Genomic DNA, 132,593 nt, shown 5'->3' on the forward strand with positions numbered 1-132,593 from the left:
TACTGGGGAAAATATTAGTGCTTTTATTTTTGAAATAAATATACCTTTGTAATAATTAATTTTAGGTAGTTAAGTAGAACTAGGGCATAACAGAAGATACAACCAATGTTTTCTTGGATTCAGGTAGATATGGAAATGAATAGAGTGCTGGCCTCAGGCAAGAAAATTTGAGTTCAAATCCAGGCAAGTAAATCACTTAAACTCTATATGTCTCAGGTTCCTCTGTAGTAAAATGAGGTTATTAACAGTACCCTTCTCCTAAGATTGTTGTGAAGATAAAATGCAATAATATTTGTAACATCTTGCAAATCTTAGAACATTATGTAAATGCTAACTTTTACTAACTACTAGAGGATCAAACTGATAGCATCAGAGAAGAGAAACCTCCTGTCATCCCTAGAAGCTTGAGGAGGAGAATTAACTAGCCTCACTCCAGGATAACAAGGACAGAATATACTTACTATGAGCAAAACATATGTAACTATGACTACCCTAAGCCCCACTGCCTGAAGAACAGTTATGTTTCATACCTGTCTCCAAGTATCTTAGGCGCCATTAAGGGAAATTGGGGATGCTTAAGGCTATTTGCCAATGACTCTAGTCCCCATTAATGATGTTCCCTAGTTGTAAGAGATGGATGCCCTACATGCAGTTCCATTTAATGACAAGTCAGATTAGCTTTCATAAACAAATATTTACTTCAAAAGTATAATTTCAAATGTACTCTACAATGTATGGGAAGCATAACCTCACCTCCATACCACCTCAATCTCTATGAGAGTAAGAAGATTAGGTTTGTAGATAGATAAAATCAGTTCCTATAGAGTATAATCTCAGCTATCTATAACTTTCACTTGTAGAGTGTACTTCCTATTGTTTGTTGAATATAACAAATCTTAAGTACTTCAACTACATCCTCATTTTGGATTTGTTTTTGCACACTGCAATTAGATTGTTATAAAGCTTAGAAAGTACATCACTTCCCTATTCCGTACCTAGTGTTTTTCCAGGATTACTTGTTATTGAAATGTCAATTATGCTAATAATTTTCCTTTTATTAAACCAGTCCTGCATTTCTGGTTTAAATCCCAACTAGATAGAGTGTATGATCCTAGTGATATATTGCTGTAATACCCAGTATCAATATTCATTTGGAAAATTGGTCCATTTTTTTTTCTCTGTTTTTGTTCTTCCTGGTTTAGATATCAGCATCATGTTGTGTTGTAAATGGAATTTGGTAGACTCTTTCACTGCCAATTTTTCCAAATAGTTTATATAGTATTTAAATTGTTCTATAAATCTTTCATAGACTTTTGAATCCATCTGGCCCTGGAGATTTTTTTCTTAGGGAATTAATTGATAGCTTCTTCAATTTTTTTTCTAAGAGGGAGTTATTTAAGTATTTTACTTCATCTTCTATTAATTTGGAATTTTTATATTTTTAAGTATTTATCCATTTTGCTTGGATTGTCAGATTACCATAAAATTGTGTATTATTTCATTTTTTTTTCATCTCTGACTTCATTTCTTCTAGGTATTCATGATGTCATTCTTTTTCTTTTTTTTTTTTTTTTCTTTTCACTTTGAGTCTTTGTTATAAAGTAAATTCCTTTCTAGGTGGGATATTTTGTTATAAATTTGAGAAATACAATGATACTTTAATACTGGTTTATGTCTTCTATGGCTTACCCAGTTCTCTAGCTTTAGTACCTGAATTTAATTATTGAATTTGGGAAACTAGACTTTAACCTTTGCTGAACTTTCAGATGGAATGGTCAACCTTTCTAGGAGTTTTCATTTTGGCCTCTCTTTTGATTTCTATTTTATTCTTTGTTTCTAATTATCAGGGCAGTCTTGTTTGATAATTACTTGAAATATACTATCTAGGCTTTTTTTCTTTGATGACAGCTTTTAGGTAGTCCAATAATTCTTAAATTATTTCTCCTTGATTTATTTTCCATGTCAGTTGTTTTTATAAAATAGGAGGCAGCATGTGCCAAGCAAGTCAAACCACCACCACCATATTGAACACTATATCCCTTCAGACCATATTGGAGACAGCTCAGGAACTTAAACCCAAAGGATATGGGACCTTCACATTTGATTTGTTGCTGAAATCTTCTATATGGATTAGTTGGTGAGTTATTGGAGAGTAGGAATTGTCTTTTCTATTTGTATCTCCAGAACTTTACACAGTGCTTTGTAGACACTGATTAATTATTTTTTTTATTTATTCATTCATTCTAGAATCTCATAAGTGGAAATGGAATACCATCACATAATCTTACATCATGCTGTGTCATAAAAGGACAAGAAATGTGAACAAGAGATGGAGATAAAACACACTTCAATAAATTAGGAATGTAATTTATACTGTGTTGAAAATCTGTAAACTTTTGGAGAATGATTGAACAGGTTATGGTGTATGATTATGATGGATTGCGATTGTGCTATAATAATGAAGGAGATGGTTACAAAAAGACACCTGGGAAGACTTATGAGGTGATGCAAATGTACACAGTAACAATAATATTTTTAAGATAATTAGCTGAGAAAATCTTAGCAATTCTGATCAATTCAATGACCCATAACAATTACAAAGGATTCACAATGAAAAATGTTAGCAACTTCCAGATAGGGAACTATTGGATTCTGAGTATATATTGAAGCATACCTTTTTCTTCTTTATTTTTCTTGTCTTTTCCTCTCATGATATGGCTAATGTGGAAGTATTTTTCCATGATTTTATATGTCTCTTGCCAATGAATAGGAGAAGAGGAGGAGGAGGAGGGAAGGAACTTAGAACTGCAAACAAAATTAAATAAATAAAATCTATGGGCTATACTCAAAGCTAGACTTAGAAAGGTGAACTGTTTATCAATACTATAATTAATATCCAATGTAATACAAGTGTTGCTTCATTATTTGAAACTAAAGAATTTGTATCAAATCTTGTAAACACAATGCTAAACATTTCAGTAAAGCAATATTGAAAAAAAATTACAATGTAAAAAATTGTGAAATTTATTTACAAATTTACTATACTTTGTCACATTTTGGTTCTTCTTGAGAATGAAGGATGAACAGCAACCACAGCTTGGTTACATTTAATTAAAATACTAAGGTAAGAAAAGAATGTCTTTGATCCTCTGATGATTAATTTCAAGTGTGGCTTAAAATAAGGAGACATAGTTTAATAATATTTGCCATTATCATGGAAAATGTTCACCAGAGTCCAAATGAAAATGTTTCCATATAAATGATGTAAAGCTTCTAAATGTTCCTATTTGCAAATTACTTAATACTAATTATGTGAAATTATGAATCTTTGCAAACCCTTCTAAAAGGAGATCCATAATCATTCAGAAGAATATTTAACTACCTTACAGAAAAATTAAAGTAGATGAAGAATACCTTTTGTCCAATTAAAAATCAGTAAAAAAGTATTTATATATGTGTTTATTATGTGCCAGATATTGTGCTAGGAGCTGGAGTTTAAAAAAATTTCCTATCCAAAGGAAGTTACATTCCAATGGGTAAGATAACATGCAAAAAACTATGCATATATAAAATATAGAAAAGAGACTTGAGTATGTACAACATACTCTGCCTTTTGATAATCAAAATGGAAGCTTGGCAAATCTGTTTCCAGAAATGCAAAATGGCATATAGTGGAAGGACTCTACACCAGATTTAGAACATGCACAGGTATTGTCTATTTCCTATTGGCTTTATTGTACTTCCAAAAAAAAAATGAATAAGTGATGAAGAATATTTATAAGCCTATTGCATAGGAGAAGGGCAGCTGCTTTATCCATCTTAATTCTACTCAGGCAACCATGTAGCTATGAATGCATGGTACTTATAGTGTTTTTAATTTTATTTTTTTTTTTTTTGTTTTTTAGTAGTATTTTATTTTTTCAAATACATTCAAAGACAGTTTTCAACACATGCCTTTGTAAAACTATGTTCCAAATTTTCCTCATTCTCTTCCCCCCTCCTCTCTCTAGAACAGCAAGCAATCTAATGAAAGGTAATCTCAGAAGATTGTAGGAAGAAACAGAACAGCCAAAAATCTCTCATCCTTTAAATAGATGTAGAAACTGCATCAGTCTTAATATGTTTAATAGGTATCATAGTCCTTGTCTTCTAAATGAGGAGAGGGGGTAGGAGAAGAGAGAGAATTGGAACTAAAAGTAAACTGTATGCATCCACACACACTGAATATCAGTGATGTTGTTGGCATGGAGAGTTTCATAGTCTTTTGGGAATAGTTCCAAATTGCTCACCAGAATGATTGAATTACTTCAAAATTCCACCAACAATGCATGAGTCTACGCTTTTTCCCACATTCCTACCAACAGCCCTCATTTTTTCCTTTTTGTCCTATTTGCCAATCTGATAGATATGAGGTGGTAGCTCACATCTTTTTTTAAAATTTGCATTTTTATTGCATTTCTCTAAGCAATAGCTAATTTTTTCATATGACTATAGATGGCTTTAATTTCTTTGCCAAATTTCTGTTTTCACTGTGATAAACCTTTTTAATTTAATGTAACAAAAAATTATTCATTTTATGCTGTTTTATATCCCTTGTCTACCTTTATAAATCCTTCTTCATGGTTCTGATAGGGAGACTATCCGATGGTATCATCCTTTATGTGTAAATCATGTACCCATTTTCATCTTTTCTTGATGTAAGTGTGAGATGTTGGTCCATGCCTAGTTTCTCCCATGCTATTTTGTAGTTTTCCAGCAGTCACAAATACTGAGTTTTTAATCTCAGAAGCTGCAGTCTTGGGAGTCTTGGTGCAGTTTCAAGCAATATAGCCACACCTTCACACATTCATCTAGGGTCAATTCTTACTTCGGATTTTTTTGTGCTGAAATACATAATTTATTATGAATTACATAATTACCACAATTGTTTAACTTCACTTTTAATATGGGGCACGAGCCTTAGGGGTTAGATACGAAATAATGAAATGATCTCGGCTTAGTCACATGACTTGTAGCGCCCTACAAATCTTAGAGCTCCACACATAAAGGGAAGAGTCTCGAGGGGGCCTCCAAGAACCTACGATGGGATCGCTATTTACTACCTGGGTGACCTAGAACAAACTCCAATCTGTGTGTACCTCCATTTCGTCATTTGTAAATTGAAGGCGCTGGACGAGATTCCTGACAATTCCAAATCGAAGAAAAGTTTTCTTTTAAAGGAGCATAAAATACGCTCCATTAATTCTCATCCTCTAGAGGGCTCCCATTCAACGTGCAAAGACCTAGTCCCGCCCAGGCGGAGGGTTTGCACGAGGGCAATTCCCCTTACGCGCATGCGTCAACTGCTGAACACCGCCTCTTCCTCCCATCTCAACGCCCCCAACTAAGATTAATGTCTGTTTCCTATCAGCTGATTCGTTAACCAGCTCCCCTTTCTTTTTCTTTTCCTAATCGAATATCCTTCCCGGAGCCACAGCTGCCCCCGTAGCGGCGTGCATCTTTCCCTCGCCAGACTTTCCACTAATGACAACGGTTAGTAGCGACGTAGGAAGGCCGCGGTCGAAAGTGCCGACGCCATCCCTATCCTTAACCCCAACCCGGTGGGAAGGATCAAGATGGCGTGTCTGCTGGAGACCCCAATCCGCATGAGCGTCCTTTCGGTGAGTGACCCGCGGCGGCCGCCCCGGGTGGGGGCGGAGGGAGGCGGGCAGCTCCGCCGCCTTCCGCGAGAGCCACCTTCTTCAGTGACTCCTGTGGCGCCCGTCCGGTCTTCCGGAGGGCGGCCCTCCCTGAGCCGACGGGGCTCCAGGGAGGTGTCTGAGGAGCGCACGCTCTAAGGACCAGTGAATCGGGGATCAGCTCCGGGCTGCGGGGTCCTGTGGGAACCTGGAACCCCCGGCGCCGCTGGGCCAGTCTTTTCAGGGCTGCCCGGAGGTCGGTCCGCCCCGAGACCTGGGAGCGTCTGGGGCTGATGGCTTGTCCCCCCTGCCGGGAAGGCGGACGCTCTCCCCCCAACCCCCGACTCCCTCAGGGTCCCTAGGGAGCTCCAAGGGAGGGGCTGGGTCAGGGTAGCTTGCTGGTCTCAGGGCCCTAGCCTGGATACTCCCTCATTTTCGAGAGGGCCAAGCCGAGGAACGGGGTAGGGGGCGGGAGTCGCTTCTTAGTTTGGGGCGGGGGTATCTGGTGGCAACTCGTAAAAGTGCGTGGAGGGCTTGTTGTCCGAGCTCTTTTATCCGGAGCTGTCCGTGGGGTCTTTCTCGGGCTGGCTCCGCCCGGGGTTTGTGGGTAACTCGCAGCCAGCTCCTTGGAGGGAGATAGTTCAGACTTCAAAAGAGGCTGCCCGGACATCCGGAACACGGGCACACTGGTAAGTTGGCCTTCCTTCCACCGCTTGAAGACTCACACAGTTGACTTTGCTGGAGAGAGGTCGGAACTGAGACCAGAGGTTTAAAATTTTACAGCCCTTACAACGGGAGCTGTCCAAAAGTAGTTACAGGGCTGGAGAAGTAGCGAGCTTGTCACCTGGTTAGGAACTGCTCAGACAGAGATGGGGTGACTGCTTCTGAGAAGTGTTCTAGAAAGGATTTCTACATGGGCCGGGGAGAGATAACTCCTTTTTTTGTTCCCCAAAGACCCTCACATTTCGTTATTCTAGTGCTTTTCTTCCCCCCTCTCCAGACCCTTTCTAATGCTTTGAGTTTTGAGATTCTACGGGGCAGATAACTTACTCCTAAGGACCTTTTTGACTCTGTAGTTTCAAGTAGATTACATCCTATTCCTCAGCATACACTATTTTGGAAGGGTTTGGAACAGAACAAGTCAGGGCTAGGAAATGGGAACTTTTCTTATTTACTCTAGATGTAGCATGGTGCATTGACAATGCGAGTATTACAGTTTTAAGTAATGTCATGACACTAACTCCGTCTGAATAAATCCTATATATCTCAACACCTCAATACCTCAAACTCAACAAAAAGGTCTAAAAACATTTATTCTCACCCTACTCAAATCAGGCTGTTGTTCTGTCTCTGACAATGACACCAAGAATATTTTTGGGAGTATAATGGTAGTTTCCTTTTAGCCATGTCTTTAAAGATTCTACGATTCAGTAGAGATTTATTGAGCAAGTACTGTATACACAGTAGTAATAGAGTACAGATCTGACGTGGCCCTTGCCCCAGTGAAGTTTACAGTCCGGTAGGGTACTATGAACTTTTAATTTCTCTATTCTATCAACCATGCTAAGTTCCAAGTATTTCCCTACAGAGTAAAGTATTTCTAATTTTGTCCAGAAACCTTCAGGGGCAGCTTCCTGATTCATGTTGTGATAATCATTGTTGGATAGGGCAAACTGGATGATTAGCTCTTATCTTCTGAAGTGCAGCTTGTTAGTGGGGTTGCTACAATTTGAGATATGGTTTCATAATTCTGTAAGTCCAGAACTTCTTTTCACACCAGAGTTGATTGGTGTCTAAGATAATTGGCTTATACTGTCCAAAACAGATGATTTGATCCAGAATACCAATTTAATAAATTTGCCGATGCATTATTTAAGTGACTGAAAGTTTCATTTACATTACTCTGGGGATCTCTTTTCTAGTATTGAGGTAGTTGGGAAACTGAATTGGTAATCAGAAAGTAGATCTACAGGCATTATATCAGAGAGAAAGTTGGTTTTGGAGTAAAAACCCTGACTCTCCCATTGCTACCTGTTTAAGTTATTTAACACTGGACTGCAGTTTCTTTATCTGAAAAAATGAGGGAATATGATTAGATAAACTTTGAAGCTCTTTCTAATCCTAAAATTTATATGCCTATTACTGAGAGTTAAATTATCATGATCAAGATCCTCTTACTTAGTATTTATTTAGTGCCTTAGGGTATGCAAAATGCTTCAGAAGTATTATTTAATTTAATCTTCCCAACAACCCTGTGAGATGCTGTTCCTATTTCCATTTTAGAGATGTGGACACTGGGTCAAACGGGTTATATGACTTGCCTAGGATCACACTAGAAAATGTTTTAGGCCATATTTGAATTTTCTTCTTACTCCAAGTCCGATGTTCTATCCATTATGCCACTTAGCTTAAAGAATTTAAATATTTCATTTAGCCTAAAGACTCTCCTATACTTTCTCTTTCCGAGAATTTATTCCGCTGGCTTTAATTATCTTTTTCTCTATAGATAACAATTCTCTATCCCTGGCATTTGAGGGTTTTCCTGAGCTTCAGTCTCAGGTCTCCAGTTTCTTGCTGGATACAAATATTTGAGAATTCACTCATAGCCTTAAACATATCTGCAAAGAGGACTGGCACAAACATTCTTGCACATACAGTTCCCTTCCCTTCCCTTCTTTAAGATCTCTTTAGGATATAAGCCCAATAGTAACATTGCTGGGTCAAAGGGTATTACAGTCTGATAACTTTTTGAACATAGTTCCAAATCATTCTCCAGAATGGCTGGATCTATTCACAATTCCACCAGCAATGTATCAGCGTCCCTGTTTTCCCACAACCTCTCCAACATGCATTATCTTTCCCTGTCATTCTAGCCAATCTGACAGATGTGTAGTGGTATCTCAAGAGTTGTTTTAACTTGCATTTCTCTGATTAAAAATGACTTGGAACATCTTTTCATATGGCTAGAAATAGTTTCAATTTCTTCATCTGAGAATTGTCTGTTCATATACTTTGACCATTTATCAATTGGAGAATGGTTTGATTTCTTATAAATTAGAGTTAATTCTCTATATATTTTGGAAATTAGGCCTTTATCAGAACCTTTAACTATAAAAATGTTTTCCCAGTTTATTGCTTCCCTTCTAATCTTGTCTGCATTCGTTTTGTTTGTACAAAAACTTTTCAATATGATATAATCAAATTGTTCTATTTTGTGATCAATAATGATTTCTAGTTCTTCTTGGGTCATAAATTCCTTCCTATTCCACAGGTCTGAGAGGTAAACTATCCTTGTATCCTTGTTATAATCTCATTTTTTTTATGCCTAGGTCATGAACCCATTTTGACCTCATCTTGGTGTATGGTGTTAAGTGTGTGTCAATGTCTAGTTTCTGCCATACTAATTTCCAATTTTCCCAGCAATTTTTGTCAAACAGTGAGTTTTTATCCCAAAAGTTGGCGTTTTGGGGTTTGTCAAACACTAGATTATTAAGGTTATTGACTGTTTTGTCCTTTGAACCTAACCTATTCCACTGATCAACTTGTCTATTTCTTAGCCAATACCAAATGGTTTTGATAACTGCTGCTTATAAATAACTTTCAATTTGATACATATGGAATTTAGTTCCTAGCATATTTGTAAAAATATCATATATCAGTATTTTAAATATCTGTAATTTCATTTATGTGGATATTTCCTCCATTGGAAAAGCTTTTCCTCTCCAATTCCTCAATTTAGATTTTTGTAGGGAATTGCTATGACTGACAATTCATCATCCTGTTGCCAAACTGATGTTAAGCCTTATAAAACATAACAACAGGTGTACCGTCCATTGGTTGATACTGAAAAACTTTACAGGGTTCATAAATCCAGTCAGAACTTGTGTTCTGCTTACATAGTCTATAAAAATTCAAGGTTATTTTCACAATTAAGCAGTGAAGTAGGACCTATATTAGAGTAGGACCTCTAAGTGCAAAAGAGCCATAATGGTCTTAATATAGGCTGCTACTTATACCCTGAGTCTGGTTTCTATAAAACTTAAGGAGGGGTGGGGGCAGTGGGTAGAGATTATAATTATACTGGTAGTAAAGGGACAATGCAAGTGATGACAAAAGTGAACAAAATATCTTTCTTTACCTGAATGAAAGCAATGCGCAAAACCTTTCCCTCAGTAAATATGTTAGGTAGGTATATTACATGATTTTGTGTATCTGTGTGTATTTTACTATTTGTTTACATTCATAGAGATGTTAAATAAGAGTTGTAGTTTACATGTGGGAATGTTCTCTATTTGGACCAGTGTAGAAAAGCCTTAATTTATAAACCATAAACAATAATTTTTTTTAAGTTCATAGAATCATAGATTTAGAACTAGAAAGTTCCTTAGAGGTTATCAGTTCAACCCCTTCATTTTACAGATGAGGAAACTGAGACTTATAATGTAAAGTGATTTGCTCAATTATATATGAAATGGTATTTGAACCCAGGAGTTGAATCTAGCACTCTCTCCATTACACTATCCTCCCACCAATTAATACCTTTTCTTTTTATTCCACGATCATTTTTTGCTGTTTATTCCCATCTGCCACTGAATGCTGCTATATAGCTAAGAAAAAGTAATATTCTGAAGGAAAAAAGTTTTGAACACTTATTTTGAATTGGATTCTTAGTTCATGCTTCCAACAAAGATTATTCACCCAGGTGTGTTGCTGGGGCAGTTAAGATCAATTAGACAGGTCCTCACTCTTAAAGTACAATATAGGTAGAGGTCAGATGGAGAAAAGGATAAGAAATATAGAAAGATAAATATAATACATTAAAATATATTAAGTTTATAAAAGGAGCACATAATATTTTTGAGATCATGAAAAAATATTTTACAGGTTGGGAGAAGATTTTATGGAGGAGGTAATATTTGACTTAGGCCTTTAAAAAATGGGTGATGGAGGTAGTCATAAAACGAAGTTATTTCAGGCATTTGAAATCATTTGAACAAAAGTACAGAAGTAGGAAAGTAAGTGAGGTACATGGGGACAATGATGAATCTGGTCTAGTTAGAATATAGAGCCAAAAGGTGGTTTGGAAACATAGAGAACCTTCAATGCTAGACTAAGGAATTTGGTTTTTATTCTGTGCAATTTGGTCTAAAACTCTTTTAAACTTCATGGAACCCTAGTATTCCCAATTTGACATATCTATTTTATGCCATCTTCATATTCAAAAATTCTGAAATCTCCTTATCTGATAATAATCTATTGGTTTTTCATCTCTCTCTGTGCTTTCTTTTATAAAACCCTATTTTGTCTGCCTCATGACCTTTAAACCCCTTGGCCCCTTGATTCTCTCCTTGCTCATCTCCCTCTTTCCCTCATCTTGATCCTTTGTTGCCAGTTGAACTCTGTATTGTCCTTTCTTAGACAGTTCTATATTTGGACTGCTGAATGAAGGTGGAGAAAATCATACAACTATTCTGATTGACTATGCCACAAATTTATGTAATACAGCCTCAACTGGATCCTCACTGATGCTAGGTAATCCTACTATACCTCCTTTATTGATTCACTGTCCCATACTTCACAGCAAATCTTTTCATGTCTTCTCAAACTTCCTCTGGTTCCCTCTCCTTCCACTCTTTCAGTGGAAGTCCTTTCCTCATATTTTATTAAATATCTTATTATTTTCAAAATACATGAAAAGATAGTTTTCCATATTTATCCTTGCAAAACCTTGTGTTCCAAAGTTTCTCCCTTCCCCACACTTCCCCTAGACAACAAGTAATCCAATATAGGTTAAATATGTTCAATTCTTATAAAACATTTATCATGCTGCACGAGAAAAATCAGATCAAAAAGGAAAAAAAAAAGAGAGAGAAAGAAAAAATAAAAGGAAGCAAACAACAGAAAATGTGTGAAAAAAAATTGTGGTCCACATTCAGTCCCCATAGATTTTGCTGGATGTAGATGGCTCTCTCTATCACAGGTCTATTGAAATTGGCCTGAATCATCTCATTGTTGAAAAAGAGCCAACCTCTCACAGTTGATCATCACATAATTTTGTTGGTGCTATGTACAATGTTCTCTAGGCTCTACTCACTTCACTTAACATCAGTTTATGTAAGTCTTCCTAGGTTTTTTCTGAAATCATCCTGCTGATCATTTCTTGCAGAACAATAATATTCCATTATGTTCATATATCATAACTTATTCAGTCATTCCCCAACTGATGGGCATCCACTTAGTTTCCAGTTCCTTGCCAATGCAAAAAAACCTACTACAAATATTTTTTTCACACATGTGTCCTTTCCCCTTTTTTATGATCTCTTTGGGATACAGACCCAGTAGAGACACTACAGGGTCAAAGGGTATGCACAATTTGATAATCCTTTGGGCATAGTTTGAAAAAATTGCTTTCCAGAATAGTTGGATCAGTTCACAATTCTTCCAATAATATATTAATGTCCTGGTGTTCCCACATCCCTTCCAACATTTATCATTATATTTTCCTGTCATTTTAGCTAATCTGAGAGGTGTGTAGAAATATTTCAGTGCTTTATACTTTACAGGAAAAAAATTGGGACTATTTGCCATGAACTCTCTCATCACCCCACATCTTCTGTCAGTCAAATGCTTTCTTCCATTTTCTCTTTTCTTTACCTATCCATCTCACATGATGGAATAGTCTTAGTCTTTACCAAGTCTATTCTGCTTGTTCAAGCCATCCCATTCCATCCTATTTCTTCTAACAGATTGCCTCCTCAGTTAGTATGTTTTTTTTCTTTTTTATTAGATTTATATTTTATTTCATATGTATTATATATATATATACATATATATATATATATATATATATATATTTTTTTTTTTTTTTTTCCTCTTTTTCCTTCATTGAAATACAAGTTCATCAAAAGTAAGCATTGTTTCTTCTTTGTACTTTTATCTCCAGTAGCCTAGCATAGGGCTTGGCATATAATAGGGCTTAATATATACTTATTGATTGATTGCTTTTGACTTCTTTATCACCACCTACTTCTTTCCCCATCCTTTCTTCCTAATGATTAAAATCTTGTAATAAGTACAGTTAAGTAAATCAACTTTAATTTCCTGTACATTGACTGTCTGGAAAAAAAAAAAAGTATCTTTTTCTACACCTGTATTCTATAACTTCTTTAGAAAGAGGTAGGAAATATGATTCTTTAGGTAGTAAAGTGGATAGAACTTGTGAAGTCAGGAAAACCTGAGTTCAGATATGGCCTCAGATACTTATTGGCTATCTGGCCCTGGACAAGTCACTTAACTTCTGCCTAACTTTTCTCATCTGTAAAATTAGATTAGTTATAGCACCTGTCTCTAAGAGTTTTGAGGATCAAATAAGATAATAATTGTAAAATGCTTAGCATGTGCCTGGCACATAGTAAACACTATGTAAATGTTACTTTTATTATTACCAGGATTCTGGGTTTGTGAGTAGACATTGCATTGAGCAGAGTCCCCAAGTCTTTCCTAGGCTATTTTCCTCCAGTATTATAAAATATTTTTTCCTGTTTCTGCTTGCTTTATTATATAATAACCTTTCCAAGTTTCTCTTGTGTCCATCATAATCATAATTTTTTATGGCACAAGAATGTTCTGTTAAATTCATATACCATAATCCAGCCTTCCTCAACTGATATATCACTTATTTCCAATTTCTTTCCTGCAACAAAAAGTGCTGCTTCTTCCTTTTCTTTGCTCTCTTTGGGATCTATGACCACAGTGGTATCAATAGATTGAGAATGATTTTTGGTATAGTTTTAAATTACTTTGCACCAGATTTGGACCAACTCACATCTTCACCAAAAATGTATTAATGTAGTGAATATCCTTCCATAACCATCAATAGTACTTTTTCATGTTTTGTCATCTTTGCTATTATGATGGATGTAAAGCTTTATTGAGGTGCTTAACTTGGATTTCATATTAGTTGTAATATTTTTAATGTGGTGGTTAATAGTTTGTCTTTTTTTCTTTTTGATCACTTATCTATTGGAGATTGGCTTTTGTTCTTAAGTATTTGTATCAGTTCCATGTATGTCATGCATAGCTGACTCTTATCAGAGAAATTTCTTATAAATATTTTTTCTAGTTCACTGTGTCTCTTTTATTGTAACCATTGTCACAACCATAATTGTTTTTATTTGTAATAATCATTTTATTTATCATAATCATAAAAGAATTGTACTTTTTTTTTTCTCCTGTGATTTAACTTTAGCTCTTGTTGACAACTTGCCCCTTATCCATAGCAGAGAGTTATCTCTGTCTTTTGTCCTCTAATTTGTTTTATATAATCTTTTATATGTAGATTATTTTTTCAACTTGAGATTATTGTGGTATATTTATCACGAGTGGTTTTCTCTAAACCTATTTTCCATCAGATTGTTTTAGAGTTTTCTCCATAATTTTGCTCGTTGATGAGTCTTTACTCCATTCTTTAGCTTTATTAAATATTATGTTAGTGTATTCAATTGTATCCAAGCTTTGTGTACCTAATCTCATTCGTTTACCAACTTAATTTTTTTTTTAACCAACACCAAATAATTTTGATAATTATTGTTTAAAAAAAAATTCCCCTGATATTTTTGACAGGCAGGCTTTTTTTCAAAACATCTTTAGTTTTGAACTGTTTTGTCCTTTATTGTTGTTCCGTTCCCTCTTTGCATTTTTTTTCCTTTTCTATTTCTTTCCTGCTTTTTTTTTTCCTTATTTCTTCTTGCTAGCTGCTTCTTGTTCCTTCAACTATAATATGAAATTGCAGTTAAAAATAGTTTTGCATTTTCTTTGCTTAATTTTAAAATTGTCTGTTAAATTGTTAATATAACATTTTAATTCTTTAAAATAAATAACTGATTTTTACTTCTCTGTAACTCTAAAGTGTGAAATAAAGATGCAAAGTGAGACATATTTTCAGACAAAGTCAATTTGTGGATTCATTTTGATTCTTTCTTATAGTGGAGAACTACTTTGAGATGGTGATGAGAACAGTTGGGTAGTAATATTGATACAAAAAAAAAGACGAAAATAAAAAATGCAGATGGAACATTAAGAAATACACATAAGAGTAGAAGTCCACCTGAATCCAGGGCTGTTGCTCTATCCACTGTGCATTTAGTTGCCTCTATGCTTTTGAATGGTCATAAAATTAACCAGTAGAGTACAATTACTTCAATATTAGATTGAGAAATTTGTCTTTCAGCCATCAAGCTAGAAATGTAGAATTTTTTTTTTTCTCTTTAAAGCTATGGGGGAAGGGAGGAGTAGGAGATTTTCTAATAAGTACACTTGAGGCAAAACACTAGTAACAAAATAGAACAGTGTTCTGAAGTAAGTTGAAATTAGGAAATGAATTCCAAATATTCGTTGTAAGACTTGAAACAAAAAAAAAAAAAAAAAGAAGAAGAAGAAGATTTGTAGCATTTGGAGGGCTTAGGGATTCAGTATCTTGAAGTGAGAAAGTTGGGGATGTTAAAAGTTAAGAATGAAATTCATGGGATTTTTTTTTTTTTAAATTGAGGGATTTATTAGCACTTTCCCTCTTGAAGTATTTAGTATTACTTTGTATATAATTAGTATTTACTTTTATACATGGGGTATTCTCCTACAGCTAGTGCTCTCTCTCATGCCATAGTATTTGTAAAACACTTAACACATTATCATGACATATTGTAGGTGTTAAATAAATGCTTATTCTGCAAATTCCCCTCCCCAACTATCTAGTTTTTAACTGTTTTGTATATATTTGTATTTATTAACTGGATATTGATGCTTTGTACTTTTTATATGTAGCTGTTTTCTTTTATTGGAATTTGAGTTATGGAAGAAGGGATTTTTAAATTTTTATTCTTTGTGCCTGGCACATAATGGGCTCTTAATAAATACTTGCTGATTCAATAATACTTGAAATGTTGAACATATTAAATAATGTATGTAAAGCACTTTGTAAACTTTAAATTGCTATTTAAATATCAGTTGTTATCAATATAGGCAACATTCCTTATACTTAAATTCAACCCTTGATATCAAATGATTAAAAGAACTTCATTGCAGTAAACAGTCACCTCAGACGGTTCCCTTTGTTTTACCACACCTGGTTCTCGCCTGTAGCCATGGCTTTCCTATTACTCCAAAGCCTGGCAGCTGTAGGAATGATTTTGTCGAGTTCCCTTCTACTCTAAATGAGAGACCATAGATGGAAATCCATTCTCAGAATATATTACAGTACTTCTTGTTTTAAATGATGGCATTGCTGATGAGTAAAAACCACAGAAGCATTAAGTAGGCCTAATAGTGCTCTATTCTTTATTGAAGAGAGGTAGGACACCTTTACCATCCTAAAGCTCTAGTTTGAATTTTTAAAAATCTATGATCTAGAAGGAACAACAGGATCCTTTCATTCAAAATCAGATAAATTTAATTCAACAAATACTTAGTAAGCATTTGCAATGTACAGAATACCGTGCTAGACACAGAGATCCAAAGCTAAATAAGATATGGTTATAGAAATTTTGTCAAATATTCAGATCACTCTTGGGTGAATGTCTACAAATGTGTTTCTTTTGTTCTAACCAGGAACACCTGAACTCATATCCTATGTTTGTCATGATACCCTGCCCTTCAGAAATTTGGGACTATTTACAAGATACACCAGCATCTCATAGTGGAGAACGAATTGGACTTGGGAGTCAGAAAGTTGTAGTTTTGTGATTTAGATCTGTCAAATTATGACAATTAAAAAAAACTTCATCACAGTGAAACTGCAGTTTCTTTGTAAAATGGGGATAATGATAATTTTGAAAATCAAATGAAATATAACTGTGAGTTATTTTTTAAAAATGAAATAAAAGTCTTCATGTTCTCATTTGAGTTGAGGGCTTGAGGAATTGCCAGGTGTGTTTAGATATGATTTTTTATAACTCATGTAATGTTTGTCCATGCCAGTGGACACTAGAGATTACACAACCAGTTACCCAGCCATGAAATATTGTTTGTATAGATTTTATTATAAGTCTTTCTTTTTCTTAGATGCACAAACTTACTTATCAAACACTAAGCAATACCTCACATCAAGTAGATACCTAAAAAATGTTCACTGAATATAATTGTGGAGTACTATGCTAAAGAGCTGAGGAAAATACAAAATTTAGGTAACACAGCCCCTGCTTCTAGAATGTCAACACACAATTCTTATAATCCTCTCTAATGGGGAAGCTGAGGTTAGTAGATCTCTTCAACTCAAAAGTTCTGCAGTAGATTATGCCACTCAGGTGTTCAAACTTGGATGAAAGGTGGGAGAGAGTACCTATTGCCTAAAGAGAGGCAAACTGGCTGAGCAAGGAAATGAAACAGGTAAAAAAGTTTCTATGCCTGAATGTGCTTAATTTATTTCCTATTCTTATTTAGGTTTTGGGTTTAGACAGTTGTTATTGGTACTTGAAAATCTAATGAGGTGTTTGCAACTTGGTACTTTTTATTTTCAAACTTGAATTATTTTTGAAGCAGAGTTAGTTTTTCTTTGGAATTCTAAAGCTTTTGTATATGAGAGAATGACTTAAGATTTTGCAAAATCTGTTCTTAAATTTGTTCTTTGAAAGATTATGGCTGCCCTCTTTTTCTAGTGTCAAAGAACTGGAAACTAAGGAGGTGCCCAATCAATTGGAGAATGACTGAACAAGTAATGGTATGTGAAAGTAATAGAATATTGTTGCATCATAAGAAATGACAAAAGGGATGGTTTCAGGCAAATCTGGGAAGATAGTTTTTAAAATAACAATAACTTTGTTCAGAAAAGCAACTAGGAGAATTAATTACTTTGATTCCTGCAATGACCAACCATGATTCTTGAATACTATTAGTGAAACATGCTACCCATTTCCTTACAGAAAGATAAATTCTAGGTGCAGAATAAGATATGACTAGTATGTGGATTTTGTGTGTGTACATATATATATATGTGTGTGTGTATATATATATATACATATATATATATTTCATATACACACAAAGTGGCACCCAATAGAAGATGTCATATTCCATGAAAATACTTGTTAGCATGATTAAACTATAGTTATAGTTTTTATAGTGTAAAGTTGTAAATAGCAAGTTGAGTTTTAATAAATATAATTATTAAGTAGTGATGCTGGGATGCAATGTACTTGGTAGGTGGAAGGGAAGGCAAGAAATTTAAATATGGTATTTCTTAATGGGGGAAGAAAGAGGAAATCTACAAGCAAAGATGACCCTTTGGTTATCTTCAGATATTATAAATGCAATTGTCTGGAAGATTTATTTATTCTTTGTTTCTCTATATACCCAAGATCAGTGGGTAGAAATTTTGACTTTACAATTTGGGAGAGAGGGAGGAATAAACGTTATGGTATGTCAAGCGCTATGCTAAGTGCTTTATAATTATTACCTCATTTGATTCTCACAACAACCCTGTTATTATCTCTACTTTTTAGTTGAGGAAACCGAGGCAGACAGAGGCTAAATGTTTACTAGAGGTCACACAACTAATAAATGTTTGATGATGGATTTGAATTCAGCCTCAATTCTAGGCTCATCACTCCCCTATGCCACCTTGCTGCCTCTAAATAGCAAAACCTTTCCCACTTGTCAGAGCTGCCTCCAAATGAAATGGATTACTGAGAAAACTATACAGTTCTTCCTAGTCATTGAAAGAGTTCAGGTTGAAAGGAGAACTTGCCAGAATGCTCCATTGCAGTTTTCTTCAAAGTGGGATCATGAGATCTCCTAGGGGACCTGTGATCTGATTCTAAGGGTTAATCATTACCAATTCAAGGGAAGACAGTTCGTGTCTCCTTTAATAGTTGGTCAGAAGGCTTGTCTCCAACATAACCCTACCCTTATCTCCAATCTCTCACCATTCTATTTCTTCCCTCTACAGTACAAGCTTTCTTTCAACCCTCTCCTTTTAAAAGCAGGTGTCAAATCCTTAGGGCAATTATAACTTAAACTAACCACCACGTAGTGACCCACAGCACTTGTGCAAGTGCCATTGGGCAAATTCTACTTCTTCCCCAATTCCTCTCTGACTAGGATCTGGGCATCTGGGGATATCTAGAGACAATAGCTGGAACCTGTTGAAGGCTAATTCTTACATTGTGGGCAATGAAAATTCCAGCTTCTTTCAGTCATCTAGGTTTGAATAACCTCAATGTCAGCATCAATTTTTTCCCTCCAATCTCACAAATCCATTCAGTTGCCAAGGTCCTTGATTTTTACAACTGCATCTCTCATATTGCTTTTTATCCCTCTCACACAGCCACCATTCTAGTTCAGGTTCTCATCACAAGATGATTGGATATGGCTTCCTAACTGTTTTCCTGACCTAAATTAACTTCTTTCTCCAATTCATCTTTCCTATAGCTACCAGTGATTTTCCTGTGGTGTAGGGTTGATTATATTTACTCTTACTATATTAACTCCAGGAATTCCCTCTTGACTATAGGATTAAATGTTATTTCATCTTTATCTTGTCCTTTTAAAATTTGTATTTTATATAGTTATGTTTTAGTACAGTAGTACATGTATATAATTTATAAGTAAGTTTTGAGACCTTTGTTCTGGAGAATATGTGTTTGAGGTGAGAGGTTATACTTTATGACCTGCACGATATCTTGATTACAGCATTAAAGCTCTTGAATTCTTGTTACCTTTTATTCACATTAGAAACCAATCAGAACCTTTTCCTACCTCCTAAATGTTTTTTTCTTTTAAAGGCAAAACACAGAAATATTGATTTCAGAGTATAACATCCTGCTACTATGGATCAAGACAGCCCTAATCTTACTAAGAACAAATATAAAATAATCAGGACATATATTGGAATTTATGGGGTGAGAGTTTGCAAGTAGATAACATAGTTGATTATTATTTTAGAGAAGTGTCAAAGTGACAGTAAAAAAGGGAGTTTATTTGGGGAAGTATATACTGTTAATCTGAGGACTCTAGAGAATTGCAGTTAGGATATAAATAAAATCTAGAACTCTACATGCTTGATTGCAACATTATGTTTGTTTTAATTACAATAAGAAATGACATTACAATAATATGACTTCTGCCTATTGGGATAAAAATAAATCTATAACTATAATACAAAGGTCTGCACTTATTTTATATATCGGGCATATAAGAGATTTCTAAATTGGATGGGAAATTGGAGTAGATGACTTCTAAAGCTTTTTCCAATAATGGGCACATTAATGAGGTATAAGTGGAGCTATAATTTGGTCTAACCATTTTGAAAAATATTATATTTAAAAAGTCAATACATAACCTGACCTAATAATACCCCAAGAAGGTGAAAACGGTAAAGTTTCCATTTGGAAAATCAGTCATCAAGGACTTGTTAATACTTTTCCTGACACTATAGTTGGGAATACAAAAACTAAAAATGGAAATAACCCCTGCCTTCACACAACTTCAGTCTTTCAGAAGAAATAGTATTGACAACACTTATGACCTTAGCCCTTTCAGCCTTTCCAGTTTTCCTATACTTTATCGATATACACACACATTAGGATTGGGCAACCCTTTCCCTCACACTCTTGATACTCCATCTCCTGTATCTCTGTCTTTGCTTTTGCACTGACTGGTCCCCCCTCAAATACTCTCCCTTTTTATTTTCCACTTATTTAAATCTTGTGTATCAGTATGAATCATATAAATAAAATTAAATTTTTTAAGGGGTGGCATTATCAACTGTAATATTCAGGAAAGATTTCATGTATTTAAGCTATGGATACTAAGAAGAATAAGTAAATAGGGATTAAATGTTATGCATGGGGGGTGGGAGAGCAGCAGCCAGTGCCAAGGTGAGATGACAGGAATTTAAGTAATACATGTGAAGACGAGCAAGAAAGACAATTTGACTAGAGTGTGTGAAGATAAAGAGTGTATAATAAAGCTGTAAGTTGGATCAAGATTATGAAGGGTCTTAAGTGACTGAGGAATTTATATTTGACCTTAGAATAAGTAGGCATTGGAATTTTTTTGAATAGGATTGTGATATTTTGCTGCTGTTCAGTCTTACTGGATTCTTTGTAACCCATTTGGGTTTTGGCAAAAATGCTGTAGTAGTTTGCCATTGTCTTCTGCAGCTCATTTTAGAAATGAGGAATCTGAGGCAAACAGAATAAGTGACTTGCTTTGAGTCACACAGCTAGTTAAATGTATGAAGTCTGATTTAAACTCAGGAAGATGAGTTTTCCTGACTTCAAGTCCTTAACTTTAAACATTGTGCCACCCAGTTGCCCAGTGTTATGATAATGTCAGACTTAAAATCACTCTGGCAGTTGTGTGGAAGTTTAAAGAGAGAAGAGACTTGAGTCTGGAAGATATATTGGGAGACTGTAGCATAATCCAGATAAGAAGTGGCTCTGAATAGAAAGGAGATATGTTGAGGAAAGATGTAGAGATAGAAAGGATAAGTTTGAAAACCATTTGGGTATAGGAAGTGAATGATGGGGAGAGATCCTGGGGAACACCAAATTTGCAATGTAAGGCAATGAGAAGGATTGTAGTGTTAAAGACTGGAATAGGAAAATTAGGAGAGGATAGGTTTGGGGAAAGATTGTGAGGAAACTTGAGTCTTGGAGAGATAAAGCGACTCACTCAAAGTTATGTAGTTAGTAAGTGGTGGAGTTGGGATCTCTTTAACCTCTTTAAATCCTAATGGTTATTGGGCACAGAAATCTTTGCTTTGTCATTTGTAATTTTAATGCCATGACTTAAAGCATCAGAATAATGATATCAACAAAATTGGCATTTGTGACCCAATTATAAGTATGGGATCATTGAAAGCACTTTGTAATTTATCACATGCAGTCTAGCATAATATTTTCCTCCTCAAAATTTAGGCCAAGTATATTGACCTGTTTTCTTCTGGTTTTATAAGTGGAAAGAAAAAAGTTACTTTATCAGTTCATCTAGAGATTATTGTGTGGAGTATGGATCTTAGTTTATTTTTCTTCCTATTTGTTTTGCCCAGTAGCATTTGTTGAATTTCCTTTCTCTGTTTTGTAATTTTATTGGGTTTATAGCATAGATCCAGAAGCAGAAAAGATTAACTCTCCAATATGTTTCAGTGGTGTCTTTCTGATTTTTAAAAATTAATCAATTTTCTAAATTGTTTTAATATAATTAATTTTTCAAAATATGAAATAATATTAAAAATATTTCAGAAGATGGAAGTTTCTTCCCTATCAATTTATTCTCAAAAAAAAAAATCTATTTCCTAAAATTCTCTTTGGTATTTTTGCTCACTAATTTTTCCATATATATTTTGCTATGACTTTATTTATATGAAATGTGCTGGAATTTTAGCTTCTAGTGTTTAAAGTCTGTAAACTTCTAAAATATTGTCATTCTCATGAAATTTATTCTTCCTAGCAAAGAACAAGGTATTTCTTTCAACTTAATTTTTCTAATTCTTCACTTTATTTTGTAATATACCCTGTAACAATAATTAAAAACAAAACAAAAATCAATCTGATGCTTATGTAATACCTAAGACTTCAAAATGCACATTACTTAGAAGTCTTGAGTCTCATACTACCTTGTGGATATTGGTTTCATTTATTATCATCCCCATTTTATAGAAGAAACTGACTTAGAGAGGCTGTAATTTTTCCATGGTCATCTAGGAATTCATATATACTCAAATGAAATATTATAAAAAGTAATCTATTTTAAACAGGTTAAAGGTAACAAAGTTTATTATCAAGTCCATTCCTACTTCTTATGATTAGTGAGAGTTATTTGTATAAATATTGGCTGGTTATCATAGTTGGAGCACAGTAAAATATTTGCAAAATTTCCTTATCTTTATAATTAGAACTTCTCATTTTATATAATGTTATCATGTAATTCTTAATTTGGAATTTTTATTTCCCCAAATATCTTAGGAGTTCTGAGCTATCAGTGAATTAAAATTTTATCTTATTTTTTTAATAAATAGATTTTAAAGAAAATAATGAAATAAGTTTATAGTAGAATTATATTAATTATAATAGAAATGACAAAATAGTTATTTTTAGAAAATATTGTTAGAAGATCATCAGTTAAGTATCACATACTTAAAGACTTCAAATCATCAAATCATCATTTAATCATGAATATTCTTTCTATTCATGTGAGATAACAAACCCTGAACACTTTTCAGGAAGATGATGATGGTGGTGACTGAAAATTTGGTCATGAGACTTTGAAAATATTAAAAGCTTATCTAGTTTAGTATAGGGCTTATTGGAACTTATGTTTTGATTATAACTTAGCCTTTAAGAAATTTGGGATCAGTTTCACAGCAGGGAAATTTTATATTGGAATAGGATAGTAGTTGGACATTTTGCATACTTACAGGGAGTAGCAATATGATTTGAAAAATATAATTGCCACTCTCTTGTCAGATATTTAGTGTTATGGATAATTTTGTGAATTTGTTATTTTCTTGGCTTAAACTATCATTTTTTCCTCTACTTTTTAGGAAGTGACAGCTAGCAGTCGCCACTATGTTGACAGGTTATTTGACCCTGATCCCCAGAAAGTTCTACAAGGTGTTATGTAAGTAATATTTATTTTACATATTTTAAGAGCTTATTTTAAATTTTTCTTGTTTTCAGCATTTGAATCTGTTGTCTTATGTTACTAATTTTACTTGGATTATCTTTGGAAAATAGCACATCGCTTTGATTCTGTTGATTTTAGTTTTACAATTTAAAAAATTGAATTTTAGTAACTGACTGGGAAGTGTAGTGCTATTCACAATTACTAATATTTCCTGTGTGAAAGTATTTTTGCTACTATAGAAAACTGGTTGGTACACTAAAATGAAATTGTTCTTTTTATTAAATTACAAAAAAACTCTCACTTTATATTTTTCCCCTGATATTACTCTGAATTTTGTATGGATGGGTTCTTATCTTCTGCAGCTCCAATCTCTATTACTAAACAGTTTTATTTACAGAAGAACAGCTATTTACATAGCTATCATTGACATGGTTAGTTATATTTTAAAACTTTAAAATAATTTTTTTCTTTCAGCAGTTATTTGATGTTTAAAGGAAAAGACACTTTTAAAAGAATAAGGTTATATTTATGTGAAAGACAGAGAAAGAAAATAATGTAATTCCTTTTCCTGTCAATATTCTAACTTAGGGCTTAAGAATTATGGTTCTAGGGGATACCATCATTATTTGTTTCACTTCTTATTTATTGTTTGAAGCTTCTCATTGGATTTTGGCACATCATGGATCTCACAATCCTGTACTTCCAGATTAAGGATGATTGAAGAATGAAAGGAGTTGAGAAGTTTTTGGTTAGGGTATATAGCAGCATATGAACTGACTATTTTTCTTTTTCCACTTCCATAGTGAATTTTTAATTTTTTAAGTCAATGGCACCTTTTCATTTGACCCTTTACTTGCAAAGCAAGTTATGTTTGATTAATAGAGTATAAGCTTCTTGAGGGAAGGAACTAAGTCATTTTTATATTTGTATCCCCAAAAAAACACATTTTAAATGTTTGCTTGTTTGATTCACTGAAACTTTTGCCTGTGTGTCAACTCTTCAGTGATATCATTAATGAGATTATTCTCTCAAGTCTTTTACAGGTTGCAGCTCATTCTTCCTTATCCATCTTGTGTTGCTCTTGTATGTGTCTTATAAACATGCTAGCTATTATTATTATTAACAACAATAATAATGATAAATTTGCCAGATGAGTTCCATTCAACACATCGAGGGCCATTCTTTGACATTGTGTGTGTACTAATGGAGTATGCAGACTTACGATACTCTCCCTTGTTAGATGACTGGCCCATCTTTTTTTCCAGTCATGCATTTTTGTTATGACAGCCTAAATATGAAAACTGTTGTGTAATTTCTCATTTATATTGTGTTGCAACTATTCATATTCACTGTGAACTTCATTTTTGCCCTTTGCAGCACCTTCAACTTTAGTTCTTTAGAGATTGCCATATACTGTTCTATGACATTCATTCATAGAAGTTTTCAAGAAGAATATTGTTAAAGAAAAAGATGGATTTTTTTTTTTCCCCAGAGAAAAGCAGTTGAGACATTAAAAGAATTAAAAGACTTCTGTCTGCCTTTATTTCCTAATCTGCAAAGTAGGGATAATAACACTTAGCTTACAGGATTGTAAGGATCAAGTGAGATAATATACGTAAAGTACCTTACAAATCTTAAAATCTTATATAAATGCTAGCTATTATTATTTTTCTTTTTTTTTTCTGCTTAGTTTTTCTTTTGTGGATAATTTGATTAAAATCTCTTGAGTGACTGAATCTCTAATATAGGAGATTATAACATCCCCAAAAATAGATGTATTACTAGCAAAACTGGCTTAACAATCTTAAGCTAGATTTGGCTAGACCTTAGACAAATCAACAAATATGAAAGTAGGAAATTATGATTTCCTTGTAAAAGAAATTGTAGGAAAATAAATGAAGAAATATAACTTGACTTTTCAAGTTGATTCTTAAGGGAACTTTCAGGCGTAGGATGTTTACTGTATCTTTCTTACACCTATTCTTTTTTGTTGTTGTTGTCTTATTTGTAACCCAGGTAGCAATAGAGTATTCTTCTCACCATATTTTTGGTCTTTGTTTTGTTATTTAATGGGATACTGTTATTCAGTAAGATACTTAATAAAGTTTGAGTCAATTGGGGAATTGTGAGAAATGGTCATTATCATTTAATGTTGCTACAAACAGATTTGGAAGGAAAAAAGACTTAAAATAATAAGAATAACAAATATCATATAGATCCAACTTAAATTACAAAATGGCTAGTGAAATTCAAGTTATTTTGAGATTTCTTTGGTCTTTAAGTTGATTTAAGTAAATAAAAGGATTTTAGGGAGATCTTTTAGCAAAAGAGCTGAATCGCCTTTTATTGAGAAGAAAATAGCAAAATAAAATGACAAGAAAAATTATGTGAAATAGCATGTGTTCATTAAGCTTCAGTTTCTGAATTTTTATTAAATTCATCTCTCCTTCCTTCCTTCCTTTTTTTTCCTCCTTCCCTCCCCTCTGCTGTGTTCACTCATTTCTTACTATACAACTCTCCCTACATGTTCTATAAACTCAACTTGTTTAAATTGGAGCTCATCATTTCCAGGCCTTTTCTCGTTTGCCTTTATTCCATCTATACTCTTAGATCCTCAAGACTTTCTTTTTTCAATTGAGAGCATTTTTTTCCATAATCTTTGAGTCTTTTATAACTTTTTAAAAAATATATTTAATATTTTTCTCCAGTTATATTTAAAACTTTTTTTAACATTTGCTTTTAAAATTTTTGAGTTATAGATTATCTTTCATATCCCTATCCTAGTCTTCTTAAGAAACCATTTGTAAAGTTATGCAAATCATTTTCCTAAGAGCCATGTTGTAAACCTTCAGGAAAAATAGAAAGAAAAAAAGAAAGAGAGGGGAAGGGAGTGAAGAGAGAGAGAGACAGAGACAGAGAGAATCTGAGAGAAAGACAATGCTACAATTAGTATTCAGACAATCAGTTGCTTCTCTGGGTATGGATAGAATTTTTCATTATAAGTCCTTCAGAGTAGTCTTTGTACTGCTAATAATAACAAAGTCATTTACAGCTGGTCATCCCAGAACATTGTTATTACTTTGTATACCAGTACATTTCACTTGGCTTGAGTTCTTGGAAGACTTTCCAGGTTTTTTGTTTTGTTTTCTTTTTTGAGAGCATCCTTCTCATCATTTCCCATAGAACAGTAATATTGCATGAAAATCACATACCCCAATTCATTCATTCCCCAGTTGATGGACATTCCCTCAATTTTCAGGTTTTTGCCTGAGAAGAAAGCTGCTATAAATATTTTTGTACATATAGATCCTTCCCCTCCACTCTTTTTTTTTTTTTTTTTTTTTTTAATCTCTTTTGGCATTCATGCTTGCTGGTAATATTATTAGGTCAAAGGATATGTATGAATTTATAAACCTTTAGGAATAGATCATATATTTTGATAAGAGAATTTGCCATTAATTCTCTTATCTCATTGAATGCCCACCTTTTCCTCTGAAGGATTATACCCAGTTTTTCTGGGTAGTTGATTCATGCTAAAATTCAGACTCTATTGTTCCCCAGAATATCATATTCCAAGTCTTCTGATCCTTTAATGAAAAATTGCTAAATCTTGTGTTAGCTCCACTATACTTGAATTGTTTCTTCCTGGATGCTTGTAATATTTTCTCCTTGACCTGAGAATTCCAGAATTTGGCCTTAATATTCCTGAAAATTTTTATTTTGGGATCTCTTTTATAATCTGTAGATTCTTTCAATTTCTATTTTACCTTCTGGCTCTAGAATATCAGGACAGTTTTCCTTGATAATTTCTTAAAAGGTGATGTCCAAGCTCTTTTTTTTTGATCATGACTTTCAGATAGACTAATAATTTTTAAATTCTCTCCCCTGGATCTATTTTCAAGTCAGTTGAAATTTTCACATTTTTCCTATTTTTCTTTTCTTTTTCTTCTTTTGGTTTTCTTTATTGCATCTCAATTTCTAATAAAGTCATTAGCTTCCATTTATTAAATTCTAATTTTTAAGGAATTATTTTCCTTGAAGTGCTTTTGTATCTCTTTTCTCAATTGTCCAATTTTGCTTTTTAAGACATTCTTCTCATTAGCTTTTTGTATTTACTTTTAGTACTTTTCTCAATTCTTTCCTTAATTTTTCTTTTTAGCTCTCTTGATTTTCAAATTCCATTTTGAGCTCTTCCATGGCCTGAGCCTAATTCCTATTCTTTAAGACTTTGGATGTAGGAGCTTTGATTTTGTTCTTCCTTGCCATTGAAGTAACTTTCTGTGGTCAGATACTTCTTTTGTTGTCTGATCATATTCTTAGCCTATTACTTGGCTTTTAACTCTTTGTTAAAGTAGGGCTTTGTCTCCATGATGGAGGGTGAACTGTCTCTAGCTTCAGGGATTTTGTACAGCTGTTTTTAGAGATCCTTCTAGGGATCTGATCATAAGTACTTTTTTCTGCCCTGGAACTGTTAGGATGTCCCTACTGTAGCTATAGGATCTAGTGTGCTAAAGCAAGAGTTCTTCTTGTCACCAGAGCCTGGTCTGGGCTTGTGTGCTTGACTCCCACCTGTTGCCACAGACCTTTTCTGCTGACCTTCCAGGTCTTCATTGGTGTCTCTGGACTGATAGTTTTGGGAGCCGCCAGTATTGTAGCTGATTCAGAGGTCTGTAGACTTGTTCCTGCGTTATTAGCATGAGGCTAGGGCTGGGATCAGAGCTGGGTTGTCATGCTCTACACCAGGGCTACATGCTAGACTCCCACCCTGTGTCACAGATCTTTTCTGCTGACTTTCTAAGTTGTCTTCATTGAAAAATATTCTACCTCATCTTTTTGGATGTTCTGACACTTTAAAATTTGTTTAGAGTCATTATATAAAGGAATTTGGAGCTGTTTGGGGGAGAAGTTGGACAAGTTCCTGCCTTTACTCTGCCCTTCTTTTATTACTTAAAAAAAAAATTATGATCGAACTTTTATATTTTAAATATTTTCCAGTATTTTACCTTTTCATGTATCTATTCTCTATCCATATTCCTCCTCCCCCATTGTCAAAAAGAAAACAGCTTAAAAAAACCATCATAGGGACTATATTTAACAATACATATACCATTTAGTACCCATAGTTCCCCTTTCTCTCTGTCTTTAAATGTACATGTAATCCCCTTTCTCTATACAAAGAACAGGAAGGTCTGTATTACAATCCATACCCTAGAATCAATTTTGATCATTGTCTTCTGTTTTTTTAATGTGGTTTTCATTTAAATTATTATAGCCATTATAAATACACTAGTTTTGCTTTCTTTGATCAGTATCAATTTGTATACATCTTCTAGTGTTTTTCTCAATTTCTGATATTCGTCTTCTCTTGTGATACAGAAATATTACATTGCATTCATATACTACAATATGTTGAACAATTGTTCCAGGTGGTGAGCATCCATTTTTTCAAAAAATGTTTTCATAAAAAGTACTACTATGAATAATTTGGTATGTATATAACTTTTTCTTTTGTCTTTGACTTTGTAGTTTACATGCCAAGTGGTGATTACAAAGGGTATGAACAACAGAGATTTTTTTTTAATGATTCCAAGTAATTTTTTCAGAATTGTTGGGTCAATTCTCTGTCCCACCAATAATGCATGTTTTTGCCTTCGACTCTTGATTCTTCCATCTCCCACAGCCTCCAAAAATCAGTTTCCAAGATTTCCTTTTCCTTTAAATTTCCACAATATCTCATATTTATCTAAATATTTCTAGTCTAAATTCTTATTACCACATTTCTTAATAGCCTTCTATTTGATATTTCTGTTCCACTTTGTGTCTTTCCAATTCATCTTCCAAAAATAGTCAAAATGATCTTCCTAAGGCATAGGTCTTACTGTACTAAACTCCTAACCTTCTATTACTCCCTATTACCTGTAAAGATAAATGCAAACTATCTAACCTGGGATTTAAGGCCCTGCTTAATCTGTTTTTTTATCTTCATTTTCATCTTTGCTGTGTGATTCTATTGTACACAATTTGTTCCATCCAAAGATATTACTGTTCCCTAACCTACTATCTTCCATTATGTTGTTTTATCCCACCAAAGTGATTTCCCATGCCTAGAATGAGTTCCTTTCATTCTGCCTATTAGAGTTATTATTTTCTTTTAAGGCTTAGGTCAGCAATATATCTTCTCTGACCATGACAATTGCTATTTCTCTTAAAATTACCTTCTACTGTCATACTTATATGTTCACATGTATGAATGTCTTTAAATAAAATGCCTTTCAAGACTGTTTCATTGCTATTTTTGTTTCCAGTAATTTATAGCATATTGTACTAGTAGTAGATGGTATCGTTCCAATAAACATTTGCTAATAGAGTTTAGGAAAGGAAATGTGAAGAGAAAAGTCATTTTGTAGCTTGTGGGTGCTCTGCCAAAAAAAAGCCTAGGTCTCAAGTTTTGGACATCTTTGGGGACTTGGAGGTCAATGGTTACTTTCAAGGGATCAAAGAGAATACTAGGATAAGGAATAGAGGAAAGGATTTAAACATCTCTTTTGTAAACTTGCTAAGACTAGTCTTGTTTTATATTTAGGTGATGAACGCACAATTTATATCTTTTAATTCTCAGTTTATACAGTTGTCCCCACTCCAAGTGAAGCTTTTAACTTTCCTTTCATTATTATCTCTTTTACTCTTTTTAATTTTAGTACCTTTCTATTTTTCTCATATATATATATATATATCTCGTTCGAACATGTTTGTTTGCTTCTTCCTCCTATTAGATTGTCGGCTCCTATAGAACAAGGACTGTCTTCTTTCTTTGTACCTCCAGAGCTTAGCATAGTGACTGGCATTTACTAAATGCTTATTGACTGATTATGTGGAGGAAGTATGTATAATATTAAAAAGTACAGGACTTTGTCGGGACCCTGACGTTTAAATCTTAGATGACACTTATTAGCTGTGTTTGACAGTGTTGGACCACCTTAGAATCTTGGCTTACTTATCTGTAAAATCATTACTTCAAAGTAGTAAGCTAAATGCTTTGTAAACCTTAAAGTGTCATCATTATTGTGAAGCAGAAAAAACTGTTATTTCTCAGAATAATTTGACCTACAGGAAGGAAAGAGTAGAGCAAGACTAGTGAACTTCAGTTTCCCAATTCTTCCTCAGTTACCTGTTTACAATCTGCACTTTGAAATAAGTTATTAAACACTAATAGACACATTCAACTGTAAATTTTCAAACACAAAAATTAAATTTAAATGATTTGAGATTATAAACTTGTCTCAATGCAAACAAAATCAGTAACTTTTAAAAAATTAAAAGTAAGGAGTAAAACAAGGATGTCTATTTTCACCACTATTATTTGATGTTTGATGTGGGTGGTTTTTTTTTTTGTTTTTTTTCTGGAAATTCTAAGCTGTTGCTATTGCAGGAAGATATAGAAATTGAGGAAATGAACAAAGACATAGAAACAAAATGATTGCTTTTTATAGATTTCATTTTCTCAGAGAACACAAGAGATTCAACCAAAAAATTAGTTGAAACAGTAACTTCACTTAAATAGCAGGCTATAAAACAAACCCATAGAAATCATCAGCCTTTCTGTACATTACAAACAAAAACTCAGCAGGAAGAGATAAAAAAAGAATTTCCATTAAAAATAAGTACTGAATGTATAAAATATCTGACAGTTTACTTACCAAGATTCATAAAATAATTATAGAACTACAACTACAAAACATTTAAAAATATGTAAATTGTAATTGATATTGTTTTTACATCACTTATGTTCTCCACTATATGTACCATATGCTCTCAAGAGAATTGTCACTATAAGAATAAAAATAGAGTAATAATTTTTTAAAGCTCTATATAAGTAACCAACATATATTTAAAAAAAAAAAAGAAATCTGATGTTATTTGCAATATTTCAATCTCACGATTCTCTACCTTTAAAAAGATATGGGGAAAGGCGGAGGTGTTTTCTCACATCTTCTCTGGAGCTAACTTTGATCATTATGATTTTATAGCCTTCAGTTTCCATTGTTTTGTTTTTTAACCAGTTTACTTTATTTTAGACATTTTATACACTATTTTCCTGGTTGTATTTATTCCAACTTGTAGCAGGTAGGTTGAGGTAATCTATAAAAACATTTCCCTAAATTGTTGTAAACTTCATTTATTTGCAGTTGCTTTCCAATTATAAAATACTCTGAAGAAGTAAGACTTAAATAATACTAAAGATTACTTGCTCATAGTTGAGGTATGCTAATCATAAAACATGATGATCCTATCTAAGTTGATTTATAAATTTATTGTTATACTAATGAGACTACCAAAGGATTACATTACAGAACTAGATAAAAATAATCTTAAAAAATATATTCAAAAGAGGAATTAAAGGTCAGGAATCTCAAGGGAAAAAATAAAAAATAATTTAAAAATTGGAAGGAAAGAGGGCTAGCAACACCAGATCCCAGGCTGTGCTATAAAACAATAATCACTGAAGTTATTTGATACTTTAAAAAAATTAGCAAAGCCAATCATGATACAGATTAGTTCAGGAACACACAGAATAAAAGAACTTTGTAACCTAATATTCATCAGATATAGACATCCCACCTACTGGAGTAAGCACTTATTATTTGACCAAAAATTTGAAAACAGTCTGTCAGAAACTGGGTTTAAAACAACCTCTCATACTATCTATCAAGATAAGCTCTGTATGTCTTCATAAGCATGATACCTAGAATTTTTTATTGATGGTGCTTTCAAATGTCCATACTGCTTTATGTATATTATTCTCATTTGAACCTCACAACAACTCTGAGAAGTAGGTGCTGTTATTATTTTCATTTTACAGGTGAGGAAACTTAAGATGGACCTGGGTTAAGTGACTTGCCCAGGGTTGCACAGCTAGTGTCTAAAACTGGCTTTGAACTTACATCTTCCTGACTCAGGTCCTGAGTCTTATCCACTATACCACATGTGCTCACATCATAAACAAAATAGAGGAACAAGGAAGAAATATTCTTTTGGATTTGTATATAGGGGAAGAATTCTTGAACAAATAGAAAGTATCACAGAAGGTAAAACAATTTTTATTATGTAAAATTTTATAAAAGCTTTTGCATAAAATAAAAACCCAATGTAGCTATGATTAGAAGAAAAGTCATTTACTGGGAAAACAATTCTTGCAACTAGTTTCTCTGATAAGTGTTATTTCCTAGATATATAAGGAATTCATTTCTTATTTTACTCACTGTCTTATTTTTCTATTTATATTCCCAGCACTTAGTATAGTGCTTTGCTCATTAGCACTTAGTAAAATGCTTTATTTATTCATTTTAAGTTTATAAGAATAAGAGCCATTCCCCAAATTGATAAATGTCCAAAGGTTATGAACAGTGTTCTCAGGGAAAGAAATCCAAGTTATATCCACATGAAAAAGTTTTCCAAATCATTAATGGAGGAATGCAAATTAAAACCATTCATCAGAATGGTAAAATTGAAAGAAATGTCAGTTGGTCTGGTCATTCTGGAAAGCAGTTTGGAACTTTGCCTCAAAAGTTACTAAATTGGATATAACTTTTCTTCTAGCAATATAGGTATTATATACACACGCATATTTCAATGATATCACCAAACACAGGGACTGTACCCATATATTTTAAAAAATTACAACAATGCTTTTTTTTTTTTTTTTTGTTATAGCAGAGAAATGAAAGAAAAGTAGATGATTATTAATTGGAGAATGGCTGGGCAAATTATGTAATATGAATGTAATGGAATTTTTCTTATGCTTTTAACAGTGATGAAAGCATTCAGAAAAATCTGGCAATACTGGTATGAAATGATGTGAAGAGAGTAGAACTAGAATTATAATGAATACAAGAAAATAACTTTGAAAGAATTAATGAGTGATGCTAACTCCACAAAGACTAATGAAGCAGAGAAGTGACTGATTTCTAGGTGTAGGTAACAAATACAATTTAAGACAAGACTTATGTATGAATGTATTTTATTTGACTATACTTATTAAAAGGAAAGGTTTTTATTTATGGGTTAGGTTATAATTGTGAATAGAGGAAATGGATGAATAGTAAATGACAAGAAAAAAGCATCAATGAAACATTTAAAAATGCACAATAGAAAGCAGAAAGAAGTTTATAAGTAGATACAGATAGTCAGGGTAGTTTTATTAATATTGTGTTAAATTTAGTATGTACTTAATTTTTAAAATAATTTAAATTGTAATTATAATTTACAATTTAGATCAACTTTTCTGTTGAAATCTTTTGTTTAAGAGGACAGCATGACAGCATATATAAAGATATCTTTGAAATTTCATGTTAATTATATTTAACATGTATTGGTCATCTGGGGGGAGGGGGGAAAATTAGAAAAAAAGGTTTGGCAATTGTCAGTGTTGTAAAATTACCCATGCATATATCTGGTAAATAAAAACTAATTAAATAAAAAAATAATTTAAAAAAGAAATTTCACATTAATTAAAAACTGGTATGGGGCTGAGCTATCCAAATTTATTATTTAAAGTCAAGCACACTTTGTGAACATCTTTTGATTAGGTCATCATAACAGGTCTTAATATTATGTACCCAATCTAAGAGGTTCCTAAATGACGTAAAAACTATCCAGTAGATGGGATTGTTTTCTAAGTCTTAGAAGGATCCTGGTGTGATTGAGGGATACTTAGTTTCAATTTTCAAATTGTGAATTTATTTCTCTTACACTAACCTCTTTGTTAGAATCTTTGGAGATATCAGATCTGAAAGACTAGTTGCATTTGCACTTTTGGAGAGAAGTTTACCCTTTACTTCTTTTTGGAAGTGCAATGTTTGAAGCATGTAAGTAAGTGGTAGTTTGTTGTGGGCAGAATAAGTTTGTACAAGGAGGTCCCTTAATATAACGAATGATATAATAGTTGTAGCCTATGTAGCAAGCTGTACACAAGTAGCAGACCAGAGTAAGGTATAAAGAACATCGTAATCTATGTGGATTGAAATTTTCTTATTATTTTTAAAACCCTTTCTAATATCCCTTTAGTATACTTTTCACTAAGGGGGTATTTGGAAGAGGATAAAAATCATTTTTTTAAAATTACCTAATTTTAAAAGATTGGGAAAAATGTATATAATTCATATGTGTGTGTGTATGTATATACATACATACATATAAAAAAGAGAGCAGTTTTTTTTTTTTTTTAATGGATTCTTTTACACTATTTGATGCTTAGAATTTTTTTTTTCCCCTAGATTCTGAGTCTATAGTAAAGTTACTGAGCACTGTCCTACCTGGTAGATTCAAAGTAAACCATTTATCGTGTTTTATGAAAGTAATTCTCTTTGAAGAGATCAAAATGTCCTTATCCTGGTTCATTGTTAATTGAGAAGATAGAGAGCTTCTTATAGTACAGTACAATTAATTGATAACTGAGCTGGATGTGTATTTTCCTGCCAGATGATTCTGGTGTTTCAAAATAAGATAAAGAATTAAGCTGAATAAGATCAGTTAGTAAAGCATGGTATTAGTCACTTCGTAGATTCAATGTAGGGGTAAAGCAGTAATTTAAAAATGTAAAATCTTATTTCAAAGGAAGTTTTTATAATAAAGTTGCCCATCTCACAGGTATCATGCAGAGCTTTAAATCTCACTATAACATTAGTTATGTTATTTTTTATATTATTCCAAGAATGTCATTAGTGCCTGTCATCCAGGAGAAGTTGGAGGAAATCATGGCCTTGTATCTTGTAGGGAGACATTTGTGGTATGGCTTCCCTATGATATACTTGTACAGATTCCTGGAAATAATAATGAATACCTGTCTTACATATTCTATCAGAAAACTTAAGTCTCTAAGTGAAAATGAAGCTGAGACTGAAGCTGAGGTACATATTATGTTAGGAATAATAGATGAGTTTATATTGAATGTTACTGGCAAGTCAGTGTCACTGGTCATAACAATCAGGAAGATTTTTCTGGAGAATAACAATACCTACAAAATGCTGCTTTATTGACAGAAGTATTTTAGAAATAGAATTTCTGGGATACAGTAGTTGATTTGGTTATGAAAAGTAGGTTAGAAAGCATGTTTTAAACATACAAAACTGAATGGTAATACCAGGTGATGAGGTAAATTCTCTTTCTGCCCCCTATAATATTTATATTAGAATTTGTTAGAATTAAAAAGTTTTAATTTCACTTTACCTCCAGGATATTTAGAAATAAGAAAGTTCATTTTTCCTTATTTTCTAAAATTAATCTTTATTTATGAACATGTTACACAAGAGAAATATAATGACAAATGCAGTGACAATTATTCATTGAGTGAAAGAAGTCTTGGTCTTGTTTTCTAAGATAGAATTCAAGTTTAAATAATGCCTCAAAATGAATTCTGGAGCAATAGAACCTACTAAAGTATAGGGTAAAACAATTTTGCAGCTCAAGACAACTTCGAATGTCAGCTGGAAAAGTTTCTTGCACCAGCATGAGACTGGAGCATAGGCTGTGCAACAGTAAACCAGCATTAAGTCCTGGGCAACAGCATGTTCTCAGCCCATAGATGGTAAGACAACCAATCATAAGGATATTACATGTATCTTTTTGCTGACACTGACTCTGGTATATTACCCATATTCAGATCTAGGTCACAGTTCCAGGCTGAGAAGGAGCATTAGCATAATAGAGCTTGTGGCTGCAAGGGTACAGGAACTGGGGCAGATAGGTGGCGCAGTGGATAGAGCACCAGCCTTGAATTCAGGAGGACCCGAGTTCAAATTTGATCTCAGACACTTAATACTTCCTAGCTGTGTGACCCTGGGCAAGTCACTTAACCCCAGCCTCAAGGGGGGAAAAAAAAGGGTACAGGAACTGTGGTCACAGGTCCAAGCCAGAAATGAGTGCTGGTGCTCACTCCTAGACCTGAACAAAGGATAAGAGAGTGGTAAATGCATTTCTTCTTAGATCACACCACCTTGAAAGAACTGAAAACTTAAAAACTCTCAGAACTAGCTTGTCCCCAGCACCTGAGGAGTAGAACCCAACTTTGATGTAAAATTTGAAATCCAGAGAAATGCAACCATACAAAATTACTCTGGTGACATGGAAGACCAAGACATACTGAGAAGAAGACAACAAAGTTAAAACTGTTAAATCCAAAGCTCAGAGGAAAATGTGAATTAGTCTCAAGTCCAAAAAGAATTCCAGAAAGAACTCAAATGGGAGTTTAAAAATCAATAAAGAAAAGTACAGAAAGCATTGGGAAAAGAAATGAGAGTGTTGAAGGAAAATCATGAGTCAACAGCTTGATGAAGGAGACACAAAAAATATCTAAGAAAATAATATCTTAAAAAACAAAATAGACCAAAATCCAAATAGGCCAAAATAGGTGCAAAAGTCCACTGAAAAGAACTCCTTAAAAAGTAGAATTGGCTAAATGGAAAAGGAGGCACAAAAATTCAGTGGGGGAAGGAGGAGAAACTCTTTGAAAAGTATATTTGGCCTATATAACAGAAGGTCACTGAAGAAAGCAATTCCTTAAAAAATGGACTTTGGCAAGTGGAAACTATGACTCTTATGAGACCTAAAGAATGAAAAAAAGAAAATGTGAAATATCTTATTGGAAAAACAACTGACATGGAAAATTGTTTCAGGAGAGATGGTTTTAAAATTATTGGACTACCTGAAAACTATGATTTAAAAAAAAAAAAGAGCCTAGACATTATCTTTTAAGAAATTATCAAGAAAAACTTGCCCTTCTGTCTTAAAAAAGAGGATAAAATAGAATTTGAAAGACTACATAGATCACAATCTAAAAAGAGATCCTCAGATGAAAACTCCCAAGAATATTGTAACCAAATTCCAGAATGCCCAGGTTAGTGAGAAAATATTACAGAAAGAAACAATATGGAGCCACAGTCAAGATAACACAAAATTTAGCTGTTTCTATAGTAAACGAGCAGAGTGATTAGAATATGATATTCCAGAGGGCAAAGAAGCTAGGATTATAACCAAGAATAATCTACCCAGCAAAAATTGAATGTATTCCTTCAGGGGGAGAAAATGGACATACCACGAAATAGAAGACTTTCAAAGATTTGTGATGAAAAAACCAGAGCTGAATAGAAAGTTTGACTTTCAAATACAAAAAGCAAAAGAATCATAAAAAGGTAAATAGGAAAGTGAAATTATAGGGATTCAATAAATTGTTTAAATTTCTACCTGAATACTTGATACTTGAACTTTCTCATTTGGGCAATTAGTATACAGAGAGAATTGGTGTATGAGTTGAATATAATGAGGTGGTATCTAAAAAAGTAAAGTTAAGCTGTAAGAAAGAGGAATGTACTGGGAAAAGGGGGAAAGGGAAAAAAAAAAGAATGGGGCAAATTATCTCACAAAAAAGAAGCATAAAGGAGATTTTATAGTGGAGAGGAAAATGAGGGAGATGAGGCAGAATATTTGAACCTTACTGTCATTGGAATTGGCTCAGAGTAGATAACATAAGACACTCATTTGGGTATAAAAATCAATTTTATCCTTCAGGAAAATAGATAAGGAAGGGCATGGTGGGGAAGTGATACAAGGGAGGACAGATTGGGTCATAGTCATAAGTTAAACACTTGAATCATGTACAGGATAAAAGAGAATAGGAACAGGATAAATGGGAGAAATGGGATAGTGGGAAATACACAGTGAATGTAACTGAAAAAAAATTATAATGTTTTCTTTGATAAAGATCTTATTTCTCAGATCAGTAGAGAGCTGAATTAAATGTGTAAAGATAAATCCCATTCTCCAGTTGCTAAATGGTCAAAGGATATGAACAGTTTTCAGATGAAGTAATTAAAGCTATCTGCAATCATATGGGAAAAAAATGTTTTAAATCAGTATTGATTAGAAAAATGCAAATTAAAACAACTGTGTTACCACCTCACCTCTATCAGTTTGGCTAATGTGACAGAAAAAGGAAAATAATAAGTGTTGAAGGGAATATGGGAAAATTGAGATACTAATGCACTGTTGGTGGAGTTGTAAACTGATTCTGGAGAGCAGTTTGGAATTATGTCATAGCAGCTTGAACAGACTTCTTCAACCTAGCATCTAGATCTATACAGAATTGGAAAGAGGATGAGATGTTGGTTTGAGTTCTTTAGTCAGCTAATGCATCCTCTCTGTCAGTAATAGGGTATATAAAAAAGAATGCTATGTGAGCTTAGGGTAACTTGTGACCCTTGCCCAAGGTCACATAGCTAGGAAGTGTTAAGTGTCTGAGGGCATATTTGAACTCCGGTTCTCCTAATTTCAGGACTGGTACTCTATCCACTGTGCCACCTAGCTGTCCTTGTGTGTATAATCTTTTTTAAAACCTTCTTTTAGATTCTGGGGTATCTTAGCCATGGAGATAGCTGAAGTTGCTTTATTTTTGGTGCATAATTTCTGTTTTAGAGAGGTTTGAGAGATCACGGGGCTTAAAGAAAAGGTCTAGTCCTTTAACTTGTTTTGTTTTGTTGTTTAATTTTTAATATACATTGCTTTATGAATCATGCTGGAAGAGAAAAATCAGAACAAAAGGGGAAAAAACATTAAAAAAAAAAAAAGAAGTGTATGTCTTGTATAAGTATGTCTTGATTTATATATATTCAGTCTTCTTAGTTCTTTTTCTAGATATACATGACATTTTCTGTCCAAAATTTAATGGGATTGCTTTGGCTCACTGAACCACTTAGAAGAATTATTTTTTTTTATAGTTGATCTTTATACATTCTTGCTGTTATTGTGTGCAAGGTATATTCCTGGTTCTGAATGTTTTACTCAGCATCAGCTCTTTCTTTCCAGCTCTTTCTAAATTTAGCTTGTTTATCAATTTTTATAGAACAATAATAAATTTAAATTTATTATTATTATATTAAATAAATTTAGCTTGTTCATCAATTTTTATAGAACAATAATATTCTATTATCTTCATATGACCACACCTTGTTCAGCCGTTCCCCAATTGATTAACATCTACTTATTTTCTTTGCTACCACAAAAAGAGCTACTACGAACATTTTTGCACATATTTTCCTTTCTTTATGATTTCTTTGGGATATAGATCCAGTATTAGCACTGCTGGGTCAAAGGATACACACAGTTTGATAGCCCTTTAGGCATAGTTCCAGATTGCTCTCCAGAATTGTTGGATCATTTCACAACTCCACCAACAATACATTGGTGTTCCACTTTTCCCATATCCCTTCCAACATTTATCATTATCATTTCCTACCATTTTAGCCAATCTGAGAGGTGTGAAGTGGTACCTCTGAGTTGTTTTAATTTGCATTTTTGTAATCAATAGTGATTAGAGCATGTCCTTCATCTTGTTGATCCATGTTTTCATGTAAATGCTCCGATGAGATCTATTTAATATGGGGAGGCAGACCAAGATGGCAGAATAAAGGCAGGAACTTGCCATACCTTTTCCCCAAACTCTAAATTCCTTAAATTATGACTCTAAACAAATTTTAGAGCATCAGAACACCCAGAAAGACAGAAAACAGTTTCCAGCCAATAACAGCTTAGAAGATCAGCAGAAAAGGTCTGTGACCCAGGATGGGAGTCCAACATGCAGTCCTTATGCAGATTGTGCCAGTGCACTACCTCATGCCAGTAAAATAGAAATGGGTCTAGGGACCTCTGAATCAGTGTCAGCACTGGCAGTTTTTAAACCTCTCAATCCAGAGATACCCAACAGGATTTGGAAAGTCAGGAGAATCTACCTAACATGGTGGGAACTTTCTCATAGCTCTCCTGATGTAATAGAAATTGTGGGATGTTCATCTCTGCAACTCAGTATATGATCAACCCACCTCCTTTTTTTTTTTTTTTTTTTTTTTTTTTCTGGAAATACAGCTCTTATAATATTGTTTGCACTGTTTCTTAGCCATTTTTTGTTTGTTAAATTTCTACCTATTAAAGCCCTTTGAGTGACGTGCAAGAAGATTGACATATAACATCAGTGGAAGAATAATGATGTTACTAAGATAATCCTTTTGTTAAAGGAGAATCTTAGAACCATTTAAAACACTGCACAATTTCTCAAAAGTAGAAGCTTGTCTTCTTAAATACTGGGCCTATTTGATTATCTTCCTGCAGTATCTATACAAGATACATATTCTGAGTTGTCTTTGTACCTGTGTAAAACAGTGTTTTTCTTTTTTTCTCCTCTGTATTGATGGCTGTGTTGAACTCTTTTGGATGTTTATAGTGGAAGTTTTGTGGTATTCTGGAGTTTGTTGCTATCAAAACAAATATCATTCACAAATAGTATCTGGAAGATTCTATCATATGTGAGGAACCCTTTTTTATTTGAAATCTACATTGGATGTCTTTCTTACTGGGGGAAGAAAATGTTTATGGCCTTTAAACTATATTTACTGTTCTATCTTTTTCAAATGCCTTATGTTTTATATGTGTAGATTAAGGTAGGTAGGTAAGTATGTAGGTAGGAAGGAGGGAGAGAAAAAAGAAAGAGAAATATTATGACTATCTTTTATATACTAAAGATTTTACTACTAGGCAATTATATCATCTTTAGTTTATTTATGCTGAGCTACCTCTACACCCCCTCTTTATCTCTTCTATTAAGTCAGCTAGCCAAAGAGAATACTTTTTTGGATATGGGGGAGAGAAGGAAAGGGAGAGGGGGTGTGTGTGTGTGTGTGTGTGTGTGTGTGTGTGTGTGTGTGTGTGTGTGTGTGTGTGTGTGTGAATACTTTGTCAATCACATGATGCTGCTATAAGAATTGTCAATTAATAGAACCATTTGATAAATTTCTCTCATATTTCAATATAGTTTACTCTCTAATTTTAGAGACATGAAAAATGCTGTGATTGGAAACAACAAACAGAAAGCCAACCTTATTGTTCTAGGAGCAGTTCCAAGGTATGTTTTTGTGAATGCATTTTAATTGTTTATACAGACAATAGATGGGCATCCTTGTAATGTCCAATTCTTTGTCACTACAAAGAGAATTGCTATTAATATTTTAGAACATGAAGGTTCTTTTTCTTTCTCCCTAATCATCTTGGGAAGCAGATCTAATAATGGTTTGTTTGCTAGGTCAAAAGGTATAGGCATTTTTATAACTCTTTGGGCATAATTCCAAATTTTTTTTGGGGGGGGGGAGGCTGGGGTTAAGTGACTTGCCCAGGGTCACACAGCTAGGAAGTGCCAAGTGTCTGAGATAGATTTGAACTCGGGTCCTCCTGAATTCAAGGCTGGTGCTCTATCCACTGCGCCACCTAGCTGCCCCCTCCAAATTTCTCCATATGCCTTCTAACATTTGTCATTTCCCCTTCTATTACTTTAGTCATCTGATAAGTGTAAAATGATATCCCAAGGTTGTTTAATTTACATTTCTCTAATTAGTAATGATTTAGAGCATTTCTTCATATGAATGTAAATTGCTTTGATTTCTTCATTGGAAAATTGCCTATTCATATTATTTGACCATTTATTAATTGGAGAATGACATTTGCTTTTAGATTTGGCAAAGTTCTTTATGTATTTGAGATATGAAACCTTTATCTGAGAAATTGTCTGTAAAAATCTCCCCCCCCCCCCTTTTCTGCTTTCCTTCTGATCTTGGTTTCATTGGTTTTATTTGTATAAATATTTCAATTTAATGTAATCGAAATTATCCCTTTTACACTTCCCAATACCCTTTTGTTTATTCATAAATTGTTTACCTCTCTATAAGTCTGATAGATGTTTCATGTTTTTCAAGTTTTCTTTTAGATTTAAAAATTTTTTTTTTTTAGGCTCTTATATCTGCTTCAGCAAGAAACTTCAAGCACAGAGCTAAAAACTGAATGTGCAGTTGTGTTGGGAAGTCTTGCTATGGGTACTGAAAACAATGTCAAGTCTCTTCTGGACTGTCATATTATTCCTGCCTTGCTGCAAGGTATATTAATCTTGAACTTTTAATTTTAAGGTAGTGCATCTTAGTATATTTTTTCTGTTTTTAATGCAATAATTAATCTTAAAACTGAACAGTGATCCCACTTTTTATTTATAGGATTACTATCACAAGATTTGAAATTCATTGAAGCTTGCCTTAGATGCCTTCGTACCATTTTTACCAGTCCAGTCACCCCAGAGGAGCTACTTTACACAGTAAGTTTTATGAAGATGAAAACCTAAGTTCTAATAGCATAAATTTAACTATGCCTTAGAGATTTTAAAATTCTTTTTTTAAATTTTATGTAACTAACATAATATCTAAGAAAAAGAAGTATTTCCTCATAGTTCTTCAGAATTTTTTGTTCCCAAATTTGTTGAGCATCTGCTTTGCACTTAATGCTGCTGGACACTATGGGGATTTATTCAGGGTATAATATTTGTCCTTAAGGACCTTATATTAAAATCAGGGGAGCTAAAATGAATAGGCATAAAAAGCTAATACAGATTGCTTTATGATTGTGTTATTTATGATTAGGTTTGAAGGAATTATGGAAGTACTAAAAGAATTCATATTGCTATCATCTGAGAAAGACTTTACAGAGAAATAAACTGGATTTTGAATGGTATTAAGTCTTAGGTAGAAAAATATGAAGGATATTTTACATAATTAGACCACTATGAATAGTGACTCAGAAAGAAATATGCAATGTCTTTTCTCAGGACAATGTAAATTAAATTTGGTCGGATTGAAGGGTTTATGTAGGAAACTAATGGATGATAAGACTGGAAAGGAAAAGTTGTCTAGGTTATAGAGGATCTAGAACACTAAGTTAAGGAATTCGGATATTAGATCACTAGAAAACAGGTAAAGTCTACCTTAAAGCTTTAGTTGGAGCCCCCAGAGTCTGAATGCAGCAAATATGATAAGGAGACAGTATCACAGGTATTATCATAAAGGTTAAATAAAAGAGCTACCAGAAAGTAAACAGAAGTTCTATTCAAATAGTTATTATAGGCAAAGAGAATTTGGCATTGACTTGCAGAATATGCTGTGTTTTTCTTTCTTCCAGTATCAAGTAACATTTGTTTATTCACAAAATGCCCTATATTTTTAAAAAGTGAAAGGACTAAATAAATACAGCTCCTAGGCTATCAGGAATAATGAAATGATGCAAAGATGAATGGAAAAAATTCAAGGAGGATATAAGAAAGGTATATGAAGAAGAAAAAGCTTTTTGACAGCATCAGAAAGTTAGGGAATAGGAGAATTTGACAGAGAAAAGGAAAAGAAGAATGACTAGCCAGTATTTGGAACTAAGTAATAATTTGAGGCTCTTTCTGTAGAGGGGGATATCAAAGTGTATACCACGAAAGACACTTCTCCTTGAGCTTCAATGAGAGACCATCTATGAAGAGTCAAGAGTTAAGTAGTGATGGTAGATGACTCCCTGATGAGGGATTTTTGTCAAACTGAGTTAGACAGTAGAATGGTTTTACTGTCTCATGCTATTACCTATTTCCAGTGATTCCTAAAGGGAAAAGGATACCATCAAAAAGAATCTGGGAAGTTTTGATAAGAATTACGAAGTTCTAAAAAAAAAACTGAATACTTACGAGCATAAATGTTAATTTTCATTATTAATACTGATGTATAATAGAGGAGTCAAAAGAAAAAAACTCATTTAAGAAATTAACAACAGATTGTGTCTAACAATGGAAATTGTATTTCTGTACCATAGTTTAACAACATAGAGATGGTAGTCAGGGATAGAATATATTTAACAGTTTGGTAAAAACATATTTCCCTAAAGGCTTAAAAATCTGATCAAAAGGGATCACATATGTCAAGTCTGTTACCATAATGCATATCACATCAAAGATGGGAAGAATGGCAGAAGAGAAAATCAGTAGTTTATAGAAGAAAATATCCCAGATTAGAGTTATCAGCAAAATCCATGTATCTTTTTACATACTCACAAAGAACAGAGATCTTAATGTGAAAAAGAACTTTACCTCACAAATATTTTTGAGACTTTATGATAGAGTAAGATTTATAATTGGTCAGTGACTTTGGAAAGGTATGCCTTAATGGAAAATGAACGAAGTAACATAAAAAAGGAAAGGAGTGTGAAGTAATGTTTCTCTTAGTACTGTGTTTTGTTTTTAATTTAAACAAGTCATACCCATGTGGAAATCCAATAACCCCCAAATAGGAAGACATGGAGAAAAGTTAAGTGAGAATCAAAGGAGGCAGAAACAAGTAATATTATCTTTGTGTGCTACACACTCCTTTATCAGAAAAAAGAGTCTGGAAAATACAAAATAAATCACATTTTAGTGATAAGGGATTTCAGCTATCTGGATATGTGCCAGAACTTAATCTCTTTGTCAGAAGCAAAACAACTGACAAATTACATGTCTGCTGATAATTTCTTCCTTCAAAAGGTAGAATTAGGTACTAGGTATTTTAGACATAAGTCTGACTATCAAGGAGGAACTAGTGGCTATGAAAACAAGAAAGGAAAAGTTACTATAGTCTGACATAAAACTTAGATTTTAGAAAAGCAGATTTTAAAAGCTTCAGAGAAGTAATAATCAGGATTCTAAGATTTTATAGAGTAAGCTAGTCCAAAAAATAGAAAGCTTTCAAGAATGAAATTGTTAATACAGAAGCAGAAATAATTCTAAAAAGGATAAGAAGGACGAATAACTTATCATACCAGTATGGTTATACAGAGAATTTCAGTCATATTAGATTTTAAATAATAAAGAATGAACTGTTAACTATATTAACAGATGTTCAAATGCTCTAATAATTAAACATAATCAAGAAAAGCTACCACCTTACATTCATTATAATATCAAACATAGCCCCCTAAAAAAGAATAAAAGTAATTGTTAGGTTTGTAGAAGCATATTAAGTGGAATTGTAGCTTCTCATATGTAAGACTTTTAAGGGATCTATAGACAATAGTACAAAATAGTACAAATATTTTGAAAAGTTATGTGACCATGTATACTACAAGAAATCACAAAACTAATTAATAATCTTTTACCTAATTCTGTTGCTTTACATAGGAAAAGGAAGAGACCTATTTGTATATTATATTCATAACTTATACATATTATAGCAAAACACTAGATGTGACCTGTATATCTTCTTAGAGAATAAACAAATAAGTTTTATTATACATTGATACAATGGACTATTATGGGACTACAGAAATTATAAATATATGAAGCATACAAAGACAGAACAGCCTAATGAGATGATGCAAAGTAAAAATCAACAAAACCAGAACTGTCTACATATTAACCAGAACTAACTTTAAAAAATAAAAAATGTACTGAGCAAATTGGGGAAAAGGTAGGGTATAAAACAAAAAATTTTTTTAGTTATTTGTGTATTCATTGGTTCTACTCTAAAATGTTACCCCTTCTGTTTTTGAGGAAGGAGATGAGTTAAGTTTCTCTAATGCCCTGACATGAGCCCCAACCAGTTGGGTTCCCCACTGTTAGGTTAGTGAATAGTACCCTAGTTACACTTAACCATTTAACATCAATTAGCTTTTGAAAGGGATATTTACTTTAGAAAACAAGAACAAAAATATAAACATTTCCTCCTAATTTCTTGGGTACACACTCTTCTCTATCCCACCTCAGTTTTTGATAAGAATAGGTTCAAAAATATTTAGTCCTTTAAAAGAGTTGTTCTGATCATGCTAATGTCCAAATGTTACATTGCTACCAGAGGGGTCCTACTCTCAACTGCTGTTGGGCTAGGTCACAGAAGTCATTCTTTACTTTTTAGGGCATTGATTCAGAATTGGCTGCAAAACTCAGAATCTGGAATGCTGGAATGTCAAGATCTTTACTCTCCTGACCTTTCAAAATTATAAAATCAAAGTCTCCTGTCACTTTAACCAAAATGGAAAAGATTAAATAGTGAGACAACAGAACCAGAGCCCATTAAAATAGGAACACATGCCAGCCTAAATAGAGAATGCTCAGATTCCCTTTACAGTCTCTTACTGGATATCAACCATGAAGGAGTCAAACAAAGAGTGATCACCCATTACATTCCAGGCCATCACCAGTTGTCTTGACTTCTGTCTTGTCACCAGACTTTGATGAATTTGGACTCTGCCTCACTAAATATAATTCACGAGCAAGGCAGCATGTCACCCATGATATCCTTAGTTCTTTTTGACACTAATGACAACTGTTTCAGAGGAAGGTTAAGACTTTCTTAAAGCAGTTTTCGGCATTGAATTTGGTAATTAAGATATTATTGATATCCCTTGAGAGAGCAGTTTCAGTGGAAACAAACACTGTTTCAGGGGTAAGAAGAAAGTGGAGGGTAATAAGCAAGTTGGAAATATGTATAAACAACTTTCTCAAGAGGTTTGTTTATTCCTTTCTAAGCTCATTGAGCTCATTCTATGGAAATGTTTGTTTTGTTGCATGAATTAATAAATAAAATAAATTTGTTACATGAAGAAGAAGGAGGAGAAGTAGTAATTTCTATGAAGGGAGAGATTATTACTTTTCATTTATAAGCCCCTTGACTAATTTTTTTCCCTCCATCTATTCATTACTGGCCCTTGATCAAAAAGTTTTCTCATTCCTGTGTTAAACCATGAGTGGCAATGAATCTCAGTTGTTTATAGCTTTTCTTGACATAGTAAGTACAGACTTTTTTCAACCAGTATATAAGGGACCAGAAAGATGTTTGGATCAGGGAGGATCTTAGTGTTGCAAAGAAATAGATCACCAAGTTATAATGTGGTAGAAATAATCTAATAATATTAGAGTATGAGAGAAAATAGTTGGTTTTATACTTCAACTAAGATCTCTCCTTATCTGTCCTATGATTAGTTCATATTCTAACAAGTTGAAGCAGGTAGAATTCAAACACTGGAATTTTTCAAACTTAGCTACTTTTATAACCTGTTCTTTCTTTATAAAATTGACAGTATTTACCAAATAATAAAATAAGAATTTCAGGTAAACATTTGTACACCACAATTTCTTTGAATGTTATTTAGTATAAGAAGTCTTTGTTATGTTAAAATATTATATTTTCTTAGTGTGCGTTTTTTTTTTTTACTAGTAATCCTTTTTAAATTGTTCTGTTTATTTATCAAGCCTGAGTAGTTTACAAGACATGAAATTTAAACTTCTTTTAATTATTGTTTCCAAGGACAAATATTGAAGGTTCTATTCTTGCTTCTTACCTGAGTTTTTCTATGTTAGTAAACATTTATCAAGCACCTATTATGTGCCAGGCACTATACTAAGCCCTGGAGATAGGGGGGAAAAAAGGCAAATGATAATACCTGCCCTCAAGGAGCTAATTGGAGAGACAACAATCTAACAAATATGTATAAACACTTTATATACTGGAATAAATTGGAAATAATGAAAAAAAGTAAGGTATTAGAATTAAGAGGATTTTTCCTGTAGAAGATGGGATTTTAGTTGGAACACCCACAAGCCAGGAAAGTCATTAAGTATAATTGAGGAGGGAATGCATTCCAGGTAGAGGGACAATTGAGAAAAAGCCAAAAGATAGTGGAACATGGAGGCCAATGTAATTGGATTGAAGAATGAGTGACAGGGAGTAAGGTGTAAGGAGCCTGGAAAGTACAGGGGGACAGGTTATGAAGGGCTTGGGATATCAAATAGAGGTATTTGTTCCTGGAAGTGACAGGTAAACCTTTGGAGTTTGTTTTCTCATTTCACTTTTGAATTTTTGGCTTATTCCTTGGAGGTGTATATTCACTGAGGTACATTAACCATATAAACTAAAATGTTGGATATTAAGTAGTTTATGGCCTATAGTTTAAAGTATGTTTTCACTGATTGATACAGCTTAAACTTTCTATTATTAATATTTTCCTTTTCAACTTTCCAGGATGCTACAGTTATTCCCCACCTCATGGCACTGCTTGGTAGATCTCGTTATACACAAGAGTACATTTGTCAGATCTTCTCTCATTGCTGCAAAGTAAGGATATAGAATAAATTTTTTTTTCTAATGCAAAATTTTGTATTCCTAAAGGAAATTATTTTTTAAGTAGACCTAATAGATATAAAAAGTTTGATATGATTTCATAATTATAGGGAGCCCTCAAAATGGACCTGCACCTGATCTGAATCTTAGAAAGACCTTGAGAAATGAAGTATGCTGACCAGGATCACACAACCAGGAGTAGTAGGGCCTCCCCCAGGTCTTTTTGATTCCTCAGCTATCTATTCAATATGTGATAGTGACTCTGAGATAAATTATTATAATAGAGATAGGAACTGGACTTATAAATTTATTGGTAGAGGTAATCTCTAGAGAGGCAACTTTTACAAATGTTGAACAATTTTTCTGTGATTTATTGTCTTCTGAGAGTTGTTTCAAGAGGCCAAGGGACTTGTTCAGCGCCTTCCAGCCAGTATTTCTCAGAGACAAGCCTTGAATCAAAGTCCTGTTGGCTTTGGGGCCAGATATGCTGCCTCTTTATTTAGTAGAAACAATTTCATTTATCAAGAATTTTGAAAGTTATAGGTCTTAGTTGTTATAGGAAGAAGTTTTTCTTCTTCTATTAAAACCAGTAAGACTTCTAGGCTCTTCTTTGCTGAGTATAATGTTTTTGTAAATAGATATAATTATCAGATTTATACTTGGGGACTCCTCTATTTTATTAATAGGCAAGGTTTATAGATGTAAGGAAACAGTCTAATTAAGTGGATGTCAGTAATGTAGAGATAATTATGGTAGGAATTTTAGGAGATTTTTCAGATGTAGTTTACCTTTTATCAAAGTGCACGTGAGTGATTTGGAATTTGGAAATATAACATGTTGAAGTTATCCAAATCTAATTTATCAAGTCACATTTATACAGGAAATATTGCTTTCTAAAAATCCTTTACATTAATCTATAAGCATTTACTAAGCAGGCATTATGGTAAGTGCTAGTGATAAAATGGAAAAAAAAGTTAATTCTTACTATCTTATACATACATACACATACACACAGACATCATACCTCTATATATAGACACACTCACACACAAACAAGTGAGTTTCACAAGCTATTAAGTATTCTTTTCTTCCTGTCCTCCTGCACATCTTTTTTCTATTCTGAAACCATACACACACTCACAGATACACAATCAAATACACAAATACATACACATGTATGTAAATTTTATGGATAGATAGATAGATATGATGACAAACTTTCACTTTTGTTGAATACTTGTCTGTTAATTCATTGAATAGTCAATGAATTCCAAAATGGTTACATCTCTCCTTCTAGTTCCCATGACTCTTGCCCCATTCTCTCAACAGAGATCCTTTCCTCATATTTTACTGACAATTTGTGGCCATTTGCTTAGAACTCTTCTCCTCTCTTGTTCCTTATTTCATCAGTCACAAGTCTTTTGTTAACTCTCTTCTCCTTCACTCCTGTCTTATGTAATGAAGTAGCCATCTCATTGCCTAGGCAAAACCCCTTACATCTAACTATCTTCTCCAACAAAGCACGTTGAAGTAGACTTGGACCCAGGTCTTTTTGGCAACCCTTCTTCATTGTGCTAAGCCTCTCATATCAAGCTTATACAAATTTAATTTTGCCCAGAATGCATTTAAAAGCACACAGAAGATCATGCCATGAACAACTTCTGCTCTGGAGTGTCATGCTTCTCTGCATTATCCCTTCCCCCAACTATCTTTTACTTCACTCTCTATCCAGGTACTTCTTCCACAAGTTCCTTTTTATTTAACCCTTCCTTCCTGTCCTACCTACCATGTTTTTTTGTGCTGGAACCATTCACTTTCATCAATCTTCCTACCATTCTTCCTGAAATGGAAGGCCTTCACAACTACCCCCCAAAGTACCCTATTTGGTTACCATTCCTATATATGCAATTTCCCCTTTAGAATATAAACTTCTTGGATGCAAGGCTTGACTTCTGTATTTGTGTCCCTGATTTTTACTGTAGTACTTTACTCATAGAATAATGCTTAATTTTAATAATTTCATTGTGTAGTCATCAACAAGCATTATACACCCCACTTTGTGGGATGAAGTCCTGGTCATAAAGAGAAAAAAAATAAAATAGTCCCTTCTCTCATGAAACTAATATTCAATTTGTAGAAAACAAAGTATATACAAATAAGTTTATAAAACACTTAAAAGTAAATTTCCATGGAGAGGCATTATTGACTGAGGAGTTAAGAGAAGACCTCTTCTAAGAAGTGGCACTTGAGCAGAATTTTAATGGAAAATAGAGGTTCTAAGAGAGTAATGAGGAGGGAGAGACTGCTAGGTATCTGAGTCCAACTATGCTAAGATATAGAGAAAAGGATTTGATATTTTGAGTGTGAGGAAACAGTCCATCTGGTTGTAAAGAGTTTTAAACAGCAAACAGGAGTGTGTAATTGATTCTAAAGGGAATAAAGAGCAACTGCGGTTTATGAGAGAGGAGTGATGGAGTCAGGCCTGTGGTTTAGAAATAACACTTTGGCAACTATGTGAAATATGTAATATCCTTGAATCAGGGAGACCAATTAGGAGTCTATCTACAGTAGTCTGGTTCAGAAGAGGTGAGGGTCTAAGTCACAGTGATAATTTGTGAAAAGAATTTCTTAAAAATATATTATACAAAGTTGTAGAAGATCTTATGTTATTTTGCCTATAGTTTAAAATGAATACAACTGAAATAACTTTTGCTGGCTTTAAAGAATTAACTATGAGTTTAATTATTATTGTCAGTATTCACAATGATAACATTTGTAAGAGTTAATAATATGATTGCAACTAAAATGATGCTACCCATTATATTACTATGGAAGCTTTTTTTTTTTTTCCAGGAACATTGCTTTAAATAAAATCAATATTATTTAAGTCTTAGGTGTAACTTAGAACCCTTAGATATGGGTAGTTATAATGACAGTTATAATTGGTTATAATTGTAGTTAATTATAATTATGAAGATGTAATTTTCAGATGAAAAATGAGCCAACATGATTTCACTTTTATTATGTTTTTATAATAAAACTTTCAATGTGTATTTTTCAGCCTTGTCATTGGCAAAGTTATGACTTTATCATTACCCTATACATGTTCCTCTCCTGCAAAAAAAAAATTTGTTTTAATTATATTGCTGTATTAGAAAATATATCTGTGATAGCAGCTAAATCAGTTTAGAGGTTTTAGATGATAAATCCTAAGTGCTTTTTGTATGATTTTGCCTAAATGGAAATATTTTAAAGGCATTATTCAAATATTCCATAATTTAGAAATGGACAGAACTATCTCTTCAATTGTTTAAACCACTAATATAAAATATTACACAATGCCTGCCAATTTTTGGTGCTTCTTTGGATTATCTTTTGTCACACAGAACTTGCAAATCAGAGTGATAGTCGCAGAAACTGAATTAAGTCGATATCTTTTTATCTTAAAATCTCTGGAGTATATCCTTAGAGGGTCTTTTAGGAGTAATAGGAGTATGGCAGTCTATTAGTACATCTTATGATGCTAACATAGTTCTAGTATTAGGAAATCCTAGTTTTGTTCATTTGAATACGTTTTTATAAATTATGTAATAATACTTCTCAAAAATTCTTTTCACTCCTTGAAAAATATACTTGAAACCTGTACCTAAGCAAGTTAAGAATTGTTTTACATACTCTGTTGGTTGAATCAGAAAGAATCAAGCAATTATTCTGTTTTGTGTGACAGAACTCTGTGAGGTGCTAGAGACACAAGTACAAAGAATGTAATTGTTCATAATGAGCTTACATTCCAATGGAGGAGACAAAAACACATAGAGAAATATATACAGCATAACTATAAAGTTAATAAAGACATATGTATAAATAAGGTGTTGAAACCACTACATTTTGCATTGTTGCATTCTATTAGATAACAACCTTTTGTTATTGTTTGTTTCACCAGAACTAAATGATTCTCGGGTTCTCTCTGTGGTCTTGTTCTCTCTTTCTGTTTCTCTGTTTCTCTTCTCCCTCCCTCTCTCTCTCCCTCTCTGTCTCTGTCTCTCTCTCTCTCTCCCCCTTCTCTTTTTCTCTCCCCACTTTCTCTCTTCCTTTCTCTCTGTCACACACACACACACACATATATGCATACATGTATATATCTACATAAATAGAATAGAATACAGGGTAGTTTGGGAAGAAAAACAGCTTTGGAAAGGCATCTTGCAGGACATAGTGTTTGGGTTTCATATTAAAGGAAGAAAAGGGGACTCTGTGAGGTGCAGGTAAAGAGGGAGTCTATTCCAGGCATGGAGCTCGTTGTTACAAAGAGATAGAAGATGGAAGGATCATGCATGAGTGAGGAAGGGGAAGTAATAGCCAAAGAAGGCGGGTTGAAAAAACAGCCTTTGAATAAGATCTTCTCAAAGAGCTGTGCTCTGATCACAGTGAAATTATGAAAATCTTAAATTCCAAATGACATACAAAGAACTTATCACTCTCATAGAATTGAATTGTATAATTCAGAGAAAAGAAATTAAGATATTAAGATATTGCCCTCTTAATAGGGTTAGTAAAGTAGGACAATAAAGAGAATTTGGAACTGAAAGTAATATAAAATTGAATTAGGGGGAAAAAAGAAAACAAAAGTATCTTTTTTAAAATTATATGTTTTGAAATTTTTATGTTGTTACATACAAAACCACTTTTTACATTTGTTTTTAAAACTTTGAGTTTCAGATCCTCTTCTTTCTCTACCTCTTTAAGGAGGCACATGTGAAGTTAAGCAAAATAAATTGTATGTGTTTTTAAGAAATTTCAGTTACTTTTTTTTTTTTGGCTTATGTGTTTTAGAGTAGCATAATTTTTGTTATTTTGCCTTTATATTAAGTAAGTTACTCTGGTCTTCCTATTTTGAAGTACAATAAACTACCTACTTTCTCTTATTCTCCCTTTTCTGTCCCTAGTTTTACTAAATTTCCTGATTTGCCATTTATGTTTTTAAGATAGAAGAGATCAGACTTAATGGTACACACACCTGTGATCCCTACTATCAGAGCAGAGCAAAACTGAGTTCAAAAGTGTTGAGTTCAACAGAGCTAAAGACTGCATTGTGTGGCACCAGTAGGGCAAATTTCTAGGGATGAAGGACCCTCAGACTGCCTAAGAATAGAGGACTTACCCTAGATTAGAAATTGATGGGATCGTAGCTTCTATGTGGAACAATTACAGGCTCAGACCCATGAATGATTGCTGTATTTCTAGACTAGGGAAGATATGGATACCCAGTCTTCTCCTTTTCCAACCCATCCCCACCCCACCCCACCCCCAAAAAAAAGAAAGAAAAGAAGTTTCAGGGAGAGTAATTCTTTTCTCAAATATCTTGTAGGTATAGATGTTCTTTGAAGCTGAAAACTATGACATAAAAGAACATGAGTTGAATTTTAGAGAAACTATTTAAAATCATATGAAATATTTTTTGCCAGTAGTTAGGTTAAAATTTGGTTGTTACAATAGTCACCCTCAAAAATACTCATCTTAATGTTATAGATTATAGAATGTTAAGACTAGAAGGGAGAGACCTTATCAATAATCTAATCCAATCACTTATTTTATTAATGGAAATGCTGAGTCTCAAAATTGTAGTATCCAGGCTAGCTCTCTGGAGGATCTCGGGACCAGCCTTGCTCTTAGTGGAGGAGTAAAGGAGGCAAGAGAGCCACCAGGTCAAAGATGGAGTGTCTCATTTCTAGTCCTCTCAGCCCTTAAATACCTCAGTATTATTACATCATTACAGCACACTTGGCATGTGCTAACTAGAGAACCATTTATATCATTGATCACACTGAACAAGTGCTAACTATAAGCATCCTGCTATGTAAATACCTCTTGCTGTAAGTATCCCTTGCTTTGAAGCAAGAACACAGTTGATCAAGCCCTCCTTGACTTCTCAGGAAGGGTGAGAACATCAAAAAGAGGTGTGGAGCCAAACCAGACATTGTCAGCAGGTTCCTTCTGGGCTGAAGGGTCTTATACTTTACCCAAAGTTCTCTCACTATCTGCGGCAAAATTATCTTACAGGTATCTATAGAAACAGAATTTGAATGTAGTTCCCTGATTTCAAGAATAATGTTTTTACCATTATCAGTTCTTAAAACGTTGTATAAATGTTAGTTCTTATTATTAATTCTAAACCATATTTTATTCTTTCAAGTCCTTTGCTAAATGGTAGGAGGAATTTTGAATATCAATGATTTACTCAGGATTTCCAGAAAGTGGCATAATCTTGTATGTTGTGTTCCACTCAGGAAAAATAGAAGACTCTTGCTGTGATTCCAGTGGAGGAAGAATACAACTATGGCATTATTTAGCTGTTGTGAATTTCTGTCTTTCCTTAGCCAGATCTTTGATGAATCTTAAAAATAAACTGAATTGAAAGAAAACAATTTCATTCTTCTACTCTTTGCCCATTCATGTTACTGTTCTGAGAGCAGTAATAAGGGAGGAAAACACCTCAAAGTCAGACATAAACAAACACATATATGAACTTACACATTTTGGTTTTTTACCTCTGAATAATTAAGAATGAATAGTATGGTTACAGACTATAATATTTCCTACCAGCAATTTACACAAATAACATTAATAAGTTAAAATTAACTGGGGTCTGCGTTTATTTTAGAACTCCCAGAATCTTTTTCTTCATTTTGAGATAGATGATACTTCATTAAGGGGAAGGGAAGAGAATAAGCTTTTAAATAGCATCTACTATGTTCCTAGCACTCTGTGCTAAGTGCTTTTAAAATATTATCTTATTTGAGACCCACAACAACCCTGTGAGGTCCCATTTTACAGTTATGGAAACTGAGGCTAAGTGACTTGCCCAGGGTCACAACAAGTTATTGTTTGAGTTCAAATTTGAACTCAGTTCCTTCAGACTCCAGACCCCACTTTCTCCACACTTTATCACATGTTTAGTTGAGGTTTATTTAAAGACTCTAAGCTGCCTCTTTTCTTGCTCCTATCCTTTGTGGGCCCATAATGAAGGACATAAACAGGAAATGCATCAGTGCTAATCATTTAACTAATAGAAGTTCCTTTCCTTACATTTTTCACAAGGAGGCCCCACTATTGTGTCAACCAAACCAAATCAGCCTCTAACCAAATCAGCCAAATAAAACAAGCAGGAAATAGGAGATTCAGGAATTTAATGGTTTCAAAGTGAGGGAAATGGCTTGCAAGCCAGGAAGCAAATTATTCACGTATTCCTGGGCTGTGCCCCTAGTTGGGGGGTGGGGAAGAACCTGCTTTAGAGTAGGCAGATCTCAATACTTAAACTAGTAGCTACAAAGTGAATTGTAGTTCTTACAATGAAACATAATAGCACCAATGTGACAAGTTTGATTCCTAGCAGGGCTTCATGACCAAAACTTAGTCAAGCTTGTCCAAGCTCAGAGAACACCTGGTCCTGGTCAACAATATAATAATTATGGGTTTTTGTCAGAGAGTGAACGTAAAGGATTGTTGTTATGCCAAACTCAGGGCACAGGCTACTTGGTGGGCCTTAGTACTGGAAAAGAGTGTCTCCCAATATCTTGACAACTGCAAGTTAGGTGTGACTTTTACAAAGGGTGCTGGGTTTGCATGCAGGCCACCTGCCTTATTTCAAGATTGTAATGAAAGTATTAATATAGTGATGAGATGCCTTATTGAACAAAATTTCATTTTAGCAGATTGTTTCATCAGGCCTACACAAATACACTTTTTTTTCTTACAGGCACCAGATCATCAAACAATTTTATTTAATCATGGAGCCGTACAGAATATCGCTCATCTGCTAACTTCAGTGTCATACAAAGTAAGATGTTAAACTTAGAGCAGCTTTTTTTTTTTTTATTTGATTTTTATTTCTTAAGCTGCTTTTATTGCATTTGTAATGTTTACAATCAGGAAAAAGTAACCTTGTGAAGAAAATATTCATGAATGTTTTGTTATCTATCAAAAGCTTTCCTTCTGACATTTTTAACAACTGCATAGTGTTTTTACTTTTTGATAGGCAGGAAGTTGGTTTTGGTTTTTATCTGTTTTCATCAACAGTATTTCAAGTCTTTCCTGGCCTGAAGCCAATGAAAAATGCTAACTATCCTTTCCAGAAATGTCTTGAAGTATATGCTGCTTCTGAAAAAATGATGTATCATTTCTGGAAGTATTTTGGATTGGAAATTTCTGAAAACTTTTCATTTATCCACATAATTCTTCAAACTAACATGAAGCATCTTGATATGAACATTTGAGATTGATTACTATTTCTGAGAAATTATACTGTAAATCAAATCAGCATTTAGACTGTTTAGTCAGTCTTTTTTTTTCTATTGAAGCAATTGGAGTTGAGTAACTTGCCCAAAGTTACACAGCTAATAAATGTTAAGTATCTGAGGTCGAATTTGAACTCAGGGCTTCCTGACTTCAGGGCCACTACCCTATCTACTATGCCATCTAATTGCCCCCATTTAGTGAGTCTTAAAAAAAAAAAAAAAAAAAAAGGTAAATGAGCACTAAATTAGCCCTTTGAAATACATTTTAAAATAAAATCTTGATAATATTGGCTTGTTTTCCAATGATGTTATATTAGTAAACCAAGAATATGTACTTATGTCATAGTAGATCCTGTTTGTTTGGTTTTTTTTTTTAATACTTTAGAGGAAATTGTCATATAGACCACCTATATCATTCTTATGCAGAATCTGCTTGTTCTTATATTTTATATCACCTGTTTTCAGGTTTCCTTACTTCTAGTTCTGTTAATTGTCAGAAATGATAAGCCCAGGGTGATTGTGCCATCATGACATTAGGTTAGGACTGCTAAATAGGCAGGCTATCTCTTTGCTCCCTTTCTTCAACTGTGAATTGGTGAGGTAGGTCTTTCTGTAGCATCCAACTGGTTCTACTGATCTAGGCTTTGTTTTTCTTTGAGAAATGGGTTTGTGAATTACTAAAGAAGGAAGACAGAAGACTATGACTCAAGGACAAATAACCACACTAACTGCAACTAAGAAGGATCATATGATTATAGATTAGATAATTAAGACCTTAGAGATCACCTAATCCAAATCCTTCAAACCTTTCATTTTACAGATTAAAAAAAAAAAAAACAAACCCTAAAATTTAGAGAGATTAAATGCTTTGTCCAAGTTGATATAGACAATAAATGGCAGAACCAGGATTTGAACTCAGGCTTCTACATCTAAAGCCACTGTTATTTACATTGTGCCATTCTATTTTTCTTTCTTTTTTTTCTTTCCCCACCATCCTGCTTTTCAGGAAACCAAGAAAACCATGCAGAACACTTTAAACTTTCCAAGGCAGCTTTGTTGTTGCAAAGGACATGCGGAGGGAACAAAGCAAAGAGTTATTTTGCCAGCCCTAAGCTTGGCAATTGTGATAACTACATTGCCACCATGAGCAGTTGTCAAGAAAGCGTTTTTGATAAAAGAAATTCCTAGCCATAAATAGTAGCTTGTGGTGCCTGTAGATTTCAAAGTAGGAAGAGATAAAGCCAGCATCAGAATAGATAAGTCACTAAGCCAGTGGTCCTCAAACTTTTTAAATAGGGGGCCAGTTCACTGTCCCTTAGACTGTTGGAGGGCCGGACTATAGTAAAAATAAAAACTCACACTCTATCTCTGCCCCCAGCCCATTTGCCATAACCCAGTGGGCTGCATCTGGCCTGCAGGCCATAGTTTGTCTAATACTAGGCTATCCAGCCATTGTATTAGACACTGAAACTGTAACTAGAAGGTTGGGGATGAGAATATAATGACACTAGAGAGAGGAGGCACCAACAGAGTCTGAGGCTAAGGTGCTCCAGATTCCTTAATTTAAAAAGTAATGACAAAGCTCTAATCCATTTTCACTATTGCAACCAGCAGGGCCCAAGGGTCATTGATTTTCATACCTCTTGTTTTCTTGTTCTCTTTATATACTCAAACCTTAAATTCCTCTCCCCCAATTAAAATAATCAGTGAACCAATTTTTTAAAATTATATATATAATTTTGTACTATCAGTCATTTAATCATTTGTTTCTAAATATAGGACAAAAAGCTTCTTCCTCATTAAAGAAATTTCAGTCATTAATGTTTTTAATTTGTTTGTTTTTCTCCATCAAATAGTCCCTTGAGACAAAAATAGGCTATACTTGAAAGTAAGTCAGATTTAGTGCTTTTGAGATTACTGAACAGAATGAAGGTGGACTGGAAGGAGTTCATGGTCCTTACCTGGACTTTTCTAAGAAGGCTAACTGAGGTCATTGGAGATCTAGTTTAAATTATTGCTATATTGAAGAGTCCTTTGTGTCCTTGGTATCTTTGAGGGTCTAGACCTCCTACTTTCCCACAAAAGTGTCTATTTTTACACAGAGATACAAATTTAATTTAACCCAATATAAATTCTGAGACTAGATCCTAATATTTTAACTTAAAGTTTCTAAACAAGAAAGCTAGACTGCATAAATCAACCCTTTAAAAATATTTTTAATTCTTCAATTTTTATAGCTCTTCTCTCATCATCTTCTGTCTTAATTGCCACTCAGATTTATCTTCAACCTGTCCCCTCTCCTCTCTATCCTGCCAAACAGTCACGAGTATTTATTAAGTGCTTCCTATGTGCCAGTTAGCATGCTTACACCATAGCAAATTATGAGATTGTCAGCTGTAATATAGAATGAAAATCATCTGGAAACTACATTAGTGATCGAGTGTAAAAGTTTTTTGTTGTTGTTGACATCCTTTATAAATATTACAGTAAGGTATGTAACTATCCAAACTATTACCTATTTTACTTGGATATTTCATATGGATGTTTGCTATTTTCACATAGTATAATATACTATTGACTAGTGAAAAATAGTGTTTTGAGAAAAATAAAAACAATTAAAATTGTCCTCTTTGCATAAGACAGAGTAATCCTTCGTTTATAAAAATACAAAAGTCTTCATAATCCGAATGATAACATAGGTGCTAAGTGTAAAAAAAATAATTCATTAAATATTAAGAACTTAATTATGGAGGAGAACAGTTCCTAGGTAGCATATAAAACTTAATGAATTAGTGTTTTCAAAGTCTATACAAAACAACTTGAATTATTTTTAGAAATTGCTTGTCTTCTCCTTTACTTTATTGTTCCTTTCTTGTTCTCACTTATCTCACTTGAAATGTACTTGTTGATTATCATTATATGTGTTTAAAAACAAACAAACCCTATTGCTTTAGTTGGTTGTTTTAAATACTTACCTTCTTGTACTACTTCATATTTTCTACTACTTTAATATAAATTGTCCTATTTTAAAAGATGCTTATGTCTTTATTGTACTTTGTAGTACTTTTTTTCATTCTTAATGTAGGTTTCTCCTTTTTACAAAATATTTATTTAATATTTCTTCATAAACCTATATTCTAATTGGTTACAGATCAATTTTTGCAAACTGTGAAATAATGTACATTTTCTGGTTTAAGGTTGGTTGGTTTGTTTGTTTTTCCCTTTCTCTCTTTTTTAAACAGGTTCGAATGCAAGCACTGAAATGCTTCTCAGTTCTAGCCTTTGAAAACCCCCAGGTATCCATGACACTTGTAAATGGTAAGCTAAAAACTTTTATTAACTTTTTTCTGTATTTTTAAATAAATAGCTTATATTTTAAAAGAATTTCCCAAATTCTGGTTTGTTTCTTTTATTTCCAGTTTTGGTTGATGGAGAATTATTACCCCAGATTTTTGTGAAGATGTTACAGAGGGATAAGCCTATTGAAATGCAGCTCACATCAGCAAAATGGTAAAGCTTGAGATAACATGAAGCAAAAGGAAGTGCATTTATAAGTATATTCCACAGTGATAGCTGGATACCTCACAACTGCTGCTTCTTTCATTTGAGGAGTTGGAGAAGTTTTTGGCTCTCCTTTGAGTAGTTTAGTCTTAAATAGTCTGGAAATTGGCAGAGATCTCATCTAGAATCGCATATACTAAACTCCAGAATGTGTTACAGTAACTGATGTATCATCTTCAATGGAAAAAACTAAAACAGTGTTAATGTCTCAGTGTTTTAAATTCAGTTGCCAATAGTATAGAATCATAATTCTGAAAGACTTATTTAATATGTACACATACTATAATATGAATACCTTTGGATTAGAAATATGGCATATTTTGACAACTAAATTGCATTTAAATTCAAGCTCTCTGTTAGGGTTGTTTTCAGTGGTATATTTGTTTCTAAATGTAATCTTTACATTTTATTTTATTCATTCTTTTTGCTAGCACCTCAGCACTCTCTATGCTAATAGCTGGGCTTGTTTAACCATTTGATAACTGAATATAGGGGGAAAAAAAAGTATATTCTTAGTAAATAATAATTCACCTAATTTTTATATGAAACTTTAAAAACAATTTTTAAAAAAAAGATTTATAAACCAGATAGCAAGTTTATATTTTTCTATTTATTTTTAGCTTAACATACATGTGCAGAGCTGGAGCAATTCGGACAGATGACAATTGTATTGTATTAAAGGTAATTTCCTTTCAGATTGTTCTTAGATGGGATGTTACTTGTTCAGAAAATATTTTACATATTTGTTGTTATTTTCTGATTTTTTTCCCCCTCTATATTCATTGATCGTTGGATGATTTAGATATATGTGCATATAAAAATATAGAAGTATTTATCTGCATGTATTAGTTTATTTCATGGAAATGGGTTAATCATTTAAATTTTTTTAAATTGGTACTAGGTATGTTTTGAAAAATCTAAGACCAGGAATAAAATATTTATAATCACTTTTGGCATCTTCTGATAATGGTAAAGACATAGAATGTATGAATGTATATGAACATTATAAAGCCAAAAAATATTTTGCTATTTATTTTATTTATTTTATTTTATTTTTTTGTTTTATATACTTGGAACTTACTTTACCTATAATGTAGTCATTTAATGTTATCTCAGTTTGGCTAGTATAATCACAATTTCATATCAAGGTATTATTAAATATCCTAAAAGTCCTACTCTGCCTCATCATAACATTAAGATGATTCTCCATATTGGCTTATACTTATTTGTGTTTGCATTCCCAGTCAGTTATCTTTAATTTCTGTAGTGATATTTGCCACCACTGATTCCAGTTTTTCTACTCTGCTAGTTATATTTCCTATGTGTGCCAGATATTCTGCTTTTGCAATTCTTATTTCTCTCTTAAAGGGTAACATCCTGTCATACTTTCTGAGGACTACATACTACATTAACAACTTACCTTACTTCTTTCACCATTAATTTGTAAGGAAATAGCTAAATTATCAGTCCTTAGTCCCTTATACTCCACCTTGACTTTTATTTCCTGAAATTCCAAAAAGTTCTTTGTCCTGGGTACTGATTAATTTTTCTTTGCTTTAAAGTATTGTTCATAAGTACTGAACTCTTTTATCTAATTTAGAGGCCTTCTGCTAATAATATTTTCCCTGTTGGTTTATCTGCTTATGCTCAGGGTCTTTATTTGAGTTTTCTTCTTCTTCTGGTCTTTGGTCATTTGAGTTTTTGTTTTGTTTTGTTTTTTTAACATTTGAGTTAACCATATGTAAAGCACTCTCAAAAATTAAATCTGTATAAATGTTCATTTTCTGACTCTCTCCTCTTTGATGGAAATTTTCCTGAGAGCTAGATCTCAGAAGTGACTTGGCTTCTTTCCATAATGAGCATTTCATATTTCAGTCCCAGTCTCTGAATGTTGGGCTCAGTGCCTTATAGCCATACACTTATGTCCTGTCCCCTTTTCCTTGGTTTCTCCATTCTCTAGTAAAGTTTTGTTGCAGCACCAAGTGATACTATGCTGTTTTTCACAGCCTGCACAGATTTCTGCCATTTAGATCTCCCTGAGGTAGTGGGAGGAAGAAGAGTATTGGAGTAAAGAATTGAAATTTTTTGGTATGCATGTAAATTGTGGGTACCTTAGCTGCCAAGAATGCAGTGGATGATAGAGAAGGGGTGCTTAAGGAGTTAGAGAATATTTTTCTTATTTTATAGTTCATTAGGTTTACATTATTTAGGTTCTTGATGTCCTAGACCACAGAGACAACTAAAATTGCTCTATATCTTGTGCATAATTCCTATTTTAGAGAGGTTTGAGAACTCGTGAGGATCAGAGAAAATGTCTAGTTTGCTATCTTGTTGGTCACATGACTTGGAAGTTGACCCTAATGGAGTTCAAGTTCTGGCAGCTATCACTAGCTCCAAAAGGCCTCAGAGACAGACCAGGTGACAAGACTGGATGTCTTTTATTCAGAGACTAACCTTGCTAAGTTAAGAAAGTCTCATTGTTATAGACTAATACATTTTCTAGGGTTTAGCAAATCACAAAGATCACCTGCTAAGGTTATAAGAATGACCTCAGACATAAACAGAATTACAGATTCTTGAAACATGTGTTTAAATCTTAATTTTAAAATTAAACATATAATAATTAATGAGTTAATCTGATAACTAAAGGCAAATACAGATTAATATTACAAAATCTGTCAACTTTGAATTACATCTGACTTTGTGAAAAATGTGAATTAAGCAGAATTTTTAAATTGTTCCATCACTTTCAGATACAATAGGCCACTTAAGTTAAAGAAAAATGTAATTTAATGATGTATACATATTTCATAATAATTTTCCATTAACAGAAAAATAAACAGAAGTTTTATGATGTATATAATTACTTTTTAACTTGCAAAACTGTTATCGGCCCCATAAATTGTAAATAGTAATAATATGTTGTGAAAATCAAATGAATTAACATATGTAAACCATTTTGTAACCTTTAAAATGCTTATATAAATTCTAGTTTAATTATTGAATAGTTTTTGGTTTATAGTTATTGTTTTTGTTTTTATAATGTTATAGTCACTTTTTCTTTGTTTTCCTGGTTCTGATTACTTCAGTTTCTTTAACTCATGGAAGTCTACCCATGCTTCTCTGCATTCTTCATAGCCATTATTTTTTAAGAGTAATAACATTATATTACATTTGTGTACCATAGTTTATTTTACTTTTTCTTCTTTGGTGGTTATGTACTTTGTTTCCAATTTTTTGACGCCATAAAAAATGTCACTGTTAATACTTTGATTTATGTGGCACCTTTCTGTCATTGATTTCCTCAGATATGTGCTTAGTGGTAGGATCTTTGAGTTAAAAATATATGGTAATTTTAGATCCATTTTAGTGTATTAATTTTTTTAGAATGGTTACGTCTAAGTCAGTACTGTGTTTATGAGTCTGTTTTTCTAAACATTGCCCCTCCAACATTGATTATCTCCATGTTTTGTCATTTGCCATTTTGCTGTGAGTGAAGTGAAATCTCAGAATTATTTTGGTTTGTATTTTTCTTCTTAGTAATGATCTGGAGCAGGCTTTCATATTGTTCATTGTAGTTTACAGTTCTTCTATTGAGAATTGTTTGTTTTTATCTTTTGACTCTTTATTCATTGGGAAATTCTTCTTGATTAGGAAATTAGTACAAATAGATATATCTTGGCTATCAGATCTTTATTACAGTCATTATGACTGAAATATTTTCCCCCTAATTAATGGTTTCCTATTATTTTAGGCACATTGATTTTGTTTTTACAAAAACTTTATTTTCATGATTTCCCCTCTTCCTTGGTTGGTTATGGATTCTGTCTTCAACTATAGTTTTAAGAGGTACTTGATTTCATTCTATTCTTTTTGGTATTTCATTCTCTTCTCTTCTCTCTCTCTCTTATTCTTTTACATTCAAGTTGTATATCTGTTTTGAGTTTATTAGGGCATATGGCATAAAATGTTGGTCTAAATCTAATTTCTGCTAATGTGTTTTCCAGTTCTTTCAGCAGACATGCTAGACTTTAAAAAATAAATAAATAAACATCAATGCTAAGGAATAGGTAACTCTGCCTAGCTGCTTACCAAAATGGATACAGAAAAATGTTGACAGTTTTTGTTTAAAATGAAAAATTAGGGAAATAAGTACAAACAGAAATCTTTGTGAAAAGTAAGAGGCAACTTATTAAAACGGGTTTGTCACAAGAGCACAGGTGTTGTGAAAACCATTGCTAAATCTCCACAAAAATGGGCAAGGAAAAGACTCACATTAACATTGTCGTCATTGGACACATAGACTTTGGCAAGTCCACCACTAATGGTCACCTCATCTACAAATGTGGTGGAATTGATAAGAGAACCATTGAGAAGTTCAAGAAGGAGGCTGCTGAGATGGGAAAGGGCTCCTTCAAATATGCCTGGGTCTTGGATATACTGGAAGCTGAACGTGAGTGTGGTATCACTATTGATATCTCCCTGTGGAAATTTGAGACCAGCAAATACTGTGTGACTATTATTGATGCTCCGGGACACAGAGACTTTATCAAGAACATGATTACAGGCAAATCTCAGGCTGACTGCGCTGTCCTTGTTGCTGCTGGTGTTGGTGAATTTATAGCTGGTATCTCAAAACATGGGCAGACCTGTAAGCATGCCTTTCTGGCCACATTAGGTGGGAAACAACTGATTGTTGGTGTAAACAAAATGGATTCCACCGAGCCCCCCTACAGCCAGAAGAGATATGAAGAAATTGTTAAGGAAGTCAGTACTTAGAAAATTGGCTACAACCCTGATACAGTAGCTTTTGTGCCAATTTCAGGATGGAATGGTGACAACATGCTGGAGCCAAACTCTAATATGCTTTGGTTAAAGGGATGGAAAGTCACCCGTAAGGATGGGAATGCAAATGGAACTACACTGCTTGAAGCTTTGGATTGCATCCTGCCCACAACTCGTCCAACTGATAAGCCCCTTTGTCTACCCCTCCAAGATGTCTACAAGATTGGTGGCATTGGTATTATACCTGTTGGCCGTGTGGAAACTGATGTTCTGAAACCAAGCATGATGGTCATCTTTATCCCAGTCAGTGTTACAACTGAAGTAAAATCTGTTGAACTGTACCATGAAGCTTTGAGTGAGGCTCTGCCTAGGGATAATGTTGGTTTTAATGTCAAGAACGTGTCTGTCAAAGACGTCCACCGTGGTAGTGTGGCTGGTGATTGCAAGAATGACCCACCTATGGAAGCTGCTGGTTTCACTGCATAGGTCATTATCCGAACCATCCAGGCCAAATCAGTGCTGGCTATGCCCCTGTTCTGTATTGTCACACTGCTCACAAGTTTACTGAACTGAAGGAGAAGATTGATCGTTGTTCTGGTAAGAAGCTAGAAGATGGCCCTAAAATCCTGAAATCTGGTGATGCTGCCGTCGTTGACATAGTTCCAGGCAAGCCTATGTGTATGGAGAGCTTCTCTGATTATCCTCCTCTGGGTTGTTTTGCTATTTGTGATGTGAGGCAGACTGTTGAAGTTGGTGTCATCAAGCCAGTTGACAAGAAGGCTGCTGGAGCTGGCAAGGTCACAAAATCTGCCCAGAAGGCTAAATGATTATTCTGTACAATACCTGCCACCCCAGTTTTAATCACTGGTGGAAGAACGGTCTCAGAACTGTTTGTCTTAATTGGCCATTTAAGTTTAATAGTAAAAGACTGGTTAATGGTTACAATGCGTCGTAAAAGCTTCAGGAGGAAAGGAATGTTTTTGTGGACCATTTGTTTCATGGCAGTTTTAAGTTATTAGTTTTTAAAATCAGTAATTTTTAAATGGAAACAACTTGACCAAATCTGTCACAGAATTTTGAGACCATTAAAACAGTTTAATGTGAAAAAAAAAGAAAGAAAGAAAAGTAAGAGGCAAATTGGATATTATACAAGAGACAATTAAAAATGTGAGAAATACTTTCCCTAGATTTCAAAGCCTATGATAAAAGACCTTTATAGCAAAAATGTTACATAATATTGCTCTAAAAATTTCTCAGAAATTATATGTATAATCTCATATAGGAATGTAAACAGCTTAACATTTTTATCGAATTCCTCATGATTATTCTTTCATGTTTACCTTTTTTATGCTTCTCTTGAGTCTTCTGTCTAATGTCCAAGTTTCTACTCTATGCTGGTCTTTTCAACAGGAATATTTGGAGATCCTCTATTTCCCTAAATACCTACTTTTTCCTCTGAAGGATTATAGTTAAGTCTTGTTTGGTTTGTTATTTTGGGTTGTAACCTTAGTTCCTTTGCCTTCTATATTATCGTATTCCAAGTGTTCTGCTTTTTTGACATGAAAACTATTAAATATTTTGTGTTACTGACTTTGACTCCATGATATTTGAATTGTTTTTTCTTACTACTTGGAATATCTTCTTCTTGACCTGGATACTGTGGTATTTGGCTATAATATTCTTAGGAGTTTTCATTTTGGGCTCTCTTTCAGAAGGTGATCTATGAATTCTTTAAAATTCTATTTTACCCTCTCATTCTAAAATTAGGTCAGTTTTCCTTGATAATTTCTTGAAAAAAGGTTGTAGTTTATGTTTTTTGTTTTTGTTTTTTATCATGGCTTTCAGATAATCCAATAATTTTTAAATTATCTCTCCTGGATCTATTTTCCAGGTCAGTTGTTTTTCTAATGAGATATTTCACATTTTCTTCTAATGATTTTTTTGTGTGTGTCATTTAACTTTGTTTTGTTCTTAATTTCATAGAGTCATTACCTCTGCTTGCCCAATTCTAATTTTTAAGAAATTATTTTCTTCATTGAGCCTTTGTACCTCTTTTTCCATTTGGCCAATTCTGTTTCTTTCTTTTTTTCTTTATAGGTATTTTATTTCCAAATACATATAAAGAGTTTTCAACATTCATTGTTGTAAGATTTAGTATTCTTGTTTTTCTCCCTCCCTCTGTTACCTGCCCCCTTCCCCAAGACAAGTAATCTGATATAGGTTAAATATGTGTGATTCTTTTAAACATTTTCATATTTGTCATTAAATTGTCATAAATTGCAAGAAAACTCAAATCAAAAAGAAAAAAACTATGAGAAAAAAACAAAGGTGAAAATACTAATTTCGATCCACATTCAGTTTCCTAATTCTTTCTCTCTAGATACAGATGGTATTTTCTCTTCCCAGTCTCCAATTCTATTTCTTAAGAAGTACTTTTCTTCAGTATTTTTTGTGCCTCTTTTACCAAGCTGTTAATTCTCTTTCATAATTTACTTGTATCACTTTCATTTCTTTTCCCAATTTTACCTCTATCACTCTTACCCCCCCCCTTTTTTTTTTAAACTCTTTTAGGAATTCTTGAATCCAGTTACCATTTTACTTTAAGGTTTTGTTTTTTGCTATTTTCACATTGTTGTTTTTCTCTGTCATGTGTTGGTTCTCCCTGCCACCATAACAGCTTTTTATGCTCAAATTCTTTATTGTTTTCTCACTTTTTAGCTTTATGTTAAAGTTGAGTTTCACTTATCTGAGAGTGAGGAGGCTTCATTCTAAGTTTCAGGCTTCTTCATCCTGCTGTTTTCAGAGCTAATTCTGGGGAGATAACAGTTTTGGGTACTTTCAAGGTGATGTGATTTGGAGAGAGGTATTGCCATTGTTCTCTTCGTCTCTGCTCTGGTCTTTACCCAGGAAAGGCTGCCACTCTTCTGCAGCCATAAGTACTAGCACTTCTCTTGGCCCTGGAATGAGAGTAGGGTCCTTACTTCCTTGTGGCTGACCACAAGTCTTCCTGTTTTCTCTGGAACTGTGACTCAGAGAAGTGTATGGACATTAGGGTTGCCAGTCACTGTTAGGTATACCCTGTGCCAGCAGAGGGTCCCCTCTAATCACTTTCTGACCATTTATCATCTCTGATCTTAGATCTCCTGAATCTGCTGCTGTAACTATCACTTTTACTTCAAGGCCCATTTTTGGTGTTCCTATCATGCTCTGAGCCTATGTCCAGCCAGGTGTTAAAGACCTTTCATGTGGACCTCCTAAGATTAAGATTAATGTTTCTCTCTGATCTTTTTTTGGCTCTGCAACTCCAAAATCTGATTTGAGGAGTTTTTTAATGTCCTTTTGGAGAATTGTGGGGAGTTTAATACTCTGTCATCTTGCCTTTTCCTCTGTATATATGTCAGTTTTTTCAGACTTTCAAAAATATTTGACATAGTTTCATATCCATGACTAAATATTCCAGCATTTTTCTTCCAATAGCTTATGTGGCTATATTTTATAGATTATATAGAAGTTACCTTCAGGCCATCAACAAAATAATAAATTTTTTCCTAATCAAAGTTTCTGAATTAATGAAGTTCTATTTTACTTAAATCAAAGTTAGCATTGAAAACACTAATCCATAGATAATACAGATGATTTAATTTCCATTGTGGGGTTATAGATATAAAGCTTTATTAGGAGCTATCTAGGTTGACCCCTTCATTTTACAGATGAAAAAACTGAGTCTCAGAGTCAGTTAAATGAAATAGTGGATAAAGTGCTGAATTTTATCAGGAATACTTAAATTCAAATCCTATTCAGACACTATATGTGTGCACCTTGACAAGCATTTAATCTTTTAGGTTTAATTTTTTCATCAGCAAAATGTCAATAATAGCTCTTTCATTGTGCAAAATATATGTAATATATTTTACAAACCATAAAACTATATAAATGTGAGCTATTATTGCCCAGAGCTATAGCTAGTAATAAATGTCAAAGGTAGGAGTTGAACTCAGATTTTTCTGACTTAAATCTCATCATTCTCTTAATTCTACCACACTGCTATGATTTTATTTGCTCTCACTCTGAAGAAAAATTCTAAATTATTTTCTGACAACCATTGCATGGAAATTTTAACCATTCTGACTGTAAGATATGAATGATATTTATAAAACCAGCCATCTGCTATCTTTAAAAAAAAATCCAAGTAATTCTTATATTTTTCAGACTTTGCCTTGTTTGGTTCGAATGTGCAGTAAGGAGAGATTGCTAGAGGAGCGAGTTGAAGGAGCTGAAACACTTGCCTATCTGATTGAACCAGATGTTGAACTACAAAGAATTGCTAGCATAACAGATCACCTAATTGCCATGCTTGCCGATTACTTCAAGTATCCCAGTTCAGTCAGTGCAATCACTGATATTAAAAGGGTATGTTTTATTTTTCTCTTCATGTTTAACAGAAAGACAATTTTTAGAAATCATAAAAATTTCAAACTTTTAAAATTTATAATTATAGTTTAAAACACTTGTAGATATGTAATTTTTAAAAATTTGATAATACTGGTTTTACCATTTTTTAGCTTTATAACTTGATGACATCTCAGAATTTTTTTCCATTTACATATATAAATAAATTAGTAATAAAGATTCACTGAATTCTCCCATGTATTTCCCTCCATCCTCACCTCTCAAAGAAAAGATAGAAAATTTAAAAAGCAAGGTAGACTTTCAAGGATTGACATATGACAATGGTGATAAGAATAAAAACTTTTCTAATTTTCTTCAGCATCACAAAACACTGCCACTACAAGTTCTTCCTCTGGATTTAGGATCTTATGTCAGAGGTGGCACCACAAAACACCTGAAACAATATCTAATAGTATTCTTGTGTTCCCTTTAATATTCACCTTTCTTTTTTCCCTTTCTGTCCTTTTTTCTCCTTTATTTCTCTTCCTACTCTTTTCCCTTTATTCTTCTTCTAACATGGTGAAATATTCCATTATGGATATGGAAAAATAGCAGCAGATTCTTTGAAGAGAAATCACGTTGTCAAAGTAGATATCTATACTTATAATTTAGGCCAGTAGCTAGAATGACTATGATAATTGAAATTGTTTCTTTATTAATATTTCTTACAAATGGTCATATATATCTAAAAGTATCTCGGATTTTGGAATAGTACTAGCATTTTGATTTTGCCTGTTTCAGATTAATAAAATCCTCTAAAATGTTAATAAATTGGGATTTATGTTCTTTTTATGTCAAATCTATAAGCTTTTCTTAAATTTCAGGTCATTAAATATCTAAGACAAATCATATTGTTTTTGTTTTCTTTAGCTTGACCATGATTTAAAGCATGCTCATGAACTTCGCCAGGCTGCTTTCAAGCTTTATGCCTCCCTTGGAGCTAATGATGAAGACATCCGGAAGAAGGTGAGTCTGGGAGAGGGGCGTCCCCCAGTCCTGACAGCCAGCAGGCAGGGAGTGACATCATCCTGAAAGGCGTGGTGAAGAGCACTAACAGTGACTGTTTGACTATAATAAAACAGAGGGACTAAAAGCATAATTGAAGAATGAATGGGACCCGGATGTGGGTTTTTTGTTTGTTTTGTTTTTAGAAACGTAGTGTGGCATGAACGTGCTGGAATGACAAATAACTGGTGTGCTTTTATGTGACATTAATATGGATTCTCATGTTGCACATTTTTTGCATGTGTTCTGGTGAAAATTATTCTAGCACTGTGAAGCTTCAGACACCTTGAAAAACATAACACTAGAATTGTAAATGTTATTTATGGAAATACCTTTTTTCTGATACCATTGAGAAATTCAAATTTCCTATTGTACATTGTTCTTTGATATGTGGCCTAGTTATGTTTTAATTTTTTTGCTACTGTGCAAGTTTTGTGTGAATAAAAGCTTTGTGGAATTATGATTTCATGGTTTAGTGAGTGGTCATCTGAAATTTTAAGCTCCTGACCAATGTTCAATGGTATGTTTAGCACCTTCATGTTGTTGTTGCAATTTAGCCCTACATGAATATCACTCTATTGGTCCTGGGCAAGAAGAATATAATGTAAAGCTCTGGCTTGGCTCCACAAGCAAAGACACTAGAGCTGACCACTCACAAAGAGATCTGATATACCCTCTGTGCAGGGCCTCGTTTAATCGTCAGGGAGAAAAATCAAACCACCTCTAGTTATCATGCATATAAAGGACTTAGAATTGGTCTAATTTTATTGAATTTGGTAGTTTCTTGGCTATATTCATCCAGAGTACTTTGATTCATTACTATTAGATATATTTAAAACATACTAAAGACTCACATGATTCAGAGATATATTATAACCCTTATATTTATAGTGAGGAATACAGTTACCAGAATATAGTTAAAGAAAAAGAATGTAATGAGGCCATAGAGGGGTCATCTGGGGGGAAAAAATAAAATATTAACAGCATTAGACACAACTAGCATGCTTTGTTTTCTGTGCCCCTTCATTTGGCACCATTAGTAAAATGTTTCTTAACTAGAAGAGTACTTTAAAGACAATCTGAAAAATTAGTTTTGCATCTCCAAACACCCAACAGGCAAAACTGTCACTTCAGGCTTAACTAAGTGATAATATCTGATGCTGTCCATATCAAAATTTGATATGCTTTATGAATTTTGACACTTTGTCTTACATGCAATTAGGAAATTTTGTATTCTAAAGCAAGGGTTTTATGTGGGACACCAATGTGGATTAAAAATTTATCAATACTTTGAATATCTGCAATTTCTTCATTATTGTTTAAAAAAATTTTTTTAAACCCTCAAACTTCTAAATTTTAATGTGGGAAATATTAGGAAATTTATAATTGTATTAAACCTATGAGATCTGATAAACTGATATGCTTCCTGGAAACCAGAGAATTATTTTGCCCACTGATAAAGTTTCAAAAGAATTTTTCAGGGAAATGCTATGGGCTAAAAGGGAGATAGACAGATGGGCCAGTAGAAAAATAGGGTATCCTTTTTTGTACTTGTGTATAATTTTTCATTTTCTTAATAAAACACTATTTTGAAGTTATTGACTTAATTTGTGACATAATGTGTTTAGTGTTATTTGCAACATAGTCTAAATAGTAGTTTATTTAAAAAATTCTGTGTGTATAATGTGTATATCTCCCCCCACCTACTTTTCAAGGATAATTTTTGAATGTTTCTGTAGAAACATGAAAAAAAAAATAAAGAATAACTTTAACTATAAATTGTAGTTTGCGGTGCTGAAAAGCAAATGCTATACTATTTTTACATGATATACATTATGTGATTTCTGGGAATTTCAGTCTCTAAATAATTGATAGTTCATAGTAACTACCCACGAGAGAAATTGTAACATGGAAAATATAGTATGATTGTGATGATGAGACCTTCTTGGAGATGAACTTCAGAAAGTGGTAAAACCTTATTTTGAATATATAAATGATACAGATTAATTCTTTTAAATACATTTTATTTCTGTTTTATTTTTGTTCAAGTTTATATTTGGACAGATTTTTATTTATATTATCTGTAAGGTGCTTATTTATTTGATATCAACTGTATTCTTTTTCATGTATAGTCTGGAAATCATTGTTTAATATGATTTTTTAAATATTGCATATTATTTTCTTGAAAGCTGGGTAATTTTTAGAGCTCATTTTTAGCTCTAGTCAAGGATAATAGACCTTTTTTAAAACTTAGTTCATCACAGAGGGAACAGCATTTGAAAGCAAGATAATTGAGGGTTTGTTTTTTTTTTTTTTCCTTTTCAAGAAAGACAAATATAAAATGATGAACTGATCTGCTTACAAATTAAGAATTGGCAGGGAGGGGGATGTGGATAGAGCACTATTTTAAGTAAGTATGATAAATAATGAAATATATATTCCAGGGCTACATAATTACAATGATCAGTTAAATAGGGGCAGGACACAGAATAACAATATCATCTCACAGTTTATTTAGGACTTTAAATTTTATAAAACACTTTTCTTATGACATCTCTCTGTGGTAGGTAGTATTAGCAATGCAAGTATTATTACGACTCCCTTTCAAATTAGAATACTAAAGCATAACAGAGGTTAAGTGATTTATCTAGTAAATTTCACAGCCCAGCCTTACATCTGTATTTCCAAATTCCACCAATGCTTTTTCAATACATTTAAAACAATGAGAAAAAAATAAGGAAAGGGGCAGAGTTGAAAAATTGTAGAGAAATACACACATACACACAGTGGGAAAAATACTACATCAGAAGAAATATAGGCCCTTTATTTTAGAGGAGTGCCATCCCATTTTATGACTTTTTAAGAGTTGTTCCTAAAAAAATTTTAAAGTCATGTTACATTTTTCCCTTTACAGATATAAATGATACTTTGTGTTTCCTGAAGACTAATAAAACTAAACAGACTGAGGGTTGGATTTGTGGTTGTCAGTGATAAGAGTCTAGATGTTTTAAAGGTATGCCCCACTTAATTGAAACAGTCTACAGACATGGAAAATTAAAGAAAAAATATCTTAGAAACCAATTTCTTTAATTTATATGATGTCTCACTATACAGAAGGATGCTGTTGTTTTATCTTGATATTTTGTAACTTCTTTTTAGCCTTTTAAAAATTTCTAAATTTGTCATGGCACTTTATGGTGGAAATGAGGGGATATTTTGCTATCAGAAAGAGCTGGGAATATTAGTCTTTTTAAAAAATATTATGCTGGATTTATGATAAAAAGGAGAAATAAAAGCACCATATCTGAGCCAGTACCAGTGTGGCTTGGCTAACTTAGGGAATATAGTTTAAATTGTGAGGCATTAGTACCTATCATTCATTTTAAATGAAGACTTAATAATATAGGATTCAAAGAAACGGGTTAAGGGAAGTTTAGGACATCATACTGGGGGAAGACAGATAAATGAGCAAGAGTAATACTTGAGACAATCCATACAGGAAAGTTGTTTAAACTAGAGCTCAGAAGAAATCTGGTTTTAGGGACACACATCTTTACAGTATTAATACTTATCATATTGATAGAAATGTACAATTAATGCTTATTAGAGAACCAAAAGGGAAAGGAATGTCTTTTTTCCCCTCATTAGTATGAAGAACTTTAAAAGGTGTCAAAAAAAAAACAACACAACAAATTCTTTAATATTATAACATCTTTAAACAGAACAAAAATATTTAGTTTTATAATTAAGAACAGTAAGAACTCATCAAATGCAAGGAACAGTGCATCAGACAAAAAAAATTCCTATTAAGGATCACATCATAACTTTAGGGTTTTAAAAATAATTTAAAAATTTGTGTGTGTGTGTGTGTGTGTGTGTGTGTGTTTGTATGTGTATGGAATCTATCAAGACGGAGCAAATTGTGGGAAATTATTTGTCTTTAATAACAATAAAAGGCATTGCAAATATTGGATAAAGTGGTAATTTCTGGCTTTTCTTGTCCTGGAGAACAAAGAAAATTCTCAAGAAAATTCCTTCTTAGTGAAATAAGGACATCAACGAACTCAAAAGCCACTCGGAAAGAAATTAAGCACTTTTTTTAGTTTAGGGTAGAAAGTAAATCTTAGCTGTTCACCAGCACTTGCAGAATCTCTAAAGCAGGAACTATGTGCCATTGACAACTTTTGTAAAGAACTTTTAGGTCTTGTTTTCTGGACAGCAAAATGGGAAATTTCATGAGTACAGAATATAAAGTTTAAATTGTGGAAAAGTATAAACTCTGATGATGTCAATAAGAGTTTGCATTGTACCTGAAGTAGAATGAGAGAGCTAAAAGATTTAAAGGAAATATCTGTGTATCAAACGAGGGCCAGCCCACAAGGGTGCATCTGCTTCTCACTTGGATCTAGGCTGAAGGGAACACAATTTTCTGGTACAGTATTTGTATTTTTTTTACTTGCTTTAAATATTAATCTCATTTAATCAAAATATTATTGTTTTTGTTTTTAAATGTGTACTTTAAAAGATTTGCTGTTCTTAATGTGAATCATTTTTTTATTATATCAGGAGCAAATTTCCTTAAGAACTTATTTTCATTTTTATATTATAAATTAATGAGAAAACATAATTGATACCTTAAAAAATGGCTTCCTATATATCAGTTCTGTTTTATAAAATAAGCTGTACTTGTTTAATGTTAAACTTCAGTTTGATGAAATACCTTTGATTTATGTGTATGGATATGTATATATAGATATGTGTGTATATATCTATATATATGAATGAAAATATTCATATTATATTGGGGCTCAAAAATAACAATTTAGTGAATAAAGAGCCAACCTGAGTTCTGTAGATCTGGATCCAAGTCCAGACTCTTAACACACTCACTAAATGACCTTGATCAGTTCACTTAATCTTTCAATGCCCCAAACAACTTTTGAATGCTAATTAGAAACATTTAAATTTATATATTAAATAAAGAACTTGTATTTTCTTACATATATAGTTAACCCCTCACTCATCTTCATCTTCCTTGTCTCTAAATATCAGCTCTCCTTTCAAAGGCAAATCACCCTTCTCCTGTTTCTTTTGTTAGGTATACCTTGTTTGCATTTCAAATTAGCCTTAATTAATGGAGTTTTATCTAAGAAATTTGATTAAAAAAAAAAAAACTTTTATTTTTACCCTTCAATGAAAGGCAAAGATTTTTCAGCAGTGGAATATATACAGAACTGTCCTAAAAGTTAGTGAGAAAGAAAGAAGTAGCAATATTGTTACATGGCATTGCCCCCAAATTTAATTGAGGATTCAGAATTATTTAAACTTAAGTCAATTACTAGTGATCTATCTAAAGTCAGAAAAATGAAGAGAAAAATCCTTCATTTTTGAACCCAAATGAATAAAAACTCAGCATTTAAACCACTGCAAGTTTTGACAATATTCATGTGTAAAGACAAGCTACAGAAAGTTAATTTCTATTTTTAAGTCACTGGGTTTTTCATGGAAAAGGGACAAAGGGCTACTAGCCACTCCCTTTTTCATAACAGTGAAATGGGGGGGTAATAAACTATTTTGCATGGATATGATTTTTTTCAAAAAAATTTTTTAACTTGATAATTTTTATTACTATCAAAGAAAAAAGACAAGGAATATAGACATTTAAGTTAGGACAAATTGTGAAAGGAGATTTTTAAACCAAAAAAACTCAAAAATTTTAAAATCAAAATGTTTTTCAGATCAAACCACATTCAGATAAAATAATATACAGAATAATTTTCATTTGCATTTTAATGAACTTAGTGGTTCTTCACTTTTACGTTATCCCTTTAAGTACTGAATTGTCTTTGCATATTTAGAATATGCATATTTTATTTTGTGACATTTATTTCCTAAAATATCTAATTTTTTTGTTATCTTTGGGATTAAATAACATTTATTATGTAGTTAAATTTTTTTTATAACAAAGTGACAGCTGTTTAAATAAAGGAATTAACAAAGGATAGTCAAAATGCTCTCTAATTTTTTATTTTATGCATATAAACATAACCCTGTTATATACTTTTCCAAAATAATATGTTGTCATTTATCTGAAATCTTAATTTTTCATTTAAAAAAAAAAGTATATCCTTATATCTGATAATGTCAGAGAGATTTGTATTTCACATTAAAACAACTGTATGAATTTTGGATAACTAGAATTTTAGATCAAATTCTTTTAATTTTAAGTGATTATTTTTCTAATCTGTAAAAGATATTCATCCAGATGCCCTCCATGATACCTTCTAACTTGTTAAAGAGCATTTTATGGTTGTATGATTCTAATGTATTAAATTCTTGGCCAGCCCTTTATTGTATTGAGGACTTTTTATCTTTTATCATGTCGTCTTAAGTGGTTAATGCTAGTATACATATATATATATATATATTATATATTATATCTACATGAAACCTTGATTTTTTTTTAAGCTTCAATTTCTTTCTTCCATAATGATATTATTTAGATGGATAGACTAAATTTATAACTTAATCTATATGTTTAAAACCAATAACTTGGATCTTTTAAAGGTTTTTACCCAATAATTTAATGAGGGAAATCCATTCTGTTTTTAGCTACCATCTAGCTGTGTGACCATGAACAAATAATATTCTTTGCACCTGTTTCCTCAGTTGTAAATTATAGTATGTAAACTCTAAGGTTCTTTCAAATTCTAAAAATTATATGATTCACTATGATCTATCTGTATTCATTATACTTTGATTGTGTTGTAATTGCCTAAATGGTTATATCAGTTAAAAGAATAATCAACTAGGAGCCAGGAGACTTGACTAGGATTATGTCTACCATTCCCTTCTAGCTAAACTATGTGATCTTAGCTAAGTCATTTAACCTTTTTGGGCCTCAGTTTCCTCATCTTTAAGGTGGTAGATGAACTCTAAGGCCATTTCCAGCTTAGAATTGAAATCAGTGAAATGAACCTTGAGGTTCCCATAAAAGGTAAGTGTTTTAAATGAGTTCTTAAAACAGGATGAAGTTTTGAAACCTTTTGTAATTTGGGGGCCTTTTTCTTACAATGTAAAAGAAGTGAAAATAATAAGCTTTTCATGATATAATGCTTTTGAAAGAAAATAAGAAATTAAGTATTTCAGAATTTGTTTAAATGAAAACTTGAAAAACTAACAGGGATTTTGGTTTTTAAGCACAAAGCATATTGTTTAGGTTGATAATTTTTATTAGTCTTGTGGTAACAAAACAGCTAAGAAACATATAGATTTTATGCTTAAAGAAAAGTTTTTGAAAATGGGACCCCTATTAAATCTGTAATCTTAAAATAGTGATTTATGTGTTTGGATTTTGAGAAAAGTTTAACTTGGAATTAAACAAATGAAAAAGTGAGGAGGTGGTTGTGTGCTTTTTGATATTCTGGTTTTTATAGAAGGAAAAGTAATGTTGTTACCTCTTTTGGGGAAAGTGTTTTCTTTTTTACTTTATATCTCCCCTATGCCTAGCACATGGTTCTACATACAGCCAATTTTTAACAAATCTTTATTGAATTCATCCTATAGTTAAAATAGGAAGTGTTCTGGGATACTATGGAATTTGGGTTTTCTGGCCAGTTTTTTATACTCTGTATTTTCCAGCACAGTCCTAGGGGAAGAAATTGGGTCCTAGTAGCATGAGGGTAAGAGAAAGTGCCTACATAGTATATTGTCTGGGATCAATTAGAATGGGCCAATATCACATTTTGACATAAGATTCTCTCTCTTTAATTTTCTTGTCAACAAGTTTGACAAGAACAGCCACTTCTTTCCAAAATATGTGTTATATGGACCTCTACATTCATTAAATTTATAGGTTTTAGTGATGGAAGGGTCCTTGGAAATTATATAGTTTAATCAGCCTGATCATTTTACAGTTGAGGATGGATAGCTTTGTCCACAGAGATACCTTTCTCTCACCTTTAAGATAACTTTCTCAAGGTGTATAAGCAACATATAGAAGAACTGAGTTAAATCTAGGTTCTTTAACACCAAGGCCTATAATATTCCTTTGACATCATGCTCCTACCCACTCTGATATATCTATGTTGTTAAGATGTTAGAAATAGAAATCCAATGATGACAGCAGTTTTAATAGGAAAAGTGAATTGAGCAAAGAAAAACAGAAATCATGGTCACTTTCTGACCCAGACAGAAGAAGGAAGTGAAACAGGAACAGATCAGACCAGACTCTTATGTTTCTGATCTTTCACATTTTATTATGTGTAATGCATCATGAGAAGGGCTTATCTTCCCTTTGACTTGGCCTGGATGGACCAGGCAGAAATAAAACAAAACTGTGAGATTAATAAATGGATGAAAGGAAACATGGTGGGTTGAATTTCCACGAATATAGTTCTGTTGACTTTTTAAAATCAATTTCCCAACAATTTGTACAATTACAATTAGGAGATAATGAGAGACAAATTATGGAACATTTTTTATTCTAAACTGAATGTTACAGATAATTTTACAGTATCTATGTTCCAAATGAGGTATAATCTTTCCTTATTGTACAGGATGATGTAAATGAAGGAGCATTAGATTCATTCCCGAGTTAAGCCCTTCACGAACTACAGGCTTTCTGTGAAGCATTGGACAAGTTATTTAACCCTCCCCCCCCCCCCCCCCCCCCCCCCTGTCTCTGTTTCTTCATATATAAGTTGAAGACAGAGGAGAGGGGATTGGACTCAATGAACTCTAAGTGCCCTTCCAACTCCTTAAGTGCTACAAATATAAATGGCAATTTTTTGGCCTCAAAATATTCTGACACTTTTCTTCAGCAGAAACTACCTCCAATGAACTTCATTCTTCACCAAGACTACTTTTCCATGAAATGCCTACAGACAAATCCAGTCAATGTATATAAATTAAGGTCTGGCAAACCAACAAATATTCTAATCTTCTGTATCCTTCACTTTTCTTCATCCTATCAATACCAACTTCAAAAAGAAATGGCTATGACTTCAGGATACTTAAGGGAGCAGCAGAAAAAAATGAGAGTATAAGCATTTATTAAATGCCATGCACTGTGATAAGACTTTACATATATTATGATTTTAACATTACAGCAACCCTGAGAGGTAGGTGCTGCTGTTATCCCTGTTTTACAGATGAAAAAACTGAGGCAAACAGGTTAGGTGATTTGACCAGATTCATATAACTAATATCTTAGGACAGTTTTTGAACTCAGGCCTTCTTAATGCCAGCCCCAGCGATATGTCCTTTTTACCTCCAGATGAGAAGGGAAACAAATTTCTCATTTTTATTCTAGTATAGGCTAAGATGTTAACTTAGTTAATTTGAGACAAATTAACAAAGTGCTGGATTCAGACTCAGTAAAGCCTAAGTTAAAATCCCACCTCCAGTGATTGCACTGTGACTGTAGACAATTTATTGAACCAACTAAGTCTTTATTTCCCCATCTGTTAGGTGAGAATAATGAAGACTATTAATATGTCCTTCACTGGGTTATTGTGAAGATTAAATAACAATGTATGGAAAGCACTTAATTTCAGATCAATTTATTTAAATATCCACACACTCTCCTATTCCTTTTTTTTCCTGACCTTCTATTTCTATTGATAGAATCCCAACCTCCTGGACACCCAGGAAACTTCGGAAAGTCATTATCACTTTCTCCACCTCCCAGATACCCTTAGTTGCTAATGCCTGTCAGATCTTAAAAAGTCCTGTTGCAGTTTCCTTTGTTGTAAGAATGCTGAAGAATCTCTGAATTCAAATCCAACCTCAGATACTTAATAACCATGTGACATTGGGTAAGTCATTTAACAATTGTTTGTCTCAATCTTTTTATCTGTGAAGTGGGAAAAATAATATTACCTACCTCGAAGGATTGTTGTGAGGATTAAATGATACTATTTATAAAATACTTAGCACAGTGTCTATCACATAGTTAGCACTATAGAAATGCTAACTATTATTATCTCCCAGGAAAAACTGGAACTAGCAGACTCCCCTCCTATAAGTGCTATTGTTTTGTCAAAGAATTTACCAGACCATATCCTCTTGAAGTCCTTTAGCTTTGCAGTGACAACCCTTTATAGAGATCTAAACCATGCAAGACATTACAGCTACCTAGCTGGATCATCTGGTGCTCTTGCGCTTGACAGGATGTGAAAAGTGTCATATAACACCTATTCCAAGATAAAATTCTTTGACAAAAACTGTAGGAATTTTAGTGTAGTTACTATCAACATCTAAAGGTTATGAAAGAGTTTCCTTGCCTAATCACTTACTATTATTTGGGTAGTAGTCCTCATTTATCAAAACTGGTACCATTATTTCTACAAAGACCCTTGCAGTATATTCTTTTTTTTTTTTTCCTGAGGCAATTGGGGTTAAGTGACTTTGCCCAGGGTCACACAGCTAGGAAGTATTAAGTGTCTGAGGGTAGATTTGAACTCAGGTCCTTCTGACTTTAGGGCTGGTGCTCTATCCACTGCACCACCTCACTGCCTTAGTATATTCCATTTTTATGAAGCCATCCATTCATGAGTGATTGTCCTAGTCTTTCTAATTTTGAAAGGCTAGATGCTTGACATTATTTAAAGTCCCTCTTTAGTTACCATTAGGATGATTAGTTTCCTTTCCTCATTCTCATGAAGTTCTTATGTAATTAAGTCTTCATGCTTGACTAAGCTCAGCTCATCTGTTTTATCCTTTTAGAATGTCTCATCACACTGACTTTATTGTGGGCAACTAGTAGTAGCTAGGTAAGACAGTCTTATTATGCACATGCTCTGTGCCCTGGTAGCCCAAGAATGTCAAGTATATTTACTAAGAGAAGGCAGAGTATAGGCATCATATGGAGTGCCTGTTTGGTTTGTTTTTTTTTTGCTCTTTTGTTTGTTTGTTTGTTTTTACACCAAATCCATATGATGAAGTGACCTTGTTTGATAGGGATATATGACATTTCATATATTCAGTCATCCTTTTTCTTTTGAAAGGAGGAAGGTTTTTATTCTTTAAGACTGGGATAGCTTATGACAGTTCATCAGTTTGCTCATTAACATGATTACCATTTACATTTATATATGGAATTCTCTTGATTCTGCTTTCTTCACTCTACATTGCTTTAACCATCTTCCCATGTTTCTATGAATTCTTCACTTTGTTATTTCATAAATCACAGTAATGTATTTCATTCCTGTACTACAACTTATTAAGCCATTCTTCAATTGATTGTTTTCACTCCTTTGCTACTACAGACAGTTCTACTATGAATATTTTGTTATACATGAGACCTTTCTGTCACTGACATTATAGAGTAGGATCACTGAATTAAAGAACATAAATGATTTAGTGAATTTCCTTGCATAATTATACATTGCTTTCTAGGATGGGTGGACCAATTGAAAGTTCATTTTACTATAGATGATATGTGTCTATGCCTTGAATTCTACCAAACCCCCTCCCTTTTGCCACATGGTGAGTAGAGACAGAAAAATATATAGTATTTGACAGATACTCAAGTATAAATAAGGAAGTCTTGGGGACAACTATTCTATTTGAAAAATCAGGAGGATGTGTACCTTGAAAGGCTGATTGGTACCCTGAGCAGATCTATTCAAGTTTTGCATTCTATCTACCATCCCCAACAAACTAGAACCTCAAAGGTAAGAGTATACATCATAGAGTGCTGTGACATGATTCCCCAGCATATTTTACGTCTACTCATAATAGTCTCCATTATTTTACTTGCAATTCCCTGACCACTATTTACCCCTCTTTGTCCCTATTTCTTCTTCTAACTATCCTATTTTGGTTGATAGCACCATTTCCATCTGAAACGCCCAGGCACAAAACCTTGAAGTCATTTTTAATACCTCCCCTTCACCTCTGCATACCATCATTTGCCAACATCTGCCAAATCTTAGCAGGCCTACAACTTGCAGTAAGTATATTTTGTTGTAATTTAACTGAAGGATCTCCTTGAGAGAAGCTTAAAGTAGACTCTTTAACTCCTTCAGGTGCTGCTTTTATGACCTCACACAATGACTAAGTTCTTTGGGCTCAGGATCACCTATAGTCTTGAGTTCAGCATTTTAAAAATAGCTTAAATTATTTTGTATGGGCAGCAGAAAGGACTTGATATTAAAAATACTTGAGAGCATCAGAATGAAGTCTCCTAGTCTGTGTTTGGTTATTTTGGATCTAACATGCCCCACATAGTTTTTGAACCATGACCTGTGACTAAAGTAATCCAGGTCCTTTTGCCTTCCCTCCTGCCCTTTCTTTCCTTCAGCATAAATAATAGCAAAGATAATAGTGATGATAGACTTTTAATCCCATTCTGTATGCTAACCCTTCAGATTTGCATTTTTCTCATCACCTGTGACCAAACCTCTATGTATTCTATCAAAGCAAATATTTTTCTTAGTATAATGCTAACTTCCCATAATCATTCTCCAATGACCTAGCACTAGCCCTAATGCCCTTAAATGGGCCCCAGAAATGTCAAGTATTTAGTTTTCTCCACCAGCAGCATTCTAAATTGAGTAGTTTTTCATTTACTTTCCTATCTGGTTACCTAGGATCCTTTATGTGGAATCAGTTCGGGTTGGTTTACTAGTGTTACTTTTACTTTATCCTAATTGACCTCCTTGGATTTGATTTGTTGACTTCTAGATTTTCGATTTCTACCAGAATCCTCCCAATCAATTGAACACATAGTTTTGAACTCTCTTTTCTAGACCTCTTTTATTGCCCATGCTGCTTTTTAGCAACATTATAACTTTGAGGTTTCTGTTCTCATCAAATATTATACAGAATTTGAATCATAATTTAAAGCTTCCTCTGTTTAGTTACAATGTATTAAAAAATAATTCTTTGTTTTTAACTCCTTAAAGGTCTTGGGGTTATCTAGCTTTAGAAGGAGGAAGGTATTGGTAACATTTTGAATTTACAGAATTATGTATCATTATCAAACTGTAAGAACTTCAGCTTGTTGGAATTAAAAATTACTTATTTTGTTAAATTATTTCAGAACTTTTATGAACTGCTTTCAAAGATGAAAGTACGTGAATTATCCAAATTTCATAAGATTGCTAGACTTGCAGTTCAACAGTTCAATAAGTATTTGTTAAAAGTCTTTTATTTGCCAGGGATTGTGCTAATCTCTGAGAATATAAACAGACAAAATAGCCTCCTTTCAATCACTTTGTAGTTTTGTTTTTAATTTTAGATTTCTGTCTCTGGATTTTTTGCTTCCTTTTCAGATAAATATTTGACCATTTACATCCTGATCTTATAGTAATATTACAACCCTGTATAAGAGGAATTTATGAAATTAATCATGGAAGAAAGGAGGAAGGAAGAAAAAAAGGAGAGAGAGAAAAAGAAAATGGGCACATAGTCTTTCTTCTTAGATTTACCTTTTAAGCTATCAGGCCTCTTACTCAAAAATGTAAGATACCTTCTTGGATTTGGCATTGGATAGGGGGCTAAGGAAAGTTGTCTGGGAACCTAAATTCAGTATAAATCTGTGACATATCCTTGTAATCTCAAAAAGAAGGCTTGCATCTCTTTGATTTATGAGATTCCTATTTGTAGTGTACTCTTTTTGTGTTGTGCCAAAAAAAATTTTTCCCATGTTCCCAAAACCTGAGAATATAACTTAGGGCAAGTCAAATTAACACAGTAATATATTGCAAAACTTAGCTCAAATGCTGTTTCCTTCATGAAGCCTTTCAATGCTAAGTAGAATAAGAGTGCAATTCAGAAAGGCCTCAGTTCAGATTTCACTTGACAAGTCACTTAACCTCTTGGAAGCCCAGTTTCCTCATTTGTAAAATGGAGATCTTAATGCTTCTAATACTTACCTCCGCATGTGGTTGCTTAAAGATGATAATGTATGTGAAGTTCCTTGAAACTTTAAAGTATTATGTGACACTATTGTTGTTATTATTAGTCTAGATCTGTGATTTCATTAAGGAGTTCTCTAGTGAGGAAACTTCTCCATGAGTTGCAATTCTGCAATTTTTTTTTCACAACTTACAGTTGTAAGAAACTTGTCTAGGATCCCACAACTAATGTGTGTCAAAGGCTGAATTTGAATCTAGGTTCTGCTGACTTCAAAGCTAGTTTTCTTTCTGTCATATCATATCTCTCAGTTTTCATCATCTTTATTATCATTACTGATACTAGTAATGGTAATAACAATAAATCATTGGATTTTTAGATAATAGGTAAAGGTTTTTATTAGCTAAGCATCTAATTCTGTGAGTGCTAGAGACCTTTAGATCAATTTAAAGTAGAATTCACTTAAACATGCTACTAGTTTGAAGAGCTTATTTAGGTAATAGGATATGCATTTGTTTGAATGATATTTACCACTGTATAATCCTTCTAGAACTGGATGGTTTGGTCAAAATTGAATGATAATACTATTAAAGAAAGTGAAGGTACTGACAGGGTAATCATCTTCTGTCCTAAATGTCCTGTACTATACTAATTTTTTCTTTCAGTGCAGAGTACAGGATTCATCAAATTGGTTGCATATTTATTTACTGTGAAAAGTACTGGATTAAGTTAGGAAACCTGACATCTAACTTTGGCAACCTTCTAGTTTGGTAACCTTGAGTTAGCCATATAAATTCTGAGCTTCCTTTCCCTTATTTTTAAATGGGAATAATAATGTCAAGCACTGTTTTTGTGTCCCTTTGCTTTTCTTGACTATTTCTTTGTTATAAGAGAAGACTCCGCTGGGCAAAGAGATTGGGACAGGAATAAGGTTTTTGTTGTTGTTGTTTTTAATGACAGCAATAACTTTTAATTATAAAGTTGTTTTTTTTTTTTTTTAATAAGAGTAATGATACCTACTCTAGCTATTTCTCATGATAGTTAGTGAAGTAATATATGTGAAAACACTTTAAAAATTATAAAGAATTGTACAACTGTATGATGGTGTCAATATTATTCCTGTTACTTGTTTCAGTCTCATGGTTGCAGGAATCACCTGCGGTGAATTTCCCTAAAAAGCATTTTAAATTGGCGAGGGAGTTCTGTGTCTTTAATTAGTTACAATCCATACCTGGCTCTGCTTTCTTTCTTCTTGTCCTGTCAGATCTGAAGATGGATAAAAAAGAGTGCCAACCATTCCTAATATAATAAGACTAATATGAAGGACCTTAAAAATTAGCTGGTCCAATCCAAGCATTTTGCAAATTAGATAGCTGAGAAAGGTAAAGTACCTTATCCATAAATACACAGATGGTATGTAGCACAGCTGAAATTCAAACTCAAGTCCTTGGTCTCCAAATCCAACCTCCTTTCTGTCAAACTATCTACCTTTAAACATAATTCTTTTATTTCTAAATGGATCCTGCTTTAAAAAGAAAGAAAGAAAATTCCAATTCCCCAGATGAGGGCTTTAAATTTCTTCTCCCTTTCTAGTTCTCAAACAAACCCTACAGGTTTTGCAGTAGTCACACTTTGGTTATTATAGCTAAAAAAGTTAACTCCTTTTAATTCATCCATATTTCAGACTCCTTTTAATATCTTACTCCAGTTATTATTTGCAGGAAGCAATCTTATTGATTTCTTGTCTTTACTACTGAAAGTTTGAGGTTTGGGAAACATCCAGCTTTTTGCAGATAAAGCACTTCTTTCTTAACCCCTATTGGCAAGCCCTTTGCCATTCTTTATTTCTAGATTTTTCAACTATATAGACTTGACCTCTTATTTTAAGGCAGCCTTCTTTCTTTCTGACTTTCCACCATTGACTTTTTCAGAACCCAGCTGTTCAATTAGATTATGAACTCTACAGAAAAGAAGTTAATATATACAAAGTACTTTACCCTAACACCAAGAACAGTATCTTAATATGTAATGGATACTGGGGTGGTGGTGGTAGATTTTTTTGTTCTTTTTTGTTGTTGTTTGATGTTTGTTTGGTTTTGTTGTTGTTGTTGTTGTTGTTGTTGTTTTTTAAATAAGTGGTGGTAGCAGAAAGGATCAGAGATACCTGGAAAATGTAGGAAATTTTTAGAATATAATAACTATTCTTTTGGGTTTATATAGTATAGGCACTTACTTGAAGCTAGAATACTTAAGAAATAGATTGTCTATACTAGAGTGTAGGGTATATAAAGAAAATAGTGTGAGATGATTCCAGAAAAGTAAATTGTAGTGCCAGACTAAAGCTTTGACTTTGTCCCAAGGCAATGGGAAACTATTAAACATTTTCTAGCAGGTGAATAAAATGGTAAAGTTGTTTTCAGAAATTTGTTTTGGTCCCTTATGCATAATGAATTAAGAGATTATAGTGTGGGAATTCGATTACTAATCTTTCTTGTCATCAAGTGACAAGGGCCTGAATTAAGGTGGTAGCAAGTAAAAGGGGAAAATAATGGGTATAAATGATACTATAATGGAAGAATGCAAAAAATTTGGTCACTGACTATTGAGGGAGAGAGGAGTCAAGCTTGTTTCATTGTTTGGAGACTGGCCGCATGCTGTTTAGGGAGAACTTTTGGTTCAATTTTAGAAATGTTTGAGATCCCCAAGGAAGAAGTAAATAAAAATGTCCTATAACTCACTGTAAATGTGAGAATGATTTATCAAGCAAGAAATGTGTTTTCCCAGTATCAGAAATTTGCTCAGTCTCCTCCAACGTCTTTTCCTTTACAGAAAAGGAAAGGTGACAACATGCAGAGTATTTCCTGGTATTTAAAACTATTTGCCAACACTAAGGTAAAAAAAGAATATAAGGGCCTTCATATGCCCACTGGAATCATAAAATATTGGTGCATCTCTTTCCCTGGTATGCCTATCTTCTAGCATATACTTAATATGTTATCTGACCAGGTCTTAAGGATTGGTTTCCAAATCTTAGGTGAAGTTTGGGTTTATCCTATTCAACTAGTAGCTATTTTACTTCTACCTATACAATGAATAGTGTAGGAAAAGTGGTGGATCCAAGCTCTTTCTGTCACTAACCACCAGTTTACCCTTGGGCAAATCACCTCTCCGACTGGCCCTCAATTCAAAATCTGCAAAGTAAATGAATAGGACATTAAATCCTTTTCTAGATATAACATTCTATGAGTCTGTGATAGTTCTATCTCTTTGTGTATGTATGCCTTGAAGGTTCTGTACTCCCACCCTGCCTCCTACTGCCCCATCAAGACATGAACCAACTTTTCAGTCATACCTACCATGAATTAAATGTTCCCACTCTTAACCAAATTTATTGGGGACAATAATTTACCTTTTATAAGATGTGAGTTACTCTTCTTATAAAAGACTGTGGTAAATACTTTTGCAGAAGTTATAGTTAGTATTTTCCAGGTATTCAACTGGACTAAGGGGCTTCAGTGAAAGAAGACAGTAGTTAATTTTTAAAAACATATGCTTGTTTTAAATGTCAAGAAGAAAGTAAGCTACTGATCAAAGTTAGAAAATCTTCCCACTCAGCAGGATGGCTTGGGTAGGAATCTTAAAACTCTTTGGAGAGTCTATGTTGTTTGTTCCCTTTTATGTTTGTTGGTCTAATAGTAATTCATCAAACTAGAAATCATTTTCCATTATTTACCTTTTTTTAAATTGTTTTAGATGGTTATAAGTGAAATGTCTGTTTTCTTCATGCTGTTTATTGTCTTAAGTGTTTTTATTTTTCTAAAAACAAAGCCTTCTCTGTGTCTATGATTTATGATGGTAAATGCTCATAATCGGTAGGTGTACCTTTCTGATGTGTTGCCCAGGTCCAGTACAAGGTTGCTGTATATAAGGTAAAAACTTTTACCAAAAAAGCAGCATTTAAATTGTAATGTCAATTTAAAAGAGGGAGGAGGGAGGAAAAACTACTAACACTTACAAACATTAAATAAATTGTCAACTTCATGGTGTTATTTATGCAGAATTAACCTTTTTCTCCAGATCATTGAGACTGAAAATATGATGGACCGAATTGTGAATGGCTTGTCTGAGTCTAGTATCAAGGTGCGGTTAGCTGCAGTCAGGTATGAGCTTTAATGGTCTGAATAAAAATCACTTGCAGTATATTTAATTCAGTTAACTTTCTGGTCCTTCATGAAGTAAGAAACCAAATGGACTAAATATAAACTTATAAATGCAGTATGTAACATTAATGGAGAAAGTACTTGAAGTGTTCTGAAGTGGTTAAATACTTATATATATGTTATCTACAGTATATAAATATTTATGAACCCCCCTAATTTATATGTTTAAAAAGTAAAGATTTAATCCTCCTGTGAAGCTAATTTTGATTATTCTTTGTAGATGTTTGCACAGTTTATCCAGGTCTGTGCAGCAGCTTCGAACCAGTTTTCAGGATCATGCAGTATGGAAACCTTTAATGAAGGTAAGAGGCAGGGAAAAAAGACTGCAAGCACATGTCATTAGGACTACCTTTGTAATAACTCATTTCCCCTACCCACTTAGATTTTTTTCCTGTAGGGTCTTTTGAATAATCGATGTGCTAAAACCTAATATTTTGGTGTGACACATCTAAAACAACCTACAAAAAGTCTTTCTGAGGTCAGTAATTAATGCTTGCACATATTTCTACTTTGTCCTCCCTTGCTCTTTAACGTTTTAATTATCCATTTGAACTTATATAGCATACTTAAAATTAGCTAATGTTTATCTTATTACTTTTATGAGATAAAAAAGAAATTAATTTGTAGTTTGTGCATGAGTAATCTAGACCTTTTCTTCTTAGTCTTTTATCAACTATAGAACATTCTGAAAACTTTAATTTATTTTGATGAGGAATTTCTATAGTTACACATATCAATTTTATCACAATGTCTTACTTAGAATATCATGACTTTGATAACTCCATGAGCTCATTATTTTGGTCACTCTTACCATTAATGTGATAACTAACATTTATAGAACACTTACTATGTCCTGGCACTATGCTAAACACTTTACATTTATTAACTTAATTGATACTCACAATAACCCTATGAGGTAGGTGCTGTTAATATTCTCATTTTACAATTGAGGAAACTGACACAAGCAGAGGTTAAGTGATTTGTCCAATGTTCCATAATTATTAAGTGTCTGAGGACAGATTTGGACTTCAAATCAAGGTATTCTTGATTCCTGGCCTAATACTCTTATCTACTGAGCCACATAATTGCCTAAGTTCACAGACTACCAAACTTTCCGATTTCATGCAATTCTTATCCAAGACCTTCCTTCCTTTTGGTCTTAATATTTTGTAGATGACAGTATAAGATTCTGGTCATGATTTATTATTTCTCACTCTTACTATACAACCAGCCTTTTTTCTCTTTGGTATTTTTTATACTACTGCTTGCATGTTAGTTATTATTGTGAAATAATAGCCTTTTTTACAATCACTACATGTTTTCCATTGCTCTTTGAGTTGATTAAAAGTTTTATTCTTCAAAGATCATGTTGTTCAGAAATTGAAGTCATAAAGGGTCATTGGTAATAATGACTATAGGTAACATTAAAGGCTTGAAGAGCACTTTACAAATATAATCTCATTTGATCCTTCAAATGCAAACCCTGCAAAGAAGATTCTGTCATTCTCATTTTACAGTCTTAGGTAACAGTCTTAGGATAAGTGGCTTGCCTAGGGTCATTCAGCCAGTTAATGTCTGAGGCAGGATCAAACTCGGGTCTTCTTGGCTTTAGTCCAGCATTCTATATCCAATACACCATCTAGCCAAAAATATAATCAACCAACAAGTTCATGCTGAGCACTTAAGTGTATTCTGTATTATACCAGGTATATAAGCAATACAAGAGAAGACATGATTCCTGCCCTCAGGAAACCTAGAATTTTGTTAGGAAACAGTATCTACCGTCAGCTAGCATTGGAATTCTGAATTTGGGGGTTCCAGCTTAGAGTACCTTCTTCAGAATGTTAGTAATTATGGGATATTGGGCAGTGAGGTGGCGCAATGTTTAGAGCACCAGCCCTGGATCAGAAAGACCTGAGTTCAATTCCAGCCTGAGATACTTACTAGCTGTGTGATCCTGTCAAGTCATTTAACTTAACATCTGTAAAATGATCTAGGGAAGGAAATGGCTAAGAAAACCCCAAATGGGATCATGAATAGTCAGACATAATTGAAAAATGACTGAATGACAGTGCAGCCTAGAGAGGTCAAATGACTTGCCCAGTTTTCTTATCAGTAAAATGAGAATGCTGTGATCTCTGAAGTGCTCTCTAGCACTCGATCTGTGATTCTATGACTTAGAATCACCACTTATCACTCCTACTTGATCACATCGTCTGCCATTGAACCAAGTCATCTCACCGGCCACCCCTGTCAAGGAATCTTAGACATCCTTAACACATGTGTAACAGACACCCTATTAAAGGATACTTTTTACAAAATGACATTTTGCTTTGTTAAATCCTTGTTTTTAATCAAGCAATAAATGCAGAATTTGTGTGTGTCTGTCTGTGTGTGTGTGTGTGTGTGTGTGTGTGTGTGTGTGTGTGTGTGTGTGTGTGTGTATTTCAGTCATTTGTACAAGTATGAAGAAGTGGTCTATTGAAGAGAATTGTCTATGAAAGCATTTTTTCCCTTTTCACATTTGTATCAAAGATATCTTCATTAGATGCATAGATCATCCAATTTATTTAGGTCTGTATTTGTGATTTCATTGACCTAGGAATCTCTCTAGTGAAGAAAGTCCACCAATGTAGATCTGCAACTATTCTGTAACTTCTAGTTTTAGCAAGTTGTCTTGAGAAATGCCAGGATCACAGAATCAATGTGGATCAGTACCTGGACTTATCTCTGGGTTTTCTTGTTCCCATGGTTGATTTTTCTATCTATCTAGTATGTTACCCTGGCACAGATTTTATGTAGATGAAAAAGGATGTTTATGCTTCATAAATAACTTAGCAGTTTTGTTTGGTTTTGCCATTAACAGCACCATGATCTCTTACAACCTTTTAGAATATTCCTCATTTCAGAATTGTAGTTATAAGCATTTTTTTTTCTCTATCTATTTGGACAAGTCCATGTTTTCTTCCCAACTTTATTATGCAAGTTCCACTTTCTCATCAAGAATAAGACTTCAAAATTCAAATCCAAACATTCCACTACCTTTGAAAATGAAAAGGGGTTGCCATATATCTACTTAACTCTAATGAGTTAAGCTTGCCTTAACAAAAATTCTTTCTTTTAAAAGATAAAGGAACCAGTGAGGGGAATTGTTCTTCTGGACTTGATTTTGGCCAAAAGAAGGAACTAGTTGCTAAAGTAGAAATTGAGGAAACCCTGGATATAAGTGGTCATTCTTGTCTTAGAATTTCTGATGGAAGAAGATAGGAAAATGTGAGATAGTCTTTTTTGGGGGGAGAGGAGTAGTAGACCATATATCAAATGGTGCAGACAAAAAATATAGAAGACCTATACATAAACTTGTCCAAGCTGATGAGAAACTTTCAACAAAGAAATTCTGAGGAGACCAAGAGAAGCAATGCCATTGATAGAGGACAATCATATATAGTCTGAAATATATTTAAAGGATCATTATCAACTAATTTAGACACTTTAAAAACATACAGAATGTAAGAAGCAAAGGCAAGGAATGAAGAATGAATTTTAAAGTGTGGCAAGATTCAGATTAAGATTAAGAGTGCTAAAATTCAAAGTAAGATGAGGGTCTCTGGGAAAGTAAGAACAAAAAAAAATTATATTGAAGAAAAAGGAAAGCAAAAAAAGAAAGGATAGAACTATTGTGTTGGGTGGGTTAGACAATGATAAAGGACAACAGAAGACAGAACTACTTAATGCTTCTTTTGTTTCTGTTTTGTCTTCCAAGGAGAACACACTTTAGAACTGACAGAACAAAAATGTCTAATAAGGAGTTAAAAATCCAAGATAGTGAGAGAGCAAAAAAGTACCCTGATAGTGTTGATGAATTCGTTTTAAGTCTGTTCAGAGTATTCAAAAAATTGATAAATTGCTAGAGGACCAGAGAAGGACAGATGACTCAATTTATTTAAAAAAAAAAAAAAAAAAAAGATTGGATTCACAAACTACTAGCTATCACAGGTAGCAAAATTATAGAAAGTGTTATCATCAAAGGTACCCCTTCCAAGAAATGTTCGTTTAATTTATTGATTCCCTAACTCCATTCCCTTTCTGGGGTATTATCCAAGCTAATCTCCCACACAAGGAACTTTGTCCTTAAATACTGAAACAAAGAATTAGTTTAGTCAAGTCCACCAAACCTCCAGAAAATCACTAATTAGTAAATCCCTAAAAAAAAGAGATGATGAACCCAAAGTGGTATAGGTAGGCTTCTAGACTAATTTCATTTCCTTTTTAAATGAAAATAGCTATCCTTTTAAAAAGCCTTTTAATGTTTCCAAAGTATTTTTTATATGTTCTTATTTGATGTAAGTTGACGATAGTTACCAAGATTTTAGCAATTTAGTAATTAAACAAGGACATGGCTATTCTTAGAAACAAGACAGAAATGTCGGCCAGACAATGCTAGTTGGGTAGATTCAGAAATGGTTGAATGCCTAGTTCCAAATGTCTTCATTGACATTAATAGTTTAATGTCAAGCTGACAGGGACTCTCTAAAGAGTGCCCAAGATATCTGTGCTTATGTTCATGCTTTTTGATGGTTTTTTTTTTTCTTCTCAATGATTTGGATAAAGACATAGTTGAAATGCACATCAAATTTGCAAAAGATTCAAAGGTAGAAAAGAGAACTAATAATACAATGGATGATAGAACCAAGATCCAAAAAAAGATCTCAACAGGCCAGAGCACTAGTTCAACTGAAATAAGATGAAAATTTAATAAGAACAAATGTAAAGTCATATAAATTGGGGTTCAAAATTTAACAAAAATGAGAAAAATCAAATAGTCTGATTGAAAAATCACTCAATAGGATGCTACAGCAGCTCCCCTGCCTGACCCCCTTCTTCATCCCCCAGAAAAGAAAAAAAATTAATGTAAGAAAGGCATAGTGTCCTGCACTAGGTTAAGTGATTGCTCTATTATACTCTTGCCTCCTTCGGACCATATTTTGTTTAGATCCAGGTTTCATATTTTAAGGCATTAATAAGTGAGATAACCTCTAGAAGTACTCTAGGATAATACTCAAGAAAATGTCATATGAGTATGAAAGAATTAATATATAATCTTGAGAAGAGCACATTTAAAGAAGACATTCATAGAAACTCTCCAAGTATTTGAAGGACTATTGAATAGATTGAGATTAGACATCTACTTGCCTGGAGAAAGCAAAACTAAGATCCCTGTGTAGAAGTAATCTAGAGGCTGATTTATGCTTTATGTAAAGAAAAGCTTCCAAATAATTAGAGCTATCTCAAAGGGAAACAGATTTCCTTGAGAAATAGTGGTGGTATTGTACCAGAAATTAAGTCAAGACTGAATGATCACTTGGAGTATGGCATAGAGTGAATTCTTGTTTATGTATACATTAGACTCTGAAGTTTCATAAAACTCTTGAGATTCTGTGTTTCTGTAATGTGACTTGTTGATCACCGATTGAATTTGTAAATAACACTTTCCTATCTCCTGTGGCACATTTATTTAGTGGATAGGTATTTGTTTCGGAGTTAAAGAACAAGTCCTAGTATTTTGAATAGCTCCTGGAGAATCCTAGAAAGGGAAAGGAGTAAACAAGGGGATTGATGCAATATTGCTTTGAAAGATACATCATAACTTTGTTATTCAGATTAAATTGCACAGAGGGGGTGGGACAAGAAGGGGGGAAAAAAAGTACAAAAAAGAAAAGAATGTAAAAGTAGGTTCAGTAAGTTTAGATTTGAGCAGGGAAATGTGAAATGGGAAAAAAATTTAATGGACCAGAGTTCAAGAGAATATGTATATGGAATGTAGTAGGATCAAGGGTAACAAGGAGGAAAAGGAAATGAGGATATTGAAAGGAAAGGAGGGGCAGTTAGATGGCACAGTGGATAGAGCATTGGCCCTGAAGTCAAAAGTACCCCAGTTCAAATCCAGCCTCATGCACTTAACACTTATTACTAACTTTGTGACTTTGGGCAAGTCACTGAACCCCAATTGTTTCTCATACCCTCCCAAAAAAGAGAAAAATCAGATTTAAAAGAAAGAAAGGACAGGAGAGGAATAGCACAGCTACGAAAGTTCCTGTTGATTTACTTCAGTTTTCTTATAAATTTAGTTATATATAGTGTTAGAGACTTAAGAAAAGAAAATATTTAGAGAAGCTTTTGTGGGAAAAGATGAGAATAATGAGGAATTAATGGCAATTTCAGCGTTCAGAGCTTCATGCTTTGTTTTTCTAAAATTGGCATAATAATTAAAAGTAACCTCCACTGTTGTTTAGTCTAACCTAGCTGTAAACTTTCCTCTTAGTTTTGTGTCATATACAAACTAAATAAGTATGCTATCTATATGCCTTTATGCAAGTCACTGACAAAAACGTTAATTAAAAAAAAAAAGAAAGAAAGAAAAGGAACAGGTCCAAGAACAGATCCCTTGGTCACTGCACTTTTAAAAGGTTTTTCAAGTTGACATTGAAGAACCAAGACGTTCACTAGTTCTAGATCAACCTACCTAGTCTGTTTTGTAAAAATGATTATTTTCTTGAAATACTTAGAAGCAAGGTTTTTAAGATATATACTGCCCAACAAAGCCTTATAAAAATTAATCTGTTCGACAGTATAATTGGGGAAAAAAACAAGTATATGGGAAAATAATTTTTGATTACTTTCATAATAGCATTTTACTTTGTCACAAATTAAAGAATCACATATTTAAGGGAAAGATTATTCAATAAAATCTTGACTTATGGTTCACCTATTTTTCTTAATTATTTAAGGGTTGATTTTCATGCTTTTTTTATTCCTCTTATACCCCTTCATCTTGCTTGTGGTGTAAACATATACTGTTTTTGTTTTCATTAGTATTAACAGAAGATAAGGGAAGAGAATGTGAAATCTTTTTTTTTTTTTTTAAACCAAGTGTCCTATGATTCTTTAAAGTTTTGTTTTTTAAGTTAATTTTCAAAACTTTTGCTCTGTTTGTCATTTTGATGAACATAAACTTCCTTAAGTATTAGTTCATGGTTTTTGAATGTTATCATAGTTTAACTATTATGCTGTCTTGATGTCCTAAGGTACTCAAAATCCCTTCTGTTTGGTCTAATTTGCATTCAAAAGTTGATTAACTTAAAATTAATTTAAAGATCATGAACAATAAGAAAAAAATTTTTAAAAGGCAATAGCTACAGAGTGAATCCTATCAAAGCAAAGTATTTTTTAAAACCACAACTGAATACACTTCATAACGAAGGGTGTTTACATTCTCATTCAAGAATAGATTTAACTAATAATTATGCTCACCGAAATAATTTTGGCCTGGTTGATTTGTTGATTTAACTTTGTTAACTAACATGTTCAATCAAAAGGGAAGACCATTTGTTTATTCAACAGACTTTTTGTGGAATTTCTAATATATGCAAAGATGCATATGAAAACCATCTTGTCATTTGCTTCTCATCCTGTAATTTTGAACTTTCAAATTGCAAAATAACCTCATTGTTTAGCTGATGTGGGTAAAGTGTGTAACCCTCTGTAACTTCCTGCAATTATATCTTCTTGATTGTCAACCTAGTACGCTGACTCTTGTGAGTTATAAGTATAAATTGCTTAGATAAATAGTCATTGGATGTAAGTGCTGATTTTTATCAAAGCAGTGAAGATCACCTTGGGACCCACAGGGAAAGAATCCTAATTTGTGATAATCTGTTAGAGCAGCATTACATGCTAACATGTTAATAAGTCCCTCCAGGAGACAGAACAGAAAGTCACAATTGCTACCAAGGCTTAGTCTCATTGTTTCAGTTAATTTTCTGTGGCAATCCAAAAGTAATTAGTGTTGTATAATGGCAAATGCACTGGATTTGAAAGCAAACATTGGGTTCATGCTGTAATTCTATTGTTTATTACCTGTATAGCATGAAGGAAATCACTTGCCCTCTTTGTCCCTCCATAAAATCAGGGGGTCAGGCCAGGAATCCCCAAGGTCCCTTTCAAGTTGTACGATGAATACAGAACCATGGCTACTATGGTTTCTTAAAGACTTTCTTTGAAGGGTCTACATTTCTATATACAAAGGGTCAAGGTTGCTTTCATTCATTCAACCAGAATTTATAAGCTCCTGCTATGTGCTAGGTACTTTGATATCCCTAAATAGTGACAAAAACATAAGTCCCTTTTCTTTAGGAGCTTACATTCCATTCATAGAAAATAATATAGAAAATTTAATTACAAAATACTATAGAATGGTTTCCAAGAAAAGAGCACCACCTAGGAGTTCAGAATAGGCTGTTAGCATTTAAGCTGAACTTTAAAGCATCCTCAAGGGTCCATGAGACAGAGTTCAGTAGCAGGTGAGAATATTTTCCAGGCATGGAGATGGGAAACGGAACAACAAGCAAACTTGTTTTGCTGAAAGAAAGAGTGGATGAGAGAAAGTAATATGCATTATGTCTGGAAAACCAGACCACAAATGAGTTGAAAAACCACACAGAAGAGTTTGTATTTTATCCCAGAGGCAAGAGGGAGCACTAAAGCTAATTGAGTGACAGGGTCAGACTTGTTTTAGGGATGTCATTTTGGAGAATGGATTGGATAGAGAAAAAGCTAGCAACTGGAAGACTAAGTTAGAGTCTTGTAATTGTTCAGGTAACAAATGAGGGAAATGAGGGTCTAAAGTAGAATGTTGACTGTACATGGAGAAAAGACGACAGATGCAATAGATATTTTGGAGACAGAATGGGCAAGAATTGGTGCTTGAATGTGAGGAACTAGTGAAAGAAGATTTGTGAATGACTCCAAGGTTGGTAATCTGAGGGACTGGAAGGATAGTGATGTTTTCAACAGAAAGAGGGAACTTAGAAAGAATAGAGGATTTTTTTGAGGAAAAATAAATGAGTTCTATTTTAGATATGTTACATTTTACATACCTACAGGACTTAACATTGATGCTATGAAGAGCCGATCCTAATATGTAATCAGTCACAGTTTTATGTAGATCTTTATTAACTGTATTTTACATATTTGGAATCAGATGAAACAAATTGCTCTTATTTCATTTGTTCATTTTATTACTTCCTTTGTTCCAAAGTTAATAGAGCTTTTGTCTCTCCTTATAATTCTTAGGTTTTACAAAATGCACCAGATGAAATTTTAGTGGTAGCATCTTCCATGCTGTGTAATCTATTGCTTGAATTCTCTCCAAGCAAAGAGGTTGGTAATATATTTTTTTCTCAATTTCAAAATAACCTAATTGTGTTGTGGTTATTGTTGATTAGCAATGCATTTTCATTGTATTTGAAATTATTCATTGCTTTATTTAAAGAATAAAGAAGGTATTGATCCAATGCTCTTATTTGAAGAAGACAGTAGGACTAAATTTGGCAAGAAATAGGCATTAAGTGTCTTCCTCATGCCAGGCACTCTACTAAGGACTTAGAAATACTATCTCATTTAAGAATGAGGGATAGAGAACAGTCTATTTAGCTGTAATGTTGATCATAATGAAGGGAAAGTGATATGAGAGAAGTTTGAAACAATAGACTAAAATGGAATTGCAATGGCTCTTCATTGTCAAAATAAGATACTTAATTCAAGTTAATACATATTATGAAGGGATTTTTCTTAGGGATAAGTTTACCTATCTGCATATGTAATTTTTACTCATTTTCTTAAAAATATTTTTATAGTCACTTCCAATTAGCACAGAAGACACAAATATATATTATTGTGCATACATGTTTCTGAGAGTAGTGAGCCTGATAGGTGAATGGTAACATGAGAACCCAGAGTGAGAGCAACTCTTTGTAATATTCTATAATAATGCCACTTATCACTGTTACCTATAATATAAGAGCATATATCAGAGGTTATCAGAAAATTTTGTGAACTGAAAGGGTGACATTTAGGAAGATTTAATCTAGGAAATTTTTTCTGATGAGAGAGAATGACAAATATTTACAATATTTGTGTGGGATCACTTTTTTAAAAAACTTTCTAATTAGTTCTTACTCAGTGGAAGAAAATGTTAATTTCAATAAAAAGGGCACAGGAAAACTTATGGGAAGTAACATATCATTTGTGCACATTCACTTAGTTCACAAGCATTATCTTAAATTTATTTTTTCTTTTCTTTTCTAATTGCAGCCTATTTTAGAATCAGGAGCCATAGAATTACTTTGTGGTTTAACCCAAAGTGAAAATCCTGCTTTACGAGTGAATGGGATTTGGGCTTTAATGGTATGTTTTCTTTGTTATAGTCTTTAGGGGATGAAAACTAGGAGTAAAATATATATTGTATAAGAGTTCAAAATTTTGCTTATGAAGAATATTGGTGATATTTTGGTTCATTGGCCCAAGTGATGAATTGGAACCAAGCAGACCTCAGAGATTCATTCTTCTAGCTCTACCATTTATGGACTCACAGAATTTCAGAGTTTAAAGGGAATTCAGAGGCATCTATTTCAATCCATACCTGCAACATATCCAAGAAATGGTCATTCAGCTCTTTCTTAAAGACTTTAAGGGAAAGACATAGAAGCCCATTCCATATTTTAATTGTTACCTGACAATTAGATAAGTCCAATTTTTAGGAATTTTTTTTTCTCCTTACTTTAAGCCTGAATTTCCACTTTGAGCCTTCTATCCATTGTTTTATATTTCTGCTTTCTGGGGCCAAGTGGAACATTCTAACCACTCTGCCACCATGACAATTAAGTCCTTGAAAACAGTTATCCTTTCCTCCTAAATTTTCCTTTCTCCAGTTTCTTACCAGTTCTCACATAACATGATCTCAAGGCCTTTCATCATTCTTGTTGCTTTTCTCTGGACACTCCCTGTCTTTTCTAAATATTGTGTCCATAACTCAGCATAACATTCCAGATGTAGGCTGATGAGGCCATTACAGCATGCTTATCAACTCCTTATTCCTAAATACTAGTAATCTCTTAATGTAACTTAAAATCATGTTAGCATTCTTGGCTTTCTTATCATTACATTGCCCTTGAAGTCCACTAAAACCCTAGAGCTTTCAAACTGTTCTCAATTCATATTTTCTCATCTCTTACCTGTAAAATAGATTTTTAGCCCATGTTAGATGTTACATTTGTTCCTTTACTAGATTTGACTCATTATTCTAACTTGTCAAACCTTTTTGAATCTAAATTCTCTCATCCAATGTTTTGGTTATCTCTCTTTGCTTTGTGGAATAGACAGATTTGCTAAACATTTTATCTCTGCCTTTAAAAATATTAAACAGTATGGGAACAAGCAGAGAACCTTGGGCCACTTCACTGGAAGCCTCCTTCTAAATTGATATTGACCCATTAATGACTACTCTGTTTTCAGCCATTCATCAAGTCCCAAAGCCATAAAATTATACTGTCATCTAAGCAATATCTCTCCATCTTTTTCACAAGAATGGCACAAGAGACTATCAAATGCTTTGCCAAAATCAGTTAAATGATATCCATAGTATTCCACTCATCTACCAGTTTAGTAACCCAATAAATCATTGTAAGAATTAAGGTTTAGTTTGGCATGATCTGTCTTTGATGAAACCATGCTGATACTTTGTGATCACTATGTTCTTTTTTTAGGTGTTTGCTAACCATTCCTTAAAGAATGCATTCTAAAATTTATTTTTAATTTGTTCCTCAAATAAGTCATATATTCTTTTTGTTCCTCAGTTCAGAAATGAAACTGACTAAGGCTATTTCAAGGCACTTATTTTATATATCTACTCTTTTATTTGAATAAGGCTTCATACTGTTCAAAGCCCTTTGCATGTTATCACATTTGTATAACAACCCTTTAAGGTTGAAAGTAAATACAAATATATGCACAACTCTACCTATGCCCTATATTTTTCCCTCATTATAATATAGAGGTAACCGTGGATTCTCAAAGCCTATGTAAGTGGAAAATAGACTAGCAGGTTATAGCACACTGAGGGACATATGTAGCTGTTAACTAATGGACTCTTTTTTTTTAAAGGATGAGCCTAGTCAAATTCAGAGGAAACCCACTACCCAGAAGGTTGACCACCAGGTGAATTTTTTAAGCTTCAGCAACTCAAGAATAACATCCAAAGCTTGGTCCAGTGGAAAAAGTGCAAAGTTTAAATTAGAGGATCTAAGTTCAAATTCTGTCTTTAGCTTAGACAAGTCAATTACTTTCTAAGCCTCAGTTTCCTGAGCTAAAATAAAGGTGTTGGATTAGATGACCTGTAAGGACCCTTTCAGTTCTGAATTTATGATCTATACATATTATCATTTCTATTTTACAATGAAGAAAACAAGACATTGAGATCAAGTTACTACCTAAACGTCATATAATTGCTACATAAATGTTTAGTAGTTCGGTATTTTAAATCTTTTATTTCAGAAATATAGTTATTTTCATCACTGATGTACATTAGAATCAGAATCCTATCATTCCCAAGTAGATAGTTTCATTCATATCACCTGGTAGCCAACTTTCTGATGATGAGAAGTACTGTATAATTTTGAAGATTACTGTTTTAAAAATTAAAATGTTTAATTAAATTTAAAATTTAATTTTTTTTCCTTCAAGGTGGACAGTATTAAATTCCAACTGAACCAGCCAGCCTTTGATCTTTTTATAATTTTTAACTTTGAATAAATAAAAATTTTTGAAATACAAATGGCCACGCAGCATGGAAAGAACTGATCTTTGGGGCCATATTCAGTGTTTGAAAATCAAAATTTCCATTTAGAAAGACTGAATACTTTACAATTAGGAATCATAATAATAAAATGACTAGAGAAAGATGCTGTAGAGCCTCCTCTTACTTTAATTTTAAAATGAAAAACCACCACTTAACTAAGAAAATTTAACATTAGAAGATAGTTACAGATGTGAAGACGATAACTTTTTTTTATCTTTCAGAATATGGCATTTCAGGCAGAACAAAAAATAAAAGCAGATATTTTACGAAGTTTAAGTACCGAGCAGTTATTCCAGTTGTTGTCAGATTCAGACTTGAATGTGTTAATGAAGACTTTGGGACTTCTCAGAAATCTCCTTTCCACTCGCCCAGTAAGTAAGATCTTCCAGGCTTCCAGGAATCTTACCATATGAAATAGTTATTTTCTTTAGTATCAGGAATACAAAAGAATCAATCAGTCCACCATACTTTACAGTAATCTAAATAATAAGTTGTGTGCTTATATATTGCCCCCAACAAAGACCACCTACAGGTATCTAACATCCATTCTGGTATATTTCTTAACACAGTGCCTCCTCTCTATCATTCCCATCATTGTTCTCTCCCCCTCTACCCTGAGGTCCGAGTGTTGCTCCACTTTTAGTTTTCATTTATTCTTTTGTCCCCATCTAGTTTCCAAGTTCAGACTATTTTTATCACTTCCCCCAAGGATGTCTTCTGGTCTGCTTCTTCTTGTCCCTGAGTATTCTTTCTGATTCCTGTTCCTATTCTTTCACTTCATATGCCCACCTGACCCCCCACTGTAAGATATGGCCACTTTTCGTGAAAATTGGGAAGATGAGTGGACATGGCCTACTCAAGGAGGAGATAGGATGGGCTTTGCTAGTATCTCAAACCATGTCAATGATGTCACTTTCAGAAATGGCTTTTTGGCACTTCATTGACATTTCCCTACTATTCTCACTTTTCTCTGCATATATTTTTTGCAAAGATACTGTTTACATTATCCACACCCAATTTTGTTATATCTTCATTCTTTGCCCATCGCCTTTTTTCTTCCTTACCACTTTAACATCTAATCAGAGAACTCCTATGTCCATGCATTGCAAAATACTGTCCTTTCCATATTTGTCTTCCTCCTTCAAGTAATTAAGGAAAAATAAATAAAGGGCAAATTGAAGAAAGTTTTAAAATTTTAGGAATAATTCTGTCGTTTTCCGAATATGATAATTCTGTTCCCTATTCTTTAATTTTTAGAAAACCTCTTTGTTGTTTCTCTCTGTCTTACTCTCTGCTACTGAGAGATTAATTATTCATTTCCAATTGATTTTGCAGCACATAGACAAGATAATGAGTACTCATGGAAAGCAAATTATGCAAGCTGTCACTCTTATTCTGGAAGGGGAGCATAATATAGAAGTCAAAGAGCAGGTATATTTTACTTTTCTATATAAAGTATATTTTTGTACATATAAAAAGGAAGAGTAATAGAAATCTCAAAGAACTAAGTCTATAAAGGTAGTGTATTAATGTGTTAATAAGAATAATCTAGGAATATGATAAAAGGTGGGAGAAAACATTAGAAATAAAAGAATATGTGGGAAAAGCTAGTTATTATCCTATCAGTTACTCTGTTATTCTCCTATTGTCCAAGAACACATTCAGTCACTAACTCACTGTTTAGAACACAGATATCCAGTCATATCTGGTTCATGCCAGAGCCTTAAGAAATAACTTCCTCGGACTTCCATATCCCCACTTGAAGAATTCTTTTCTTCTGGAACCTTCCATTTCTTGTCTATTCCTCATTCATATACAGAATCCATGTTGTTCTACAGGAAAACAATCTTTTATTCAGGAGATGGACTTTCTTTTACAATAGATCATCTTTTGCTTCTCCTTTTTCACACATCCTCCTACTTCCACGTCTAATTCCTCCACCCTTTTCTCCTCTCTATTGAGTTATAGCATTTAGGGTGAGTTAAGAAACTATACATATAGCAAGGGGCTATATTCAAATGCCTTTTCATTTCTGCCTAATAATTTTCCCATGAATATTAAATCTATATATTTCATAAAGTACTATAAAAATTAATTTCAGTTTTACACTAAACATTTGCATACAAAAAGTTAAATTTTATTTCTTAGAAATACACTGACCCTTTGTAAGATAACATTTATGAAACATGACAACTAAAGAATTCCTTTGTTCAAAAGAAACATTTGCTAGGGGAAGATGAGAATTGGCACCATATTTGAAGAAGATATATTTATCTTATGGAAGCCCATGAACCTGAGAATGAAAGCATGATAGACTTAAGTTTGACTACTTTGAGAATGTACTCTGGATTTCCTAGTAGGATGGAATACTAATTCCTAATAGAGACTCTAAAACTGATAGAGACAGAGATAAGAGACAGGGGAATGTCAAACATCTTGGGAACTACTAAAGAAAGAGCATTTTAGAATTTAGACCAACAGCAAATAACTAATTGTGATTTAGAAATATATTCTCATTCTCCTTAAATTAAATTTATTTTTTTTAACATGTTATATCCTTCAGTAATATGTAAGTTTCTTGAGTACAGAGACTATTTTCATTTTTGTTTTTTGTATTTCCAGTGCCCACCACAATGCTTTACACACAATAGTTATTTGCTATATGTTTCCTGAACTGAATTGAAGTGATCATATGTATAGTTAGGGAATACTGAATCACACATGTTGTTTACATACTTTAATAAATTAGATGTCAACAATTTCAGAAGTATGATCTCATGACCAGAATCTCTGAAGGGAAATATGGGAAATCATGAAGCATGGAAATTCTCAAATAAGAAATTCTGGCTATATAATTATGAACAATGTCAGTGAAAAATCAAAGGAGGAAACAGTTGTAGAAAGGAGCACATCTTCTCAGGAGATTTTGAAAAGCCAAATATAAAAGCCCGAAAGAAATAGTACAAACTCTTAAAAATGGTGTCTGGAAAGCCAACATCCAGAATGAGCCAAAGTTTATTTTTTAAAAATACTAAAAAACAAAAAAGATCTATGTGATCAGTAGTTTGGTCACCACTTGAGGCACATAGACTCATAAAAGTTTAATCGGATTCTTCAGGCATACAGTCTAATTTTAACATGACAAATGCAGAGTTATTAAACTGCTTTTGACTTCTCACTTCTTCAATAAGAAGGTTAATCATCAAATGGAAGGGCATAACATAATTAAGAAGCATTTGAGGCTGAAGATAAGTGAAGAAGATAGTGAATACTTAACCACTTTAAATTACTTCACATTTCTATGTGAACTTTTAGTATGAATTACATGCTAAATGGAACTTGGAAATATAATGTCAGAGACAATAGTAGTGCTATTTTAAAGTCACAAGAAAAATAAGAGGTAACAAAAGATTAGAGATGGGCCATCTCAGTTTTCTTTTTTGAAGAGGGAAAATATGGATTTGTGAAAATAAGTAAATACATGGATTGTGGGAACATTGGTAAATTTGATGTTGATTCCTAGCACAATTCTAAAATAGACAAATCACTTATGGACATTTGAAAAGGAAAGAATTCAATATGAATTCACTTTTAAGAAAAAAGTCATGCCAACCTAGTTTCATTTCAATTTTTAATATGCTTGTAAGGCTCAATACTCAGGGAATAGCTGTACACACAGTGCGCCTTGATTTCAGAAGAGTATTTGACACAGTTTCTCATGTTAAATATGTGGACAAGATAAAGAGATGTTGAATAGATGATGGTACTATTAGGTACTTTTGAAACTTGTTGAATGACCAAATCCAGAGGTTAGTCTTTATCTTATTTAGATCTTATTTAGATGAGAAAGTGATTATAGGTAAAGTTAGTAATAGCAAGATGAGAGAACACTTGAGTCACAAATACTATTTGCATACTTTAATAAGGCAAATATCAAAAGTTTAGCTTGGTAGCAATCATAGATAGCATGTTTATCACATTTGCAGATTGCACAGAGCCAGCAGAAATAGCTAACATATCAGATGATGGGATTTGAAAAAGATCTTGGCACACTAGAACAACTGGCCAAATCAAATTAAATGAAATTTAATAGAAACAAAGGTACATTTTACAATTAGGTTCAAAAATCAATTTTTCAAGTATATAATAAGAGAGGTATGTCTAAACAGTCCTATGAAAAAGATATGGAAGGTGGGATAAAGTGGATTGCAAACTCAGTATGTACCAACAATAAGTAAATACTGTTGAGATTAGATTTAGAGAAGAATAAGATTCAGAGCAAAGAAAATAGTACTTCTCATATAAAATCCCTGCTTAGGCCAATCTGGACCCTAAAGTCAAATATGAGTGTTAATTTTTTTAAAAGAAAGGTTTTAAGCACATGCAGTGATAAGTCATCTGGATAAGAAAACTAGAGAGCATTCTATATGAGGATCATGTTAACAAACTAGGAGCCCAGAAAGGAGAACAGAATTAGTGGACAGAGAAGCAGCTCATGATTACTCTTTTCAGTTATAAATAATGTTTGTCATGTTAAATTTATTCAATTTAGCCACAGAAAAGAGAATTAGAAATAATGGAGAAGATGGAGAAGCATTAACATAATGAAAAAGCAGAAGCAGAATGGGCTTCTGTACAGGGTAGCAAGTTCTGCTTCATTGAATATTTTCTCACAGAGAGATGAGATGACCATTTTTTGGGGATGCTATAAAAGAGATTCTTCTCCAGGTAGGAGTTGAATTCAGTAGCCTCTGAAGGACTGGTCAACTCTTAGGTTCTAAATTCTGAAACTATTGACAAAATATATCCTAAGATTCTTATGGATGAAATAGTTTAAAAAAAAAAAGTTATATTAATGTAACTGGATAGATTCAAAGTTTGTTGAACAACTATATTGACTATATTGAATTCTGGTTCAGTTAATTCAATTCCACAAAAATTTATTTTGTCCTTACTGTATACAAAATTATAGGAAATAGAAAGATGAATGATATGGTTCCCCTTCTCTAAAAGGTTACAGTGTAGTTATAATAGTAATCTAACTAGTATTTTAGGAGAGAGATAGAAAAGAGTCTATTTAGATATAGGAACGTAGTGGGATGGGATGGAGGTTTAAGATAAATGTTAATATATTCCTGAACTCTTTACCATAGTCACAAATTATATGAATGGTATGTTGTCACACATGAACACACATTCAAGAAATTAAACTCATGTAGGCAAATAGCATGTTATAGGATCTAGAGATTGGGACTTTATAGAGTATCATCTCAAAATAATCTGAGTGGAGTGATAACCCAAACTCGTTTCTGTTTGTCTTTGGAACTCATGACTTTGAAACTAAGATTTATTATACTAAAGATAACATTGACAGTAATTCAAGTATAGAAAAATTGCCCCTCAACTATTCCCAAATCCTTCTAATTTCTTGTTTCTCTAGAAATATTTGTAATTTTGAGTGAGTTGTTTCTTTTCTCTGGACCTTGATTTTCTTATCTAAAAATGAAGGATTTTAGAATAAATGCCCTTTAGCTTTTTTTCTGTGTCTGACACTATCAAGTTCTGGATGGGGCAGCATAGTATAGTTTAAACATAACACAACTCCTCTAGTTGTAATCAAGCTTGCAAATTTAATTATGAACTCTATTAAAAAGTTAAAGTTTAAATCAGCCATGTAGTATTCTGGACCATATGTGTGTGCAAGCTCACTACTCATGAGTCAGCATACCTGTATACATCTACAGACCTGGGTAGGTATGCTTACACGTATATATATATATACATAGTTGCAAAGAACATCAGTTTAGTTCAACTATGGCTGTCTGTCAGTCCATCTGGTTCAACCAATGGCCAGATTCCAGTATCTCAACAAATAATCATCTAGTCTTTGTTGAAGGCCTTTAGTGGAGAGGAATCCATGAAGGAGCCCATTTAAGTTTTGTGTAGTTTTAATTGGATTTTTCCTTAGATGAAGCTTAGTTTCTCTCTCCAATTATTACTATAATCTTTCTGTGATTTTTTTTTTTTTTACCCATTGCTGCAAGTTCTACTATTATGTCCCACTCACCACCACCTGCATTCTCCTTAAGATTAAAAATCCTCACTTTCTTCAGCTATCCTCATGTGACTTGATTTAAAGTCTTTAATTTGGCATCTCTTAAAAACATGAGATCGTGTAAACAAATACCACATGGCCAAAAGGAGGGATTTGAGTTCATGAGTAGCTCATTTAGTGAAGCTGTATGACTTTTGTGGGGAATGAGAGAGAAAATACTAAAAGTAGAGGCTGGATCAGATAGTGGGAATTAGCACCTTTTTGTTTAGTAACTCTGAAACAATCCATCATATCCAAGTTATTCAGACACCCAAAGATAGAAAACAAGTTTTTGTCATCATGAAACATCTCTCATAAATAAGTAGTTTCACCTTCTCATTTTTCATTGTTTCTTGACAGTACCAATGTCATAATATCATACTGTATTTATACAGGATTGATCTGCTTGAGATTTTTCAGTATAATATGTTGAAAAAATATCAGATCAAAATGCTAATTATTCACATAGAAGAGAAAGAAGGGAAAAGTTTATGTTCAAATTTAATGCTAGAGAAAAAAAGCAAATGAATCTGTTATTAGCAGATATGCCTAATCGTGAATATTCATTGCTTACTAAAGAGATCTAAGGTCAACAGGCATTATTTTCTTTGAGTTGACTGTAGTTCATGATACATGATATTGGGATACATTCTCTTAATTTTGGGGGTCTCAGAAAGATTGTGAAATGGTTAAGGAAGCTATTTCCTACCTGCTGCTTTTTCCAAAATGGGCAGACTACAAAGTTTGCTTTTGCCTAGGAAAGGTGTGGTTTAAATATTTCATCCCTTAGATGTACTATTCTTTGGCTAGACAAAAATAATTTTGAGATACATGAACCAGGCTTATAAAATAGATGCAAATTCACTGGTATTATTTTAAGAGATTTATTTATTCTTATTGCTCCAACATATGATATACTATCACTTTCTATTCATGCTATTTTATCTTTGCTTTTTTCTCTTTTCCATGTCAGTTTCTTTGGCCCAGCTCAGGTATTTGATTAGTTGGGATACTAGAATGGGAGCAGCCTTCCCTTAGGAAAAGAAAAAGAGCTGGAAAAGGTGCTTTCTTGCCACAACCAACAACAGAAAAGTCCAGAACAATAGTTTAACCTAATTAATACATGGCACAAGCAAGGGAGGAAAAAAGTAAAAGATACTTAGCAAGTGGTATAAATGGCCAACTCTACTCTTCAATCTCTTGCTTCCTTTTGATTTCATCAGATTCTCTTAATTCTGAATTAATTATGTCTTGTTTTACTCCCAGCTCACAACTAAAAGGTTAAAATCAAAGACAAGAAAGTAAGAAAAAATTATAAGTGGAAATGGCTAATTAGTCTGTTAAAATCTGGCTTCATTGTATCATATAGATAATAGTAGTACATGTTCTTTACTACTATCTTTACTCCTATTAAGTCATTCTCTACCATTTTAGAATATATGCATATTGCTATTATCTTTTGAAGGAATAATGCTGACAGTTTGAATGATATTGTATCTCATATGTGTCCAAGATACACATAAAATTTTTTTAATTAAATATTTTCCCCACCCCTTTGTATTTTACTCTTTTTTGATAGTGTCACATTTTCCCAAGTTTTGATTTACCTTAAGCATTGGTTCCTTGTAAAACAAGCTGTTTATTCAATTGAGCCTTTAGCTACATTTTTCTTTTTTTTTTTTAATTTTTTTAATTTTTTATTAATTTTATAATTATAACATTTTTTGACAGTACATATGTATAGGTCATTTTTTACAACATTATCCCTGTACTCCCTTCTGTTCCGAATTTTTCCCCTCCTTCCCTCCATCCCCTCCCTTAGATGGCAGGCATTCCCATACATATTAAATATGTTATAGTATATCCTAGGTATAATATAATATATGCAGAACCGAATTTTGTTGTTGTTGTTGTTGCAAAGGAAGAATTGGATTCGGAAGGTAAAAATAACCTGGGGAGAAAAACAAAAATAATGCTAACAGTTTACACTCATTTCCCAGTGTTCCTTCTCTGGGTGTGGCTGATTCTGTCCATCATTGATCAATTGGAATTGGATTTAGCTACATTTTTCAATGAAGTGTTTTATCACATCCTTTGTTCTATTGGGGCTTTCATTATTGTATTCATTATCCTTCCCAAACTTTGCCTTTTCCACCCCAAACCCAAAGGATTCAAGATGACATGATCTTTTTGCCACAAATGCCAATGATCTGAAATCAAAATTTCATTTTACTGTCTAAATATCCATTCTCTAAAAAAGATTCTCCCTCTCTATCATCTTCTGTTTTCTGCTTCCATAGAAGGAGAGAATAATTTCTTGATGGACTCATATCCTGTATTAATTTTGTCTTTGTCATAAATCTAAAAGATAACTTTTTTATCTAGGACCTTGAAGCTCTCAGCTTTGCTTCAAGGCTCCATAGTTTTCATTCTTTAGCTTTTTGACTTCACCATGGGTCTAACTAGTCTAAAGTAATATAAAAAATATCTTGTCACTGACTGTCAGGTTTTCATTTTTCATGTTAACTTTGACTCAAATCAAAGCACACTTGGTTCAAATATAGGAGACAAATCAATATTCTGTCCTCTACAGAATCTGTTGAATCCTCATATTCTTAGATCTGAAACCACTGTTGATTATGTTAGATGGTTTATTCTTAAGGTTTTTCCCAGATTGCTTCATTTCTTTCTGTAAATATGTTCATATATCTATAAAGGTATATATTCTTAGGGACCAAGAGTCGGGACATCTAGATTATATCCTCAGTAGTATCCACTAAGTTTACCTTAGGCAAATCACCCAATGTCTCTGTTTCTGGCCATCTGTATCAGTTCCTACCCAATCTCATCATAGGCTGAGAATAAAATGTCTTAGTGATTTATCAAAGAAAAGAGGCTGTGGAAATATAAAGTTAGTTTTTAAAACTGGAATCAAAGAGAAGGAAAAGAGACAACAGACTGAACAAAAGAGACATTTGACTTCAGCTCTGGTCAGCTCTTGCATCTGGAATTCCACAGTTTGTATAAGATACTTTGCCCCAAGTCCTGAATAGCTGGAAGTTCTGGGATGAGGAGTTTCTTTACTCTGTAGAAATATCTACCTTGTCTCTTTTTTTAAAGAAGAAAAATTAGTAATGAGAAAGACTACCTATTCTGCGTATTCAGACTGTAGTCTTGGTTGGATTCATTATATTATCCTTTATTAGGATAAAAAAAAAAACTGACATTGAGAAAAAAAACCTCTTTCCATAGAAAATTGTTATTTCATCCCTACTTTCCTTCCTTACATTAACTTGACCAAAATATGTTAGAGTACCATTAATTTTGAATCATCAATGTATGCTTTCAAGCCACTGGTGTGCATGTGTATATAATTTTCAAGGTGGCTATAATTCCAGATTTTCTTGGTCCCAAATTTTAATGCTACCTAAACCATAGCCTTTTCCCAGAGTAGTGTCATTTTCATAGGATGCTTCATAATTTGAAAAATGTAGCCTAAATTTGCCATGTTAAAGTCTTGTATTTCTGCATTGTAATGACCCTCAGAACATAGCAGTATCCAAGACAATCTTGACAAAAATATTCTTATGCTATTCAGTAAATTTGTGTTTAAAAATTCCTTTGTCTTCTTTTAGCTAATAGAGCGGTAGCTTATTTCTAACAAACGTGTCAAGTGTTCAGTATCTTTTTTCTGACTAGATAATTTAAAATAGGAAACCCTTAAAACTTCCATAGATAAGGATACTTCAGTTATTTTCCTTAATGCCAATCATGTATGCTTTCTGTTTGGATCTTCCTGTTACGGATGAGGGGAAAGAGCATATATTTTTTGTAAAGTTATTCAAATTCTTTAATACCCTGTCCTACTTCACTTTCTTTTACCATCTCTTCATTTTCTCTTTTTTACTTTGTCTGCATTAAAATTTGAAAGAAAATAAGAGCAGGACTTGATTATTATCTGTGATTTTCCTTTTTTCCTTCTTGCTTCTTAGAAGGTGAAGTTCTTATAAATCTTGCTGTTCTGAATCTTTTTCTTATAACATAAGAAGAGAAATAGATGTTTGTTTGTTTTTTTTCAGTAAGTAATTTTTACTCTGCTTCCACAAATGACTCTGATATTGCTAGGTTTTAGTCTTAAGTACAATACATGTTCTGAGTGAGGTTAGTTCAGGAGACTGGAGGCAGAGGTTAAAGAGGAGGAAAAATTGTTATAGTTATACAACAGTTATATAACTGTTATACAGTTATAGTTGATAATAAATACTATCTGCTGAGGCTCCCAAAATGGTCACTATGTGTCCCAAATTGTCAGTCATAGGATAAGGCACTAAGATGTGGGGCTACCACGTGTATTCCAGACATCTGTCAACTCTATTCAATGTAATTATGAATTTTTGAATGATTCCTTTCAAATAGTTGAGGATTTAACTACTTATCAATAAAATAAAAGGCTAATCATCTTTATTCTCAGCTTTTTCTGTCCAGCTCATGCCTTTAAATAGCTTTAGTTGGTCTTCTGGGAAGGAGAGTCCACCCTCTGCATTTATTGATATCTTGTCTATGATGAGTCTTAGTAGGAACAGTCAGACATGGTCTGCATTTATAGGTAAAGGAGAATGAAGGGGCAAGAAGTTTACTCTCTATCTCCTTTTAGCCCTTCTGGACATTTATTTGTTTCTCCATTATTATTGACTTTCTCATAGGGCATTGAAGTACCTTCCTTATTTCTAATTGAAAGCCATATGTTTGCATTTTATCTCCCATCATTTTCATTCACTAAAAAGAGAAGGGGAAGTAAGTAAGCATAGTAAGCTTGCAAAGTACCAGGAAACATGTAAATGCTTTACAAATATTATCTCTTGATCTTCATAACAATCCTGTGAGATAAGTGCTCTTCATTCCCATCTTTCCCAACTTTCTCCCCTGAAAAGATATCTGATATAGGTTCCTTCCTGATCCTCCTTAATTAAGATTTTCCCATTTTGTGTCCTAAGAATTATAAGTTTCCTGCATAGAACATATCTGAAAACTAGTAATTTCATCAGTGGGAACATTCACCCAAAACAAATTATAACTCTTTCACACTGTTACTACAGTGTGATTTGTCTTCATGAGTTATGACTGAAAAAAAATCCACCTGATAGTCAGCCTACTGGTGACAAAAATTACTATATTCTGTAGCTAGAAGAAGAAAAAGTGAAGTGTGTGGGAATGTGTGGAATAAAATATGGAGAAAAAGATGTATCATTTAAATTGTTCTACAAAGCTGGAATTACTGTCAGATGTTAAAAGAGAGAGAACCACTTCAAACTTACATCAACCATGACATCAAAAGATTTTTAGCACATATCCTTAGACATTCCTAATTAATTCACTTCAATTCAGCACTTTTTAAGGACTTAATTATACAAAACTTTGTGTTCTAGTGTGAGGTGAGGAGGATACAAAGATAAGATATATTTTCCATGCAGATTTAAGAGGTACACTATTATCCTATATCTATGTAATAAGATGCAGAATGATATGTAATTCTGTTTATAAGAGCTATGAACTTTTCTGCAAAACTGATGGAAGAAAAGGGCATAAAGTCTGTACCCTACTATTCCTACCCTATGTTGGAGACACCCATATGTATTTTCTCAAAGGGTCAGAAAAATTCCCAAAGTCTCCAAGAAAGTATCCCTAATATAGCTAGGAGACAAGGCAGATACCTTATCTACTAGTAAGCAGAAAAGCCTTCTATAGACTCTGAAAAGCCTAGAAATGATTACTGAATACTACATCTATCAGCTCTCGTGTCTCTATTGACAGACTTTCAGGGAAATTATTTTACTGAAAAGGAACTGACTGGGTTTTTTCCCCCCATCGTCATCTTGTGAAATTAAGCCACAATGAGCCAATATAAATGGTTCCTTTTGTAATGCAATATATTAGTAACAGTAAGGCATTTTAAATGTTTTTGTGATAGTCAAAAAAAATATTATGTAAGGTCCCACTTTAAAACTCATCATTGTATTAAAATTATTACTTTTAAAAATACTTATCAAGTCACAGAAAAAGTAGGGCTTTGAGGCAAATCCTGTCTCAATAGTAAGGTGATAAATTATTTTTTTTATGCTATGATTATGTGAAATGTGTAGAACTGGTCATTTAAAACCATTATTTTGTTCAGAGTACCACAGATTTTGTTTTCAAATTTCTGTTAGTCTAAAACATTTTTTGTTTATTGTGGTTCACGTTATTAAAAACAAGAAAGTTTAGCATTTAAAAAAAGAAAATCTATAAAAGTTGAAATCATGAAGTACCAAAATTGTTTTAAAAGTTTAATTGCCCAGATGAATTAGAGCCTATATCTACACCACTAACTGTTCTTTCTCCTTCTAGACATTATGTATATTGGCCAATATAGCAGATGGAACAACAGCAAAAGAACTCATTATGACTAATGATGACATTTTGCAGAAAATTAAATATTATATGGTATGGCCCTTTTCCTTTTTTTTTAAGAGAAAATTTATTTTTTCCCTGTTTATGGATTTAGGATGAAGGATAGAAACACTATTTCAAAACACAGATTGTGCAAAGATATTTAAACCTAGTTCACTTTGAACATTTAACTAAAGTATAAGATATTATTGTGACAAATTTAAGAATTTTTCATAAGTAGATACTACAACTATTTGTGAAGTGAAGAAATGAGAATTGACTTTTTTTCATTTAATAGAATTCAAAATCTCTCCAAATGAAGAGTGATCAAGTTTTTTTGATAAGGTTATATTTTGATAAGGATAGTTTATTTTACCTGATTATCCATATTTATTACAAGGATTTTCTTTTTCTTTGTTTTTTGAGAGGAGAGAGGTAGAAGGAAGAGAAAATAAATGCTTATAATTGAAAAATAAAATTTAATCTAAAAATGTATTAAAAGCTAAATGATTTTGAGGAAATTTAAGAACTATAAAATCTTGAAGCTATTCATCTAATTAATTCTTTTCCTTGATTATGTCACAGTTACAATGCAAACTTACTTTAAGAGATATCTTCCTAAGTGAAATAATAAGAATTCTTCTATGAAATGTGTTGTTATGTATGTCAAAATCAGCCCAGCGAATCTTACCTAAATGTTTTGAAAATAAATGGAGACAAAAATATTTTACAGATTTATACACACACACACACACACACACACACACACACACACACACACACACACACAAAAGTCATCCTTTCTTTATAGTAGAATTAATGTGAAAAACACAATTCAAAGAAATAGTTGAAATATGACTCTGATAAGTTATAGATATAATAGCTTGTGTTTATGATACCATTTTACAGTTTAAAAAAAAAACCTTTCATTTACTATTTTGTTGGAGCCTCACAACAACTTTGTGGAAGTTAGATGGGGCATGTACTCCTGGGGAAATAGCCTCAAATCCCAGATTTTGACCCCAAATCCAAGCTTTTATAGTAGCCGTTTTAAATAAAAGTCTTCAAAGTTATGCATTCAGTGATTGCCTGAGCTTAATGTTAGTTGTAGTAGAGAACTTTTTTTAATTTTTCTTCCCTAGATTTAAGATTTTGAAAGCAGTAGTTATGTTTTTGGCCCAATTTCATATAAAATTACCTCTATTTTTGATATAATTTCCTTTTCTTTGTCATTTAGGGTCACTCCCATGTTAAACTACAACTTGCTGCCATGTTTTGTATATCAAACCTCATATGGAATGAAGAAGAAGGTAAGAGATTTATGTAATCTGTCTTGAAGAAGGAAAGTCACAGAAGCAAAAAGCTTTCTGTGAGTTTATTTATCTGGAAAGCACCAGGTATTCAAAATTATTTCTAGAAGTAGGAACAAGGAGTCATTTTCTGATTATTTTCTAGCTTTGGATTTTGCTCTACTCTCCCTAGAAAAACTTTCATATTATTTTGTACTATGAAATAAGATAAAAATGGGTCCAGTACCCATGCAGCTAGATAATTACTAGAAACTGGTTTGTCCATAGCAAAACTACATGCTTTTGGGGGGGGGGGGGTTAGTCCTGACCTCAAAAGAAACACAAATTGTATAATTTAAGAAAACTTAAACAATAACATATAGCTTGAGTACACAGGTACTCCAGAAGTTAATTTAGATATGATCTAGAGATGAACAGATGAATAAAAAGAGTATTCTTTGAAGAGGTGATTTTGGAAATAGACTTTGAAGTAGATGAAGTCATAGATGGCTTGCTTGAAGACACACATGAGACTGTGTCCAAAGCAAGACTTGAATGCATCTTTCATGATTCCAAGGCTAGCCATCTTTCTACTACCCAGTGCTTTCAGTAATATCTAAAGTTTTATTTTTCAGGTTCACAAGAACGGCAAGATAAATTGCGAGATATTGGCATCGTAGATATTCTACACAAGCTCAGCCAATCACCAGATACAAACCTATGTGATAAGTAAGTACCAATGATGATTAATATGCTATTTAAATTACATATTAATCCACTATGCCATTCTTTGTAGGCAAATTTGTCATCTGTCATAGCTAATCATTTCATTTAAGGGAAAGCAAGGGAAACATTTAAATATGAAAAACAAACAGGCATGCGAGGGAGTCATAGAGTCCCACTGTGTATCTCTTTTGCTTTCTGGATGACCCATAAGTTTAATTTTTTTGATTTTTTTGATCAAATTTGATTTTTCAGAGATTATGGTATTGTATGATCTGTAACTATCTAGCATTACCAAGAGGTGATGCGAGGAATTATTGTTTGAATATGAAAGCAATAGCATAAAAAGATATCAGATAGGTTTGATTAAATTTGAAATCATTTTGTCTCATATTGTCTTATGTACCCATGTAAATTAAATTTTTGATATGTGGATGAGACATATTATCATGAAAATATAACATGATTATTACCTAACTATGATATATCAATGAGACCAGTTTTTAGTTTGGGATTGTTTGTTTGTTTGTTTGTTTGTTTGTTTTTAATTTCTTCAAAGGAACTTGGTTTTCTCTGTCCTGAATAAGGCTGTAGGGAAGAACCAGGTACAGCTCAAATGGATATTTAAAAGTTTCCTTGAACAATTATAATTTTCTTATAATATTATTTTTCTGGAGAAATGTGGTGTTTTTGAGTTCCCTTTTGTGTTCATGGTTTTTACATTTTATTTAACTACTCTATAAGATTCCAGAAAATCCAGTAATTTTTCTTGATTAAGAAAATTTGCTATTACTTCCATAATGTGTATTATCTATCTTTGCACATTTTGGAATGTAAGATTATATCTTAGCTAATTTTTTTTTTAAATGAAAAATTTCACAGCTATGCACTAATTCATCATTTGTGATTTCAGGGCAAAGACAGCACTGCAACAGTATCTTGCGTGATGGGAGACCCAGCGAGTCTTCAGATGCCCCTTTCCATTTGTTTAAGGAGTAACAGGAAATAGCCTCATTGGGTTCCTTATATTTGCACAAGTCACCTTGGACTGAGTTTCTCTCATGTGCAGGGAGCTGTTTTGCAAAAGCAATTTAGTAGAATAGATCTCAGATACATCTTGAGAATCTTCTTCAAGGTAGTAACTTACTCAGAGGACTATTGTGTTTATTTTTTCCTGAGCTACCTGGACTCTATTAGAACAATCAATTGTCATTTTCCTTTGGACCTACAATTTTTTGCCTATGCTGCAGCCACTTTGTGTGTGAGTGTGGGTGTGGGTGTGGGTATGTGTGTAGGTATGTGCGTGTGGTTGTGTGTGTGGGTATATGTATGTATGAGGGAATACCTCAGAATTTTGTTTTCTTAATTTACATGTGAAAATCTCTTTTCTACAGATTTTCCAGGGTTTAAGCATTGCTTGCTGTATGAAAACTTTACTGAATTATATACAGTTTGAATGATATGTTATTTTAAAAACAAAAATTTGTTAAGTGTTCTATAAAGGTTATGTTGAATTTTGGTCAGATGAATATTTGTAAGTAAAAATATATGCATTTCTGAACCTCAAACTTAACTTACATATATTTCCTTTAAAAAAAAAAAAAAAAGAGAGAGAGAGAGAGAGAGAGGAAGAGAAAATATGGTTCTCAATGACCTGAATCCCAGGCAATATTAATGGTGCTCCATAGCATCTTACTGCCGCACAATATTAGCAGGTACTGGTGGCTTTTTCAGCCCAATTAAGTTCTCAGGCTTCCTAAGTAAAGGAATGGTGTAACTCTCCTTAAGTTTCTGAAAATATCCAAGGGAAAATGTCATGGTACTACTGATAGTGATGCTTCTGTGGCAAAGTACTGTGAGAGAAGAACCAGTGGGTTTAGTGCCGGCATTCATTATGAAACTTGCCAGTCACATTCGAAAACCCAGATCTTCTGCACCTATGTGTACAAGTCTTAGGATCAGCATGGTAAGTGACAGCCATTGGACAGTGATTAGACAAGACCATTTCGGACTACATCATTTCTTAGAAATGCTGTCAGAATAAAATGGAGGGAATCTGGCAAGTATGAGTTTCAAGATTCATTGCATCCTAATATTTGCACTTCCTGCAGAATTTATCACTGTGAAATGAATTCATTTTCTCCAAAGTTAAGCTATTTCAGGAGGCTCAAGGTAAAGAGTTGAACAGTTTAAGAAGCTTTCTCAAGAGCATTGCTAAGCATAATTAGCATTATGTAGCTAGGAATTGAAACATAATGTGCTTTTTAAAAAGAGATCAGGGCTTTAGTAACTGTTTGGTGTTGTCAAGCACCTTTATGAATAAGGATGGAGAACTTAATGTACAGAGAAGGAAGAGAAAATATCTTCATGATGACTGAAGATAATGTATTCTCTCTGCATAATACATGTATCTTATCTCTTTAATAGCCTTTAGTTGAAAATGTTCTCCAATCTGTGGATTAACTTGTTCCCAAGTGTTTACATAAAACATAATGCAAGTTACAGTGAACTATTAGAGGGACAAATCTGTCTCATTTTCCTTCAAATAAGAGATCTCTTGAAGAAGGGAATGAGAACAAGTCTACAATTTGGGCCAAAGGAAAAAAAAAAAAATCCTGAATTTCATTACCCATTTCTGTCAGATATTACTAGGATATAAACTACTCTGTTACTATCCAGCACTTTTCTTTATATAGAGTTTATCTGGTTAAAATAGAGCATTTCTCCTCCCCCCCAAAAAATAAAGCATTTGATCTCATTTTTCCCCTAATGTGAATGTGGCCACTTAGATCCTGTGATTTAAATGCAGAGATAATGAATTTTAATTCCTTTAGGACATCAGTGAAAAAGTTTATTAAAAAAAAATCTGGATTTTGCAGAGAGATCGAAATGCAACTATGGGGAAAACTGGGGATATTTTTTTTTAATCTAGTTTCTTGGAAATAAAGCCTTATTTTAAAACATATTCAACCAATGACAGTTTTTCTAGCACTAAAAGCATCCTTGATTAAAAATTTTAATGTGAAACACTCCAAAGTTACTATCAAATTTAAACAGACCAACAATGAAATGCTAAGACAATCCAGAAATCACATGGAAAGAAAAACTATTTTTCAAGAGGAACATCAGTAGACTAGAAGTCCACTAAATAGCATTTTCACTCTCAAATTATGTGAACTGATATTGCTTATGGATGTATACAAATAGGAAAATTAAAAGTGCTTTACCATAAACTAGCTCTTCTGAATTTCATGGGGAAAATGTGTTTATTATGGTAATACTGTTTTCTGCGTTACATGCAATTTTTAGTCTGCAAGACACTGGCAAACAGTGGGAAATGGTCTTATGTATATGGCCCAAGTTCTTAACTAAGCTTCGCAACAATCTTTAATAATGCTTTCTGTTTCTCCTTTTTTTCTCCTCATTGTAATCCAAAATTTATGAAATAGAAAAGAATGTCCAATTTAATAAGTTGCATTAATTTCCTGAAGCACTTTATTGAGAACAACATATGTTCTAATAGTGTTTGGATAAAATTATAACTTTTAACACATGCTAATAAAGCCAAGAAAAATCACAGCAATTTCTAAAACTTACTCTATTTTTTCCAAATGTCCAGTACATTAGAGAACTTCTGAAAAAGGTATCATCTTCTGGCACTTGAAGTGCATCTCCCCCATGACCCAAAAGGCTGAGAGTTGACTGAGTCTCAGAGGTTCTGCCTTAGTCAGACCAGCCTGAAACTGAACATGATATCCCAGATTATATGCTTCTCATTGAAATGAATGGAGCTGTTGAGGTCCTGGGCAATTTTTCATCTCAGTCACTCTTTGGCTTCACAGATAGCTTCAAGCTATTGCCAACTTCCTCAGGCAAGCACAGTCTTCGTTGTTCTTTGGCTTTGATTTCATCAGCTTCCAACCTCTGCCATAATGTATAACCCATCGTTTTCAGTTCTTCTAAATTTCCCTTTCTGATGAGTCCCATGTTCCCACTGCTCTTTTTTACTCTATTTCTGTTTCATAGAAAAATGCAGGTAAATCTGCAATACAACATGCAGAACTTCTTATCTGTTACAAAAGTTTAATGGAAAAAGCCCTGATTTGGGAAACAGGAAACCTGGATTCTAGTATAACCCCCATTTCAAAGTTTCTAAATTAAGGTGACTTCTGTAATGGCCAGCAAGAGCAAGGAGGGAATGCTAGCATGATGTCATTATTGATTAACCAACAGAAGGAAAGGAGAATAATGGTATATAAACTGAATTTTGGAGTAACCCAAGGAGAATGCTGTTAGCTAATAAACATTTATTAAGTGCCTATTATATGCTGGGAATTAGGGTAAGTACTTGCTTAATCCTATGTTGGGAGGATGTATTATTATCTCTGAAGGAGATACAGAGTATAACTCTTTTTTCCAGATGACTTTCTGGTTCCTGGGTAAAGAAAAGGGCAGTCTGCTGCAGAATTGAGTCTGATAAAAAGGAAAGAAGAAAAAAGGGAAAGGGAAAAGCATTTCCAGCATTAGTAGCTACTTTACAGATGGAATTGGATCATTGCTGATAAATTGTACTACAGATACAGGGATTATTTTTTGTTACACACACATTCTTTAAGTCCTTCATTAAGGTGAATTCTAAGGCCTGCCCGCTCAGAACCAAAAAAGGGACTGAATGGAGACATCTGGAACTTTGAGCTCTATGCAGAGGGTACCATTTCACACTGCTAATTTACTTATTCTGGCAAGGCCTCTTGCCATTCTCTAAGCAATGTTGTCTTTTACTGTCCCAGAAAAATCTGCTGGTTGGCAATTTAAGCCATTTTCTACCTTCTTCAGAAGCCTCTAAATCATCTGAAGGCTGATTAATTTTTCTAAGAGAAGATAAAATTTCCATCTGGGCAGAAAGCTATTGTTTAGCTCCTGTCCCCTAAGGCATAATAACACCTTGAAACAAGTTTTGGAGATTCTCCAATTCAAAGATAAGGGCTCATCTTTTCTTTGCCTCAAAGGATGAAGTCTATTCTTTTTCATATGAGCACCTGCTCACAGGTTGAAAGGGAAGTTTCAAAGAGGCTACCAAGATAGAAAGGTAATAGTTTGTGGAATTTGAAGATATAAGGTCACATCCTAGCACTGCCAATTAACTTCTAAGTTTCAATGTCCTCAAATAAAATGAGGGGAATTAAAACTCATAAGCTGTGCCAAGCAATAAAGTATTCACAAGTCATCTACATGTGACAGGTTCTGTGCTAGGTACTAGGATTGTATAAAGAATACTCACATGGGGCTTACATTATAAGGAAGACAAATTCACAAAAATGCATATAGCACAGGAAAATCGAATATATACAAAATTATTAAATACAATTTAATGTGGGCAGAAGTTGAGATTGAAGGGCTTTTAAGCCCTTCTAACCTCTTAAGAAGATAGTACTTGTGCTGTATCTTGAAGAGAAATTAAGGCACAAATAGAGGGGGACTCATTCTAGATAGGTGGCACAACCCGTGCCAGGACACAGAGTCAGGAAAGATAAGTTTGTCTGGATCTCAAAGTCTAAGAGGGAGAGAGTAATGTCCTTCCATCTCCTGCTGCTCTAGCCTGATGTCTCCAGCTTTGGGTGAGGAGAGGAGCAGCTTTCCATCTAGCCACGTGCTTTCCATATGTTCTTGTGTGTGTGTCCCTTGAGGGAAGGTAGCAGATGACCCTGCACAATTTAGACCTTCTGCCTCCACTAATCTTACCTTTCTCCTGCCATCAGTGAGGTCACTGGTAAGAAATGAGCAGCCTTCCCTCTGGAGGCTTTCTATCTCTTGCTATACTTATCCCAAGGGAAGAGAAAAATTGGGAAGGGATTTCCATCCCCTGTTTCCCTTATCTCCTGTCTGACTCCAACTCCTCTGGAAAGAAAAATGACACCTTTCATACCTGGTCATACTCTATACATCCCAGTGATTTTGAACTCCTGTAGGTGGTTATCCAAACTCCATCCCCTATCCACTACTACTACTCAATTCCTTTTTCTCATCCCTTCAACCTTCCCTCCTCATGAAGTCCCCAATCTACACTTTCCACTGTGCCTTCTGCTCCACAGGCAACAAACTTGACTTTGTCCTAAATTTTTCTCTCATTCCTTACATCTTATGAGACTTGACTCTCTCCTGATGACATGCCTCCCTTTACCTGTTGTTCCTCCCCTAGCTCTCATCCACAGGTCAAAGCAAGGGAATCCTTTGAAATTCATGCAATCGGGGCAGCTAGATGGCCCAGTAGATAGAGTGCTGGCCCTGAAGTCAGGAGGAACTGAGTTCAAATTTGGCCTCAGATGTTGGAATACATGAGGCCACCTGATAGTGGCTGCTGGAGATCCAACCCAAAATGGATTTCCTCTGGTGAGAGGAGGATACAAGGAGACTGAGAGGCAGTGGCTGTTCTTTGACTTCTCTGACTGAGAGGCCTTTGCATTTTCTGACCTTCCTACTCTTCCCTCTGCCTCCAATTTATCTCATTCCCAGTCCAAAAAACCTGTGTCCGCAAAGGCTGCCCTGAAACTCCTTCCGATGTTATGATCCACAGCTGTGGAGGCTCTCAGAGAATTGACTTGTCCCTTAACACTCACACAATATTTCCTAGCTGTGTGACCCTGGACAAATCACTTAACCCTGATTGCCTGAACAAAAGGAAAAAAAATTCCAGAAATTCATGCAATCAAAATCTTTTTAGCCATTGGAACTAGACCTCTTGGTCACTCCTTTTCCTCAAAGAGATATATGTACTTGGCTCACAATTTTTCTTTCAATTCCTGCCCCCTTTCTAGGGGACTTCATATTTATTGACTCTCCCTTAACACTCTATTCCTCAATCTATTCACTTCCCTTGACCTACTTCTCCACCTGTCCCGTCACATAAAAATAGTCATATCCTTGATCTTACCTTAAATCACAAATGCTCCATACTCAAGAATTCCAAAATCTCCTTATCTAACCATAATCATGTGGCTTCTCTTCTGCCTTCCCCTATCAAATCTTCTCTTTTGACCATATTTTGATCTCCAGTTCCTCAACTTTTCACTTCTCTTTCTGGATATCACCCCTTCATGAGCTACTCTCCTTTCTCCAATCTTGACCCTATGGTAAGCCAATCCAACTTAACACTGATTCTCTGGCCTATTATTTCACCAATTACTCCTTTAGATTCTCACTATCACCTTTGCTCCCACACACAACTGCTGGATGAAGAAGGGAAATTATATAACTATTCTGATCACTACAAATTTATGTGGCAAACATAAATAATGGCAAACATTACGTGGCCCTCACTGGGGCTAAGCAATCCTTCTACACTTCACTTATTAACTTACTATCTCACTTTTCCACAGCAGTTCTTTCAAACCTTTTAATCCCTTCTCAAACCTTCTATGGCTTCCCCTCTTATCCTTTCAATTGAAAATCTTATGTCACATTTTACAGGGGGGGGAAAGGAAATGAGGTCATTTGCTTCGGTTTCCCACTTCTTCCTCACATCACTTCTTTGTCTTGTGACCTTACTCTTTGCCAAGGCTGGCTATTTGCAATTCCATTCTATCCCATCTCCACCAATAGATTGATTCTTCTGTCACCACCATTCTCACATTGTCAAGCTCTCCTTGTCTACTGGCTCCTCTACTGCCTATAAACATGCTCACATCTTACCTACTCTCAAAAAAACCTTCACTTAACCTTTCCATCCATGGTAGCTAGTATCTTATATCTCTTCTTGCTTTTGTGGCTAAATTTAAGAAGGCCATATACAAAGAAAATTATATTGGCAAAAGTGTTTGATAGATTAGAGTGGTGAGAGAAATGAGATAGGGAGGCCAATTAGGAGGCATTTGCAATAAACTGGATGAGAGGCAAGAAGGACTTAAACCCCAAGGTGGTAGCTATGTACATTGAGGGATGGAGTCAGATGTAACAGATGTGTAGGTAGAAAAACAAGATTTAGCAACTGATTGCCTGTGCATTGTGAAAAAGATTGAGAGTTGAAGATAATACTGAGGTTATGTCATTGGAAGGATGGTGGCATCTTTGACAGAAATAATTAAGTTTGGAAGAGGATTTGGAAAGAAAGATAATGATTCAATTTGGTTAAGTCAGGTTTAAGATGTTTCTGGGATATCCAGTATCGAATGTCCCATAGAATATTGGTGATGTGGGAATAAAGACTCAGGAAGAAAATGGGGTTGGATATGTACATTTGTAGACATAAAATATAGAAGTTGATGAGCATACCAAGAAAAAGTGTAGAGAAGTCCTAGGATAGAATCTTGGGGAATACCTACAGATGAGGGGCATGATATGGATGATGAGCCAAAAAATGGGACTGAGAAGAAGCAGATAGGAAGAAAACCTCATATTATCCAAAGAAGAACAGTAGAATGAAAAGCTAGAGGAAAAAAGTATCTAAAAAGAGATGGTGGTCAGTAATATCAAATGCAGCAGATAGTTTAGAAGGATGAAGACTGAAAAAAAGACTTGCAGATTTGGTCATTGAGAGATCACTAATAATTGAAGAGAGCAATTTCAGTTGAGTATTGAGATCAGGAGCCAGATTGAAAAAGATAAAAGAAAAAGTGAAAATCAAGGCAGCAAAAAAAAAAAAAAATTTTAAGAGTTTGGCTGAGGAAAGGAGGAAAAGATATAGAATGAAGTCTTATAAATATTTTCATTTTTTTTTAAATCAAAGATTTTTATTATTGAAAGGCAGTAGGAAAGATTAGATTGATTTAGAAGAGTTTGGAATTTAAAAAGAAAGTGTTAAAGATTCACTCTTTTAGAGAAAATAGTATTCACATAAAGACAGATGATAATAAAATGAGGTGCACTCTTTTAAAAGTTTTATTTTAAGTTCTGAAAATTTCCTCTCTCCTTCCTTTACCTATTGAGAAGATAGGAAAAATTATATATGTGCGTATATATTAACATTAAAAACAACCATATACCAAGGGAAAAAAACAAAAGAAATAGAAAACATGTGCTTCAATTTGTACTCTAAGTCCATCGATTCTGTTTTTGGACACAGATATATTTTATCATGAGAACTTTTATCTTGAGAATGATGGTTTGTCATTGTATTGATCAGAATCACTAGGTTTTTCAGAGTTGAGTATCTTTACAATATTATGTTGTATACATTATTTTCCTGGTTCTGTGAACTTCACTTTTCATCAATTCCCAGGTTTTTCTAAAATTAGTCCTTTCATCATTGCTTACAATGCAGAAATATTCCATCACATTCATATACCATAATTTGTTCTACCATTCCCCAAATGGGCATCCCCTCAGTTTTCATTTCTTTGTTACCACAAAAAGAGCTATTATAAATATTTTTGTATGTAAGAATCCTTTCCCTCTTTGATTTCTTTGAAGTACAAATCTAATAGAAGTATCTCTTTGTGAAAAGCAACATGCAATTTAATATTGGACATAGTAGTTCCTAGAATCACTAATAATTCATTAATGTACCTATTTTCCCATATACCCTCCAGCATTTGTCATCTTTCTTTTTTGTAATTTTAGACAATCTAATGGATTTGAGGTGATACCTGAGTTGCTTTAGTTTACATTTCCCTAATTATTTTAATTTTTTGGATAATTTTTTTTTATTTTTCAAAATACATGCAAAGATATTAACATTCATCTTTGCAAAACTTTGCGTTCCAAATTTTTCTCCCTCCTTTCTCACTTCACCCCTCCCCTAGACACAAGTAATCCAATATAGGTTAAATATGTGTGATTATTCTATAAACATAGTTCCATATTTATCATAGCATGGATTCTTTTACTATGAAATATGCATGTTCATATTCTTTGGTCCTTTATCAATTGGTAATTGTCTCTTATTCTTGATGCAAATATTTTCTCAAATGTGCTTTTAGAAGAATTTGCTTTGACAGCAGAAAGGCCACTTTTTCATTATGGGAGAAAAGAGAAGAAATGAGGAGATGGTGTGAAATATTTTTTTAAATGGAGTGGTAGAATCAGCAAGGAGACCATGTTAAACAGTCTTTCAACCTAGGAAACATGGGAAATACATATGGGGTTCTTTTTATTAGAGCTAAGGAGGATTAACTCTAAGACAGGAAGCTTCCCAGTGAGTCAGCAGCAAGCCCCATTTCAACAAATCAAACCAGGACTCCTCTTCCCACCAGTGTCTACAGTCACTGACACAAGAAGCCTGAGATAGTACTCTTTCCAACCTGGTAACAGAGCTCAAATTTAAAAGAAAGGAAAAGGCAGAGACAGACAGAGACAGAGAAAAGCAACAACAAAAAAAAACAAAAAAACCCAACAACAATAACAAAAAATAATCTGACTACAGATAATGGTGACATGAAAGACCAGGACACAGATTCAGAAAAGTACTTCAAAACACCTATGGGTAAAACCCCAAAGAAAAATGGGAAGTGATCTCAAATCCAGAAAGAATTTAGAAAAGTTTAAAGAGCATTTTAAAAATCATATAAGAGAAGTAGAAGAAAGATTGGGAAAAGAAATAAAAATGATGAAAAAGAATTATGAAAAAAGAAGCAACATCTTAGAAAATGCTTAAAAATAGAAATGATCAAGTGGAAAAGGAGATACAAAAATTGACAATTGACAAATGGAAAGAAAGTACAAAGTACAAAGAAAGTACAAAAATAAGTCAAGGAAAACACCTTAAAGTTAGAATTGGGCAAATAGAAGCTAATGAATCTATGAGTCATCAAGAACTAAATACATTCAAAAGAATGAAAAAATGAAAGAAAATATAAAATACTTTATGGGAAAACAATTGACCTGGAAAATAGATATAGGAGAGACAATAACAAAATTATTGGACTACCTGAAAGCTATAATATAAAAGGACCTGGACAGCATCTTCCAAGAAATTATCAAGGAAAATTGCCCTAATGTCCTGGAATCAGAGGGCAAAATAGACATTGAAAGAATCTACCAATCACTTCTGGAAAGAGATCCCAAAATAAAAACTCCAAGGAATATTCTAGCCAAATTTCTAAATAATCAGGTCAAGAAAAAAATACAAGTGACCAGAAACAATTCAGAAACAATCCATAATCAGGATTATACAGGACCTGGACATTGCAAATGAGAGGACCAGATACCATGGAACATGATATTCCAAAAAATAAAGGCTAGGCTAGAACTACATCCAAGGATCATCTACCCAATGAAATAAGTATAATATGTCAAGAGGAAAAATGATCATTAAATAGAAGGATTTCAAACTTGAACTAACTAAAATATCTGACCTCCTATATCAACATCCAAGAGAAGTATAAATAGGTAAAAAAGGGAAAGAAGATATAAGAGATTCAATAGAGCCAAACTATTTTCATCCCTACATGAAAAAAATTATATTTGTATTTCTTAATAATTCTATCAGTAATAATATAGGTAGAAAGAACATACATAGAAAGTATGGTATAAGGCAAAATTGAGGGAATGACAAAAAATAATAAGAATGAGGAATACAGAAAGAGAGTGCAGAAAAAGTAAAATGTAGAATGATGTAAATTACTTTATATGAAGAGGCAAAAAAAGACTTATTTCAATGGAGAGGAAGATGGGAGGATGGTCAATGAGCACTACTTGGACCTTACTGTCATTTGCATTGGTTCAAAGAGGAAATCATACACACAATTAATTGAATATAGAAATCTAACTTAACAAGGAAGTAGGAGGGTAAGAGATTAAAGGAAGGAAGATGGGAACTGATAGAAGGAACGGAAAATCAGGGAAGCTGGTAGACTGAAGCAAAACACTGATGAAGAGGAAAATGGTGAAAAGAACAAAAAGGACACATGGAGAAAAATAGGATGGAGGGAAATTCATCATAAAGATGAATGTGATTGGGATGAACTCTTCCATCAAGTGGATGGAGATAGCATAGTGGATCAAAACAATAGAATTCTACCATATGTTGTTTACAAGAAACATTTGAAGCAGAGAGATACACACACAGGGGGTGGAGCAAAATCTATTATGCTTCAGCTGAAGTAAAGCAACAGGAGCAATCCTGATCTCAAACAAAGCAAAAGCAAAAAACAGACCATATTAAATGAGATCAGGAAAGAAACTATATCTTGCTAAAAGCTATTATAGAAAATAAAACTATATCAATACTAAACATATACACCAAGTAATGTAGCATTCAAATTATTTTTTAAACTTAATAGTATTTTTTTCAATTATATGTAAAAGTAATTTTCAACATTTATTTTTGTAAGATTTTGAGTTGTAAATTTTTTCTCACTCCCTCACTTTCCACCTTTCCCAAGAGAGCAAGCAATTTGATATAGGTTATATATCTACAATAATTAAACATATTTCCATACTGGCCATGTTGTGAAGAAAAATAAGGAAAAAGAGGAAAAACCACAAGAAAGGAAAAAAATGTGACATCTATATAAAAATATACTATATAATAGGGCATAAAAACTTCAAAATCAACTGTAAAAAGATATATTAAATGTATTCTTTTTCTAGTGTAATGCAATAAAAATCACATTCAACAATGGGCAATGGATAGATTAAAAATTAATTGGAAACTAAATAATCTAATCCTAAAGAATAAGTAGGTCAAAGAACAAATAATAGAAACAATCAATGATTTCATTAAAGAGAATAACAATGAGACAACATATCAAAATTTGAAGGACGAAACCAAAACAGCACTTAGAAATTTGTTTTTCTAAATTCTTAGAGCAACAAATGAGAGGGTATGGAAAGAGAAAGGACAGATCAATGAATTAGGCATGCAATTTAAAAAAAAAAAAAAAAATTGAAAAGAACAGTTAAAAATCCCCAACTGAGCACCAAACTAGAAATACTGAAAATCAAAAATGAGGTTGATAAGATTGAATGTAAGCAAATAAACAAATTATCAAACTAATTAATCTGGGAGCTGGTTTTATGGGGGGGGGGGGGGCGGGAATGAGATGGATATGTCATTCGTTAATTTGATTAAAAAAAAAGAAGAAGAAGAAAACCAAATATCCAATATCAAAAATGAAAAGGGTAAAATTGAAACCAATGAAGAAATTAAAACAATCATTAGGAATTATTTTGCTCTATTTCACCCTGAGTGAAATCAATGAATATTTACATTTACATTTACAATAGGTACAAAATACCTAGATTAAAATCCTCAATTAACCCTACTTAGAAAAAGAAACTGAACATGCCATCAATGAACTAGGGGGAAAAAAAATGTCAGGATCAGATAGGTTTACAAATGAATTTTACCAAATATTTAAAGAACAATTCTAATACTATATGAATAATTGGGTAAAATAGATGAAGAAACTTTATCAAATTCTTTATGACAGAAATATGGTGCTGATGCCTAACCTAAGGAGAGCTAAAACAGAAAATTATCGTTTCATTTCCTTAATGAATATTAATGCAAAAAAATTTGAACAAAATACTAGCAAGGCAATTATAGCAATAAAACATAAGGATTAAAAACTCTGTTCAGATGGGATTTATACCAGGAATGCAAATTTGGTTCAATATTAAGAAAACCATTAACATAATTGATCATATCAATAAGAAAACCAACAGAAATCAAATGATTATCTCAAAAGATCCTGGAAAACCTTTTGACAAAATACAACATGTTCCTATTAAAAACACTAGAGAGTATGGGAATAAAGGAATTGTTCCTTAAAATGATAAATCATTTCTATCTAAAACTATCAGCAATCATCTGTAATGGGGATAAGCTAGAAGCCTTTCCAGTAAGATGAGGAGTGAGGCAAGGATACCCGCTACCACCATTATTATTCAATATAATACTGGAAAATTAGCTTTTCTTCTTAGAAATGCAATGATCAAAGACAATTCCAAGATAATCATGATTAAAAAATGCTATCTATATCCAAAGCAAGAACTATGGAGTCTAAATGCAAATCACATTTTCACTTTTTTTTGTTTTTTTCTTTCTCATGGTTTTTCCTTTTTGTTCTGATTCTTCTTTGACAACATGACCCATGTGGAAATATGTTAAATATCATTGCATGTGTATAATCTATATCAGATTTCTTGCTGTCTTAGGGAGGAAAATGAGGAAAAGGGAGGAAAAAATGGAAATCAAAATCTTATAAAATTAAATTTCAAAAATTATCTTTACATGTAATTGGAAAAATAAAATATTAAAAAGAAAAGTTAGGTTTATAAATAAGAGAAGAAAAAGAAATCAAAGGAATTAGAATAGGCAATGAGGAAAAAAACTATCACTATTTAGACATGATATAGTGGTATATTCAACAAATCCTAGAGTGCCCACTAAAAATTATTTGAAATAATAAACTTTAGCAAAGTTGCAGGATAAAGGATAAACCCATATAAATCATCAGTATTTCTTTAATGACCAATAAAGCCGAGTAGCTAGAGATAGAAAGAGAAAATCCTTTTAAAATAATTGCAAACAGTATAAAAATGCTTAGGATGCTATCTACCAATCCAAGACTATATGAATACAATTATAAAATATTTTCACACAAATAGAGTCAAATCTACACAAATGGTGAATCAACCTAATAAAATAATAGTTCTGCCTAAACTAATTTGCTTCTTTAATGCTATATTAATCAAACTACAAAAAAAAAAAAAATCTATTTGATAGACCTAGAAAAAATAACAATAAAATCCATCCAGAAGAACAAAAAATCAAGAATATCAAGGGAATTAATGAAAAAAAAATGCAAAGGAAGGTGGCCTAGCACAACCAAGTCTCAAATTATAATACAAAGCAGTAATCATCAAAACTTTGGTGTTGGCTAAGAAATGGAATGGTGGATCAATGGAATAGACTTGGTATACAAGACATAGTAATCAATAATAAAAGTTATCTAGTGCTTGATAAACCCAAAGACCCCAGTTTTGGGAATAAGAATTCAATATTTAGCAAAAACTCCTGGGAACACTAAAAGACAAAAAATCACAAACTAGGTCTAGACTAACATTTCACATAGTATATATATAGATATATATCAAGATAAGGTCAAAATGGGTGCATGATATAAATAAAGGGTAAAGCAAATTAGAAAAGTGAGCAACACTATAGGAAGAAGGAAAATTCATAACCAAACAAAAATAAAAGAGTACCAAAATACAAAATAGTTAAAACAAAACCAGTGCAACCAAAATTAGAAAGAAAGCAGAAAGCAGGGAAACAATTTTATAACAAGTATCTCTGAGAAGGCCTCATTTCTCAAATATCTTATAGAACTGAGTCAAAATTATAAGAATTCTTCAATTGGTAAATGTTCAAAGGATATGAACAGTTTTCAGATTAAAAAAAAAAATCAAAGCTATATATATAGCTTTATATATATATATATATATATATATATATATATATATATATATATATATATATATATATATATATATATATATATATATCCAGACTTTGGGGGGGGGGGGAATGCTCTAAATCACTATTGATGAGAGAAGTGCAAATCAAAACACTCTGATTGGCTAATGTAACAGAAAGGGAAAATAATATTGGTTGAGATGTAGAAAAATTAGAGCACTAATATACTGTTAGTGCAGATCCAATCATTCTGGAGAGCAATTTGGAACTATTGTTAAAAGGCTACAAAACTGTATATGTCCTTTGACCCAGAAATATCAGTACTAGATCTGTATTCCAAAAAAACTTTTTTTAAATGGGGAATAGCCTGTATTTATGAAAACATTTATAGTAGTGGTAAAGAATTGGAAATTTAAAGGATGTCCATTAATTAGGGAATGGATAAACAAATTCTGGCTCGTGATTGTAATAAAATATTCTTTTGCTATAAGACATTATGAGCAAGATAATTTCAGAAAAACCTGTAAAGACTTTTATGAGCCGATGCAAAGTGAAGTTAGCAGGACTAAGAGAACATTGTACACAGTAGCACAATATTGTAACATAATTTATTCTGAATGATTTAATTATTATCAGTAATCCAAAGGACTTATGAAAAATACTATTCACCTCTAGAGAAAGAACTGATGAAGTCTGAATTCTGATTGAAACATACCATTTTCCACTCTATTTTTTGTGGAGGATTTTTTGGTCTATTTTCTTGATCCAAAACTAACATGGATATATGTTTTGCCTGATTGAAATATATAACCTATATAAAATAGCTTATCATCTCAGGGAAAGGGGGAGAAAGAGAATTTAGAACTTAAATTTTTTTTAAACTGTCAAAAATCATTTTTACATGTAAAATAATTTTTTCTCAAAATGAAAAAAGAAAGAAATTACTTTGTGGTCAGGTCTTTAGCTTTTGTGGCTATGCTATATTCACAAAATCCTCTTTCTAGGAAAACTAACCATTATCTTTCTCAAGGAGGAGCAAAAAAAAAAAAAAAAAAACCAACTGGCCTTGACTTAGAATGCCAGAACTCAGAAAACTGGAACCAAAGAAATGGATGTAAATATTATCTTGTGTTTCAGAATTTTATCTAAATAATCAGTAAAATCATTAACTTTCTTAAAAACCTGACCTTTTAGCCAAGAGACATGATGCCATACTCTTATTCTTCCTTTATTTTAGTTCTTGGGACATTAAACCATCTTATGATCAAGAAAACTTTTAAAATTATATCTCAGACATATATAGGAGAAATCCTCTGGTGACTGTTTTTGCTGTGTCCCATAGGTTTTGATGTTATCTCACTTTGTTCTCTTTAACAAAATTTTTAATTGTTTCTGTGATTTGTTCTTTAACTTACTCTTTTTAAAAAGATTAGATTGTTTAGTCTTCAATTAGTTTTAATCTACATTTTTGTGGTCCCTTATTAAATATAATTTTATTGCATTGTGATCTGAAAAGAATACATTAAAATTTCTGCTTTTAACTATAAAATTTTAA

The 132,593-nt window shown here is 33.2% G+C and overlaps 1 protein-coding gene and 1 pseudogene across 5 annotated transcripts; both read left to right on the forward strand.

The window, feature by feature from the left end:
• The first annotated feature begins 5,327 nt into the window (after window positions 1–5,327).
• On the forward strand, window positions 5,328–117,248 carry ARMC8 (armadillo repeat containing 8). 5 transcript variants are annotated; one of them, XM_074301626.1, is made up of 23 exons: window positions 5,536–5,660; window positions 17,327–17,388; window positions 23,215–23,291; window positions 41,170–41,241; window positions 42,120–42,262; window positions 42,377–42,474; window positions 48,179–48,271; window positions 56,034–56,114; window positions 59,814–59,889; window positions 59,991–60,081; window positions 60,753–60,813; window positions 69,127–69,327; window positions 70,237–70,332; window positions 88,312–88,394; window positions 88,675–88,756; window positions 97,587–97,673; window positions 98,607–98,699; window positions 101,370–101,519; window positions 102,484–102,579; window positions 113,627–113,722; window positions 114,906–114,978; window positions 115,593–115,686; window positions 116,594–117,248. In XM_074301626.1, exons 2-23 carry the CDS (start codon window positions 17,371–17,373, stop codon window positions 116,625–116,627), a joined length of 1,995 nt encoding a protein of 664 aa, XP_074157727.1. In that variant the 5' UTR covers window positions 5,536–5,660; window positions 17,327–17,370; the 3' UTR covers window positions 116,628–117,248. The 5 variants fall into 5 exon arrangements, with proteins under 5 accessions (XP_074157726.1, XP_074157730.1, XP_074157727.1 ...); XM_074301627.1 differs by having other exon boundaries at window positions 5,656–6,367; XM_074301625.1 differs by lacking the exon at window positions 17,327–17,388 and having other exon boundaries at window positions 5,328–5,660.
• Window positions 64,268–65,869, forward strand: LOC141561702 (elongation factor 1-alpha 1 pseudogene; annotated as a pseudogene).
• Window positions 117,249–132,593: the final 15,345 nt, after the last annotated feature.

Source organism: Sminthopsis crassicaudata, chromosome 3 (genome assembly GCF_048593235.1).
Source record: "Sminthopsis crassicaudata isolate SCR6 chromosome 3, ASM4859323v1, whole genome shotgun sequence".
NCBI classification, from domain to species: domain Eukaryota; kingdom Metazoa; phylum Chordata; class Mammalia; order Dasyuromorphia; family Dasyuridae; genus Sminthopsis; species Sminthopsis crassicaudata.

Bases quoted from the DNA above. Each gene is read 5' to 3' on its own strand.
- ARMC8 (XM_074301625.1), top strand. From the start codon at position 5,616: ATGGCGTGTCTGCTGGAGACCCCAATCCGCATGAGCGTCCTTTCG. The intron at 56,115-59,813 runs GTAAGATGTTAA...TTTTTTAAACAG, and splicing joins TAACTTCAGTGTCATACAAA to GTTCGAATGCAAGCACTGAA. The intron at 60,082-60,752 runs GTAAAGCTTGAG...ATTTATTTTTAG, and splicing joins CAGCTCACATCAGCAAAATG to CTTAACATACATGTGCAGAG.